This window comes from Coregonus lavaretus (genome assembly GCF_964263955.1).
Source record: "Coregonus lavaretus genome assembly, chromosome: 17".
Lineage (NCBI taxonomy): Eukaryota > Metazoa > Chordata > Actinopteri > Salmoniformes > Salmonidae > Coregonus > Coregonus lavaretus.
The window spans coordinates 41,003,059-41,115,433 of NC_140004.1; the positions used below are offsets into that span (position 1 = coordinate 41,003,059).

At 44.1% G+C, this 112,375-nt stretch overlaps 3 protein-coding genes, 1 long non-coding RNA gene and 1 pseudogene across 5 annotated transcripts; 3 read left to right on the top strand and 2 right to left on the bottom strand.

Moving 5' to 3' along the window:
- The first annotated feature begins 39,118 nt into the window (after nt 1-39,118).
- LOC311145144 (F-box only protein 21-like) lies at nt 39,119-53,993 on the top strand. Its single transcript, XM_084181341.1, has 12 exons — nt 39,119-39,367; nt 42,165-42,300; nt 43,300-43,409; nt 45,302-45,423; nt 45,864-46,010; nt 46,323-46,459; nt 47,878-48,014; nt 48,328-48,507; nt 48,783-48,915; nt 50,916-51,106; nt 51,767-51,924; nt 52,180-53,993. The coding sequence occupies exons 1-12, from the start codon at nt 39,144-39,146 to the stop codon at nt 52,455-52,457; spliced, it is 1,953 nt and encodes a 650-aa protein (XP_084037467.1). The 5' UTR covers nt 39,119-39,143; the 3' UTR covers nt 52,458-53,993.
- Nucleotides 53,994-54,150: 157 nt separating this feature from the next.
- Nucleotides 54,151-62,897, top strand: LOC311145148 (calcineurin B homologous protein 3-like). The gene is made up of 8 exons (XM_084181346.1): nt 54,151-55,147; nt 58,028-58,097; nt 59,555-59,635; nt 59,931-60,070; nt 60,470-60,531; nt 61,846-61,953; nt 62,200-62,247; nt 62,608-62,897. Exons 1-8 carry the CDS (start codon nt 55,084-55,086, stop codon nt 62,695-62,697), a joined length of 663 nt encoding a protein of 220 aa, XP_084037472.1. The 5' UTR covers nt 54,151-55,083; the 3' UTR covers nt 62,698-62,897.
- A 1,293-nt stretch (nt 62,898-64,190) lies between these two features.
- Nucleotides 64,191-92,713, bottom strand: LOC311144399 (F-box/WD repeat-containing protein 8-like; annotated as a pseudogene). Its single transcript, XR_014615583.1, has 11 exons — nt 92,045-92,713; nt 91,831-91,935; nt 91,412-91,562; nt 90,123-90,211; nt 84,331-84,478; nt 83,518-83,684; nt 82,885-83,099; nt 74,828-74,955; nt 66,871-67,042; nt 64,790-64,907; nt 64,191-64,357 (listed from the first exon to the last, which is right to left on the bottom strand). The product of XR_014615583.1 is annotated as an F-box/WD repeat-containing protein 8-like (transcript).
- Nucleotides 92,714-96,052: 3,339 nt separating this feature from the next.
- On the top strand, nt 96,053-98,224 carry LOC311145155. The gene is made up of 2 exons (XR_014614563.1): nt 96,053-96,754; nt 97,283-98,224. It is a non-coding gene; the product is annotated as an uncharacterized lncRNA (long non-coding RNA).
- Nucleotides 98,225-98,568: 344 nt separating this feature from the next.
- Nucleotides 98,569-107,715, bottom strand: LOC311145152 (E3 ubiquitin-protein ligase RNFT2-like). The gene is made up of 10 exons (XM_084181351.1): nt 107,631-107,715; nt 107,282-107,361; nt 106,568-107,079; nt 106,122-106,198; nt 105,815-105,915; nt 105,128-105,281; nt 102,819-102,968; nt 99,955-100,020; nt 99,395-99,496; nt 98,569-99,152 (listed from the first exon to the last, which is right to left on the bottom strand). Exons 2-10 carry the CDS (start codon nt 107,326-107,328, stop codon nt 99,018-99,020), a joined length of 1,344 nt encoding a protein of 447 aa, XP_084037477.1. The 5' UTR covers nt 107,329-107,361; nt 107,631-107,715; the 3' UTR covers nt 98,569-99,017.
- Nucleotides 107,716-112,375: the final 4,660 nt, after the last annotated feature.

Sequence of the window (112,375 nt, forward strand, 5' to 3'; positions counted from 1 at the left end):
AACCACCCCTCTCTCCAGTCCACTAACCACCCCCTCTCTCCTGTCCGCTAACCACCCCCTCTCTCCAGTCCACTAACCACCCCTCTCTCCAGTCCACTAACCACCCCCTCTCTCCAGTCCACTAACCACCCCCTCTCTCCAGTCCACTAACCACCCCCTCTCTCCTGTCCACTAACCACCCCCTCTCTCCAGTCCACTAGCAACCCCCTTTCTCCAGTCCACTAACCACCCCTTCTCTCCTGTCCGCTAACCACCCCCTCTCTCCAGTCCACTAACCACCCCTCTCTCCAGTCCACTAACCACCCCCTCTCTCCAGTCCACTAACCACCCCCTCTCTCCAGTCCACTAGCAACCCCCTTTCTCCAGTCCACTAACCACCCCTCTCTCCAGTCCACTAACCACCCCCTCTCTCCAGTCCACTAGCAACCCCCTTTCTCCAGTCCACTAACCACCCCCTCTCTCCAGTCCACTAACCACCCCCTCTCTCCAGTCCACTAACCACCCCCTCTCTCCAGTCCACTAACCACCCCTCTCTCCAGTCCACTAACCACCCCCTCTCTCCAGTCCACTAACCACCCCTCTCTCCAGTCCACTAACCACCCCTCTCTCCAGTCCACTAACCACCCCTCTCTCCAGTCCACTAACCACCCCCTCTCTCCTGTCCACTAACCACCCCCTCTCTCCAGTCCACTAACCACCCCTCTCTCCAGTCCACTAACCACCCCCTCTCTCCAGTCCACTAACCACCCCCTCTCTCCAGTCCACTAACCACCCCCTCTCTCCAGTCCACTAACCACCCCCTCTCTCCTGTCCACTAACCACCCCCTCTCTCCAGTCCACTAACCACCCCTCTCTCCAGTCCACTAACCACCCCCTCTCTCCAGTCCACTAACCACCCCTCTCTCCAGTCCACTAACCACCCCCTCTCTCCTGTCCGCTAACCACCCCCTCTCTCCAGTCCACTAACCACCCCTCTCTCCAGTCCACTAACCACCCCCTCTCTCCAGTCCACTAACCACCCCCTCTCTCCAGTCCACTAACCACCCCCTCTCTCCTGTCCACTAACCACCCCCTCTCTCCAGTCCACTAACCACCCCCTCTCTCCAGTCCACTAACCACCCCCTCTCTCCAGTCCACTAACCACCCCCTCTCTCCAGTCCAATAACCACCCCTCTCTCCAGTCCACTAACCACCCCCTCTCTCCAGTCCACTAACCACCCCCTCTCTCCTGTCCACTAACCACCCCTCTCTCCAGTCCACTAACCACCCCCTCTCTCCAGTCCACTAACCACCCCCTCTCTCCTGTCCACTAACCACCCCTCTCTCCAGTCCACTAACCACCCCCTCTCTCCAGTCCACTAACCACCCCCTCTCTCCTGTCCACTAACCACCCCTCTCTCCAGTCCACTAACCACCCCCTCTCTCCAGTCCACTAGCAACCCCCTTTCTCCAGTCCACTAACCACCCCTCTCTCCAGTCCACTAACCACCCCTCTCTCCAGTCCACTAACCACCCCTCTCTCCAGTCCACTAACCACCGCCTCTCTCCTGTCCACTAACCACCCCCTCTCTCCAGTCCACTAACCACCCCTCTCTCCAGTCCACTAACCACCCCCTCTCTCCAGTCCACTAACCACCCCCTCTCTCCAGTCCACTAACCACCCCCTCTCTCCAGTCCACTAACCACCCCCTCTCTCCTGTCCACTAACCACCCCCTCTCTCCAGTCCACTAACCACCCCTCTCTCCAGTCCACTAACCACCCCCTCTCTCCAGTCCACTAACCACCCCTCTCTCCAGTCCACTAACCACCCCCTCTCTCCTGTCCGCTAACCACCCCCTCTCTCCAGTCCGCTAACCACCCCTCTCTCCAGTCCACTAACCACCCCCTCTCTCCAGTCCACTAACCACCCCCTCTCTCCAGTCCACTAACCACCCCCTCTCTCCTGTCCACTAACCACCCCCTCTCTCCAGTCCACTAACCACCCCCTCTCTCCAGTCCACTAACCACCCCCTCTCTCCAGTCCACTAACCACCCCCTCTCTCCAGTCCACTAACCACCCCTCTCTCCAGTCCACTAACCACCCCCTCTCTCCAGTCCACTAACCACCCCCTCTCTCCTGTCCACTAACCACCCCTCTCTCCAGTCCACTAACCACCCCCTCTCTCCAGTCCACTAACCACCCCCTCTCTCCTGTCCACTAACCACCCCTCTCTCCAGTCCACTAACCACCCCCTCTCTCCAGTCCACTAACCACCCCCTCTCTCCTGTCCACTAACCACCCCTCTCTCCAGTCCACTAACCACCCCCTCTCTCCAGTCCACTAACCACCCCCTCTCTCCAGTCCACTAACCACCCCCTCTCTCCAGTCCACTAACCACCCCTCTCTCCAGTCCACTAACCACCCCTCTCTCCAGTCCACTAACCACCCCCTCTCTCCTGTCCACTAACCACCCCCTCTCTCCAGTCCACTAACCACCCCTCTCCAGTCCACTAACCACCCCCTCTCTCCAGTCCACTAACCACCCCCTCTCTCCTGTCCACTAACCACCCCCTCTCTCCAGTCCACTAACCACCCCTCTCTCCAGTCCACTAACCACCCCCTCTCTCCAGTCCACTAACCACCCCTCTCTCCAGTCCACTAACCACCCCTCTCTCCAGTCCACTAACCACCCCCTCTCTCCTGTCCACTAACCACCCCCTCTCTCCAGTCCACTAACCACCCCTCTCTCCAGTCCACTAACCACCCCCTCTCTCCAGTCTACTAACCACCCCTCTCTCCAGTCCACTAACCACCCCCTCTCTCCTGTCCACTAACCACCCCCTCTCTCCAGTCCACTAACCACCCCTCTCTCCTGTCCACTAACCACCCCCTCTCTCCAGTCCACTAACCACCCCTCTCTCCAGTCCACTAACCACCCCCTCTTTCCTGTCCACTAACCACCCCCTCTCTCCTGTCCACTAACCACCCCCTCTCTCCAGTCCACTAACCACCCCTCTCTCCAGTCCACTAACCACCCCTCTCTCCAGTCCACTAACCACCCCCTCTCTCCAGTCCACTAACCACCCCTCTCTCCAGTCCACTAACCACCCCCTCTCTCCAGTCCACTAACCACCCCCTCTCTCCAGTCCACTAACCACCCCCTCTCTCCAGTCCACTAACCACCCCTCTCTCCAGTCCACTAACCACCCCCTCTCTCCAGTCCACTAACCACCCCTCTCTCCAGTCCACTAACCACCCCTCTCTCCAGTCCACTAACCACCCCCTCTCTCCAGTCCACTAACCACCCCCTCTCTCCAGTCCACTAACCACCCCCTCTCTCCAGTCCACTAGTCACCCCTTACAGCCAGTGAGTGAACGCCTGGCCAGGCATCTGCCTGCGTTTTTTGGCGCAGCTGTTGCTTGAAATTCCTGTAAACGCGTCTCCGGATGAGGTGCCCCGCAGAATACCAAACAGCAGACAGAACCTCTCCTGCACTGCCCAGCACACACACAGACGTTCATTTACACTCACATACACTCACACCCAACGGACATGCAGGTTTATGCTCACTCTCGTACACACACACACCCAGACATCCAGACGTGCATGCGCACACACACACACACACACACACACACACACACACACACACACACACCTTTCTGCTTCTTTTAATCCCTTTTTCTGTCTTTCCTCCTTTAGTCCCTCTCTATGTCTCTTGCATTCTAATGACTGTTTCTTCTACTAGGCTTTACACTGCTTATGTTGTCCTGTGGTCTCTGCTCTCGTTAAAAATCTGATGACAGATCTTAAGTCTGTATGATTTCCCTTATCTCAACCCTCATACCAGTTCTCGCCTCTTTCTCCCACTCCCTTCTCTCATATCCTCTTTACACACACATGCATCTGTCTCTACATCTGCATTGCTTGCTCTCTGGGGTTTAAGACTGGGTTTCTGTATAAGCACTTTGTGACAACTGGTGATGTAAAAAGGGCTTTATAAATAAATGTGATTGACATACGCACGCACGCAAAAACCATATGTCGTCCTCTCCCCTTCCCTTCTCTGTCACCCTCCCTGCTCTCAGGATTGGGGGAACCACTCATTTAGAGACATTGAAGAGGTTCCAACAGAACAGGAAGATATCTCTGTGGCTCCTGAACACAAAGGAGAGGATTGCCTGCTACCAATGCTATAAAAGTAGAGGACTGCTTTCAACCCAGTCTTTCACCACCGCTACTATTTTAAGTTAAGAAAGTTATGCAGATGAACTCGAAGATACTTTTGTATATACAGTATAGTGTGTGTGTGGACACCCCTTCAAATTAGTGGATTCGGCTATTTCAGCCACACCCGTTGCTGACGGTGTATAAAATCGAGTACACAGCCTTGCAATCTCCATAGACAAACATTGGCAATAGAATGGCCCGTACTGAAGAGCTCAGTGACTTTCAACGTGGCAAAGCTGTCATCAAGGCAAAGGGTGGCTATTTGAAGAATCTCAAATATAAAATATATTTAGATTTGTTTAACACTTTTTTGGTTACTACATGATTCCATATGTGTTATTTCATAGTTTTGATGTCTTCACTATTATTGTACAATGTAGAAAATAGTAAAAAAAAATAAGAAAAACCCTTGAATGAGTAGGTGTTCTAAAACTTTTGACCGGTAATATATATATATATATATATATATATATATATATATATATATATATATATATATATATATACATACACAGTATATGAAATATGACCTCACTACAGATAATCAAAGCGGACTGCTGACTCAGAGATAACAGGTTCCTGGTCCGTGTTTCTGCCGTTTCCAGTAACACTTCTACAGTGCGGAGAGGAGAGCAGGCCTGATCTGATTTGTGGATAATACATGGTATGTGTCCCAAATAGCACCCTATTCCCTATATAGTTTACTACTTTTGACCAGAGACATATGGCACCTGGTGGTCAAAAGTAGTGCACTATAAAGGGAATAAGGTGCAATTTGGGAAACAGGCATGGTTGACAGTCGGCATCTCTCACCTACAGGCTCCTAAATTAACATTGGAAGTGAGGCGTGGGCACTCAGCCAACAAGCCCTCGGAGATGAATCAGTGGTTTCTCTGGAGGAGCTCTGGGTGCCTGGAAAAACCTACACCTTGTTTCACAGAATCCCTTTTGGGGGAATCTGGTGCAATCCTATCCTTCAGCAGAATGGTGAGGGGATGTCATTAACTTCATTTGAAGAGTCTTTCTTTTGTAATTTTTCATCAGGGCTTTCAATTAACAAATGATGGCTGGATGGATGGATGGATGGATGGATGGATGGATGGATGGATGGATGGATGGATGGATGGATGGATGGATAGACAGATGGTCAGACGAACAGCGAATGGAATGGACAGACAGGTTTAGTGATTAGAGAGTTAGTGTGATACTAACCTTGGCCTGGATGGCATAGAAGCCCAGCAGCACTGAGGCTTCAGGAGGGCAGTAGATCTCCTCTTCCAGGATCTTATCTTTACCTGAATGGAAACAAACACAGAGATTCACAAAATTGGACCTAATAATGTCCTTATAGGCCTACTCCATTTTACTTCCCCTTGTAGGGTATCAACTCTCCTCTCCCCCACTTTCATATTCCTCAACTGAATTTGACAACACTGGAACATAGGAACCATTGATTTATTCAACCTTTCTTTTGCCAGGTAAGTGATTGAGGAAAAACACATTTTAAAAACAGTTAACAAACGTTTTTAGTAGTTTTTCATGTAGGCCTATAGTATGTCATGCACAGATGCTGTAATCTCAGGATGGTGATTGGAATCTCTATGTTGCTTTAAAGCAGTCATCCAATTTGCTGTTAGTACCGATGAAACTTTCAATTTTTTGCCATATCGGTTTCACTGTGTGAAATTCCTATTGAAGTCTTTCATACGGCAGGAAAAATTACCGTTGGCAGCTTATCTATCACTGCTACTGTAGGCTAAATTTAAATTTTAGGCATTTAGCAGATGCGCTTATCCAGAGCAACCTACAGTAGTAAGTGCAAACATTTTTGTACTTTCTCATACTGGTCCACTGTGGGAATCAAACCCACAACCCTGACATTGCAAGCACCATGCTCTACCAACTGAGACACACAGGAACAATAAATAAGATAGAGTCAGTAGAGCCACATGCAGACCCATTAGTCCTTGAGCCAAGGACTGTGAGCCCAAGCCAACTGCATTTCATTTGCTCATGGTTAAACTACTCTAAGAGAGTCAGCTTACTAGTAAACAGAGCAAAATGACAAGGGCTAAACGCAGTATAAAGATGACCAAGAAATACCAGTCCAGCACTGCCACAGAGTAATGTCCCTACAAGTTCCCTTAACTCATCTCCCGTGCAACTATTCAACAAGTTGTTTCTGTAGGCTAAATGAGAACGTGTTCTCAGTCAACTTACCAGGTAAAGTAAGAGTTAAATAAACAAACTCCAAGCACTTTCTATCTATGGCCAGGGATTATTATAGCGCAATCACTCTTCAAGCTAATTTAATTCAGCCACAAACTAACAAGACAAGGCGGTGGACAGGGTCCGGACCAATAAAGTACAAGGCGACAAAGAGAGATTGAACCCCCTGAAACGCTCCTTCGAGCTTTGAATTTATTTCATTTGCAAAACCAGTCATGCAGCCTGGTCTGTCATGAACTAACAAGGGGTCTACAGGCTGAGGTGACAGACCCAATCTTGGGGTGCTAGAAGGCAGGCAGCTGGAGGAGGCTGAGAGCAGGCTGAAGAGAGGCTGGGGTGAAGCGAGGCTGGGGAGAGGCTGGGGTGAAGCGAGGCTGGGGAGAGGCTGGGGTGAAGCGAGGCTGGGGCGAGGCTGGGGTGAAGCGAGGCTGGGGCGAGGCTGGGGTGAAGAGAGGCTGGGGCGAGGCTGGGGTGAAGCGAGGCTGGGGCGAGGCTGGGGTGAAGAGAGGCTGGGGCGAGGCTGGGGTGAAGCGAGTCTGGGGCGAGGCTGGGGTGAAGTGAGGCTGGGGTGAAGCGAGGCTGGGGCGAGGCTGGGGTGAAGAGAGGCTGGGGCGAGGCTGGGATGAAGAGAGGCTGGGGCGAGGCTGGGGTGAAGCGAGGCTGGGGCGAGGTTGGGGTGAAGCGAGGCTGGGGCGAGGCTGGGGTGAAGAGAGACTGGGGCGAGGCTGGGGTGAGACTGGGGTGAAGCGAGGCTGGGGCGAGGCAGGGATGAAGCGAGGCTGGGGCGAGGCTGGGGTGAAGCAAGGCTGGGGCGAGGCTGGGGTGAAGTGAGGCTGGGGCGAGGCTGGGGCGAGGTTGGGAGGAGAGCAGGCAGTGTGTGTGTCCCAAATGGCACCCTATTCCCTAAAAAGTGCACTATAGGGTAAAGGCTGTCATTTGGCATGCAGACAGAGAGACAGGGATGGTGATGTATTCTGATAAGCAGTAATCGGCTGTGATGACACCATCTGAGCGGAGGAGAACTGGTAGCTCCCACATCATCTGAATTAAAGAGACTAATAAGGAGACAAGCTTTACAAGGCATTTAGTCATTTGGATTCTTGTCTATTTTCCTTTGAGCAGCATCCATTTTTAATTTTTATTGTTGTTAATTTGCCGCCTGAATGTTATAGGCTTTAAGAGCCGGGCCTCTAAACCGTTTTCTTTGTGGCAGGCGATTTCTCTCTTTAAAAGCACTACATCGCCTCCTAAATGCTTTAAAACAGATCAAATAATTTTTGTCGCATGCTTCGTAAACAACATGTGTAGACTAACAATGAAATGTTTAGACATTGCAGAGAATGACAATACAGAAATAATAGAATAATAATAACACAAGGAATAAATACACAATGAGCAACAATAACTCGTCTATATGCACACGGCACAGGAGGTTGGTGGCACCTTAATTGGGGAGGACGGGCTCGTGGTAATGGCTGGAGCAGAATAGGTGGAATGGTATCAAATACATCAAACACATGGTTTGATGCCATTTAATTCGCTCTGTTACAGTCATTATTATGAGCCGTCCTCCCCTCAGCAGACTCCACTGAAACAAGTTGTACCAGTACTGAGTCAATGTGCAGGGGTAGAAGGTAATTGAGGTCGATAAGTTCATATACAGCTATGGAAAAAATTAAGAGACCACTGCAAAATTATCAGTTTCTCTGGTTTTACTATTTATAGGTATGTGTTTGGGTAAAAATAACATTTTTGTTTTATTCTATAAACTACTGACAACATTTCTCCCAAATTCCAAATAAAAATATTGTCATTTAGAGCATTTATTTGCAGAAAATGACAACTGGTCAAAATAACAAAAAGATGCAGTGTTGTCAGCCCTCGAATAATGCAAAGAAAATAAGTTAATGTTAATTTTTAAACAACACAATACTAATGTTTTAACTAAGGAAGAGTTCAGAAATCAATATTTGGTGGAATAACCCTGATTTTCAATCAGAGCTTTCATGCGTCTTGGCATGCTCTCCACCAGTCTTTCACATTGATGTTGGGTGACTTTATGTCACTCCTGGCGCAAAACTTCAAGCAGCTCGGCTTTGTTTGATGGCTTGTGACCATCCATCTTTAACTTGATCACATTCCAGAAGTTTTCAATGGGGTTCAGGTCTGGAGATTGGGCTGGCCATGACAGGGTCTTGATCTGGTGGTCCTCCATCCACACCTTGATTGACCTGGCTGTGTGGCATGGCACATTGTCCTGCTGGAAAAAACCAATCCTCAGAGTTGGGGAACAATGTCAGAGCAAAAGGAAGCAAGTTTTCTTCCAGGACAACCTTGTACGTGGCTTGATTCATGCGTCCTTCACAAAGACAAACCTGCACGATTCCAGCCTTGCTGAAGCACCCCCTGATCATCACCGATCCTCCACCAAATTTCAAAGTAGGTGCGAGACACTGTGGCTTGTAGGCCTCTCCAGGTCTCCGTCTAACCATTAGATGACCAGGTGTTGGGCAAAGCTGAAAATTGGACTCATCAGAGAAGGTGACCTTACTCCAGTCCTCTACGGTCCAATCCTTATGGTCTTTTGCAAACCTCAGCCTGGCTCTTCTTTGCTTCTCATTGATGAAGGGCTTTTTTCTAGCTTTGCACAACTTCAGCCCTGCCCCTAGGAGCCTGTTTCGAACCGTCCTCGCGGTGCACTTCACCCCAGCTGCCGTTTGCCATTCTTTTTGTAGGTCACTTGATGTCATCCTACGGTTGTTGAGCGACATTCGAATTAGTTGGCGGTCATCCCGGTCAGTAGAGAGTCATTTCTTCGCCCTCTGCCCGTGGTCCTCTGTAGCTCAGCTGGTAGAGCACGGCGCTTGTAACGCCAAGGTAGTGGGTTCGATCCCCGGGACCACCCATACACAAAAATGTATGCACGCACGACTGTAAGTCGCTTTGGATAAAAGCGTCTGCTAAATGGCATATTATTATTTATTATTATAGTTGGCGGTCATCCCGGTCAGTAGAGAGTCATTTCTTCGCCCTCTGCCTGTCTGTAGCTTTGTTGTCCCCAATGTCTGCTGCTTGACCTTGTTCTTATGAACCGCCGTCTTTGAAATTTTAAGGATGGAAGCAACCTGACGCTCACTGTATCCTTCTGCCAGTAAAGCCAGAATTGAACCCTTTTTCTCCTCACTCAAAACTTTCCTTTTCAACTCTTTTGGCATGGTCAATAGTTATTTTTTGATTAATATTACTTTTGAGGTACTATTAGCACTGTTTTTGCCATCCAGCTGGTCCTATTGCAAGAGGATAGTGATGACCACAGCAGTGGTTTTTATACTTTTCCTCGTTAAATAAGATTTGGTTCAGGTGATCACCTAATCAGTACCTAATTCAATAGAATTAGGTGTGCCTGTGTTGGAATTCAACAGACACTGGAATGGAATGGCTATCATACATGTAGAGATGCTGATTTAAGAAAAATTTGCAGTGGTCTCTTAATTTTTCCACAGCTGTAGGTAAGGATAAAGTGGCTAGATAGTCCAGGTAGCTAGTGGTTAACTATTTAACTACACTGAACAAAATTATAAAGGCAACATGCAACAATTTCAAAGATTTTACTGAGTTACAGTTCATATAATGAAATCAGTCAATTGAAAAAAATTCATTAGGATTTCACATGACTGGGAATACAGATACGCATCTGTTGGTCACAGATACCTTAACAAAAATGTAAGGACATGGATCAGAAAACCAGTCAGCATCTGGTATGACCACCATTTGACTCATGCAGCGCGACACATTTCCTTCGCATAGAGATAATCAGGCTGTTGATTGTGGCCTGTGGAATGTTGTCCAACTCCTCTTCAATGGCTGTGCGAAGTTGCTGGATATTGGTGGGAACTGGAACACGCTGTCGTACACGTCGATCCAGAGCATCCCAAACATGCTCAATGGGTGACATGTCTGGTGAGTATGCAGGCCATGGAAGAACTGGGACATTTTCAACTTCCAGGAATTGTGTACAGATCCTTGCGAAATGCGGCCGTGCATTATCATGCTGAAACATGAGGTAATGGCGGCGGATGAATGGCACGACAATGGCCCTCAGGATCTCGTCACGGTATCTCTGTGCATTCAAATTGCCATCGATAAAAGGAATATGTGTTCGTTGTCCGTAGCTTATGCCTGCCCAAACCATAACCCCACCGCCACCATGGGGCACTCTGTTCACAACGTTGACATCAGCAAACCGCTCGCCCACGCGATGCCATCTGCCAGGTAGAATTTAAATCAGGATTCATCCGTGAAGAACACACTTCTCCAGCGTGCCAGTGGCCATCGAAAGTGAGCATTTGCCCACTGAAGTCGGTTACGAAGCTGAACTGCAGTCAGGTCAAGAGACTTGTGAGGACGGCGAGCACGCAGATGAGCTTCCTTGAGACGTTTTTTTACAGTTTATGCAGAAATTATTTGTTTGTGCAAACCCACAGTTTCATCAGATGTCCAGATGGCTGGTCGGAGACGATCCCGCAGGTGAAGAAGACAGATGTGGAGGTCCTGGGCTGGCGTGGTTACACGAGGTCTGCGGTTTTGAGGCCGGTTGCACGTACTGCCACCTGTGTAATGATCATGCTGTTTAATCAGCTTCCTGATATGCCACACCTGTCAAGTGGATGGATTATCTTGGCAAAGGAGAAATGCTCACTAACAGGCAGGGATATAAACACATTTGTGCACAACATTTGAGAGAAATAAGCTTGTTGTGCATATGGAACATTTCTGGGATCTTTTATTTCAGCTCATGAAACATGGGACCAACACTTTACATGTTGCGTTTATATTTTTGGTCAGTATATTTAGCAGATTTATGGCTTGGGGTTAGAAACTGTTCAGGGTCTTGTTGGTTCCAGACTTGGTGCATCGGTACCCCTTGCCGTGCAATAGCAGAGAGAACAGTCTATGACTTGGGTGGATGAAGTCTTTGACAATTATTAGGGTCTTCCACCGCCTGGTATAGAGGTCCTGGATGGCAGGGAGCTCGGCCGTACGCACTACCCTCTGTAGCGCCTTGCCGTCAGATGCCAAGCAGTTGCCATACCAAGCGGTGATGCAGCCAGTCAAGATGTTCTCAATGGTGCAGCTGTATAACTTTTTGTGGGATCTGAGGGCCCATGCCAAATATTTTCAGCGTCCTGAGGGGTAAGAGGGATTGTCATGCCTTCTTCACGACTGTGTTGATGTGTGTGGACCATGATAATACCTTAGTTATGTGGACACCGAGGAACTTGAAGCTCTCGACCCACTCCACTACAACCCTGTCAATGTGGATAGTGGCATGCTCAGACCTCAGTTTCCTGTAGTCCACTACCAGCTCATTGTCTTGCACACGTTGAGGGAGAGGTTGTTGTCCAGGCATCACACTGCCAGGTCTCTGACCTCCTCCTATAGTCTGTTTCATCGTAGTCGGTTATCAGGTCAACCACTGTCGTGTCGTCAGCAAACATTTTTTTTAGAGGGTAGATCAGCTTTAATATTGCAGATAGATTGTGGCTTCTATCAATGTAATTGTCTGCATCATTTCCAATCCCCCATATATTTTTGGGGTATATATATAATGCATTCGGAAAGTATTCAGACCCCTTGACTTTTTCCACATTTTGTTACGTTACAACCTTATTCTAAAACGGATGAAATTGTGTTTTACCTTCATCAATCTACACACAATACCCCATAATGATGAAGCAAAAACAGGTTTCTATAAATGTTTGCAAAACTGAAATATCACATTTACATAAGTATTCAGACACTTTACTCAGTACTTTGTTGAAGCACCTTTGGCAGTGATTACAGCCTAGAGTCTTCTTGGATATGATGCTACAAGCTTGGGGAGTTTCTCCCATTCGTCACTGCAGATCCTCTCAAGCTCTGTCAGGTTGGATGGGGAGCGTTGCTGCACAGCTATTTTCAGATCTCTCCAAAGATGCTAGATCGTGTTCAAGTCCGGGCTCTGGCTGGGCCACTCAAGGACATTCAGAGACTTGTCCCAAAGCCACTCCTGCATTTTCTTGGCTGTGTGCTTAAGGTTGTTGTCCTGTTGGAAGGTGAACCTTCGCCCCAGTCTGAGGTCCTGAGTGCTCTGGAAAAGGTTTTCATCAAGGATGTCTCTGTACTTTGCTCCGTTCATCTTTCTCTCTATTCTGACTAGTCTCCCAGTCCCTGCCGCTGAAAAACATCCCCACAGCATGATGCCAGGTTTCCTCTAGACATGACGCTTGGCATTCAGGCCAAAGAGTTCAAACATGGTTTCATCAGACCAGAGAATCTTGTTTCTCATGGTCTGAGAGTTGTTTAGGTGCCTTTTGGCAAACTCCAAGCGGGCTGTCATGTGCCTTTTACTGAGGAGTGGCTTTCGTCTGGCCACTCTACCATAAAGGCCTGATTGGTGGAGTGCTGCAGAGATGGTTGTCCTTCTGGAAGTTTCTCCCATCTCCACAGAGGAACTCTAGAGCTCTGTCAGAGTGACCATCGGGTTCTAGGTCACCTCCCTGACCAAGGCCCTTCTCCCCCGATTTCTCAGATTGGTTGAGAGAATACCAAGAGTGTGCAAAGCTGCCATCAAGGCAAAGGGTGGCTATTTAAAGAATCTCAAATATATTTTGATTTGTTTAACACTTTTTTGGTTACTACATGATTCCATGTGTGTTATTTCATAGTTTTGATGTCTTTACTATTATTCTACAATGTAGAACCACAAGCTCAGATGTTCAACAGTTATTCCATCCCCGAGCCCAACTCAAGAGAAGACTTGATGTGCGAATGCATAGACAGTTGTAGCTGTTTGAGAAGGCATGCAAAATTGAGCAAGAATGGGGAGATTTGATTAACCAATGTAAAGTCCTAGCTGATGGAGCTCAGATACACCCCTTTCCCCTGAAACACACACACGCTGGTCCCCCGTTGTGACCATTTTCCCAAGCATCTCTGAACAGTCAAAGCTTTTAATTATGTTGTACTGACAGGGCCACAATAATTTGCCCCCTCTCTGATTGTCAGAGTTTGACCCCCTCCCCATGGATTACTGCAGCTAGTGTTGCCAGCACTCCCCACTACCTGGGGAATTCCCCCCGGCTAGGTACAAGGTCGTCAATGTTCTCATTAGCAGCTTTGAGAAATTCCTTTTATATTATGCTCACGCACCCGGGGGCTTTGGCTTGGTTGGACCAACCCTGTCAGACAGGCTCAGACTCTTGAGGGGGCGGTACTGCTTTAGTGGGTCTCTGACCGCATTTATCTTTCTGTCTTGGCTGCGTACAGGCCACTTGCAGTAGGCCTATAAAACAGATAAGGACTTCTCCTTAGTGTGTGGGTCGCTCAAGTGGGTGTCTAGGGTATAGGGTTGGGGACCGTTCCATCATGATAGGACAATGAATGAATAAACAAAATTTGTAATTTATTGAAAACTTCTCTGTCACAACACCTGCTCGCAGACAAACATGGGCTCTGGCATTTGCAGCCATTTTCCTTTTTCACTCACTTAACTCCACACTTGTCCAAACACAAAAACACACACCCCACCTTCCATAACAATACACCCGCACATACCCACATACTGTGCCTTCTATGTCCTCTGTTTGCTGTGTGTTTATCCCTACCATGTTGATTCCTACCTAACTTCAGGCTTTTGAGTACTTTCGTGTTCCAGTTCCTTATATTTGAAGATGTATTATTTCAATAATTGTCCTTTCTTCTAATGCTGTCTTTTATCTATTTATAAATACTGTAAATAGAAAGTCAAAAACTAACTAAACATTCCCTAACTTGAATGATAAAGTGTATTTGTAGTTTTTATTTATCGATTGTTATATTTGATTGTTTTCCAGTTTTTTATTACAATCCCTACCATGGATAGTGTTGGCTGTTCCATTATTCGACTCCTCTATGGGAACTTTGTATTATTTAGAATAGCCATGGAGCAGTCTTGGCGTATCGGCAAGTTGGTTATCATGGTTTATCGACTACGAAAGCTGAACGTTTCCCTTTAAGTCTATTCACCTTGAAGAGTGGTACATAACTTTGTGCCGTTCTGCAATTGCCTTCGGAAACGGATCATTCATGCTTATTTTCGTGCCAGCGAGTCTTTTCCCCAGGCTTTTAACCATTCTTTTATCTTTAAAGAATGCAAATTGGGCGCTCGTATCGCTGTCCTCTCTGTCCGAAACTATGTACACGTTCAAGTTTGAGTTTGTCGACATTATTGCCTGGGATCTGTAGCACTTTAACCAGGAATTCTTTCACAACACTCTCTGGATCTTCACCCTCATTCTCTTTAATACCGGTAAGTACCAGATTTTTCTCGCATAGATCTAGTCTGTATTTCAAGTAAAGCTTCTCTCAGATTCTCTTTTTAAAGTTCTTTAAGGTCCGTTTCAGTAGTATTGACGACACTTTTTAGCTTGTTTGTTTGTTTCTCCACTGTCACAGCTTTTTTGTCACTCATCTTGAGGCTCGCCTTCAACTCCTTTATGTCTTTACTGACTAGTTCAAGTTTGCCCAGTTTATCATTTAGCAAGTCAGTTTCTACACTTACCGTTCCAGGTGGTGAAAAGCAGAAATCGTCTGTGTCAGTCGAGGAGTCTCATTTTCTTTTAGGGATTGGTTTTCTATGCTTACTCTCTGACATGTTTAGGTGTTGACTGTGTTGGTAATATTGGTCAATACATTTCTCTAGCCTTATAATTTGTTTTGTGTTGTTATCCAGATTTAAGGTTATTGCCCACGAGTATGTGGAGTGAAGTGCTAATATTTAGTCCGATTTACAGATATTGAATATTATGTTTTTATCTCGAGGCATTCAGTCCACCATTGTTCTCTAGGCTACTTTTGTCAGCAAAACTTAATGATGGTGTTGGAGTCGTGTGCGGCCACGCAGTTGCGAGTGACCAGGGAGTACAGGAGGGGACTAAGCACGCACCCCTGCAGGGCCCCCGTGTTGAGGGTCAGCATGGCAGATGTGTTGTTGCCTACCCTCACCACCTGGGGGCGGCCTGTCAGGAAGTCCAGGATCAAGTTGCAGAGGGAGGTGTTCAGTCCCAGGTTCCTGAGCTTAGTGATGAGCTTGGAAGGCACTATGGTGTTGAACGCTGAGCTGTAGTCAATGAACAGCATTCTCACGTAGGTGTTCCTTTTGTCCAGATGGGAAAGGGCAGTGTGGCGTGCAATAGAGATTGCGTCATCTGTGGATCTGTTGGGGCGGTATGCGAATTGAAGTAGGTCCAGGATGTCTGGGATGATGGTGTTGATGTGAGCCATGACCAGCCTTTCAAAGCATTTCATGGCTACAGATGTGAGTGCTACGGGGCGATAGTCATTTAGACAGGTTACCTTGGCGTTCTTGGGCACAAGGACTATGGTGGTCTGCTTGAAATGTAGGTATTACATACTGGGTCAGGGAGAAGTTGAAAATGTCAGTAAAGACTCTTGCCAGCTGCTCAGCGCATGCTCTGAGTACACATCCTGGTAGTCCGTCTGGCCCCGCGGCCTTGTGAATGTTAACCTATTTAAACGTCTTACTCACATTGGCTATGGAGAGCGAGATCACACAGTCGTCCAGAACAGCTGGTGTTCTCATGCATGGTTCAGTGTTGCTTGCCACGAAGCGAGAATAGAAGGAATTTATCTCATCTGGTAGGCTCGCATCACTGGGCAGCTCAGAGCTAGGTTTCCCTTTGTAATCTGTGATAGTTTGCAAGCTCTGCCACATCCAACGAGCATCAGAGCCGGCATAGTAGGATTCGATCTTAGTCCTGTATTGACGTTTTGACTGTTTGATGGATCATCGGAGGACGAAGCAGGATTTCTTATAAGCATCTGGATTAGTGTCCCGCTCCATGAAAGTGGCAGCTCTAGCCTTTAGATCAGTGTGGATGTTGCCTGTAATCCATGGCTTCTGGTTGGGATATGTACAGTACCAGTCAAACGTTTGGACACACCTACCCATTCAAGGGTTTTTCTTTATTTTTACTATTTTCTACATTGTACAATAATAGTGAAGACATCAAAACTATGAAATAACACATATGGAATCATGTAGTAAGCAAAAAAGTGTTAAACAAATCAAAATATATGTATATTTGAGATTCTTCAAATAGCCACCCTTTGCCTTGATGACAGCTTTGCACACTCTTGGCATTCTCTCAACCAGCTTCATGAGATAGTCACCTGGAATGCATTTCAATTAACAGGTGTGCCTTCTTAAAAGTTAATTTGTGGAATTTATTTCCTTCTTAATGGGTTTGAGCCAATCAGTTGTGTTGTGACAAGGTAGGGGTGGTATACAGAAGATAGCCCTATTTGGTAAAAGACCAAGTCCATATTATGGCAAGAAAAGCTCAAATAAGCAAAGAGAAACGACAGTACATCAGTACTTTAAGACATGAAGGTCAGTCAATCTGGAAAATGTCAAGAACTTTGAAAGTTTCTTCAAGTGCAGTCGCAAAAACCACAGCTGCCGACTTGTTGAAGTAGAAATCTTCATCCAAATGAAGGTTAATTATTGCTGTTCTGATGTCCAGAAGCTGTTTCCGGTCATAGGTAATGATGGCGGAACTATTATGTACCATATTTTTTCAGATCAACGTTTTTTTTAAACACACAAAATAGCTGAATTCGTAAGACGGCAGCTACCCACTGCAGTGCCATCTTTTATATATTGATTAAGGACTGAACATGTTTTTACTCATATCCATCCTATTTCGAGATAAGTACGCTCCTGCATTCCAAAACTGAGGACAGACAGATTTAAGAAGAAAAAAAGGCATTGCTGTCATTAGTGGTGTAACAAATCCAGAACAATGGATGATGAGACATGATGAGACTGCATGGACAGGACATGATGAGACTACATGGACAGGACATGGAGACCGCATGGACAGGATATGATGAGACTGCATGGACAGGACATGATGAGACTACATGGACAGGCTATGATGAGACCGCGTGGACAGGACATGGAGACCGCATGGACAGGACATGATGAGACTACATGGACAGGACATGATGAGACTACATGGACAGGCTATGATGAGACCGCGTGGACAGGACATGGAGACCGCATGGACAGGACATGATGAGACTACATGGACAGGACATGATGAGACTACATGGACAGGACATGATGAGACTACATGGACAGGCTATGATGAGACTGCATGGACAGGCTATGATGAGACCGCGTGGACAGGACATGATGAGACTGCGTGGACAGGATATGATGAGACTACATGGACAGGACATGATGAGACTGCGTGGACAGGCTATGATGAGACCGCGTGGACAGGACATGATGAGACCGCGTGGACAGGACATGATGAGACAGCGTGGACAGGATATGATGAGACCGCGTGGACAGGCTATGATGAGACAGCGTGGACAGGATATGATGAGACTGCATGGACAGGATATGATGAGATGCTACAGAGACAATGGTTCCTAGGAAACCAAGCCCAATAACCAGAGCTCTTAACACCTAATGGGTCATTGATAAATGTGGCCAGTTGAGCTCTTAACTACTAATGGGTAATTGATAAATGTGGCCAATTGAGCTCTTAACACCTAATGGGTAATTGATAAATGTGGCCAATTGAGCTCTTAACACCTAATGGGTAATTGATAAATGTGGCCAGTTGAGCTCTTAACAACTAATGGGTAATTGATAAATGTGGCCAGTTGAGCTCTTAACACCTAATGGGTCATTGATAAATGTGGCCAGTTGAGCTCTTAACAACTAATGGGTAATTGATAAATGTGGCCAATTGAGCTCTTAACACCTACTGGGTAATTGATAAATGTGGCCAATTGAGCTCTTAACACCTAATGGGTAATTGATAAATGTGGCCAGTTGAGCTCTTAACAACTAATGGGTAATTGATTAATGTGGCCAGTTGGCTCTTAACACCTAATGGGTATTTGATCAATGTGGCCAGTTGAGCTCTTAACACCTAATGGGTATTTGATCAATGTGGCCAGTTGAGCTCTTAACACCTAATGGGTCATTGATAAATGTGGCCAGTTGAGCTCTTAACACCTAATGGGTCATTGATAAATGTGGCCAGTTGAGCTCTTAACACCTAATGGGTCATTGATAAATGTGGCCAGTTGAGCTCTTAACACCTAATGGGTCATTGATAAATGTGGCCAGTTGAGCTCTTAACACCGAATGGGTCATTGATAAATGTGGCCAGTTGAGCTCTTAACAACTAATGGGTAATTTATAAATGTGGCCAATTGAGCTCTTAACACCTAATGGGTAATTGATAAATGTGGCCAATTGAGCTCTTAACACCTAATGGGTAATTGATAAATGTGGCCAATTGAGCTCTTAACACCTAATGGGTAATTGATAAATGTGGCCAGTTGAGCTCTTAACAACTAATGGGTAATTGATTAATGTGGCCAGTTGGCTCTTAACACCTAATGGGTCATTGATAAATGTGTAAAGAACTAGGTCTGCATACTGCTGAAGCTCCCAAATCACAGCTTTATTGACAACGTTTCGATTCCGAAACGGATCTTCATCAGGTCAAACAAACTGAGTGCTCACATCCCAAAATATACACATTTCACCTCACATGACCATTACGCACATGACTCTTGGTGGGCGTGGAAACAATTCAATGCACTTTTGTGGACAATCAATCATAATTAATTACAGAGCTACATATGGTCATAAAGGAGTATATACATTAAAATGGGTTCAAGTTCAAACCTAGGCAACAGTAAAAAAGATTATGTTGGAATACCCACCCATATGACCGTTACGCACAGGAGGTGCGGATGCCGTAGATATAATTCCAGTGACCTATTTCAAAAACAACTTGTGTATCTCTAATAATGGGATATCAATGAGATGGGCACATGTTGTAGTTACAGAATCTAATATACATGTACAAAATGTAGTAGGAGACCTGGAAGGAAAGACAAATCAACGTGACATATTCATGTAAGAAATGGTCTGATATCAAACTCTTGGTTCTGACCTTTAGGAGACATGGTGCACAAACAGTGGATCCAATACAATTCTCTTCTCAATAATAGATTATCAGTATCTCCCCCCATTCCTAGGAGTCTTAACATGTTCGTTACCAATGTATCTCAGAGAGCTAATATTGTGATGAGCCTCCATGAAATGCGCAGCCACAGGGTTTCTCTGGTCAAGGGTCCTGATATTACTCCTGTGTTCTGCTATCCTTGTTTTCAGAGCTTATTCGTTTTTCCTACATAGCATAGGCCACAAATACACTTGATCAGGTATATCAAATTTTTTGTGGAACACGTAATGACGCCCTTAATCTTAATGGCCTTGCCTGTGATAGATTGATTGAACATTGTACATTTGTTCGTAAAGTTACACTGGGTACATCGGCCACATCTGTAATTCCCGTCCGGCACATTGTCTAGGAAGGTGCTACGTGGCACCGGTGGAAGATCAGACCTCACCACCATTTGACAGATGTTGGGTGCGTGTCTGAAGACTACCCGCAGAGGTTCTTTAAACGTATTTTCCAGTTGTGGATCAGTGCTCAAGATGTGCCAGTGTTTTTTAATGATATTGTCTAACTGTTTACCAAGTGGGGAGTACTGAAGGAAGCACTAAACGCATTGATAAATGTGGCCAGTTGAGCTCTTAAAACCTAATTGTTCATTGATAAATGTGGCCAGTTTAATTGGACGGCAGGAAGGCCATTGTAACTGGGGCGATGTCCCAAATAACACCCTATTCCCTATGTAGTGCACTACTTTTGACCAGAGGCCTCTGAGGTAACAACAATAATAACAATAATGATAATAATAATAATCATGGATAAAGATAGCAATAAATAGGGTGGAGGAGTTAAGTGTTTATATGCTTGTTCAGACTATAGAATGGGGGGGGGAATGATTTTGGATGCTTCTGATGCTTTTGTTGTCGAGGGGTAGTCTGGTCAAAAGTAGTACACAATATAGGGAATATGATGCCATTTGGGACGCAAACCAGTGTGTCAGGACTGGGAAGGAATTCCCCACAGAGTGCGAGGGCAGGGGAGAAAGAACAGTGGTAATATGCGGTGCATTGATTCCACATGGCTGAACACAATCAGAGACAGATAATGGGAAAGGGTACTACTGAGAAGGCTCTGGCTGAGAGGGCTCTGGCTGAGAGGGCTCTGGCTGAGAGGGCTCTGGTGCTCACACACTGTAGTAGCCAGAAAAAAATAGACGTGAATGTTTGCCCTCTATTGGCAGCCTGCCTGAAGAGATCAGTGATGTAGGTTCTGAGAACTGTAATGTAGCTTTAGTTGTGTTATATTGCCCATTTCAATGGGATCACTCGTCAAAGAACTGTGAGAGCGCACATAACCATTTATTTAATGGAGTATTATTACATTGATGGGCTGAGTGCCTAAAGAACAAAATGTCTCTTCATGCTGTCTCAAGGTCTGTAATGACTATGATTCTCACTGAAACACTGAAAGCTTTTCAAAAGTAAACTGACCTGAAATACACCTGGGTATTTCTGAGATGATGAAAACCAATTGTGACTGACCGCCTTGATTTGGTCTTATATAGCAAAATTTGAAATTGTGTTTTTTTACATTGGAATAAAGCAGAGACACAGAGCTACAAAATGGTGCATCATACACTGCATTTAAGGGAACAATTGGCAAGTAATTCTGCTTTGAAAGTTGATAAACTTGTAATCTCACTTTTGAGAAAATGGCCTTTGAATGTTTTGGTACCTAGTGAAGAGCTCTTCTTTGTCTACACCCATTCAGCATCGTTCATACCCTCTTAAGCTTTAGCCCCACCCATCTCGTTTTGCTCTCGGAGCGTTCAGAGCGCACACTTGACGCTCTGGCCGATGAGTAGGGTTGATCCGAGCGTTCTGACCTCACAACGGCAGTAAAGCACCCAAGCTAACTGGTTAAAGTTGGCTAGCTTGCTATTTACTGTCAGACACAAAATTGGGATTATGGTTCATTGTTTACCTCTGGATAACATGAAAACAGCCTAACCAGCTCTGCTGGCAACAGTTTCATTACGCCTTTTGCTGACGTTTACTGACACCGGCCATATTCAACGGGTGTTGTGCGTTCGTAAATTAATCAGTTATTCTGCGCTCTGGCATAGTCAGAGTGAATTTACGAACGTACCTGAAATGGTTACTTGCATAGTGGAGTCTTTTGTTAAGAAATGTAGCTAGCTAGCTAGGTAAACAGTGAACCTAGCTAGGTAAACAATGTGTAAGATCATACACGTCACGTAACGTTAACTAGCGAGCCAGCCAGCTAACATTAGCTAGTTAAACAATGAACCATAGTGCCAACTCATGTCGTTACTACCCTGCATGAATCTGTTGGGAGCTAACCAACCAGGTTCAATGTTAGCTAGCTAACATTAGGCTCTAACTAGCCAAGCAAACAGCTCTGAGATACGAACAATAACATCATACACGTAACGTTATATAGCGAGCCAGCCAGCTAGCTAACATTAGACTAGTCTAACTAGCCAAGCAAACGGCTCTGAGATACGAATAATAACATCATACACGTAACGTTAACTAGCGAGCCAGCCAGCTAACGTTAGCTAGCTAACAGTACACTTTAACTCAAAATTAGAAACATGTAATATCTGAAAATGTAGCTAGCTAGACTATCTTTACCTGTATACATCATCTTGGATGATGCCATGCATGGTTGCCCTTAGTTTGAAGATGTAATCCGGAGACAGGTGTTTTCTCCATCTCTTTAGCTATCATACTCTAATTCCACTGATTTCAAAACTAAAATCTCCAGAAAGTGGAGAGCAACACTTATGCAGCTCCACTACACAATACATAAAAAAAGCTGCTTAGACAGGATTACCTACACATACTTAGCTGAAATAGACAGAAGCCTTCTATATGGCAGACCAATCTGAACTCCTCTCTCGCCATGTCCAGCCCACTCATTATCTCAGCCAATCATGGCTAGTGGGAAGGTTGCTGTCTTTTCTGTGGCTTATCCAACTAGGCTCGTAATGTAATAATTGTATTCGTATTTACAGATGCCATACAAGTTTGTTATTAAGGCACGTGAACATTCACATGTTCCAGAAGGCATTTCTGCCAAAAAACGCATTTTGATTACGTTCAAATGGCTCTTCAAAGTAGCCACCCTTTGCCTTTATGACAGCTTTGCACACACCTGTCATTCTCTCAACCAGCTTCACCTGGAATGCTTTTCCAACAGTCCTGAAGGAGTTCCCACATATGCTGAGCACTTGTTGGCTGCTTTTCCTTCACTCTGCGGTCCAACTCATCCTAAACCATCTCAATTGGTTTGAGATCGGGTGATTGTGGAGGCCAGGTCATCTGATGCAGCACTACATCACTCTCCTTCCGTTCACCTACTCTGCGACTCATAAAGACACGACGGTTGGAATGCAAAATCTCAAATTTGGACTCATTAGACCAAAGGACAGATTTCCACCGGTCTAATGTCCATTGCTCATGTTTATTGGCCCAAGCAAGTCTCTTCTTCTTATTGGTGTCCTTTAGTAGTGGTTTCTTTGCAGCAATTCGACCATGAAGGCCTGATTCACGCAGTCTCCTCTGAACATTTGATGTTGAGATGTCTGTTACTTGAACTCTGTGAAGCATTTATTTGGGCTGCAATTTCTGAGGCTGGTAACTCTAATGAACTTATCCTCTGTAGCAGAGGTACAGTAACTTTGGGTCTTCCATTCCTGTGGTAGTCCTCATGAGATCCAGTTTCATCATAGAGCTTGATGGTTTTTGCGACTGCACTTGAAGAAACTTTCAAAGTTCTTGAAATGTTCCAGATTGACTGACCTTCATGTCTTAAAGTAATGATGGACTGTCATTTATCTTTGCTTATTTGAGCTGTTCTTGCCATAATATGGACTTGGTCTTTTACCAAATAGGGCTATCTTCTGTATACCACCCCTACCTTGTCACAATACAACTGATTGGCTCAAACGTATTAAGAAGGAAAGAAATTCCACAAATGAACTTTTAACAAGGCACACCTGTTAATTGAAATGCATTCCAGGTGACTACCTCATGAAGCTGGTTGAGAGAATGCCAAGTGTGTGCAAAGCTGTCATCAAGGCAAAGGGTGGCTACTTTGAAGAATCTCAAATATAAAATATATTTTGATTTGTTTAACACTTTTTGGGTTACTACATGATTCCATATGTGTTATTTCATAGTTTTGATGTCTTCACTATTATTCTGCAATGTAGAAAATAGTAAAAATAAATAAAAACCCTGGAATGAGTAGGTGTGTCCAAACTTTTGACTGGTACTGTAAATCAAAACTAGACATTGAAATGATGTCTGTTCCCAGTGCGATTGTAGTCCAAAACCTGCAAGAGACAGACGAAAACAACATGGACACCATTTCCCTTTGTTATTTATACAACTCAATTAGCCTGACAGTTGCTTGCCATGCTCATGACATCCCTGGAAGACGTATGGCTGGTGAACAGGAATAAATCTTGATTTACCTCACAAGCAATATGGGGGACACTGAATACCAACCAACACATCAACCTGTGTGGGAGATTTTGACGTCATACTGAAACCCAAAGAACCAGATCTTTCTCAGTGCTAGAGGCCGGCACACGAGATCAAATAACCAGGTATCTCTCATTCCTAGATCCAGGCACACCAGAACCAGGTATCTCTCTGTCCTAGAGCCCGGCACACCAAATCCAAAAGATCCTTTCCATTTGACCTGAAAAACAGGATAGTAGCAAGAATGGATTGACATTAAATTCAACATTCTATTATATTCTGTTCTAGTAGGGTGCATACAGCACTACATAACCTATTTGGGATTGGGAACAGTCTCATAATGTGAGTGAATGATTGACAGAGCAAAAAGTGTCTGCAGAAAGCAGAGACTGTATAAAAATAAGGCAGAGAGAAAGTGAAGTCTTGAGAGGCTACAACTGCCTTTGTTCAGGCTGGACAAATCAAATCACATTTATTTGTCACACTCTCCGAATACAACAGATGTAGACTTTACCTTGAAATGCTTTCTTACGAGCCCTTTCCCAACAATGCATAGTTAAAAAGTAAAATAAAAATAGCTCAGTTCTTTTTTTAAATAAAGGAAATAGTGACACAATAAAATAACAATAACGAGGCTATATACAAGGAGTACCGGTACCGAGTCAATGTGCTGGAGGTACGAGGTAGTTGAGGTGATTGAGGTAATATGTACATTTAGGTAGGGGTAAAATTGACTAGGCAATCAGGATAGATAATAAACAGAGTAGCAGCAGCGTGTGTTAATCAAATCAAATCAAATCAATTTATAAAGCCCTTTTTACATCAGCAGATGAAGAGTGTGAAAGTGTGTGTGTGTGTGTGCGTGTGTATGTGTGTGTGTGGAGTCAATATCAATTTGTGTGCGTGTTTTGTGTGTGTGTGTGTGTGTGTGTGTGTGTGTGTTGGAGTGTCAGTGTAGTATGTGTGAGTCTGTGGGTAGAGTCCAGTGAGTGTGCATAGAGCCCGTGCAAGAAATTGGGGGTCAATGCAAATAGTCCGTGTAGCCATTTGATTAACTGTTCAGCAGTCTTATTGCTTTGGGGTAGAAGCTGTTCAGGAGCCTTTTGGTCCCAGACTTGGTGCTCTGGTACCGCTTGCCGTGCGGTAGCAGAGAGAACAGTCTTTGACCATTTTTGGGGTGTTTCTCTGACACCGCCTGGTATAGAGGTCCTGGAAGGCAGGGAAAGATCAGAGAGTCCATCTTTCATAAGCTCAGTTCAAGGCAGGGGGCCACTAAAAGTATTTATATACTGTATCCATCCAGCTCAATGCTCAGAGAGGCATATCAGACACATATTTATTCCCAATTAAAAAAGCTTTAATCTCCGACTGCTTAACTTCAAAGTGCTCAATTTTAACAGTAGGGGAGAGTGGGGTACGTTGCGATACATTTTACACGCAGCACTCCTTCAAGGGAAATATGTGACTCGTTTCAGGAAACTAGGCATATGTCGCGCGTAACTACTTCACAGGAGAGCCATTTGACCGTAAAATGTTTTTATTATTTTTTTGGTAGATATGCCTTCTGGAACATGTGAACTGTCATGTGCCTTAATAACAAACTTGTATGCCATCTGGAAATACGAATAGAATTGTTAAATTACGAGTCTAGTTGGTTTAGCCACAGAAAAAGACAGCAACCTTCCCGCTAGCCATGATTGGCTGAGATAATGAGTGGGCTGGACATTCCGAAAGATGAGTTCGGATTGGTCTGCCATGTAGCATGCTTCTGTCTATAACATAAGCTGGTCAGTATGTGTAGGTAATCTTTTCTAATGCGGCTTTTTTGAAAGATATCACGTAGTACAACTGCATAAGTGTTGCTCTCCACATTCTGGAGGACCGAGTTTTGAAATCAGTGGAATTAGAGTATGATAGCTAAGGAGATTAGAACATTCTGACGTTTGATTGCAAATATGCAGACGGAGTCGAAAAGAGAACACACAGAAGGCTGTTGTATAAAACACCTGTCTCCGGATTACATCTTCAAACTAAGGGCAACCATGGCATCCGTGACAGAGAGGGAGAAGCGTCCATCCATGTATACGGGTAAGATTTTCAGATATTACACGTTTCTAATTTAGTCAGAAAGTCGTTTTCATTTCAAGTTAAAGTGTACTGTTAGCTAGCTAGCTAACTTTAGCTGGCTGGCTCACTAGCTAATGTTACGTGTATGATCTGTGTAGTTATATTATTCGTATCTCAGAGACATTTGCATTGCTAGTTATAGCGTAATGTTAGCTAGCTAACATTGAACCTGGTTGGTTAGCTACCTGCAGATTCATGCAGGGTAGTAATGTTATGAGTTGGGATTATGGTTTATTGTTTAGCTAACTAGCTACATGTCTAAACAAAAGACTTCACTATGCAAGTAACCATTTCAATAGAATGTTCATGATCTCACTGTGACAACTGTCGATAGACGTAGCTGGTAAATTCACTCTGGCTATCTGCTCCACTTTCAGAGCACTCTGGTCTGAGTGTGCCAGAGTGCAGAATAACAGACAAATTTACGAACGCTTAAAACCCATTGAATATGGCCGGTGTCAGTAAACGTTGGCAAAAAAAGCGGAATTAAATTGTTGCCAGCAGCACAGTTGCAGTCACCAGCACACTGGAAAACATAAAAAACAGCCTAACCAGCTCTGCTAGGGCGAGTAAAATGGTCAGAGTGAGCTGTTCTCTCATTTGTGTCTGGACGTAGCTAGCAAGCTAGCCAATATTAGCCAGTTAGCTTGGGTGCTTGACTGCTGTTGTTAGGTCAGAACGCTCGGATCAACCCTACTCCTCGGCCAGAGCGTCCAGTGTGCGCTCTGAACGGCTCCAAGAGCGAAACGCTCTGAATTTACTAACGGACAATCTGACAACGCTCTGAGTTTATGAACTCTGAGCACACTCTGGCACTCCAGATTACATTTACAAACACACCCGTAGTATAAACGAGCCTTTAGGCTTGACATCTTTGGTTGTTTAATACATGGGTGGGGCTAAGGCTTTAGAGGGTGTGAACGATGCTGAAAGGGTGTAGACAAAGAAGACCTCTCCAGTAGGTGTACCAAAACATTCAAGGGACATTTTCTCAAAAGTGAGGTTACAAGTTTATCAACTTTCAAAGCAGAATTATTTTCCGATTGTTCCTCAACTGTAGTGTATGATACACAATTTTCTAGCTCTGAGTCTCTACTTTTATCCAACGTAAAAAACACAATTTCAAAATGTTCTACATAAGACCGAATGGAGCCGGTCGGTCACATATAGTATTCTTTCTAACAGGATGTTTTGTATCCCTGGAAACAATCAGAATTAATGTAAACATTACAGTTTTGAAAACATAGCTTGTTAAAAAAAAGTGGTCTCTTGGCACAACTAACCCCGGGTATGGGGTAGGTTGAGCCGCAGGACAGGGTAGCCTAAGTTAAGCTGCCTACACATTTCTGTACTGAATGAAATATAATAGAAAACCATGTCTATCTTTATTTCCAAAACACAATTCAACATAATCACAATCTCTTTTTGTCTTTTAATAATTTTAAGCATCTTTTAACACAGACTGAACACCTAACAATCACTTTGTACTTGCTGTTACCTCATATCCCAGCAATAATGCCTTGCCTTATGCCTGGGAAGAAAACACTTCAATTTACTCAACCATTGGCTCAATTTACCAAAAGGCAAACATTTTGACTATATTAGCCCACACAGCTACAAGGGCGCACTTTCATGGTAGGTTTAGGATCTCATATTGAAGCTTATAGAGACCCCAACTGATATATAGAAAAATCATAAAATGACCTACTTTGGTTTAGATACAAGCATCATGAAACCTCTTAACACAATAAATTGATTTGACTAGGTGAAAATCAGTTTTTTTACCTTGCTTATCACTTTTTCCATGTGGTTTTTTCCTTCACAGACTCCATGTAATGATGACCTCTTCCTAAATATTTGGTCAAATTATAAATTTTGTGTATGGTTTCCTAGAGACAAGAGTGGCTCAACTAACCCCACTCTCCCCTACACTCATTTAGGCTGAGAGAGAGAGAGAAAAAAAACTGTCAAAGATATCAGCACAGGGCAATTCCAACGTAACAGAGTGGCACTGAGACTCAGATTTTTCACTTTAAAGCGTATCTCAAACAAAAACCAATGATTGCAAAGTTAAACAAACCATACAACTCTATGCACAAGGAAATGGTTAAAAGTAGTCATTGTGCATAGAGTTGTATGGTTTGTTTACCTTTACAATCATTGGTTTTTGTTTGACATACATTTGAAAGTGAAAAATCCTAGTGACAGTTTCATTCTGTTACCGTGGAATTGCCCCTCACTAGGACGAGAAAAGGAAGGATAATTGAACAACAGTCAAGGTCAATTTAATAATGCACTTCAAAGACTCTGCACCTGAAATAGCAAAACGCTCAATAATTACTATTTACCAAGCATATAATTGATACAATTATCATCCCGGTACAGCCCAAATCTCCACTTGGCATTCTGCAGATCTGTGTTATTATTCATTTCTATTCCAGCCGTGGTCCAGGCTGCCTCCCCTGTACTGATGGCCTTTCCAAGTTATTATTATGATGCATTCCTTGTATAGCCGAGGGCTCTAGGCAATGTTCATTAAGCTGGCTGCTATGGGAGTTCATTGCATTACAGGGCCTGAAAGCCATAGAGGCCTAAAAGTAATCTAGGCCTATTCAATACTGTACATCTGCATAGGGATTAGCCTGAAGCATCATTTCTACTTTGATTTCTATAGTATGATAGGAGAAAAAAATATGCATTACCCCCTTTTGCTGGTTCTGTCAGCTGTACTGTCAGGGACCTGAAAGAGCAACGTAGAGGTAGGACATCTATCTGCATGCCTTTGTTTCCCATACATCTGAGCTGATAACTAAGAAAGGAAGACCTTGTTGATTTTGGCTACACTGTGAGCGATTCCTGTGAAGTTTATGAATCGCACTTCTCCAGAAGGACATTCATAGATACTCACTGCCATCTTGTGGTAATAATATAATCATAATAATATGCCATTTAGCAGACGCTTGTTTCCAAAGCGATTTACAGTCGTGTGCATACATTTTTAGGTATGGGTACATTTTATATTTTACATTTTAGTTATTACAGTTATTCTCAATTGCTAAAACACTAAAACCCATTGGCTGAACAAAGTTCTCAGTTGCCTGGACTCATTTAGCTAATTATGCAGTCTGTTGTCAATACCTTAAACCATTTCACATGGTAAAACACAATTTGCAGATCTCACTTAGACTTTTCAGCAAAACTCTAAACACATTCTCATTCTCAAAACACATTCTGCACTCTAATGCACATGTCATACATACTGGTAAACACAAGTGGCAACAATCAAATACAAAAAGAGAACACATGTCATTGATTGAACACAACCACTCGAAATTGATTTAACCTGTTTCAAATGTTGCGACACAACCAATATAAGCCAGTTCAGAGAGTAAACACGTTGTTGAAGGTGGGAAGGAGAAAGTCTGAGAATGGATAGAAGAAACAATGTGAGAGGACGAGTGCGTATACGAGGAGGAAGAGGAGGAGGAGGGCAAGAAAGAGGAAGAGGAGGACGAAATGGAAGAGGAAGACAAAGAGTGGAAATATCTGATGAAATTCTAGCAACAGTCATAGACCATGTTCTTGTCCATGGACTGACAATGAGGGAAGCAGGACTTAGAGTGCAACCCAATTTGAGCCGATTTTCTGTGTCCACCATAGTAAGGACATTCAGAGAAGAGAACAGGTACAGTATACTACTGTAGTTTTGTAATTGCAAATTTACTGTACTACACTAATAGCTGTTTCAATAGACATTTGTAAAGTTAATCACTGTATGTATTGTACTGCATGAATATGTTTTGTAACTGCACAACTACTTTTTGTAGAATTGCAAGGCTGCCACATGCAGGTGGAAGGACAGCTATATTCACTCGGGAGCAAGAGGCAGTTATAGTTGGCATGGTCCTTCAAGATAATGCAATACGACTCAGAGAAATCCAGGAACGAGTGATACAAGACAACACACACTTCCAGGGAATCGACAGTGTGAGCATTTCCACAATTGACCGTGTCCTCCATCGTAACAGGATGCGAATGAAACAAGTATACAGAGTACCTTTTGAGCGCAACTCACCATGGGTGAAAGAACTGCGAGCTCAGTATGTGCAAGTAAGTGTACATTCAGAAACATTTACTGTAATCCAGATTGTCTACAGTACTAACATACTATGTGAATGACATTACTCTTCAGTACATACAATGTATGTGAATCAGAAGTGCATACAGTAGGCCTAATTGTACTCTACAGTATAGCACTTTCTCTGTACGACTTACAAAATCCTACATACAGTATATTGTATTTCTACACAGACAATATTTGACTTGGAATCCTTGGACAGACCCCATGAGTTCATATTTGTTGATGAAGCAGGCTTCAATCTAACAAAGAGGAGAAGGAGAGGCCGAAACATGATTGGACAGCGGGCCATTGTTGAAGTCCCTGGTCAACGAGGCGGCAATGTCACAATCTGTGCTGCTATCGGCAACCATGGTGTTCTACATCACCATGTTACACTCGGGCCATATAACACCCAACACCTTCTAAGATTTATTGCCAATCTAAGATATATTTTATTTGAGCAGCAGGTTCAAGAGCAGCAGGGTCAAGAGCTAAATGAGAATCCCATTCCCACCTATGTGATAGTGTGGGACAATGTCAGTTTCCACCGAGCTGCTCAGGTAAGGTAATGGTTTAACATCAATGGGCAGTTTATGAACTTGTACCTCCCTCCATACTCGCCTTTCCTGAATCCGATTGAGGAGTTTTTCACCTCTTGGAGATGGAAAGTGTATGATAGACAACCCTACACCAGAGTAAATCTGCTGCGAGAGGAGTCAGAGGTTTTGTAAATAGTGCTTGAAGATGAGGTTTTGTGTTTAATGTTTTCAGGAAATGGAGCAAGGTTTCAGAAATTGTGTTTTAGCAATTGAAAAAAAAAACTGTAAGCAGACACTCTAATTCAGAGCAGGAGCAATTAGGGTTAAGTGCACATCGACAGATTTTTCACCTAGTCGGCTCGGGGATTCCAACCAGTGACCTTTCGGTTACTGTTCAACGCTCTTGGTAAAGTGCAAAACAACCTAGTTCTTGAGAGAGAGAGAGAGAGAGAGAAAGAGAGAGAGAGAGAGAGAGAGAGAGAGAGAGAGAGAGAGAGAGAGAGATGAGAGAGAGAGAGAGAGAGAGGAGAGAGAGAGAGAGAGAGAGAGAGAGAGAGAGAGAGAGGGAGAGGAGAGATGAGAGATGAGGGAGAGAGACGAGAGAGAAGGACTGAGAGAGAAGAGAGAGAGAGAGAGAGAGACGAGAGGAGAGAGAGAGAGAGACTGAGAAGAGTGAGTGAGAAAGATGAAGAGGAGAGAGAGAGAGAGAGAGAGAGAGAGAGAGAGAGAGAGAGAGAGAGAGAGAGAGAGAGAGAGAGAGAGAGAGTTCTCTCCTCTCCACTCCAACTCTCAATAGATGCATCATCATGTGTAGTCCACCTAACTCTGTTACTCTAACTGAAAACATCAGCAAGGGGTTTCACATTCATGTAGAGAAATTCCATGAATGCACTTGAGAGTTCACGGGCTATGGAATAGTTAAAATTCTGCAGCCACAAACAACCAGTATGTAGTGATAAAAGCTGTTTTCTTTTATCTGACTCTCCTCCTAGGTCATCTCCAGTAAGAAATAACATTTGCATACTTTGACAAAAATGGGGGCCAGCTGAGAAGGTCTGGGTGATGTCATAATCCATGCTTGTGTTGTAACAACTAGGCTACTAGGTAAACATGGACACAACATACAGGAAGGAAGGGACATACGCCTCAAAACTGAACCCCATGTCTGCATCCATCATTGTGGTGATCCTGACGTTGAAGTTCTTCTCAGTGAGTTCAGTCCAATTTTGCAGCGAAAGGCACTTGCCACTTTGACAAACCCTCAGTATTGCTTATAATGTACTTTATACTATGTGATGTCAACATGTGCTCAAAGGTGTCATAACAAGAAGATGCTCATCGTGTGTTTTCCCATTCTATTATGACTGATTTGTATTATGATGGACATATTGTACCTTCTTCAGTGTAATCACAATTCTGCACGTGAGAAACCTCAGGGTTGTGCCTAGTCTGATTACTCAGGCTGTAATACCCAATTAATTGGTTGTATACAGCCTGAAACAGTTGTGTGTAAAATAGTTTAAATGTTCGTTACAAGCCAGAATGTTGAATAAAATTACATTTGAACTTTACCGGTTGTCTGTGTGATTTGTCCTTCAGCTGCCCAGAATCTGAGACAAAATATCCACTGGAAAGTATTGTTTACCCAACTTTTTAGAGAGCAGGTAGATAGATATACTGAATGGTTCGGTTTGGCACCGAGGTCAAAAGCTATTGACGAGGGAAACAGAATATCCAATATAAAAATAACTAGGTGCCAAACCGAACCATATACCTACCGGCTCTCTAAAAGGTTGGGTAACAATCGTTTCCTGTGGATATTTTGTCTCAAATTTCGAGCAGCTGAAAGACAAACCGCACAGAAAACCGGTAAAGTTATAATGTAATTTTACTAATGTAGAGGTGATAGAAACCATAACAAAGCTGTCGCCCCGCTCCTGGTTCGGTAACAAGCTGAGGGAGGTGGCTAGAGAATTCATAGATAGAGCTAAGGATGCATGGACTGATCATCTATTATATAAAAATGATGTTTTGAGGCTATGTAGTGTTTGTTTACATTTTCTTTCTTTGCAAACATTGAAGTAAAACAAGCTTATATTTTGGGTTCTGATGGGAATGTCAACCTTTTTTTCTATTGCAATAACAAAAGTTAGAGCACCATTTATAGCATAGCAGCTAACTATATTCCTCATTCATTAAAGGGGCGGTCCCAACATACCTAGATGCAATGTGATTGGCTTATTCTTCTTTGGTTGTAACTTTAGCATACAGCGCCATCTTCTGGTGATACAAAATAGCAACAAATGGGAATGACATTGATTCTATAGTAGCCAACAGTAGGGCCCATATTAGTAATGATAGAGTCATGGGTTCTCTTCAGTCAGTTTGCAAAACATTTTTATTAGTAGTAAGTTAAGTGTAAATGTAGCACATTGGGATGTGTGAAACTTACTCCTCAGCCTGAAGTGTCCCCACAGAGGTCTCGAGTTCGCGCCAGGTATGGGCCGAATCGGGAGAAATTAGAACTCGCTAAGCAAGCAGCGTGGTGTCCTTTACATAAGCACAATGGTAAAGACAATAGCACTTACTAGTAATTGTTGATTGTAAACCTACACAGTGGACCCAAATTTACATGAAGTGGAGATTAATCTGTTTTAAAACAGGCATTTCTATCTGCAATGTTATGTTATGCCACTCAATATACTGAATAAGTTAGTATACAAAACATTAAATGTTTGTGTACTTGACAATGTTTCTCCCAATCATTCGTCAAGCCTGTCTGCTCTCTCAGGGAATGAAGGCCTCTCTGAGCTTCCTCTTCCAGTTTCTCCTTTGAGTTGCAGCAAAGATATGATGGTTTTATTCCACTGAGTCTGAATCCTCTCTGGTTGCAGACTCCTGACCTGCCACTGGTCTCTAAAGACACACAGACATAATCTCCCAATGACTAAAAGCACAGCAGAACATACAATCAAACGATCATTACCAAATATGCCACTGTCAGACCCCCTTTGACACAACCTCTCTCTATCTTTCCCCACTGTCATCCTCTCACTATCTGGTCGATAAAATAAAATGAATCCCTTAATACATATGTTTTAATGTTTCTCATACCTGACATTATGCGCTTGAGGAAGTGGTAGTACAAGAAAGGGCCAAGAAAGCACATCCCTTCTCTGAGGACCAGCGCCAACACCTGCCTCTCCAGAATAATAACGCTGTCCTTTTCCCAGAGTAGTTGAGTTGGAGTAGTGGTTTAAAAATTGCACATCAAAGTAATCGTTTCCCCCCAAAGAAGCTGATTTATTTTAACTGAAGATGTTTTTGTATCAATAGTTGACTCTAAAAAATAAGAAACATTGGAAGAAGACAACTGTGAAACGCTGTAGCCACAGCATGTATGTGTGTATGTCCAGGCGTTCAGCGCGTTAGACTCTTCGTGATCAGAGCAGATAAGAGTGAGGTCCAGCAGGTCACTTTGTACTTTCTACCCCACCACACCCCTCCCTCGGACATTACGTACAGCGTAAGAGGAAGTTGTAGCATACTTTTCCATGTCCGAGACTACACTTTAAATAACCACTGGTTATCACCCCATGTGGTGGTTGGTGACTGCTGCAAACATCCAAAGGCAACTCATACATGTAGGCCTAGGCTATTGTGAGCTATGAGATACAGCTTGAAGAAGCTATATCTTATACAGTGATCTGTACATAGGACTGTCGTTACTGTCTACTCATGTCACTACCACTTTGCTACATATAGCTTGAGGTGATGTGATTGTGAACTATGCTTGTGTGACGAACCTTACCTGAGACTTGAAGGCTTTAGCTTTGACATTGATCATGCATACTGGTGTTTCGACTAGCCTACAGTAGGCCCTAAGTGATATTGGCAAAAAGAGAGAGTCATAGTTTTGGTCAGTAGCTAAGCAAAACGTTTGAATTGTTAGTACGTTAAGTGTAAGCAAAGTTATTGACAATAGCACCAAGTTGATTGTGCAGTACACGGTGGGCCCTTATCTATATCACAGGAAGTGAAGATCAACCTGACATTTACATTCACATCAATCTACGTTTTAATTATATCTGCAACATACTGTATGTTAAGGCATTGATTATGCTGAATAAATTAATTAATAGAAGCAAAAGCAAGCTGTGGGTACATGACAGGCTTTGTCGTGCCCTCTTCACGACTGTCTTGGTGTGTTTGGACCATGATAGTTCGTTGGTGATGTGGACTGTTATACTAGTTTGAGGCATTGAAGGGTGATGTAGATATAAGTGATGATCACAAATGTGTAGACAATTTAGGGTTTGGGGTGGTATATCAGTTGTGCGACATGTTATTGTTGAGGTATTATTTAGGTATCAGGAGAGGAGCGCTATGTTACCTGACATATACAGTGTGGAAAAAAAGTATTTAGTCAGCCACCAATTGTGCAAGTTCTCCCACTTAAAAAGATGAGAGAGGCCTGTAATTTTCATCATAGGTACACGTCAACTATGACAGACAAATTGAGAAAAAAAATCCAGATAATCACATTGTAGGATTTTTAATGAATTTATTTGCAAATTATGGTGGAAAATAAGTATTTGGTCACCTACAAACAAGCAAGATTTCTGGCTCTCACAGACCTGTAACTTCTTCTTTAAGAGGCTCCTCTGTCCTCCACTCGTTACCTGTATTAATGGTACCTGTTTGAACTTGTTATTAGTATAAAAGACACCTGTCCACAACCTCAAACAGTCACACTCCAAACTCCACTATGGCCAAGACCAAAGAGCTGTCAAAGGACACCAGAAACAAAATTGTAGACCTGCACCAGGCTGGGAAGACTGAATCTGCAATAGGTAAGCAGCTTGGTTTGAAGAAATCAACTGTGGGAGCAATTATTAGGAAATGGAAGACATACAAGACCACTGATAATCTCCCTCGATCTGGGGCTCCACGCAAGATCTCACCCTGTGGGGTCAAAATGATCACAAGAACGGTGAGCAAAAATCCCAGAACCACACGGGGGGACCTAGTGAATGACCTGCAGAGAGCTGGGACCAAAGTAACAAAGCCTACCATCAGTAACACACTACGCCGCCAGGGACTCAAATCCTGCAGTGCAAGGCGTGTCCCCCTGCTTAAGCCAGTACATGTCCAGGCCCGTCTGAAGATTGCTAGAGTGCATTTGGATGATCCAGAAGAGGATTGGGAGAATGTCATATGGTCAGATGAAACCAAAATATAACTTTTTGGTAAAAACTCAACTCGTCGTGTTTGGAGGACAAAGAATGCTGAGTTGCATCCAAAGAACACCATACCTACTGTGAAGCATGGGGGTGGAAACATCATGCTTTGGGGCTGTTTTTCTGCAAAGGGACCAGGACGACTGATCCGTGTAAAGGAAAGAATGAATGGGGCCATGTATCGTGAGATTTTGAGTGAAAACCTCCTTCCATCAGCAAGGGCATTGAAGATGAAACGTGGCTGGGTCTTTCAGCATGACAATGATCCCAAACACACCGCCCGGGCAACGAAGGAGTGGCTTTGTAAGAAGCATTTCAAGGTCCTGGAGAGGCCTAGCCAGTCTCCAGATCTCAACCCCATAGAAAATCTTTGGAGGGAGTTGAAAGTCCGTGTTGCCCAGCGACAGCCCCAAAACATCACTGCTCTAGAGGAGATCTGCATGGAGGAATGGGCCAAAATACCAGCAACAGTGTGTGAAAACCTTGTGAAGACTTACAGAAAACGTTTGACCTGTGTCATTGCCAACAAAGGCTATATAACAAAGTATTGAGAAACTTTTGTTATTGACCAAATACTTATTTTCCACCATAATTTGCAAATAAATTCATTAAAAATCCTACAATGTGATTTTCTGGAAAAAAAATTCTCATTTCGTCTGTCATAGTTGACGTGTACCTATGATGAAAATTACAGGCCTCTCTCATCTTTTTAAGTGGGAGAACTTGCACAATTGGTGGCTGACTAAATACTTTTTTCCCCACTGTACACCTGGTGATGTGGTAGGTGATGATAAGCCCAGTAAAGTACAGCCCTACTCTGAGGACCAGCATCAACACCTGCCTCTCCAGAAGGCCACATTCACCTGACATGACATTAAGATGTACATATAACATGTACATTAACTATTGTCCTAGACAAAATTGTTACCAATATTTTCTATAATTAGTTTATTTCCAATGTGATTTATCTGGTAAAATAAGAGATAAAACATGATTGAACATAATGTTACAGTATTGGGCAATAAGTATTCAGTCAGGAATGGATAAGGGTTGATCAGAGGATAGGGTTACCTGTGATGGTCAAATTCCACGTCATTGTCCTTACACCCCATTCACCTGTTACTCCACAACTGTAGAGCCCAGTGTCAGTCAGCTTTACATCAGAGATCCTCAACTCTGTAGGTGTAACAGGATCAATATTCATCCTGTCTGAGGTGAAGTTGCTCATAGTTTTATAAGAGCGAAAATCACAACTGTGTCCTTTTTCCAGATGACTTGATAAGTAGTCATGGATACATTGCCCATCAAAGCAGCAGTTTCCCTTAAAGAAGCTGATTTATTTAATTGACCATCTGCTGGATGTTTAGCTGACTCTAAAAAAAGAAATAATAAAATGGAAGAAGACAACTGTGAAATACTGTGACTACGTACAGTATACTGTACAGACAAAAAAGGTCTAAGGTGTCGGCCAGCAAATTGACAGTGTGTGTGTGTGTATTTGTATTTGTATTTGTATTTGTATTTATTATGGATCCCCCACTTTGAGCCAGGAGAGATTGATGCATATTATTAATGTTAGCTCTCTGTGCACATCCAAGAGCCAGCCGTGCTGCCCTGTTCTGAGCCAATTGCAATTTTCGTAAGTCCCTCTTTGTGGCACCCAACCACATGACTGAACAGTAGTCCAGGTGCGACAAAACTAGGGCCTGTATGACCTGCCTTGTTGATAGTGCTGTTAAGAAGGCAGAGCAGCGCTTTATTATGGACAGACTTCTCCCCATCTTAGCTACTGTTGTATCAATATGTTTAGACCATGAGAGTTTACAATCAAGGGTTACTCCAAGCAGTTTAGTCACCTCGACTTGCTCAGCTTCCACACATTATTCATTACAAGATTTAGTTGAGGTTTAGGGGTTAGTGAATGATTTGTCCCAAATACAATGCTTTTAGTTTTTGAAATATTTAGGACTAACTTATTCCTTGCCACCCATTCTGAAACTAACTGCAGCTCTTTGTTAAGTGTTGCAGTCATTTCAGTCGCTGTAGTAGCTGACGTGTATAGTGTTGAGTCGTCCGCATACATAGACACACAGGCTTTACTCAAAGCCAGTGGCATGTCGTTAGTAAAGATTGAAAAAAGTAAGGGCCCTAGACAGCTGCCCTGGGGAACTCCTGATTCTACCTGGATTATGTTGGAGAGGCTTCCATTAAATAACACCCTCTGTTTTCTGTTAGACAGGTAACTCTTTATCCACAATATAGCAGGGGGTGTAAAGCCATAACACAAGTTTTTCCAGCAGCAGACTATGATCGATAATGTCAAAAGCAGCACTGAAGTCTAACAAAACAGCCCCACAATCTTTTTTATCATCAATTTCTCTCAGCCAATCATCAGTCATTTGTGTAAGTGCTGTGCTTGTTGAATGTCCTTCCCTATAAACATGCTGAAAGTCTGTTGTCAATTTGTTTACTGTAAAATAATCAAACACCATTTTTTCCTAAACTTTACTAAGGGTTGGTAACAGGCTGATTGGTTGGCTATTTGAGCCAGTAAAGGGGGCTTTACTATTCTTAGGTAGCGGAATTACTTTTGCTTCCCACCAGGCCTGAGCGCACACACTTTCTAGTAAGCTTAAATTTAAGATATGGCAAATAGGAGTGCCAATATCGTCCACTATTATCCTCAGTAATTTTCCACCCAAGTTGTCAGACCCCGGTGGCTTGTCATCGTTGATAGACAACAATACTTGTTTCTCCTCTTCCACTCTTACTTTATGGAATTCAAAATTACAACGCTTGTGTTTCATAATTTGGTCAGATATACTTGGATATGTGTGTGTGTGCACAATTTCAATTCAATTTGTTTGCTTCCTAACATATCAACCATGGCATGTTGATAAATCACTACTGTATGCAGCATACACTTGTCTTGTTGTTACTAACAACATTGAGTTGATTCCATAAAACGAATTTATTTGTTAAATAAAAAAATTAACACATATTCCAAATGTGCCCCTCCCGACAGTTTTGAGACACTATTGACGGTTATATGTGATCTCGAAGTTCGGCCCCCTGCGCCAGAAAGGGGCGGGGCTTGTAGATTGAGGTAATCGGAGTAAACAGTAAAGATGGCGACCTCTGGAGCAGGAGAGGGGTGCTCCAGCCTGAACGGGATCGTTTCCGAGACAGAACACAAAACATTTACAGACCTACCAGCCGAATTACTTGAGTACATCTTATGCTTTCCTGTACTCAAACATGTCGACATTTGCAACGTTTCCTGTAGCTGCAAGCGGCTACACGACGTTTGCCACGGCAGGGGGAAGGTCTGGGGACACCAGTACAAACTCAGGTGAACTGACATGATTATCTTGCTAGCTATCTTGCTAACTAGAGATGTAACTATCTAATGCTAAATGGCATCTAAATCGCAGTTGCCCCTCTAAAATATGAGATTTATTTCAGTACAGTCAGGACAGATCCGTTATAGCGAGCAAGCAAGGCAGCTGTCAAACGGCCGTTGACATCCTGCTGATGCACCAAATTCGACATCACGCAAGGCAATGGTAGCCAGCTTAGCTAAAATATCTCAGTAAAAATGAACAATTTCACAATTATTGTCTTTCACCTTGTCGTGCATCTGAGAACAGATATTGAAATTGTGTGACCTTGAATGCTGGGAAATACAGTGATTGGACTGCAGGTCTTGTGTAACGTTAGTTCTTGCAAAAATCAGTTGGCTTGACATGGCACTTTGCTGATTGTTTTTCTCTGACTGAGCCCCATGCAGTAGTGGTTCAGAGACTATTGGTATTCTTTGAAGGCCACAAGCTATTAGCTAGCAATTTAGGTAGTGCTGAGCCATTAGTGCTTTTTGAAGTCGGTTCGATTATAAAAAAAATTATCACGGGTTTCGATTTATTTATTTTAAACATGAAATGCATTATGAAACAATGACTTTACAATGTTTTAAGAACATTTTTAATGGAAATTCCAAAGCCTAAACATTGAAAATATTCCATTCTCTGATCAGGTCCACATTGGGTAGACATCAATAGAAAAATAGGAAATTACTGTGAAATAATACAATATTTAAGTTGTGTATATTACTTAGGTTTTATTTGATTACATTATTATTTTTAATTCCTTAAAGTAATAATCTCATCTCTGCTAAGGCATTAGCAGTCAGCCAGGCCATCTAACATTATGTTCTCCCCATACTGTACTGTCTTTAGTCATCCTATTTATACTGAACAAAAATATAAATACAACATGCATGGAAGTTGTAGGTGATGTCTTTAGTAGTACACTGCCATGGTTATTACATTTACATTTACATTTTAGTCATTTAGTAGACGCTCTTATCCAGAGCGACTTACATGAGCAATTAGGGTTAAGTGCCTTGCTCAAGGGCATATCGACAGATATTTCACCTATTTGGCTCGGGATTAGAACCAGCGACCTTTCGGTTACTGGCACAACGCTCTTAACCGCTAAGCTACCTGCCGCCCCATTGTCATTCTGACTTAGCCTAGCTATACTGAACAAAAATATAAACGCAACATACAACAATTTCAAAGATTTTACTGAGTTACAGTTCATATAAGGAAATCAGTCAATTGAAATAAATTCATTAGGTCCTAATCTATGAATTTCACATGACTGGGCAGGGGTGCAGCCATGGGTGGGCCTGGGAGGGCATAGGCCCACTCACTTGGGAGCCAGGCCCAGCCAATCAGAATGAGTTTTTCCCCACAAAAGGGCTTTATTACATACTTAAATACTCCTCAGTTTCATCAGCTGTCCGGGTGGCTGGTCTCAGACTATCCCTCGGAGGAAGAAGCTGGATGTGGAGGTCCTGGGCTGGCGTGGTTACACGTGATCTGCGGTTATGAGGTCAGTTGGACTCACTGCCAAATTCTCTAAAACAACGTTGGAGGGGGCTTATGGTAGAGAAGTTAACATTCAGTTCTCTGGCAACAGCTCTTGTGGACATACCTGCAGTCAGCATGCCAATTGCATGCTCCCTCAACTTGAGACATCTGTGGCATTGTGTTGTGTGAAACAACTGCACATTTTAGAGCGTCCGTTTATTGTCCGCAGCACAATGTGTACCTGTGTAATGATCATGCTGTTTAATCAGCTTCTTGATATGCCACACCTGTCAGGTGGATGGATTATCTTGGCAAAGGAAAAATGCACACTAACAGGGATGTAAACAAATTTGTGCACAAAATGTGAGAGAAATAAGCTTTTTGTGCTTATGGAACATTTCTGGGATCTTTTATTTCAGCTCATGAAACATGGGACCAACACTTTACATGTTGCATTTGATATTTTTGGTCAGTATAGCTAGGCTGCCAAAGTATGCTGCAGAACTGTCTGACAATCATTTTACTAGTTCTTCAAAGTAGATAAGGCATACTTTCACAAATTATCTCTGGCCCTCTTGTCGTTGTGTACATTCCTCTCTCATGTGGTCTGTGTGTATCTAACGTAACGTAGCAGGTATAAAAGTGTATCCTTCCAGAGATCTGTATATAATGACGAAATGCTCATGTCTCCGCCCTAACAAAGGGAGTCGTTGTCCCAAAGGTGGGAAGGCAGGTGACAAACTTAGGTCCAAAATAAGCCCATAGAAACGCATAGGGCTTGTTTTAGACAGATTTTTGCGAGAGTGAAACCTTTCGCTTTGCCTCTTCCAAACTGGCGCAATTGATTATGGTCATTGTAGTTAAATACCAGGTTTCTGCGCTGAACTAGGTTGAATATCTGCTTAATGAAAACTACAACTCCTTTAAGCCCAGCGTTCCACCTGGTTCATGATTTGATTTATTTTGTGAATTATTTAATTACTCTAGCGAAACGGTGCGTTAGGCTCACACACAAAAAATTAACTAAACGAAATTCAAGTAAATGAACCAACGTTGGTCAATTAGTTGTTTAATAACCCAAAAAAATTAAATGTTGGTTAATTATTCAGCACAAAATTTAAGCCTAATGCAGATTGCAGACATTAGATGCTTTTGGATTGTTATATTGTGAATGATCATATCTGTCAGACTGTCACACACCTCAAGTCAATACTTTATATGGCTAACTGTCTGCCTTAACTTTCTGACTACAGTCCCTTTTCCTACACTCCCCAGATGGCCAAGATTACAGAAGCATTACCGCCTGAACGAGTGTTGTGATTGGCTGAAAGAATACAGAACGCGGCACACTGTTGGTCTACAAATACGACGAACAGTTGTATCCATCTCCCAGAGATTCTTCACGGAAGTTGTAAGTGATGTCTTTAGTAGTACGCTGCCATGGTTATTGTCATTCTGACTTAGCCTAGCTATACTGAACAAAAATATAAACGCAACATGCAACAATTTCAGTTCATATAAAGAAATCAGTCAATTGAAATAAATAAATTAGGCCCTAATCTATGAATTTCACATGACTGGGTAGGGGTGAAGCCATGGGTGGGCCTGGGAGGGCATAAGCCCACCCACTTGGGAGCCAGGCCCAGCCAATCAGAATTAGTTTTTCCCCACAAAAGGGCTTCATTACAGACCGAAATACTCCTCAGACAATCTCGCAGGTGAAGAAGCCGGATGTGGAGGTCCTGATCTGGCGTGGTTACGGTTGTGAGGCCGGTTGGACGTACTGCCAAATTCTCTAAAATGACGTTGGAGGCAGCTTATGGTAGAGAAATGAACATTCAATTCTCTGGCAACAGCTCTGGTGGACATTCCTGCAGTCTGCATGACAATTGCACGCTCCCTCAAAACTTGAGACATCTGTGGCATTGCGTTGTGTGACAAAGCTGCACATTTTAAAGTGGCCTTTTATTGTCCCCAGCACAAGCTGCACCTATGTAATGTTCAGCTTTTTGATATTCCACACCTGTCAGGTTGATGTGCACAACATTTGAGAGAAATAAGCTTTTTGTGGAAATGTATGGGATTTCTTCTTTCAGCTCATGAAACATGGGACCAACACTTTACATGTTGTGTTTATATTTTTGTTCAGTGTACTTTGTGGAGATGGAAAGAGGTGTTACTAACATTGTAAAAACTTAGCATGAAAGATACTGTATTTATTGGCGATCCTAACCCCACCACATCATGCTCAATGTGACTTGGCTGGCCTGATGGTGTAAATGTGCACTGTGTGTGTTGAGCGCATGTTGCCTGCACTGCGTGCATGTGCGTGTAATGGTGTCCGTATTTGAGTGTGTGTGTGTGAGCTTGGCTGGCCTCTTTAGCACTAACCCAGAGATCTGCAACGCAGCCTTGCGTTGGCCAGGTGCTGGGGGACAGCTTTGCTGAGATCGAGTCCCTCGGCGCCCCAGAGCACTTCTGTGAAGACGAGCTGCTTTCCATACTCAACTCAGAAAGGAGGTAAGAACCATGTCCACACTCCAGTCCAGCGGGAACAACTATCTTTGGCCATTAGTTCTGTTTAACACAACCGTTCAAAAGTTTGGGGTCACTTAGACATTTCCTTGTTTTCGAAAGAAAAATAAAAATTGTCCATTGAAAAAAAAACATCAAATTGATCAGAAATACAGTGTAGACATTGTTAATGTTGTAAATGGCTATTGTAGCTGGAAACGGCAGATTTTTTATGGAATATCTACGTAGGTGTACAGAGGCCCATTATCAGCAACCATCAGTCCTGTGTTCCAATGGCACGTTGTGTTTATTAATCCAAGTTTATCATTTTAAAAGACTAATTGATCATTAGAAAACCCTTTTGCAATTATGTTAGCACAGCTGAAAACGGTTGTGCTGATTAAAGAAGCAATAAAACTGGCCTTCTTGAGACTAGTTGAGTATCTGGAGCATCAACCATTGTGGGTTCGATTACTGGCTCAAAATGTCCAGAAACAAATAACTTTCTTCAGAAACTCGTCAGTCTATTCTTGTTCTGAGAAATGAAGGCTGTTCCATGCGAGAAATTGCCAAGAAACTTAAGATCTCGTACAATGCTGTGTACTACTCCCTTCACAGAACAGCGCATACTGGCTCTAACCAGAATAGAAAGAGGAGTGGGAGGCCCCGGTGCCCAACTGAGCAAGAGGACAAATACATTAGTGTCTAGTTTGAGAAACAGACGCCTCACAGGTCCTCAACTGGCAGCTTCATTAAATAGTACCCGCAAAACACCAGTCTCAACGTTAACAGTGAAGAGGTGACTCCGGGATGCTGACCTTCTAGGCAGAGTTGCAAAGAAAAAGCCATATCTCAGACTGGCCAATAAAAATAAAAGATTAAGATGGGCAAAAGAACACAGACACTGGACAGAGGAAGATTGGAAAAAAGTGTTATGGGCAGACAAATCGAAGTTTGAGGTGTTCGGATCACAAAGAATAACATTTGCGAGACGCAGACCAAATTAAAAGATGCTGGAGGAGTGCTTGTTGCCATCTGTCAAGCATGGTGGAGGCAATGTGATGGTCTGGGGGTGCTTTGGTGGTGGTAAAGTGGGAGATTTGTACAGGGTAAAAGGGATCTTGAAGAAGGAAGGATATCACTCCATTTTTTAACGCCATGCCATACCCTGTGAATGGCGCTTGATTGGAGCCAATTTCCTCCTACAACAGGACAATGACCCAAAGCACAGCTCCAAACTATGCAAGAACTATTTAGGGAAGATGCAGTAAGCTGGTATTCTGTCTATAATGGAGTGGCCAGCACAGTCACCGGATCTCAACCCTATTAAGCTGTTGTGGGAGCAGCTTGACTGTATGGTACGTGGGAGGTGCTTCAGGAAGCATGGGGTGAAATCTCTTCAGATTACCTACACAAATTGCCAACTAGAATGCCAAAGGTCTGCAAGGCTGTAATTGCTGCAAATTGAGGATTCTTTGACGGATGCAAACTTTGAAGGACACAATTATTATTTCAATTAAAAACCATTATTTCTAACCTTGTCAATGACTACATTTCCTATTCATTTTGCTATATTTCCTATTCAAACTCATTTCATGTATGTTTTCATGGAAAACAAGGACATTTCTAAGTGACCCCAAACTTTTGAATGGTAGTGTACGTGTTAATCCTCCCTGGAGCGTTGTAACAATGGACAATGAAAATCTCTGTTTTTCTCCCTGTCTTCTCTCTCTTGCTTTCTTTCTCTCTCATTTTCACCTCACTTGCCCTCTCTCTCTTTCTCTCTCGCCTTTTTCTTTCTCTCTCTCCCTCCCTCTTTCTCGCTTTCTTGTTCCTTCTCTCTGTCCCTCGCTCACTCTTTCTCCTCTCTCTCGCCCCACTCTGCCTGCCTCCCGTAGGAAAAGCCTGACACTGAAGTACTATGCAAAGAAAATCCTTTATTTCCTGCGCCAGCAGAACATCCTGAGGAGTTTAAAGGTGTTTCTGGAGCAGCCTGCAGAGCAGCAGTCAGCACTAGAGGGTGAGTCATGGATGTGGAGTGGGCCTAGCAATACACTGCACTGCACTTAGGTTTATCATACACTCTCATGACTTGCAGTGTAAACAAAGTAACACTGAATAATATGGACATAATACCGTACATGTGGAGTGGGCCTAGCCATACACTGCACTGCACAGCACAATACACTCTTATCCTAGTGAGTAGTGGAAACAAACTCAGAGAAACAGCTTGGTTAGCATGGTCTTCTTGTGAATAATGTTGGAAATCTTGGGAATAATGTTGGGAATCTTGGGAATAATGACATGCTTGGGGAAAAAACAATGTCTGTTTTTCCATATTCATTGGGGGTTTTGAAAATAAAAGAAAGTGTTAATAACGTCATAAGAAAAAATGTGGTGTATAACCAGCTTTTAACCATGTATTTTTACAGTCTCATATTGCCTCCTCTCCTGTTGTAGGAGCTGTGCTGGTGGACCAGTATTGTAACCCCCTGGCGGATGTGTCGTTGGACGGTATATCCTCCCAGCTGGAGGAGATCACTGACAAGATCAAGAAGATGCTGCGGATAAAGAACCCCTCTCATCCAAGCCTGAGGGTCACACAAGGTTGGTCTGAACTGAGGAGTTGGATGGAAACACATGTTCTCTCAGTGTCTCTTAGGAATGAATACAAAGAGCTCATACCAAGGCAGGCATTGTCAGACCTCAAAAGTAGTGTTCATGTGGAAAAGTAGTCTTGTGGATTTAAAGCAGAATAATTAGTCTGTCGTTTTGAGCACATGCCCATTTTTTGTTCTGAAAATGCCAAACTTGATTTTAGAGTGAACTAGCCCTTTAAAATATCTAACCAGGTAGATCTGGTTTAATTCTGATGTACTTTATAATGTGATCCTGTTTTCTGATTGTGTCTGATTCTAGGTGACTGTTTTGCTGTAGAGGACTTTGATCTCCAGAGACAGGTGGTCGTTGCCCTCAACGCTGTTTTATACGAGCAGCTTCAGTACAAGGGCAACGAGTGTGACTACTACAACCCTCTCAACTCCTACATACAGCAGGTATGAGCTGCTACAACCCTCTCTACTCCTACATACAGCAGGTATGAGCTGCTACAACCCTCAACTCCTACATACAGCAGGTATGAGCTGCTACAACCCTCTCTACTCCTACATACAGCAGGTATGAGCTGCTACAACCCTCAACTCCTACATACAGCAGGTATGAGCTGCTACAACCCTCAACTCCTACATACAGCAGGTATGAGCTGCTACAACCCTCAACTCCTACATACAGCAGGTATGAGCTGCTACAACCCTCAACTCCTACATACAGCAGGTATGAGCTGCTACAACCCTCTCTACTCCTACATACAGCAGGTATGAGCTGCTACAACCCTCAACTCCTACATACAGCAGGTATGAGCTGCTACAACCCTCAACTCCTACATACAGCAGGTATGAGCTGCTACAACCCTCTCTACTCCTACATACAGCAGGTATGAGCTGCTACAACCCTCTCTACTCCTACATACAGCAGGTATGAGCTGCTACAACCCTCAACTCCTACATACAGCAGGTGTGAGCTACTACAACCCTCTCTACTCCTACATACAGCAGGTATGAGCTACTACAACCCTCTCTACTCCTACATACAGCAGGTATGAGCTACTACAACCCTCTCTACTCCTACATACAGCAGGTATGAGCTACTACAACCCTCTCCACTCCTACATACAGCAGGTATGAGCTGCTACAACCCTCTCTACTCCTACATACAGCAGGTATGAGCTGCTACAACCCTCTCTACTCCTACATACAGCAGGTATGAGCTACTACAACCCTCTCCACTCCTACATACAGCAGGTATGAGCTGCTACAACCCTCTCTACTCCTACATACAGCAGGTATGAGCTACTACAACCCTCAACTCCTACATACAGCAGGTATGAGCTGATACAACCCTCTCTACTCCTACATACAGCAGGTATGAGCTGCTACAACCCTCTCTACTCCTAGATACAGCAGGTATGAGCTACTACAACCCTCAACTCCTACATACAGCAGGTATGAGCTACTACAACCCTCTCTACTCCTAGATACAGCAGGTATGAGCTACTACAACCCTCTCTACTCCTAGATACAGCAGGTATGAGCTACTACAACCCTCTCAACTCCTAGATACAGCAGGTACAGTAGCTCTGAGCTCTAATAGAGAGGTTATAGAGGACATGGATGATGATGACGTTTTCCTTGGCCTGTATTCACAAAGCGTGTCAAGAGTTTTAGTGCTGATCTAGGATCAGTGTGTCTTTTTAAATCATGATGAATAACAGTAGTTGGACAGGGGGACCTTATCCTAGATCAGCACTCTTACTCTATGAGACTTTGTGAATATGGGCCCTGGACTTGATTATTCACCTAGGAAACATTATGGACATTGTGTGTCTCACATACTCCCATGTCTCCTCCCTATATAGGTGCTGCTCCGCCGGACAGGCATTCCCATCAGCCTCTCTGTCCTCTACATGACGCTGGCCAGGAAACTGGGGGTTCAACTGGAGCCTGTTAACTTCCCCAATCACTTCCTGCTTCGCTGGTGCCAGCAACAAAGAGGGTAAGGGGCCAAAGTGTGAGAGGAAGTGAATGGAAGGCAAATGCTTCTTTAATGACCAAAGACTAGACGTTTTTCATCCACTGGTATAGTTGTAGTGCATAGTGACAATCAATCATAAAATTCATTGATCTTGAAGGGATAGTTCAACTTTTAGTTTTGAACTAGTTCATGACTGGGTGAAATTCAGTATTGCTCTCTCAAAATTGCTGGGTTTCAATATACCCAATGTAGCATTGTCTGCATTGCACACCAGAAATCGCGTCAAAGTAACCTGTTTGTACTTGTATTGATAAAGCTTCATGTCTCATTTCAGGAATGGGGACATCTATGATTTTGTGTACATTGACGCCTTCGGTAAAGGCAAGCAGCTGACGGCTAAGGAGTGTGAGTACCTCATCGGTCACCAGGTGACTGCAGACTACTACAATGCCATCAGTACAACAGAAGTGCTGCTAAGGATGGTGGGGAATCTGCTCAACATCGGCAAACGAGGGTAAGACTTATGGACATAGGATGTGCTTTTTTTCCCCTGACTAATAAATAATTTCTGCTTTTCTGACATCAGAAAATCTCTAACCATACATCATGGAATTGAATCAATCCAAATGTTTCTTTTTTCCTGATTTTCTATGTTGTCCTCAGGATCTCATCCTTGAGGTAATGTTAGGGTTAGAGTTGGTAAAAAATACATTCCTACACTCAACTGTCACCAACTGTCATATTTGTGGTATGAAACAACACTGTGTATCACTGTGCTATGTCTTGCAGGGAGGGCAATGAGAAATCCTACCAGCTGCTGAGAGACTCTCTGGATCTCTACCTCACCATCAACCCAGACAACGTCCAATACCTTCTACTACAGGCCAGACTCTACTTCCACCTGGGCATCTGGCCTGAGAAGGTTAGCATGATATCTCAACATGGCATATTTACATTTAGTCATTTAGCAGACGCTCTTATCCAGAGCGACTCCCCCGTGGGAATCGAACCCGCAACCCTGGCGTTGCAAGAGCCATGCTCTACCAACTGAGCCACACGAAACCCAAATACACTACATGGCCAAAAAGTAGGTGGACACCTCTTCATATTAGTGGATTCGGCTATTTCAGCCACACCTGTTGCTGACAGATGTGTAAAATCGAGCACGCAGCCATGCAATCTCCATAGACAAACATTGGCAGTAGAATGGCCTTACTGAAGAGCTCAGTGACGTTCAACGTGGCACCGTCATAGGATGCCACCTTTCCAACAAGTCAATTCGTCAAATTTCTGCCTTGCTAGAGCTGCCCCGGTCAACTGTAAGTGATGTTATTGTAAAGCGGAAAAACATCTAGGAGCAACAACGGCTAAGCAGCAAAGTTTTGGGCCACACAAGCTCACAGAACGGGACTGCTGAGTGCTGAAGCGCGTAAAAGTCGTCTGTCGTCGGTTGCAACTGTTCTTCGGAAGCTTCATGAAATGGGTTTCCATGGCCGAGCAGCCACCACAAGCCTAAGATCACCATGCGCAATGCCAAGCGTCGGCTGGAGTGGTGTAAAGCTCGCCGCCATTGGACTCTGCAGCAGTGGAAATGCATTCTCTGGAGTGATAAATCACGCTTCACCATCTGGCAGTCCGACAGAGGAATCTGGGTTTGGCGGATTCCAGGAGAACGCTACCTGCCCCAATGCATAACGGCAACTGTAAAGTTTGGTGGATGAGGAATAATGGTCTGGGTCTGTTTTTCATGGTTCGGGCTAGGCCCCTTAATTCCAGTGAAGGGAAATCGTAACGCTACAGCATACAATTACATTCTAGACAATTCTGTGCTTCCGACTTTGTGGCAACAGTTTGGGGAAGGCCCTTTCCTGTTTCAGCATGACAATGCCCCCGTGCACAAAGCAAGGTCCATACAGAAATTGTTTTTTGAGATCGGTGTGGAAGAACTTGACTGGCCTGCACAGAGCCCTGACCTCAACCCCATCAAACACTTTTGGGATGAATTGGAACTCTGACTGCGAGCCAGGCCTAATCGCCCAACATCAGTGCCCGACCTCACCAATGCTCTTGTGGCAGAATGGAAGCAAGTCCTCGCAGCATTATAATTAAATAATATAATATGCCATTTAGCAGATGCTTTTATCCAAAGCGACTTACAGTCATGTGTGCATACATTTTTACGTATGGGTGGTCCCGGGGATCGAACCCACTACCCTGGTGTTACAAGCGCCATGCACTACCAATTGAGCTACAGAGGACCGCATTGTTCCAACATCTAGTGGAAAGCCTTCCCAGAAGAGTGGAGGCTGTTATAGCAGCAAAGGGGGGACCAACTCCATATTAATGCTCGTGATTTTGGAATGAGATGTTCGACGAGCAGGTGTCCACATACTTTTGGTCATGTAGTGTATTTGTCCATTCATCGAAGTATAGGCTATTTATTTATTAATTATGAGTTATTTTGCATTTGATTATAATCACATAGAAACTGAAATAATGTAGTGTACATGTAAGTGGACCAAATGGCTTTATCCTGGCTTTGATACTGCAGATTGTTGTTAAAAACATTAATTTGGCTTGTGTCATTTGGCTATTGTTCTGCCTCCTCTTTTTTTTAAACGTTTTATTGTCACATACACCGGATAGGGGTAGTGAATTGTGTTGTGTTACAGGGTCAGCAATAGTAGTACGGCGCCCCTGGAGCAAATAAGGGTTAAGTGCCTTGCTCAAGGGCACATCAACAGATTTCTCACCTCGTCGGCTCAGGTATTCAAACTAGCGACCTTTCGGTTACTGGCCCAACGCTCTAACCGTTTACCTGCCTCTACCTGCTTACTACGGTACAGAGTAGAGGACAAGCTTTCCCCAACTGATAATGACTGGTGTCTGCTTGATGTCTCACCCCTCTCCTGCCTCTTCCAGGTCCTCGACATCCTGCAGCACATCCAGGCGTTAGACCCGTCCCAACACGGGGCAGTGGGTTATCTGGTGCAGCACACCTTGGAGCACATCCAGCACAAGAAACACCCTGTAGAGCCAGAGGTGAAGAGACGCAGCACCCCCGAACACCTAGAGCTGCAATACAGTGTAGGCCTCATCATGAAACACAAGAGGTGGGTCCGAGCAGTCAGTCTGCCTGTCCGAGCAGTCAGTCTGCCTGTCCGAGCAGTCTGCCTGCCTGTCCGAGCAGTCTGTCTGCCTGCCTGCCTGTCCGAGCAGTCTGTCTGTCTGCCTGCCTGCCTGTCCGAGCAGTCTGTCTGTCTGCCTGCCTGCCTGTCCGAGCAGTCCGTCTGCCTGCCTGCCTGTCCGAGCAATCTGTCTGTCTGCCTGCCTGTCTGAGCAGTCTGTCTGTCTGCCTGTCCGAGCAGTCTGTCTGTCTGTCTGCCTGCCTGCCTTTCCGAGCAGTCTGTCTGTCTGTCTGCCTGCCTGTCTGAGCAGTCTGCCTGCCTGCCTGCCTGCCTGCCTGCCTGTCTGTCTATCTATTCCGTCTATTAATCCTTCCTGTCTATCAATCCCTTGATCTTTCCATCGGTTTATCCATCCATCCATCCCTGAATCAGTTGTTTGTCCTCCACCACCCTCTTTCTAGGTAAAGTTGTAATCCTCTACTGCTGAATAACACTGTCAATGTAAAACTCTACTGTATTCTGATGAATGGCAGAATAACTATTTATGAAATAATAATTTGTATTATAATCATTATGATTTGTAAACCTGTAGTGTGCCCTTTCCCCATGTGTGACACTGTACCTCATCTCCATCTCTGACACCAGGTCTGGCTATAACTGTGCGATCTATGGCTGGGACCCCAAGTGCACCATGAGCCAGGAGTGGATCACCACCATGAGGGTCCACCAGCTGTCCAGCGGGGCTAACCAGCCCTTCTACAACGTCTTAGTGGAGGACGGCACCTGCCGATACGCTGCCCAGGGTACATCTATACCAGACAGACTAACATGCTGTACATGTCACTGAAAGACATTCTCAATATGTCAGGGCAGTGGTAGTTTGTTAAGGAGGCGCTCTGAGAAGAAACATGACAAATGCTTATTGAAGAGTTATACATGCTGGATGAGTAGTATCCCTGTCTGCTGAGGTGTAGGCCTATAAACTTTCAAATGTACACAGAATATGCAGCTGTTTTTTAAAAAAAATTATCTTTACGCCTCTTTTTCTCATCTCCCAGAAAATCTGGAGCCTCATTCCGCCCCTCTGGAGATCGCTCACCCGGAGGTGGGACGCTACTTCTCAGAGTTCCATGACAGCCACTATGTTGCCAACGAGGAGCTGCAGACACGCTACCCAGAGGACATGTCAGAGACCCTGGGCACCGTACGGGACCTCTACCACAGACTGATGCCCAGCTCAGGGCATGCCTCAGGGCAACAGGAGAGCCCCAACGGCCCCTCCCAGGACCAGAAGAGCCAGGACAGCCAGGAGAACCAGGACACCATGTCCATATAGCTAAGCCTCCACTACTCCTCGGCCCCATCCAAAACAACCCCTAGTTCCTACCACCTAGGCAGGCACAGGTAGATCTGAAAGGATTGGATGTGTATAAACAATATGGCAGAATTACAACTAGCCTATCACAGGGCAGGGTAGAGCTACCACTAGCCTATCACAGGGCAGGGTAGAGCTACCACTAGCCTATCACAGGGCAGATTGTAGCTACTAGTAGCCTAACCTAACGTAGCAGGCGTAGAAAGATGCCTGAGCGGAGTCCCCACTTCCGTTTTTCAGGGGAAATGGAAGTTAGGTTGAAAATACTGTTTCCCTGAAAACTTTCTGCAAATGCCGCTAAGGGTGCTACTAGCCTATCGTGTGGCAGGGTGGAGCTACTACTAGCCTATCATAGGGCAGGGTGGAGCTACTACTAGGGTCTAGGGGTTGTTTCTGGACAGGGCCCTCCTCTCTTCCCCCTCCAGTTCCATTACTTGACACAACATCCCGTCCCCAAAACCATCAGGGCCGTCCGTATTCACAGTCTGAGTAGGAAGTGCTGATCTACGATCAGGTCCTCCCCCTGTCCATATTATCTTATTCACTATGATCTTAAGGGCAAAACTCATCCTAGATCAGCACTCCTACTCTGAGAAGCTTTATTTTGAATACTGGCCCAGGAATGCTTCAGTACCTGGATCATGTGCTGTACCACCACCTGCCAACCAACACCAGTCCAAGCCAAAGCCCCTTTTCTCTCTCTAACTTCATGAAGACTTCCTGAGCTCGACACCCTTACTCTCTCTCTCGCTCTCTCTCCACCTCAATCTACTTTCTCCACCATCAGTCCAGAAGAGGTCTTCCCAGACTTGACTCCCTAGGCCCTCTATCCCTCTCCACTTCCACATGAAACAATATGAAAATGAACTTTACAGTATGAAACAATATGAAAATGAACTTTACAGTATGAAACAATATGAAAATGAACTTTACAGTATGAAACAATATGAAAATGAACTTTACAGTATGAAACAATATGAAAATGAATGTTACAGTATCTCCTCCCTCTGTCATTACATTATAATAATGATTCATGCACTTATGAAAGGATGGCTTTCACATTTCTAGAACGTGTTATATTTTTTTCTGTATATTTACAAGTAAAACATTGCAGGAATACAATGACTTGAAACAGGAATGGGTTGTGAGACTTGAGGAAAATGAATAAAATAAAAATGTTTCAATGTGTCTTTTGGTCTTTCTTTACTGTGGTATTACATCAATTAGAATAGCCACAACACTAACAAATGAGGAGAGCCAGAACCAACCACCAATTAGGTTATACTTGCAAAAATCTTCACTGTGCTTATTAATAAGGGAGCCGTCACAACATGCACACAGTGGAGTGAGCCTCTGGGTTATATACTATCTCACGATAGGTCAGGATAGGTGCAACCTCAGAGATAACATACAATGGTTCCAGACACTAACCCCACACATCCTGTGCCAGACCTTAGCCCCAAATACAAACAACTTGTTTTGTTCAGTACTATGAATTTAGAACATTTACATTACATTTACGTCATTTAGCAGACGCTCTTATCCAGAGCGACTTACAAATTGGTGCATTCACCCTATAGCCAGTGGGATAAGCACTTTACAAAAATTATTATTATTTTTTTTTTTTTGGGGGGGGGGGGGGGAGGACATTTGTTGTTAGTTTCCACCTTGCAAAAAGGGAACCAGGGAAGAGGACAATCTTCCAAGGCCAAAGGAGGGGGCGACTGACACACAGACATTGTGGAGCAAAGTGATTGGTTCCCATTCCTCATGCCATCCCTTCACATGGTTTGCAATAGGTAAAGACACATATTCACATATGGAAACAATGTTTCCTTCTGACCTCCTTTGGCCTATTCTCTTTCTGATATTCTGCATAGCAACAAGGACATGTGATAGACAAGCCTGACCTCTCCCCTCTCTGGGCCCCAGGTGACTGAAGCCCATTTAAGGGAGAAAGTGCAGCTGCCCACACCAGGGTCCGAAAGGAGACATTCTAATAACAAGAGTTCAACAGTTCAATCATATAAGCATATTCTGCAGATAAGACATGTTAATTATCTATGTTACTTAGCTAATTCTGATTTCTCCACCACAATAGGACTACAGCAGTTTTTGTTATATTATTTCTTCCGGAATGTACTCAGACTTGAAATTATAGTAGGTATATATTTTTTAAAGATAAGGGCAAATTCCAAACATACTGTAACATTATAATCAATGACAATGCATTTTCACTACACACAAAGCTATTAATGACTAGGATGCACCACGTTTTTATCAGTAATTCATTTGACACAGTCGATTCATTCTGAATTGACTTCTGTAAAAAATCGATTCGTCCACAATGGTACGCTGTTTTAGGACCTTGGGGAAATCAGCACAGCGTCTCTCCAAATAGACCATAATAAAGAGTGCATGTTACTAACTTCCTTATGAAAGCAGAGGAACGAGTTACTACTAGCGAGGACACTACAGTACGCGCGCAAAAGGTCTGCACAACTGAAGTAGTTTCACCTGCGGTTAAGATCGTGCGCTCCTGAAATAACTTCAATGCGCCCTTGTCGCTCTTTTGAGAATAACCGCAATGGGAGCCTCGCAGTCTGCGGCCACTGAACATGAGTTCCAAGAGCTGGCTGACCGAACTGGATGTAAGTAGCCTGGGCTATATTATACTCAAACGACGGTTTTATTTCAGTTTCTATGTGATTATAATCAAATGCAAAATAACTCTTAATAATTAATTAATAAATAGCCTATACTTCGATGAATGGACAAATACACTACACAACCAAAAGTATGTGGACACCTGCTCGTCGAACATCTCATTCCAAAATCATGGGCATTAATATGGAGTTGGTCCCCCTTTGCTGCTATAACAGCCACTAGATTTTGGAACATTGCTGCGGATACTTGCTTCCATTCAGCTACAAGAGCATTAGTGAGGTCGGGCACTGATGTTGGGCAATTAGGCCTGGTTCGCAGTCAGCGTTCCAATTCATCCCAAAGGTGTTCGATTGGGTTGAGGTCAGGGCTCTGTGCAGTCCAGTCAAGGTCTTCTACATCGATCTTGAAAAACAATTTCTGTATGGACCTCGCTTTGTGCACAGGGGCATTGTCATGCTGAAACAGGAAAGGGCCTTCCCCAAACTATTGCCACAAAGTTGGAAGCACAGAATCGTCTAGAATGTAATTGTATGCTGTAGCATTAAGATTTTCCTTCACTGGAACTAAGGGGCCTAGCCCAAACCATGAAAAACAGCCCCAGATCATTATTCCTCCTGCACCAAACTTTACAGTTGGCACTATGCATTGGGGCAGGTAGCGTTTTCCTGGCATCCGCCAAACCATTGCCAGAAGGTGAAGTGTGATTCATCACTCCAGAGAACGCGTTTCCACTGTTCCAGAGTCCAATGGTGGAGAGCTTTACACCACTCCAGCCGACACTTGGCATTGCGCATGGTGATCTTAAGCTTGTGTGCGGCTGCTTGGCCATGGAAACTCATTTCATGAAGCTCCCGACAATCAGTTATTGTGCTGAAGTTGGTTCCAGAGGCAGTTTGGAACTCGGTAGTGAGCGTTGCAACCGAGGACAGACAATTTGTACACGCTACGCACTTCAGCACCTGGCGATCCCGTTCTGTGAGCTTGTGTGGCCTACCACTTCGCGGCTGAGCCGTTGTTGCTCCTAGACGTTTCCACTTCACAATAACAGCACTTACAGTTGACCGGGGCAGCTCTAGCAGGGCACAAATGTTACGAACTGACTTGTTGGAAAGGTGGCATCCTATGACGGTGCCACGTTGAAAGTCACTGACCTCTTCAGTAAGGCCATTCTACTGCCAATGTTTGTCTATGGAGATTGCATGCCTGTGTGCTCAATTTCATACACCTGTCAGCAAAGGGTGTGGCTGAAGTAGCCAAATCCACTAATTTGAAGGGGTATCCACATGCTTTTGTATATATAGTGTAGCATATCTAGAAGTGCCTCATCATTTCATATTTTAAACTGGAATTATGAATTGCATAATCACATTACTTTGTGGTCAGTCTTCTAGTCAGTCTTCTGGAGAGCACAACATAAGATGCTGTATTCCAACTGTTTTCACATGAATAGACAATACTTGGATTGTCCTTCTGTCATTCCATTGGAAATCTGATTAGAAGGTGGTAGGTAAGGACAGAAGGAAAACTGTTTAATGAGCCAGTTGTATAGAATGGCATGCCACTTGCCAATATGGTTCCATAATATCTTGCATGGAACCATTGTGAAATCTGTTATGAATGTATTCTAATGTTTTAAAATGTATAACTGCCTTACTTTTGCTGGACCCCAGGATCCATAATAAATACAAATACAAATATGTTGTCTACAGCTTACTCTATAGTCTGATGTTTTAAATTTATAGTGAAAATAAGACAATTATCATTTGTGATTTCAATATTACACTGTCAATTATGTATTAAAAAATTAATTGACAGTCAAACAAATATCACACTATTTTTGGAAGTGATAAGTTTTCCTTCCCTTCAAAGTATAAAAAGTGGATGATTTACACTTAATTACTCTAATGCTGCATGACACACAGGTTTGAAGCAGTTGCAAGGTGTTTGGAACATTGATCTGTTCATCTTATCAGCTGGCTGCTTTCATAAACGGGATGACTGTGATTGTCAGAAGAGACAATAAAACAAAACTGTTCAATAAGACAAAACAGCTAGTGTGTAGAGAGTTTAATAAGTAAAGCTTGTTGGTTATGGAGTGTCAGTTTACTCAACCTGCGATGCTAAAGAAACTTCTATTTGGTAAGTGGTACGGAGGTATTTCAACTTAAGTTTATTACCATGTGTGTAAAGTGGGAATGGAGACCTTGACAATGCATGCACCGCCACCTACATAAATCTGTACACCTGCCTGTGCAAAGTCTAGTTTGTGGTAGGCTATTGTTCTGTGGTTACTGAAGCACATTCACCTAGAGTAGTTGTTGTTCCTGTAAATACCCATGTGGGTATGTGCTCTTAACAGGCACTGAGGGCAAAGCAAGTTCCTCCTTTAAAATAAACACAAACTGTGGTTCTATAACTGGATCTAGCAACCAAAACATTCAAATGCTCATGTGAAAACAATTCCCCACACAGAAGTCAATAATTCAAAAAGTTCCCTTTGAATGCAAATATAATCACACCAGTGTGTTTGTTTTTCCGTCAGGCTGATTGTGTTTTTTTATCATCAGGCTGATTGTGTCGTAAGCCCATTGTTGTCACAGTTCTGAACAGGTTTATCTGTTTTGTACCTGTTTGCTACAGTTCATTGACATGTTTTGCATTTCACAACCGATAGAATCCAGAGGGAAAGAATGAAAAATAAATTATGTGCAAAGATTTCCAACCAGTCTAGGAGGGTGGTGTATCTGGAAATAGAATACTCTCAAGTTATTAGGACTTGAAGTCTTAAGTCTTAAATTGCTCACTACTGTTAAATTGCAAATGCTAATCTGCTCCTCTAAACCACTGTGATTGTTTTATTTCAGTTTCCCTGGAGCAGATTGGCAACCTCAACAAGAGATTCAGACAGCTGAGTAACAATGAGGAGACACTAAGGTATTGTCACCAACGCCCTCATACAGTCCACCAACGCCATCATACAGTCCACCAACGCCCTCATACAGTCCACCAACGCCATCATACAGTCCACCAACGCCATCATACAGTCCACCAACACCCTCATACAGTCCACCAACACCCTCATACAGTCCACCAACACCCTCATACAGTCCACCAATGCCATCATACAGTCCACCAACACCCTCATACAGTCCACCAACACCCTAATACAGTCCACCAACACCCTTATACAGTCCACCAACACCCTCATACAGTCCACCAACACCCTTATACAGTCCACCAACACCCTCATACAGTCCACCAACACCCTAATACAGTCCACCAACACCCTTATACAGTCTACCAACGCCATCATACAGTCCACCAACGCCATCATACAGTCCACCAACACCCTTATACAGTCCACCAACACCCTCATACAGTCCACCAACACCCTCATACAGTCACCAACACCCTCATACAGTCCACCAACACCCTCATACAGTCACCAACACCCTCATACAGTCACCAACACCCTCATACATGACATGCTAAAGAAATGTATATTTGGTAAGTGGTAAACTTAAGTTTAACAGTAAGAATGGAGACCTTGACAATGCATGTGCTCCCACCTATATACATATGTACACCTGCCTGCACGGAGTCGCATTAAGAAAAATCAGCCTTGTTTACAAGTTCGAATCTACACCTCGATTAGGCTGATAGAAATCCTCATCATTTTCTTTAATGATTTTAAATTTGAGCGTCATTATTTCTATATAGTCTACACTTTCTCGCTCTGAACTTCTAACATTAGTGGGATGGGTGTGGCTTCGTGACAATGAACAAGAGCAGCTGCTCAGTAGTTCCACCTCCGACACCTTCAAAACATCAGCTACGCGGGTGTCGGCTATCGCCAGTTAACGCATGATCTGATTGAATCTAGGCCTAAAATAGTGCCTGCTAAGTCCTTTTGAATGTGTTGTATTGTGGGTATTTATGTTATGGCCACACACATATAGACACACACACACACAATCACTCATCATTGGCAGGTTGCCTTGCATAGTGACACAGTGATAGATTGCACATGCCTTCCCTTTAAAAAGAAACAGGGAGTATACAAGTATTTATTTTGATATTTATTACTGTACTGCATTCATATAATATGTGTTGACAGAACAATAACCTTGACCTTTAGAAAAAAGACGCCCTTTAACTTTGATTAATATAGGTAAATAACTATTATGTCATGTTTTCTGTTTTGTTGTTGACTTGTTACTAATGTATTGTCATGTTTTGTTGTTGACTTGTTACTAATGTATTGTCATGTTTTGTTGTTGACTTGTTACTAATGTATTGTCATGTTTTGTTGTTGACTTGTTACTAACGTATTGTCATGTTTTGTTATTGACTTGTTACTAACGTACTGTCATGTCATGTTTCTTCTGCAGTCGAGAGGATTTGGCCAGCATCCCTGCTCTAGATAACAATCCAATCCGGGCTCAAATTATTAATGCCTTCTTTGATAAAAGGTGAGTCAAAGTGCAATATTGAAAATATTGAAATCACTCATGCAATGCATCTTTACTGCCATTAACTGTTATAACCAAGTTATTACACATAGACAACAGTTTTGTTCATGAAGTAATCAGTGATGCTGTCAAGGCTTTAGTCTTGAAGCGTGTTCAGCGCATGGCAGTCTCAGTGAATTGCCATGTAACTGTAACTCTATGCCTCTCTAGTGGTTTGGTTAAACCAAACTGAACCCTGCCCTCACTGGTAGGCCTGGTTTAACCTGGTAAATGCCTCTCTGTGTACCTGATACAGAAACCTCCATCAGAATGAGGCAGGAACAGTCCAGGAGATTGGCTTTGAGGAGTTCCTTATGGTGATGTCTCACTTCCGCCCAGCAGCCATGGGCATAACAGAGGAGGAGAGGGAGAACCTGAGGAGGGAGAAACTACAATGTGAGTTTGGTTTGGTCATGAGTAAAGTAACCTTGTCTAAGACTTGTGTTAGTACCCTGGGCTAATGCCTTGGCTAATACCAGATTCTGCGTTGCTATTCTAAGGGCTATTCTTCAAGCCTAGATAGAATCCTAACAAAGTTTCAGTTCAGTAATCATACTCTTGTCTAGAATCTAAATAGGGCCTAAAGTGAACCAGTCAGTCTGTCTTGCTCCTCATAATCATAGCTGCATTTCCGAGAGCCAAACATTTTTCTAATCATTCATTACTTCCTCCTTGCTTTAGTCATATCCTTCCCCTGAACAACGATAGTAGAGACCCTTAAGTTACACTATCTTTGGGGATAAAATATTTGGTAAAAAACTATTTAGCTTATTCCTCTTTACTGTGTCTGTTCAGTTCTGTTCAACATGCATGACACAGACAGCGACGGCACCATCACCCTGGAGGAGTACAGACGGGTAAGACCTCCCTTTACTACTCTCTCCTCACCATAGTCCTCCAGGCCCAGGGCCTGTATTCACAAAGGGCCCGATTCAGACTTAGGAAATGTACGCCTCGCCTTTCCTAGACACTTCTCAGTAGTTGGTATTCACCTTATGCAGGTGCGTAGCGGGCTTTGCAGGCGTGGTTCCCTTGGCGCGCTGAAAACCCTCCCACTTGCTGGCCAACAGATGTTCTTGTGGAGTTTTCATTCAATAGGTTTTTCATTACATTTATCTAAAGTCATCCCTTTAAATTTGGTGTAGGCCTACCTTTTAATTTGAATTTTCTCGACAGACTCACTAGAATATATGGCGAGAATGGTTCAGAATATAAGAGATCAATTAAAGAAAGATATGTAAATACAAACATATTTGTCTCCTTTTCAGCACCAATTGGTAGATTTTAAAAAATACTCTGATCTTGTATATTATTTAGGGTTAGGAAAGTATTTATGAATAAAATAAAAAACACAGTGGTTTGATTCATCCTGAAAGTTGCCATATTCAATTGTTCAATCCATGAAATATTGGAAGGTGAAAACAATGTACAATAGGGGTTGAACAGTAGTCCTATAGATCTATCCTAATAATCCTCACTAATCATGGAACTGTCATGACAACGGTCCAGTCGTTACGGCTTACTCATTTACCTAGCTCTTATCAATAGCTCTTATCAATCTGTAAATTACAGTGCGTGGAGAATGGTGTTATTTCTATCAGAAAAAAGAAAGTAGATGTTGTTCCACTTGGAACCGACAGGTTACTCGACCTTATTCACAGTTTCATCGCACGTAAAAGGTGGTGGAATTCTGAGGGAATGAAGTCAAGGTCAGAATAGGGTGTATCTGTAGACACCTCAGCCAAACCTTCATTTCTTTGACATCCACCTGAAAGAAATAGCAGGGTGAGTAGCATGCTATTCTCATGCTTAAGTTCAAGGACAGAATACTCCTGGAGAGAAAAGAGCATCAAAGGGAATTTCCATTTACGCTCTTAACTCGGGTCGGAATTCCCCCAGAGCATCTCATAGAAGTAGTGTTGATCTAGCATCAGGTTCCCCCTGTCCATGTAGTAATCTTTTACATTAGGATCTAAAAGGCTAAACTGATCCTGTCAGCATTCCTATCCTGAGGCGCTTTGTGAAGGGCGGTTTATCATTGATGTTTTTAGTATAAATTGAGTTTATTCCAATGGCAGCTTTAAAGCTGAATTGTGTGTACATCAGAAATTCAAGAAAACCAAATAAATCACTAAAATGTTTTATTGACCGTTGTGCTGTTTTCTGTCTAGGTGGTGGAGGAGCTCCTATCTAAGGCTGGCATGATCGGGCAGGAGACCGCCAAGGCCATCGCAGACGCTGCCATGCTGGAAGTGGCAGGCACTACAAGGGGCAAAATGGTAATGATGTTTATCACTAACACCCCTTTATTGTACTACAGATCAAATAGGTAATGAAGTAGGTATATGAGTAAGATATGTTGATAGCATGATTCATTAGTGAACCACACCTTATTTTGAAGTGCAAAGTACTGTTCTACTGTGTACTGCTTGGTGTCGTGCCTAAGAACAGCCCTTAGCCATGTGTTATTCGTGACAGCACACAAGTATGCCTTATTGCTTAAATTGGGTTACTTTGTTTTTCAGGAACCTGATGAATTCTATGAAGGAATCACTTTTGAACATTTTCTACAGGTATGGTGTTACTGTGTATTTCACAAGATACTCAAATTGGCTAATGTTACAAAAAAAAAAGGAAATGCCATTTCACTGTGAGTTATGCAAACGCAAGCTATTAAAACAGTGACATTTGGTGTCTTTAAATTCTGCTATACTTTATACTGTATACTTTATAGATGGTATACTTTAAATACTGTATACTTTATATACTGTATACTTTATACTGTATACTTTATATACGGTATACTTTATATACGGTATACTTTATATACTGTATACTGTATACTTTATACTATATACTTTATATACTTTATATACTGTATACTTTATACTTTATACTGCCATATCAGTCTTATATTCCTTTTCTCCCCTCAGATTCTAAAAACCTTTGATATTGAGACGAGGATGCACGTTCGCTTTTTAAACATGGACACTGCAACCTTGAGATGTGGAAAATCAAAATGAGTCTCGGTCTCCTTTAAGAGACATCGTTATGGCACTGCTGTTTTTGTAGAATGAATCTCTCTGGTCATCCTCTGTAATGAAGCCAAATACTTTCCATATGCACTAATGTTTAAATACCATTCATATGCACTAATGTTTTCATACTTTCAATGATTCATGGGAAATGATTATCCGAATAATACATTGTGATACATGACATGTAAATGCACAATATTGCCTACATATACCCCCCTCATCCCTTCATACCCCCTTCTCCCTTCATACCCCCCTTCTCCCTTCATACCCCACTTCTCCCTTCCTACCCCCTCCTCCCTTCATACCCCCCTCCTCCCTTCATACCCCATCTCCTCCCTTCATACCCCCCTTCTCCCTTCATAACCCCTCCTCCCTTCATACCCCCCCTCCTCCCTTCATACCCCCCCTCCTCCCTTCATACCCCCCCTCCTCCCTTCATACCCCCCCTCCTCCCTTCATACCCCCCTCCTCCCTTCATACCCCCCTCCTCCCTTCATAACCCCTCCTCCCTTCATACCCCCCTCATCCCTTCATACCCCCTCCTCCCTTCATAACCCCTCCTCCCTTCATAACCCCCTCCTCCCTTCATACCCCCCTTCTCCCTTCATACCCCCCTTCATACCCCCTCCTCCCTTCATACCCCCATCCTCCCTTCATACCCCCCTTCTCCCTTCATACCCCCTTCATACCCCCCTTCATACCCCCTCCTCCCTTCATACCCCCATCCTCCCTTCATACCCCCATCCTCCCTTCATACCCCCCTCCTCCCTTCATACCCCCCTCCTCCCTTCATACCCCCTCCTCCCTTCATACCCCCCTCCTCCCTTCATACCCCCTCCTCCCTTCATACCCCCTCCTCCCTTCATACCCCCCTCCTCCCTTCATACCCCCCTCCTCCCTTCATACCCCCCTCCTCTCTCTCTCATGTCAATGTTATGTTTACAGTACTGACATTTTGAATGCCTAGAGGTTCACACAACCTGCTATGTGGATCACTTCTGAGGATCAGAGTTGGCATCTAGGGTTAATGCCTCACTTTTATTCTGGCTCACATTCAGAGCCTGAAACATGGGGCACAGTGCATTCCTACAGGGCTAGAGATTACACTTGGGACTCATCTACTTCACCAAGCTTTATTATATCTGTGCATTTCCAATTGAAACACTGGACACTGTCCTCTGCTATGGCCTTCGAAGGGAGACTTACAGCATTCACCTTATGAGGAAACATGAGATTCTTTAAAAAATTAAATACAGACAGCTACCTTTACAAACAAAATTCAAAATTAAATTCAGTTTGGAAAATCAAACAGATTTATAAAAGCTGGTTTGATTTGTGCAGACCCCATAGCCTGGTTAAACCAGACTGAACACTAATGAAAACAATGGTGAGCACAGCGTTCAGTCTGCTTTAACCAGGCTATTAGAACCATGCAGTCACACACACATCACATACTGTAGATTGTCCATAGGCCCACAACCATTCTATAAATTCCTGGTTGTAGACTGGGTAAGTGGGTCAGTAGGAAGGGTGAGAGCCAGACAGGATGTCATAGGGAACCAGATGACACTACGTAGTGAGACCTGCAGATGGGCAGAACGTGGTCCTGGGAAGGAGTCATAGAGGCAGATCACTCCCCCTGTGTCTAATGTGGACGGAGAGAATGAGCCCCTACTCTCTGTATAACGTCCTCTGTAGAATAAAGAAGAGGTGTGCTAAGCCCAAAGCTTATAAGTATGAGCAGTATTTTCTTGTGGGTCTGTGTTAGGATAGGACAGCCTGAGGAAGAGCCTAGAAGCAGAGTGACTAGCATTAGCATCAAACAGCCTTCAGGGTTTACAGTCTTGGCCGGAGTCAGTGTTCGAGGGGTGAGGGAGGGGCTGTGTGCTATCAGTCACCTGTGGTGGGCGGAGTCAGTGTTAGAGGGGTGAGGGAGGGGCTGTGTGCTATCAGTCACCTGTGGTGGGCGGAGTCAGTGTTAGAGGGGTGAGGGAGGGGCGCTGTGTGCTATCAGTCACCTGTGGTGGGCGGAGTCAGTGTTAGAGGGGTGAGGGAGGGGCTGTGTGCTATCAGTCACCTGTGGTGGGCTGTGAGGTCGTGGTCTGTGATGCAGGCCCCATCGTGAAGACTTCTCGTCTGGGATGTTGGCGGTCACCAGGGAGCTAGTGTTGAACCGGACATGTCTGACTGGGTGCCTGCAAACAGACAGGAAGGAGAAACAACGAACGCCATTTTTTACGATTAACCATCAAACACAAACAACACACACAAACCCAAACCCATTCACTAAGGAGCTGAGAATTGATCAATCAATACTGATGCACCTGTTGGTTTGCTGCCAATGTCAGCCTGATAAGTCAATGTTGAATAATGCTGAATATTTTAGCAATGCATACAAGTGACAGGAACCACAGGACACATACAGTTGAAGTCGGAAGTTTACATACACTTAGGTTGGAGTCATTAAAACTTGTTTTTCAACCACTCTACAAATTTCTTGTTAACAAACTATAGTTTTGGCAAGTCGGTTAGGACATCTACTTTGTGCATGACACAAGTAATTTTTCCAACAATTGTTAACAAACAGATTATTTAACTTATTTAACAGTGGGTCAGAAGTTTACTGTGCCTTTAAACAGCTTAGAAAATTCCAGAAAATGATGTCATGGCTTTAGAAGCTTCTGATAGGCTAATTTACATCATTTGAGTCAATCGGAGGATAACCCTAACACTAACCTGTGGATGTATTTCAAGGCCTACCTTCAAACTCAGTGCCTCTTTGCTTGACATCATGGGAAAATCAAAAGAAATCAGCCAAGACCTCAAAAAGAAAATTGTAGACCTCCACAAGTCTGGTTCATTCTTGAGAGCAATTTCCAAATGCCTGAAGGTACCACGTTCATCTGTGCAAACAATAGTATGCAAGTATAAACACCATGGGACCATGCAGCCGTCATACCGCTCAGGAAGGAGACGCGTTCTGTCTCCTGGAGATTAACGTACTTTGGTGCGAAACGTGCAAATCAATCCCAGAACAGCAGCAAAGGACCTTGTGAAGATGCTGGAGGAAACAGGTACAAAATTATCTATATCCACAGTAAAACAAGTCCTATATCGACATAACCTGAAAGGCCGCTCAGCAAGGAAGAAGCCACTGCTCCAAAACCGCCATAAAAAAGCCAGACTACGGTTTGCAACTGCACATGGGGACAAAGATCGTACTTTTTGGAGAAATGTCCTCTGGTCTGAAGAAACAAAAATAAAACTGTTTGGCCATAATGACCATTGTTATGTTTGGAGGAAAAAGGGGGTGTTGCAAGCCGAAGAACACCATCCCAAATATGAAGCATGGGGGTGGCAGCATCATGCTGTGGGGGTGCTTTGCTGCAGGAGGAACTGGTGCACTTCACAAAATAGATGGCATCATGAGGAAGGAAAATTATGTGGATATATTGAAGCAACATCTCAAGACATCAGTCAGGAAGTTAAAGCTTGGTCGCAAATGGGTCTTCCAAATGGACAATGACCCCAAGCATACTTCCAAAGTTGTGGCAAAATGGCTTAAGGACAACAAAGTCAAGGTATTGGAGTGGCCATCACAAAGCCCTGACCTCAATCCTATAGAATATTTGTGGGCAGAACTGAAAAAGCGTGTGCGAGCAAGGAGGCCTACAAACCTGACTCAGTTACACCAGCTCTGTCAGGAGGAATGGGCCAAAATTCACCTTGTGGAAGGCTACCCAAAACGTTTGACTCAAGTTAAACAATTTAAAGGCAATGCTACAAAATACTAATTGAGTGTATGTAAACTTCTGACCCACTGGGAATGTGATGAAAGAAATAAAACCTGAAATAAATCATTCTCTCTACTATTATTTTGACATTTCACATTCATAAAATAAAGTGGTGATCCTAACTGACCTAAGACAGCGAATTTTTACTAGGATTAAATGTCAGGAATTGTGAAAAACTGAGTTTAAATGTATTTGGCTACGGTATATGTAAACTTCCGATTTCAACTGTAAATGAGTATATGAATAAGTCCAGAATAGCATATGTCAGTACTCTACCTGCCTTTTGTGGCACTAATAAATAGATGTATCAACAGATCAACAGATCCACACTAAACAACCAAGAGAAAGAACTCTCTTGTCCCACCTGTTGCAAATACCACAGTTTGGCTCCCATCCTCATCTCCCAGACGCAGACCAATCCCTCGCCTCTGCCGCTCACAATCTTCCAATCGTCTGCCTGCACGGAGGTCACGCCCATGTGGTGGGCGTACAGTGATGTCACAGAGGAGCCGGTGCGCAGGTCAAACACCCTCACCCTGAAACGGAACACAGCGAGAGGAAGTTGTCATTTCATCACAGGAAGTGATGATACAGGAAGTAGATCAGACAAAGATACTTGATTCGGTGAACTACTAAAGATATGAAAGGATGCATCTTTTTCTAGCCTGGACCCAGATCGGGGTGTGGTCTTCCCACTTCTATTGCTGTCAATGTCAAGCCATGGTGATGAGTGATAAGGAGTTGGCGTTACAGCACAAACAGACTGGCACTCAGGCTACATATTAGGTTACCAGAGCAACTGTTGTGCCTCAGAACAATACATTACAGAGAGAAACAACAGAGAACAGTAAGAGATGATCAGAGAAGATCACATCAACAAAGACAGGTAGAAACAGTAACAGCAGGTGGCATTGAGGGGTTTTAATCTGCTTTAGCCCTCTTATAAACAAACATTTAATTACTTTAGGCACCAATAACACTAATTCACTCAAAGCTACAAAAATGTAGGTGTTTTGAACTGATTAAACATGATATCGGTCCCAAATGGCACCCTATTCCCTATATAGTGCACTTCTTTTGACCAGAGCCATATGGGGCCTGGTTAAAAGTAGTGCACTATATAGGGAATAGGGTGCCATTTGGGACACATTATGGCAGTGCTGTAACATTAATACAACTAAGAGGAGGATTCTTGGGTCTGGTTTGACGAGCCACACATGCCCCATGGACCTCAGCTCCATCTGTTCATCACTGCTTTAGTTTATTGGGTCCCCAGCAGCAGCCAGAGGATGAGTCCATGCTAAAAGCTTTCCAAAAGTTCATACACCAAATCTAATTTATTTGGGGGTGAACAGATTAAATTTCCGCTTCAAGAAATTAAATGAATCAGGGTTGCATAGCTAAATGGGCATTAGTGTTGTAACTAAGACATATGGCGAGACATGGGCTTTGTCCCAACAGGCACCCTATTCCCTACCTAGTACACTACTTTTGTTCAGAGCACTATGGGCCCTGGTGAAAAGTAGTGCACTATGTAGGGAATAGGGTGCCATTTGAGATGCAACCGTGGTCGTGGCTGCTGAGTGGTGTTGTTTCATGGGCGATTTAGCAAAGGGGATTAAAAGTTACTGTCCGGCAGTCTGTTTGGACTGTGCCCCTGTCTTCCCTGAGCTGCCAGTGAACACGCTACTACACATCAATCATCATGATCCTTGTTTTCTACTAGAAGACACAGCAATGTGAGAGTGGAGCTGTACAAACCAGATTGGGATTACATCATCGTACCGTGGACACTCAAATACTGTAACATGTTATCTTAACATCAGTTGAGGTCATTAAAGGTAAGTTGAAAACTAGACTATTGAACATTTTAACAGACTGCCATGAAACAGAAAGCCTACTAGAGGAGACAAAGCACAGGATATTTTTCTTTGTTTTAGGGTTGTGGTTTGATATTTCCTACTGGCACAGGACCACTGGGCACGACCATGGCTCTCTCTCTCTCTGTCCCCATCTCTCTCCCGCCCCCCCACAATCCTTCCTGTTTGTTCAGACGATGCCTGGGCAGTATTCCAGACAGCCCCGGTCTAATCAGGACCCTCGTTTGCTCCCTGGAAACTCCAGAAAAAGAGTGAGAGAGCAACCAATTTAGAGAGGAGGAGAAGGGAGATGGAGAGGAAGAAGATGTGCATTAGGCCCTGGCCTTTGGCCACCCTGACGGACAGCCAGAGCAGACTCCTGCCCCTAGTCCCCCACAGCACATCAGACAGGGGCCAAACTGTCACAACCAAGTTGACTGAATACATACTAGACTACTACATCAGAGACTGACTACATACAAGACTACTACATCAGAGACTGACTACATACAAGACTACTACATCAGAGACTGACTACATACAAGACTACTACATCAGAGACTGACTACATACAAGACTACTACATCAGAGAGACTGACTACATACAAGACTACTACATCAGAGAGACTGACTACATACAAGACTACTACATCAGAGAGACTGACTACATACAAGACTACTACATCAGAGAGACTGACTACATACAAGACTACTACATCAGAGAGACTGACTACATACAAGACTACTACATCAGAGAGACTGACTACATACAAGACTACTACATTAGAGGGACTGTAAGGTTCTGTATTTATTTTCTTAGTTCACCTTGTGTTCTTGAACGTAGCCCTGTTTCTTTGTGTTCTTGAACGTAGCCCTGTTTCTTTGTGTTCTTGAACGTAGCCCTGTCTTTCATTTTTGTTTATTGATTTCACCTGTGTTAGTTACTCTCCTGGTCTCATCAGCTCCTTATTTAGTTCAGTTCTTTCTGTTTGTGCCTTGTGAGGTATTGTTTGTTTTGATTCTACTAAGGCTTTTCATAGCTCGTTTGTGAGAACCAGTTTTAACCTTCAGTCCTAGTTTTGTTTCTTCTGCCTGTTTGCCTACCTGTGTATGACCATTGCCTGCCTGTGACCACGATTCCTACCTTCTGCGAAGGCGTAATAAACACCTGCCGCACTCTGCCCGTGAATCTATACCTTTTTCTCTCTGAGTATTCATTACAGAATACCTCACCAAAAACTGAATGGATTCAGCGGAGCTACAGTGGCGCCTAACCCAGCAAGAGGAGTGTATGGAGGAAATCTGCCATCTTCTCCGCCAGCCTATCCCTACTCCTCCGATGCCAGGTATCGTAACCAATAGCCCTCCTTCATTCATATCCATGCCTGAAAAATATGACGGTTCACCTGGGAAATGTCAGGGATTTCTGATGCAATGCAGCAAATACGTAGAGCACAACCCCACTAACTTTGCCACCGACAAGAGCAGGGTGGATTTTGTTGTGTCTCTACTCACAGGCAAAGCCCTGGATTGGGCCACTGCCATATGGACTGCCAAAAGCACAGAACTCAGATCCGAGACCCATTTCCACACCCTCTTCAAAGAGGTATTCGATCACTCTCCTTCCGTTCGTCCTATCGGGGACCTCCTAATAGACCTTCAACAAGGACGCAATTCAGCTGCCAAGTATGCCCTCGAGTTCCGCACCATGGCTGCAGGGAGTGGATGGAGTGAGGCTGCTTTACTTACTGTCTACCGAAGAGGGCTCAACAGGGAACTTCAGGCGGAGCTGGCCTGTAGAGGTGACCTTCAGGATTTAAATCAATACATTCGTATGTCCATCTCCATCGACCAACTCATCGCCGACTGCCGAAGAACTCTGCCGCCCAGGAACCCAAAACCTTCTCTTTCCATGATTCTGTCATCCTGTCCGAGTCTTCCAGAGCCCATGCAGTTGGGTCATGCTCCTCTCCCGTGTATCGAACATCAAAGTCGGATCCAAGAAGGGCTCTGCCTATACTGTGGAGGGGAAGATCATCTACTCAGCCATTGCCTGTTCGCCCCCCACGGAGGGATGAGAAGGGTCCCTCCGCTGCCATGCAGGTAGGCGGGTCCGAATGTCTAAATATCTCCCAGAAGCAATTCTCCATCCCAGTATTGATAACCGTGAAGGGGGTTAACGAAGTACATAGCGGGCTTGATAGATTCGGGAGCAGCAGGTAGTTTCATCGATCACCAGCTAGTACAAGAGCTTGACATTGATCTTACACCTGTCACCCTCCCTTAAGGATTAACACCCTGGACGGGCAACCATTGGGCACGGGCTTCATACACACCTGACACAGAGCGTTAACCTCCAGATTGGAGTCTTCAACACTGAAACCATTCAACTCATGGAACTCTCATCCCCCAAACAGCCACTCATCCTCGGACACCCCTGGCTTTGTCGTCACGACCCTGCCATCTCGTGGCGACAAGGTGAACTACTGTCCTGGTCTTCTACTTGCTTCACCAGTTGTTTCAGCCTACCTTGCAGAGCCACCACCATTGAGGACTCTGCCTCTGCAGTGCCACCCACCATACCATCTGAATACGCCCTGTACAGCCATGTCTTCAGCAAAATCAAGGCCTCCACTCTGCCACCACATCGCCCAGGGGACTGTGCTATTGACTTACTCCCTGGAGTGTCCCTACCGAAGGGCCGTGTTTACCCCCCATCTATCCTGGAAAATGAGGCAATGGAGAACTCCATTGATGAAGTACTCGAAAACGGTTTAATTCGTCCTTCTTCTTCCCCAGCTACGTCCAGCTTCTTCTTCGTTGGAAAAAAAGGACGGTGGTCTTCGTCCATGTATTGATTACCGTTCCCTGAATGATGTTACGGTCAAGAACCGTTTCCCTCTTCCTCTGATCCCAGCGACCCTTGAACAAGTGGGCCACGCCAACATCTATACAAAACTCTACCTGCGGAGTGCTTATAACCTTGTCCATATACGTGAAGGCGACGAATGGAAGACGGCCTTTATCACCGCACGAGGGCACCACGAATACCCGGTCATGCCCTACGGCCTTACTAACGCCCCCGCCGTCTTCCAATCCTTTAGGAACGAGGTTTTCCAGGATATGATCAACCGCTTTCTCATCGTCTACATTGATGACATCCTGATTTACTCCCACTCCCTGAAGGAACACATACAGCATGTACAAAGGGTTCTTCAATGGCTCCTTGACCATAACCTTTATGTGAAGACTGAAAAGAGCACCTTCCATGTAACCTCAGTAAACTTCCTCGGTTTCGTACTGACACCTGGAGGGGTCAGCATGGATGAGAACAAAGTCACCGCTGTCAGTAACTGGCCCAAACCCACCACCGTTAATGAACTCCAATGTTTCATTGGGTTCTCCAACTTCTATCGCCGGTTCATTCGGAACTTCAGTTCTACTGCCGCTCCCCTCACTGCCCTTACCAGCCAAAATACCCGGACCCTTCAATGGACTGATACCGCCCTGACTGCTTTCAACACCTTGAAACGCCTCTTTACCTCAGCTCCTGTCCTTCGCCAACCTGATCCGACCGTTCCTTCCACCCTGGAGGTGGATGCCTCCGAAGTAGGAGTAGGAGCCATACTCTCTCAGTGGGTGGGAACACCTCCAAAATCACATCCTTGTACCTTCTTCTCCAGGAAGTTATCCCCCGCTGAGAGGAATTACGGTGTGGTGAACAGAGAACTCCTCACCATCAAGTTGGCCCTCGAGGAGTGGCGCCACTGGTTGGAGGGCGCACAACATCCCTTTTCTCGTCCTAACAGATCATCATAATCTGGAATATATCAGAGGGGCCAAGATGTTAAACTCCAGACAAGCCCGCTGGGCTCTCTTCTTCACATGCTTCCATTTTCATGTTACATACATCCCTGGAAAGAAAAACGTAAAAGCTGATGCTCTCTCCCACCAGTTTGACCTTCCGACCAGTAACTCAGACCCTACACCCATTCTTCCTTCCTCTTGCATTATGGGACCGGTACAGTGGGAGGTTCACTGTGCCATACAAGAAGCCCTAACCTTAGACCCGGCTCCTTCTGAGACCCCAGCAGGGAAGAGTTACGTACCAGCAGCTGTTAGACCCCAACTGATGCAATGGTGTCACACGTCCTTGGGGTCAGGACATCCGGGCATTACAAGAACCACCGAACTTCTAGCACGTAAATTCTGGTGGTCCTCACTGGCATCCAACGTCAGGGATTACGTACTCTCCTGTCCAGTCTGCGCCCAAACCAAAAGCCCTCGTCATCTCCCTTCCAGTAAGCTTCAACCTTTGTCAATCCCTCACAGACCCTGGTCCCACATAGCTGTTGACTTCATCACAGACCTTCCAGAATCCTCTGGTAACACCACCATCCTTGTCATAGTAGACCATTTTTCAAAAATGTGTCGTCTGGTTCCTCTTCCTCATTTACCTAACGCCATGGAATTGGCTGAGTGTATGTTCCAACAGGTGTTCCGTCTGTATGGGATTCCAGAGGACATCGTCTCTGACCGCGGGCCCCAGTTTGTCTCCCGGGTGTGGCGAGCCTTCTGTGACCGACTGGGGGTCGCCCTCAGCCTCTCCTGAACCAAGAAATAGGAAAGTGCCTCGGCCAACAATGTTCTGCCTCTCCACACGACTGGAGTCGGTATATGGCCTGGACCGAATATGCTCAGAACTTGAACATAGCCCTGTCTTTCATTTTTGTTCATTGATTTCACCTGTGTTAGTTTCTCATCAGCTCCTTATTTAGTTCAGTTCTTTCTGTTTGTGCCTTGTGAGGTATTGTTCATTTTGATTCTACTAAGCCTTTTCCTAGCTCGTTTGTGAGAACAAGTTTTAGCCTTCAGTCCTAGTTTTGTTTCTCCTGCCTGTTTACCTACCTGTGTATGACCATTGCCTGCCTGTGACCATGATTCCTGCCTTCTGCGAAGGTGAAATAAACACCTGCCGCGCTCTGCGCGTGAATCTATACCTTTTTCTCCCTGAGTATTCATTACACCGACTACATACAAGACTACTTAAGGGGGAGAATCTGACTACATACATGACTACTTAAGGGGGAGGGATTGACTACATAAAATACTATTTAAGGGGGAGGGTCTGACAACATACAAGACTACTTAAGGGGGAGGGATTGACTACATACAAGACTACTTAAGGGGGAGGGACTCACTACATACAACAGTACTTAAGGGGGAGGGATTGACTACATACAAGACTACTTAAGGGGGAGGGTCTGACTACATACAAGACTACTTAAGGGGGAGGGATTGACTACATACAAGACTACTTAAGGGGGAGGTTCTGACTACATACAAGACTACTTAAGGGGGAGGGATTGACTACATACAAGACTATTTAAGGGGGAGGGTCTGACTACATACAAGACTACTTAAGGGTGAGGGATTGTCTACATACAAGACTACTTAAGGGGGACTCACTACATACAACACTACTTAAGGGGGAGGGACTGACTACATTCAAGACTACTTAAGGGGGAGGGACTGACTACATACAATACTATTTAAGGGGGAGGGAATGACTACATACAATACTACTTAAGGGGGAGGGTCTGACTACATACAAGACTACTTAAGGGGGAGGGACTGACTACATACAAGGCTACTTAAGGGGGAGTTGGCTGTTGTTGCAGGTGAGCTGGGGCTCCCACCTTTAAAAGACCGGCTATGCACAATGAGACAGAGTTGCCTGGGCTTTGTCTGCATTTGGCTGTCTACTTAAAGCCTGATGAATTTGGTAGGAAACCCATAGCAGGAGTTTGATTGGTAAGGATTCTGCCAAATACTTTTTTCTTTATTTTACCTACCAACTCCTGCCCTGCTGTCAGGGACAAATGCAGATGAAAATGCCTTTTTTTGTTTGTTTCTTTCCCCCATTCGGAGAGCCAGGTTGCAGATGCAGCGCATGTGTGTGTGTTTTAGCGTCTGAATGGCGAGACTACAGGACAGCAGTGTGAAGGCTGCCAGCATCTGCCTCCCGTTGTCTCCCTCACAAATACCCCCAGGCTGCAGATAACATTCCGCTGACCCACGTAGCTCCCTCTTATAAAATCTGTTTTATTTCTGCCAGCGAAGGTGCGAAGAAAATTGCTTTTCTTTTTGCAATTTTCCAAACACCTGATCCTCCCGGCTGCAAGTATTCTGTTTGTACCTCCACATTCCAATGTTCTTAATCCATTGTGATTGTGTGTTGAGGAATATTGTATTGTGATAAATAGGTTTGTTTCTGACTAGAGCCCAGCAGGTGTACCCAAGGGAGCCACTGGATCTAATCTGGTACTACTGTGGTGCTAAAATCTGACAGGCAAAAATAATGTGTGTGTGACAGATTTTAACACCATAGTAGTGCGTGTGTGTGTGTGTGGCATTGTGTGTGTACACGCAGCAGGTGTAATGACACATTGGGTCCCGTACCTCCCGTCTTTGTTTCCACACACCATCAGGTGAGGGGGGCTGTCTCTCAGGTTGACACAGGAGAAGTCTCCTGCTGAGTTTCCCACAAACACCTCAGACTGGCCTGTTTCTAAGCTGTACACCTGGATCTGAACACAATAACACACAGAGAGTTAGACTCCTTCACTGGCTACTTGGGCAAAAATTATTCTGCACCTGAATATAAACAGAGGCAACACATAGAAAAATAGATATTTGGTGATGGATGCTGTTTCTACAGACAGATGTATTCATACTGTTATTTTATTTTACTTCTGCTCACTTTTTTGTTGTTGTTGTTTTATGTTACTTTTTTTATTAAAAAATAAATGCATTATTGGTTAAGGGCTGTAAGTAAGCATTTCACGGTAATGTCTACACCTGTTGTATTTGGCGCATGTGGCAAATAACATTTGATTTGATTTGATTTTGATTTGATCCCTGAACACTGCAGCAGGAGTTAGAGAACACCTGGATATGAGCAGATTGAGCAGAGTGTAAAACGTCCTCATGATGTACTCTACATTTAGCAGCAGCATCAGACCTAAAGCAGTAAAGACAGATGTTGATCCTCACAAATTTCTAGTCTCACACACACACACACACACACACACACACACTGTCTCTGTCTGTCTGAGCTCCGAGACTCATCACAACACTTTCCATTGCCTCGCTTTTACACAGGAATGAATCTCTGTGCTGTTAACAAGCAGGCAGCAGACCATGCTTCGTAACAGATGCTGGACTACAGTTTTCAGCTGACATGTAGGGAAATTAACAGAATCTAAATGAAATAAAATGGTTGTCAGTAATTATAAACACTACATTTTCTTAACAAAAGGGCTATGAATACAGTGTTGTAAAGCTTAATTAACAAAAAGGTTTGAATATGATAGGAAGGAAATTGACCAACAAGCATATCAATATTAATTCAAAGATAATTATTAATTGTGTTCCCTCCAGCTCCATAACAAAAACCTTTTCAAATGTTATTTAAATGATGTAATCTGGCTGTTATAATTGGTCAATTAGTGGCTGGAGCTGTTCTCTTTCAAAGCAAAACTAAACAAACTAGCCAACGTTCAGACAGAATGGGGAATGATAGATAAAGACATTAAACAAAGGATGAGAGAAAAGAGAAGAGGGGGGAGCGAGCGAGCGAGAGGGGGAAGAGAAGAGAGAGATCGGGGAGAGGGAGCAGGCAGCATGATGTAAGGCTTGAGAAGATGCCAACTGTTTTGTGTCTCCTATTTGGGCCAGGCAGCCTTAATGTGAGCTGGCCCCGAGCGGAGCAAGCCAAAATCGCACACAGGACACACTCACACACACACACACACACACACACACACACACACAAACACCGGACACACTCACACACATACAAACAAACACACACACAGGACTTTGAAATGACAGCTTGACGGGATTTGGGAAGGGGGATAGGAGGAGGAAAGGTGGAAAGAGAGGAGAGGAGAGGAGAGGAGAGGAGAGGAGAGGAGAGGAGAGGAGAGGAGAGGAGAGGAGAGGAGAGGAGAGGAGAGGAGAGGAGAGGAGAGGAGAGGAGAGGAGAGGAGAGGAGAGGAGAGGAGAGGAGAGGAGAGGAGAGGAGAGGAGAGGAGAGGAGAAAAGGAGAGGGGAGATGAGAGGAGAGAGAAAGAGAGAGGAGATGAGAGGGAAGGAAAGATGAGAGGGAAGGAGAGAGGATAGGGAAGGAGAGAGGAGAGGGAAGGAGAGGGGAGATGAGGGAAGGAGAGAGGAGAGATGAGAGGGAAGGAGACAGGAGAGGAGAGGAGGGGGGATGTCTGCTTGTCTTTTTTTCGATGAATCATCTCAGTTTGGGGGGAGGGGATTTGATTAAAAAGCAGCCCAATCCAGCTATTATGTGGAGGAGCTGTCAGTGAAAACGAGCATAGAGACAGTTTGACGCTAATATGGAAACAGTTTAGGGAGCACCTCAGCATGCTTTGATGAAAGGCATCATGGCTTTGGCTACAGCAGAGTCATCGTGTTAATGTGGCTGCTGGATTCCTGGAGAGATAGTTTGAGCAAAAATAAAATAATAATCTATAATTTGTCCTAAATCGCTGCCTTCACGAGTTCCTCTGTTAAGTAAATGAAGACAAATGTCACTAAACGATTGTCAAATGATGCAGTCTGTTGAGTTCATGTTGCATTGTTATTACACTTGACTTTCAGCTGTCAGGTAGGTTAATGCTTTTAAAGCACATGTAGACCTGACTTATAGATCCAATGTGAACAAACACTGACATGAATACAGTCAATATAAACTCACAGAGTTTGAAGATAAACATTCAAAGCAACTCAGACCTGTCAGAAGTTAATCAAGACCGTTGATCCTAAACGACGAATTGATCCTAACGGAACATGCCACACTTTTCACTGAACAAATCTATGTTATGGATGTGTTGTGTGTAACCTATGGGGGCGGCGGGTACAGGGTAACAGGGTACAGGGTAACAGGGTAACAGGATACAGGGTATAGGGTAACAGGGTAACAGGGTAACAGGGTACAGGGTAACAGGGTACAGGGTAACAGGGTAACAGGGTAACAGGGTAACAGGGTAACAGGGTAACAGGGTAAAGGGTAACAGGAGTCCAGCACAGCACTGAGCAGATGTCTAGACCCCCCCAAGTCCACTGGCGGAGGAGGGGAGAGAGGGATGGGAGGAGTTGGGGTGGGGAGGGGAAGGGAAGGAGGGTGCAGGTCCAGAGGTGAGGGAGACTGACTCACTAGCTCACTCTAGCCGACTCTCACAGGCACCAGAGAGATAGGCCAATAAACAAAGACATGAACAAGACAGATAAATACATGAGACTTGTAGACACTTAGCAACATACCGTACACAGGAGCAGACAGACAGACAGAGAGACACACACAGACAGACAGACACAGACAGACAGACAGACAGACAGACAGACAGACAGACAGACAGACAGACAGACACCGAGAGAGAGACAGACACAGATAGACAGTCACAGACAGAGAGAGAGACACACACAGACAGACAGACACAGACAGACACCGAGAGAGAGACAGACACAGATAGACAGTCACAGACAGAGAGAGAGAGAGACACAGACAGACAGACAGACAGGATCCATTACAAAGACCATTCATGTCATAATACCTCTAAAACATGTAGCTGGAAAAGCAACAAGTCCTAGTTATGACTCAACTCCTCGGTGTGAAGAGAGAGAGTGAAAATGTCTGGATGCCACCTCCATTCTTTTCACAGCTTTTAATTAGGCATATGTCTTCTCATGAAATAACACATAACACATTCTGCCTCAGCAGAGTCTGTTGGCAATTCTTACTTCCCTCTTCGCAGAAGGAAAATGATGTCAGAAACACTATGAAACCGATAGACTTGTTAAAGCTGATTAAAAGTTGTAATTCTTCAGTTTAATTAGTGAAGGGAAAACGTGCTAATCATGAATTGGCATTATCTAGAGAAGATGAGCTAGCTAGTGGAGAAAGGAAACAAAAGAAAACTCAATGTTCGATTTAATTCACTACCATATCAAATATTATCTAATCAGTAGCGTTGTCTTAGAATATTTCATATGAAAAAAATAGGCCTAAGTGACAGTATTTTTGACAGGACGTGAGACATCAAAATGTATGCCTAGTCAGATTGAAGACCTGTGGAGCTGGTAGGCTATATGACATCTCAATTGATTCTACAAGATTTTTTAAAAATCCTTTAGCTGTAACCTTGAGAGGAAGCACTGCAGCAAAGTTATTTACATTTTACATTTAACATTTTAATCATTTAGCAGATGCTCTTATCCAGAGTGACTTACAGTTAGTGAGTGCATACATTTATTTTTATTTATTTTTCATACTGGCCCCCCATGGGAATCAAACCCACAACCCTGGCGTTGCAAACGTTATGCTCTACCAACTGAGCTACAGGGGCCCGTGTAGCTCTGCATCCTCCACTCTGCGGTGAATCAAATAAAGTTCACTCTCAAACTTTCTCCCAGGCCACTATGTGGCGCTTTACTGATAATATAACATCATCAGGAATGAGAACATTGTAATGATGTCAGTGGGATAGCTCTGCCAAAGACCTGTCTAACCAACAGAGAGAGGCTCCATTTGGGACCGGTCCTTAGTCACTCGACTAATTACTTAAGTACCAGCATCTGTGCCTAAACAAAACATTAAACGTTTAGAGGGGAAAGACAGACTAAGGTGTTTAACTAAGTCGGTTTTTCAAACAGGGTTTTTGTCACAAAACCACATCTTGCAAATATTTGTCTTGAAACACACCGAAATGCATGACACCGATTTACAACTAAAGCCCAATTTGGATCCTTTTAAGGTTATGAAATGTCACGACAAAGACATTTTGGTGTCCGTGTTTCACCTATTTTTTTTAGCTTAATTGAAATGACCAAATGTCAGCCTTTTACCAGATCTGAACTGTAGCCTATAACTGATCGAATTTCTGTATGCTATATACAGTGCATTCGGAAAGTATTCAGACCCCTTCACTTTTTCCACATTTTGTTACGTTACAGCCTTATTCTAAAATGTTATCTACACACAATACCCAACAATGACAAAGCAAAAAAAAAAGGTTTTTAGAAAAGTTTGCAAATGTATTAAAAATAAAAAAAACTGAAATACCTTATTTACATACAGTACCATTCAAAAGTCATCCCAAACCATCTCAATTGGGTTGAGGTCGGGGGATTGTGGAGGCCAGGTCATCTGATGCAGCACTCCATCACTCTCCTTCTTGGTAAAATAGCCCTTACACAGCCTGGAGGTGTGTTGGGTCATTGTCCTGTTGAAAAACAAATGATAGTCCCACTTAGCCCAAACCAGATGGGATGGCGTATCACTGCAGAATGCTGTGGTAGCCATGCTGGTTAAGTGTGCCTTGAATTCTAAATAAATCACCAGCACCAGCAAAGCACCCCCACACCATAACACCTCCTCCTCCATGCTTTAAGGTGGGAACTACACATGTGGAGATCATCCGTTCACCCACACCTGGAACCAAAAATCTCCCATTTGGACTCCTGACCAAAGGACACATTTCCACGGGTCTAATGTCCATTGCTCGTGTTTCTTGGCCCAAGCAGGTCTCTTCTTCTTATTGGTGTCCTTTAGTAGTGGTTTATTTGCAGCAATTCGACCATGAAGGCCTGATTCACATATTCCCCTCTGAACAGTTGATGTTGAGATGTGTCTGTTACTTGAACTCTGTGAAGCATTTATTTGGGCTGCAATTTCTGAGACTGGTAACTCTAATGAACTTATCCTCTGCAGCAGAAGTTACTCTGGGTATTCCAGTCCTGTGGCGGTCCACATGAGAGCCAGTTTCATCATAGCACTTGATGGTGTTTGCAACTGCACTTGAAGAAACTTTAAAAGTTCATGACATTTTCCGTATTGACTGACCTTCCTGTCTTAAAGTAATGATGGACTGTCGTTTCTCTTTGCTTATTTAAGCTGTTTTTGCCATAATATGGACTTTGTCTTTTCCCAAATAGGGCTATCTTCTGTATACCCCCCCCTACCTTGTCACAACACAACTGATTGGCTCAAACGCATTAAGAAGGAAAGAAATTCCACAAATTAACTTTTAACAAGGCACACCTGTTAATTGAAATGCATTCCAGGTGACTACCTCATGAATCTGGTTGAGAGAATACCAAGAGTGTGCAAAGCTGTCATCATGGCAAAGGGTGGCTATTTGAAGAATCTCAAATATAAAATATAAAACACTTTTTTGTTTACTACATGATTCCATTTGTGTTAATTCATAGTTTATGTCTTCACTATTATTCTACAATATAAAAAAGAGTAAAAATAAAGAAAAACCCTTGAATGAGTAGGTGTGTCCAAACTTTTGACTGGGAGCGTAAGTATTCAGACCCTTTGCTATGAGACTCGAAATTGAGCTCAGGTGCATCCTATTTCCATTGATCATCCTTGAGATGTTTCTACAACTTGATTGGAGTCCACCTGTGGTAAATTCAATTGATTGGACATGATTTGGGAAAGGCACACACTTGTCTATATAAGGTCTCACAAATAACAGTGCATGTCAGATTAAAAACCAAGCCATGAGGTAGAAGGAATTGTCCATAGAGCTCTGAGACAGTATTGTGTCAAGGCACAGATCTGGGGAAGGGTACCAAAACATGTCTGCAGCATTGAATGTCCCCAAGAACACAGTGGCCTCCATCATTCTTAAATGGAAGAAGTTTGGAACCACCAAGACTTCCTAGAGCTGGCCGCCCGGCCAAACTGAGCAATCGGGGGAGACGGGCCTTGGTCAGGGAGGTGACCAAGAACCTGATGGTCAGAGCTCCAGAGTTCCTCTGTGGAGATCGGAGAACCTTCCAGAAGGACCACCATCTCTGCAGCACTCCACCAATCAGGCCTTTATGGTAGAGTGGCCAGACGGAAGCTACTCCTCAGTAAAAGGCACATGACAGCCCACTTGGAGTTTCCAAAAGGCTCCTAAAGGACTCTCAGACCATGAGAAACAAGATTCTCTGGTCTGATGAAACCAAGTTTGAACTCTTTGGCCTGAATGCCAAGCGTCACGTCTGGAGGAAACCAGGCACTGCTCATCACCTTGCCAATACCATCCCTACAGTGAAGCATGGTCGTGGCAGCATCATGCTGTGGGGATGTTTTTCAGCGGCAGGGACTGGGAGACTAGTCAGGATCGAGGGAAAGATGAACGGAGCAAAGTACAGAGAGATCCTTGATAAAACCTGCTACAGAGCACTCAGGACCTCAGACTGGGGCGAAGGTTCACCCTCCAACAGGACAACGACCCTAAGCACACAGCCAAGACAACGCAGGAGTGGCTTCAGGACAAGTCTCTGAGTGTCCTTCAGTGGCCCAGCCAGAGCTTGGACTTGAACCTGAACGAACATCTCTGGAGAAACCTGAAAAGAGTTGTGCAGCGACGCTCCCCATCCAACCTGACCGAGCTTGAGAGGATCTGCAGAGAAGAATGGGAGAAACTCCCCAAATACAGGTGTGCCAAGCTTGTAGCATCATACCCAAGAAGACTCAAGGCTGTAATCGCTGCCAAAGGTGCTTCAACAGAGTGCTGAGTAAAGGTTCTGAATAATATTTCCTTTTTATTTATTTTTATTTTTTTAATTAGCAAACATTTCTTAAAACCTGTTTTTGCTTTATCATTATGGGGTATTGTGTGTAGATTGATGAGGGGAAAAAACAATTTAATCCATTCTAGAATAAGGCTGTAATGTAACAAAAAGTGGAAAAAGTCAAGGGGTTTGAATACTTTCAGAATGCACTGTACAGTATAATATTCTGCCCATTTGAACAAATTAATTTTAGGCCTAAAAGAAACACTAACAGCTAATAGGCTACAGCTCACTTCACTGCTGTGGAGAACTCAACGTGTGTGGAGGTCTCTGTACGCACCATTGTACCTTCGCTGTTGCGTCTTGCTTGAAAGAAAGCCACATAAACTTTGTTTCCCAGCTATGTAATATGCAGAGGGCTAAGTTAGTAGCAGGGTCCTTAGATACACCACATTAATACAGTATATACAAACAGCAGATACTTTGGGAAATAGACTGAACATGTTTAGTACGCGTGTACGTATGTATGTGTGTGTGTGTGTGCATGTGTGTGTGTGTGTGTGTGTGTGTGTGTGCATGTGTGTGGATGTATGTGTGTGTGTGTGTGTGTGTGTGTGTGTGTGTGTGTGTTCATGTGCTTAAATTCAGCCCTATAGTTATATCAGTAAAAAAGAAAAAACATTCAAGGTTGGCCAATTTGTAGCTGTCCAAATGTGTTGAGCACTCAGAAAAATAATGGTTTGGGCTTCAGTATTGGCTTTGTGCATAGCTTTGGCATAACTACCTCAATGTAACCCTGTTCCTAACTCCAGGTACAGTAGAGAAAAAACAACACCTGGGTTGCATTCATTAGAAACCCTAATTTTCAATGAATGCCCTAATGAATACGACCCTGTCAAAAGACTGTAATCAATTCAATGTTGCTTCACCTTGTTGCCTCCATCGTTAATGGCCCAGCCACAGCTCTTGACCCCCAGGGCAGCGTGCGTCACCGAGGCGTCCAGACAGGTGATGGGGTAGACGGTGTGGTACACTCAGGGCTCCAGGTCCTCAGGGGCCAGCAGGTACACTGTCTCCCCAGCAGAGAGGGCCACCAGGGGGCCACTGGCACCAGGACCATAGACTCCACCTGTGACCAGAGCCTCTGTTAGGAAAGTTATAAATGTATTCAGCCTGCTGATTACTGTCACATGGAGTGAGAAGTCTAAAGTACCTCACATATGAAAAGTCCAGTTGCACTGTTAGTGAACTAATATGGTACATAATGGATTGACTGTGACAGATAGAGGAATTAAAATATCAGAAATCACAACAGCAGACTGGATCAAAGTAGACACACTATCATTGCATCAGGGGATTCTATCATAATCCTAATTAAAATTATCAAGCTGATGGTGCTTCTCCAGACCAATCAGAGAGAGAGAGCGAGAGCGAGAGCGAGAGAGAGAGAGAGAGAGAGAGAGAGAGAGAGAGAGAGAGAGAGAGAGAGAGACAATGTAATCATATGTTTCCCATACCAATAAAGCCCTTTGAATTGAAATTGAATTGAGAGAGAGACTCACAGGTTTGGGCAGCATGGCCTGGCAGAGGATCCTCCAGTAGCCCGTCATCAGGCTGGTCCAACCGGACGTCTAGCCCAGCAGCAGTAGCCAAGATGGGGCTCTCCAGGCTCAGAGCCAGGGTGTGGACCCTCCCAGGGATCCTGTCCTGTCTCTGTGCTCCACACAGCCTACACAGGAGCAGAATACACAGTTAACCTGTAACCAAAGACTTCTCAGTGTGGCCATCCACATGTACATACACTTTAGGGCGTTTTCACACATTTCTGTATGACCCGGATCCTGGAGCATTTGGTACCCTGATCTACAGTGCAAAGCATGTGTGAAACACAAACGGACCCTGGCTGAAACTAATCCTGGACCTGTATGAGTAGCAGGACCGGAGTACCAGGTATTGTGATGCGGCAGCACGAGTCACGTGGAACCTTTTGCCCATTGTAAACAAGCTAGCTTGCTAACGTAGAATGTGTGTCTTGCTAATCGCACCCTGAAACGGTTATTTTCAAGTCTTGTGAAAGCAAAACGTTTTCTGTACAATTCCCACAAACGCTACAGAGAACTGCACCACGGTACCGAATTACAAATGTGAAAACTTCCTTAATGGAACTTGGTAATAAAGTGTGAACTGTTCATCAGTCTCCTGCTGGTCATTACCTTCGAACATAGACACCAGGGTGATTGTACCTATTGAAACCAGCACTTCTTTCAGAGACCACCGACCAACAGGTGGCACTCTTTTTCACTGTCCTAGACTGGAAGGATAAGGCTAGCCAGTGGAATAGCCACTAAGTTGACTGGAGAGTTGAAGACCCCCACTCACCATCGTCATAGGAAGCCACACCGGACATGACTGACATGAGGTCTGGGGGTGAGGTCTACAGTCAGGGGGGGGCTGGGCCTCAGGAAGGAGGCTGCAGAGTCCCAGTGGAGGGTGTCCCACAGCCTCACATCCCCTGACGTGTACCTAGGGGGACGGAAAACAACGTTACACAACACGATGATATTAACATTAAAGAGATTCGCCACAAAGTGAATAGAAGCCTAAAACAGTCACTTGTTACGAAACATTGACGTATACTGCTCAAGAGGACAAGGCAGGCATCAGTTACGGCCTACAGTAGCTCTAAGCAGATATAGCTAGCTCATCCTAGCTCTACACATATACAGTCCTCTCTGTGCACATGCATAGAAACACCAAACGTTTCCCAAGTTTCCCATTGGCAGCTCAGTCAATTGTAGACATGCAGAGTGGGTGAGGTGGCAGCTGAGTTCCTCAAAGCCGGCCTGAGACGAGCCACGAGACAAGCTACTCCAGGTCCACCCCAGGTCCACCCCAGCACCAGCTGCCCTGGGCTGCCTCAGACGGACGGAGACCCTTTCCGCTGCTGGAGCCTGGATGTGGGTCAGAACTGGTGCTGGGTTGGGCTGTTGGAGAGAGTTGCAGACAGAGATAAACACTGAGAGTGGCACCAATGGGTTGCCAGATAAACCCTTTCAGCTAGCTAGCTACCAATGACACTGTGGCACAAACAAGATCGTGAGATAGCTAGCTTCCACTCCCCAATTTACATGCTACAATCACTTAAACCACTTCACCCACTTCACTGAGCATCCGTCTCCCAGCATGAGGAAATGGGACAGACAGACAGACAGACAGAGAGGAAACGAGGCTAAAACACTCCATCTGAAATATCATGGTTTGTCAGGAAGGTAACAACACTCAACATAATTAGTGCATCGTCCTTTAGCCAAGAATCAACAGGAGAAATTCATGCCTCAGCTGGTACTTTCCCTCTTCCAAATCATGAAACTTTTGATGGATCAATTTCAGGCAAGATCAGTGCACAACCTGTAGTTCTGCTTCATCAGTGCCTCTACAAGATACTGTATAAAAGTGAGATAAATATTTTATCCGTTTGCCTAGAAAAAGCAGCGGAAAATAAAAATGTCCACTAAAACTCAACCCTGGTTAAACAAGGTTTTCATAGTGATGCTAAACTCCACAATGAGTATCTTAGTGATCCAAATCATATTAAATCAAATGTTATTTGTCCACATACGCTGAATACAACTGGTGTAGACTTTACCGTGAAATGCTTGCTTACGAGCCCTTCCCAAAGATGCAGAGTTTCAAAATAATAAAATACACAATAATAGAGCTATATACAGGGAGTACCAGTACCAGATCAATGTGGAGCTATATACAGGAAGTACCAGTACCAGATCAATGTGGAGGAGTACGAGGTATTTGTCCCAAATGGACATATATCATTGTTACAGTTGTAAATATGTACAGTGAGGGAAATAAGTATTTGACCCCCTCTCAATCAGAAAGATTTCTGGCTCCTAGGTGTCTGTTATACAGGTAACGAGCTGAGATTAGGAGCACACTCTTAAAGGGAGTGCTCCTAATCTCAGTTTGTTACCTGTATAAAAGACACCTGTCCACAGAAGCAATCAATCCATCAGATTCCAAACTCTCCACCATGGCCAAGACCAAAGAGCTCTCCAAGGATGTAAGGGACAAGATTGTAGACCTACACAAGGCTGGAATGGCTTACAAGACCATCGTCAAGCAGCTTGGTGAGAAGGTGACAAGAGTTGGTACGATTATTCGCAAATGGAAGAAACACAAAAGAACTGTCAATCTCCCTCGGCCTGGGGCTCCATGCAAGATCTCACCTCATGGAGTTGCAATGATCATGAGAACGGTGAGGAATCAGGCCAGAACTACACGGGAGGATCTTGTCAATGATCTCAAGGCAGCTGGGACCATAGTCACCAAGAAAACAATTGGTAACACACTACGCCGTGAAGTACTGAAATCCTGCAGCGCCCGCAAGATCCCCCTGCTCAAGAAAGCACATATACAGGGCCGTCTGAAGTTTGCCAATGAACATCTGAATGATTCAGAGGAGAACTGGGTGAAAGTGTTGAGGTCAGATGAGACCAAAATCGAGCTCTTTGGCATCAACTCAACTCGCCGTGTTTGGAGGAGGAGGAATGCTGCCTATGACCCCAAGAACACCATCCCCACCATCAAACATGGAGGTGGAAACAATATGCTTTGGGGGTATTTTTCTGCTAAGGGGACAGGACAATTTCACCGCATCAAAGGGTTGATGGACGGGGCCATGTACCGTCAAATCTTGGGTGAGAACCTCCTTCCCCCAGCCAGGGCATTGAAAATGGGTCGTGGATGGGTATTCCAGCATGACAATGACCCAAAACACACAGCCAAGGCAACAAAGGAGTGGCTCAAGAATAAGCACATTAAGGTCCTGGAGTGGCCTAGCCAGTCTCCAGACCTTAATCCCATAGAAAATCTGTGGAGGGAGCTGAAGGTTCGAGTTGCCAAACGTCAGCCTCGAAACCTTAATGACTTGGAGAAGATCTGCAAAGAGGAGTGGAACAAAATCCCTCCTGAGATGTGTGCAAACCTGGTGGCCAACTACAAGAAACGTCTGAACTCTGTGATTGCCAACAAGGGTTTTGCCACCAAGTACTAAGTCATGTTTTGCAGTGGGGTCAAATACTTATTTCCCTCATTAAAATGCAAATCAATTTATAACATTTTTGACATGCGTTTTTCTGGATTTTTCAAATACTTTTTTCCCCTCACTGTATATACACTACATGACCAAAAGTAGGTGGACACCTGCTCGTCGAACAGCTCATTCCAAAATCATGGGCATTAATATGCAGTCGGCGTTCCAATTCACCCCAAAGGTGTTCAATGGGGTTGAGGTCAGGGCTCTGTGCAGGCCAGTCAAGTTCTTCCACACCGATCTCAACAAACCATTTCTGTATGGACCTTGCTTTGTGCACAGGGGCATTGTCATGCTGAAACAAGAAAGGGCCTTCCCCAAACATGGAACCACAGAATCATCTAGATGTCATTGTATTCTGTAGCGTTAAGATTTCCCTTCACTGGAACTAAGGGGCCTAGACCAAAACATGAAAAACAGCCCGAGACCATTATTCCTCCTCCACCAAACAGTTGGCACTATGCATTGGGGCAGGTAGCCTTCTCCTAGCATTCGCCAAACCCAGATTTGTCCGTCGGACTGCCAGATGGTGAAGCGTGATTCATCACTTCTGAGAACGCGTTTCCACTGCTCCAGAGTCCAATGGCGGCGAGCTTTACACCACTCCAGCCAATGCTTGGTAATGTGCACGGTGATCTTAGGCTTGTGTGTGGCTGCCCGGCCATGGAAACCCATTTCATGAAGCTCCCTACGAACAGTTATTGTGCTGATGTTGCTTCCAGAGGCAGTTTGGAACTCGGTAGTGAGTGTTGCAACCGAGGACAGACAATTTTGATGCGCTACGCGCTTCCGCACTCGGCGGTCCTGTTCTGTGAGCTTGTGCAGCCTACCACTTCATGGCTGAGCCGTTGTTGCTCCTAGACGTTTCCACTTCACAATAACAGCACTTATAGTTGACTGGGGCAGCTCTAGCAGGGCAGAAATTTGCATAACTGACTTGTTGGAAAGGTGGCATCCTATAACGGTGCCACGTTGAACGTCACTGAGCTCTTCAGTAAGGCCATTCTACTGCCAGTGTTTGTCTATGGAGATTGCATGGCGGTGTGCTCTATTTTACACATCTGTCAGCAACAGGTGTGGCTGAAATAGCCGAATTTGCTAATTTGAAGGGGTGTCCATATACTTTTGTATACATAGTGTATATTATTATTATGGCTTCATTCACTTCTCACTTCCCCCCCTGCTGCTCCCCCTATGGACATTCCTTTGGGGACATTTACCCTGCCCCCACCCCTCAATGGAGATTTACCATTGTTACAGTTGTAAATATATATACTTAACAAAAATATCAACGTAACATGTAAAGTGTTGGTCCTATGTTTCATGACCTGAAATAAAAGATCCCAGAAATGTTCCATACGCATAAAAAGCTTATTTCTCTCAAATTTGCCAAGATACTCCATCCACCTGACAGGTGTGGCATATCTAGAAGCTGATTAAGCAGCATCATCATTACACAGGTGCCCATTGTCTTGGGGACAATAAAAAGCCACACTAAAATGTGCAGTTTTGTCACACAACACAATGCCCAAATGTCTAAAGTTTTGAGGGAGCGTGCAATTGGCATGCTGACTGCAGGAATGTCCACCAGAGCTGTTGCCAGAGAACTGAATGTTCATTTCTCTACCATAAGCTGCTTCCAACATCGCTTTTAGAGAATTTGGCAGTATGTCCAACCGGCCTCACAAGCGCAGACCACGTGTAACCACGCTAGCCCAGGACCTCTACATCCGGCTTCTTTACCTGTGGGATCGTCTGAGACCAGCCACCCGGACAGCTGATGAAACGGAGGAGTATTTCTGTCTGTAATTAAGCTCTTTTGTGGGGAAAAACTCATTCTGATTGGCTGGGCCTGGCTCCCAAGTGGGTGGACCTATGCTGCGCCACTGCCCAGTCTTGTGAAATCCACAGATTAGGGCCTAATTTAATTATTTTAATTGACTGATTTCCTTATATGAACTGTAACTCAGTAAAATCGTTGAAATTGTTGCACATTGCGTTTATATTTTTGTTCAGTATAAATATATATTATTATAATTTGTATTATGGTTTCATTCCCTTCTCTTTTTGACCTGCACTGATGGAGCTCGGAGCTTAAGAATTTCACTGTACCCTGCAATTACATCTGCGACCCTATGCATATGACTAATCAAAAAAATATATATATAGTTAGATAGTTGGGTACCATTAATTGACTATTTAGCAGGCTGGCTATTTAGCAGTCTTATGGCTTGTTGGTCCGAGAGCCGATGCTGCCGATGCTGCCGATGCTCCGGTACCATTTGCCGGACGGTAGCAGAGTGAACAGTCTATGGCTTGGGTGGCTGCATCATCGAGCCTTCCTCTGGCACCGCCTGATATAGAGGTCCTGGATGGCACGGAGCTCGGCCCCAGTGATGTACTAGGCTGTCCGCACCACCCTCTGTAGCACTTTGCGGTCAAGGGCGGTGCATTTACCATACCGAGCGGTGATGCAGCCAGTCAAGATGCTCTCGATGGTGTAAAACTTTTTGAGGATCCAAGGGCCCATGCCAAATCTTTTCAGCCTCCTGAGGGGGAATAAATTATATTCTAGGTGTGAATACAATTTGCTGCAGTAGGCAGCCCTCTGTCTCTGTATGTAGGGAATAGGGTGCCATTTGGGACCCAGCCAGAGTTCACCGGGGCCATGGGAGAATTTAATCAGACCGCCCCCTGCGGGCCCCAGCCTCCTGATACAACATTTAACAGACTCATTTCAGCAGCTCAAGTCACACTATCATCCTACGGTACACCGGGCCCAGTCGAATTTAAATAGCTTACTTCATGTGAGAGTGAGAATCCGTAGCAGTAAGGGGCATAACATAGAGACTGAAGTCTATTGTGTTTTCACAACAGGTTGAATTAAAAGAATGTGAAAAGAAAGGAGTTCAAAGACACGTGGTGGTCTCTTTTAGTACAATGTCAAAGCAGCAGCTCAATGTCTATTGATCTCCCTTCATTGGGCTGAAAACGTGCTGATCAACACAGCTGCTTGCCCCTTCCGACACTAAAAACAGGTTATATTACTGTATATCTTACCCAGCAACAACATAGCTGTCACAGGAACTGACGTCACACAGCACCTTCCCTAGCTCATACTGCAGTTGGCTGATTGATTCAACACGATTCTAGGAGTAGGAAGACATGTAAAACGTTTAGTTTATCGGCGTCCCTATGTAATTACAATGTTGTTACTACAGTTAATACTGTATATCATTTTACATTTTACATTTTAGTCATTTAGCAGACGCTCTTATCCAGAGCGACTTACAGTTAGTGAATACATATTTTTTATTTATTTTTTATACTGGCCCCCCGTGGGAAACGAACACACAACCCTGGCGTTGCAAACGCCATGCTCTATCAACTGAGCTACATCCCTGCCGGCCATTCCCTCCCCTACCCTGGACGACGCTGGGCCAATTGTGCGCCGCCCATGAGTCTCCCGGTCGCGGCCGGCTGCGACAGAGCCTGGATTCGAACCAGGATCTCTAGTGGCACAGTTAGCACTGCGATGCGGCGCCACTCAGGAGACTATAGTATAGTTACGCAGGTTTAAGCTAATACTGTATAGTTACACAGGTTTAAGTTAATACTGTATAGTTACACAGGTTTAAGTTAATACTGTATAGTTACGCAGGTTTAAGCTAATACTGTATAGTTACACAGGTTTAAGTTAATACTGTATAGTTACACAGGTTTAAGTTAATACTGTATAGTTACACAGGTTTAAGTTAATACTGTATAGTTACACAGGTTTAAGTTAATACTGTATAGTTACACAGGTTTAAGTTAATACTGTATAGTTACACAGGTTTAAGCTAATACTGTATAGTTACACAGGTTTAAGTTAATACTGTATAGTTACACAGGTTTAAGTTAATACTGTATAGTTACACAGGTTTAAGTTAATACTGTATAGTTACACAGGTTTAAGTTAATACTGTATAGTTACACAGGTTTAAGTTAATACTGTATAGTTACACAGGTTTAAGTTAATACTGTATAGTTACGCAGGTTTAAGCTAATACTGTATAGTTACACAGGTTTAAGTTAATACTGTATAGTTACACAGGTTTAAGTTAATACTGTATAGTTATACAGGTTTAAGTTAATACTGTATAGTTATACAGGTTTAAGTTAATACTGTATAGTTACACAGGTTTAAGCTAATACTGTATAGTTACACAGGTTTAAGTTAATACTGTATAGTTACACAGGTTTAAGGGCATGTTCAGATGAAGTGCATTGAGTTCTCAAAAATGAATTGAGTTAAAGCGCCACACACACACACACACACCCCCCTATCAAGCCAAGCCGTCCCCTACCTTCCAGTTGGAGTGCACAGTTTTCTCAGAGTTCCTGCAGTCTTGTAGTGTGCTCTTCTAGCAGGGGGAGTCAGAGACAGGAGGTAGCGTGGTGATAACCCTCCTTCAGGCACATCCTAAACGACTGCACCTCATCCCACGCCTTGCTCACCTGTGGAAGCATATTGAGTGATCATCACTTAGGTACAACAGAGTAGAACAGTGTACTTATACTACACATCTTGCTGACCTGGAGAGGACACTGAAGAGGACATGTTGGATAGAGTGGTCATCATCACCTACTAGGGCTAGGGCCTACGTCACATTAGGTTGCACAAAACAGTGTAAGGTCTGTTCAGGTCCACTTATGCTTCAGGTGAAAACAGAGTAGTCTCTGAGTTTTATATGACTGACGGATGTGATCACGAACTTAAGTTTACCTGAGCACATCATCCCAACTCTGTCCGGCTGAGATATTGGAAGATATTCAGGGCTAACTCGTAGGGCGACTCGACGTCAAAGAAGGGAGTGTAATTTATCTCATTCTGCAAAAAATAAGTGAAACAGCAATGAAATAGAGTTCCACTTAATTAAGTGGTAGTTAGGCTACCTCTACTGGTAGAACTGTCATGATCATCCTTAACATCATCTTACCAGGTCTTGAATGAATTGATCCACCAATTTGTCGGCCTTGTTAACTTTCCTCTGCAGCAGTTTTTGCAGGGAGGTGCTAGTGTATTTGTCACACTGTGGTATTGTCTCTTCCTTCGAGTCCTCTTCTCTTGAATCCTCTCCAACAAGGGACTGGTCCTTCCACCTAGCAAGCCCTCGGCTATCGATACATTGTGATTGGTCCTCTTCTCATTCACTGTTCCCCTGTGATGTTGCAGAGGACACATTCTTCTGTCTTCTTACTGGTATTTTTTCACAAAAATACTTATTTTTTAGAGTCTGCCCAACTTGGTTGGCCAAGAGAGTACACCTGTACACAAGCCCTTAACCAACAATGCAGAACTTCTTTTAAGTAAGTAAGAAAATATTTGCTACAAATTACAAATATTAAAAAATGAAGGAAAAAAGTAACACAATAAAATAACAATAACGAGGCTATATTCAGAGGGTACCGGTACCGAGTCAATTTGCGGGTATGTTGTTTGTCAGTTCTTGCTTCAAACGCTCTCTAAACGCCAGAAGAGATCGTCTTCTGCCATATTCTTCTAACATTGGTACAACAACATATATCTTTAACTTGTTATTTTTAGACAAAATAACAAAGCGGTAGGGTTAACACTTTTCTACCTCATCCCAAAACAAAAACAAACTGTGAAGTCCTGTACCAATACCTGTCCGACTAGAGAGACTTTGCTGTCAGATTAGTTCCGCAAAATGTACTTCTTCTTCAGTGGGGTTTATCGGCGGTTGGCATCCAACGTTATGGTGCATTACCGCCACCTACCGTACTGGAATGTGGGCCAGTGACAGGGAGAAACTAAATCCTACTTGCCAACCCCGTTTCTCTGAAAAAAGATAACAAAATATTTGAGACTATATCTAATGATGTTCTGCTCAATATACTCTTTAAACTAATTTCCTGTATCCCCTTCTCCCTCATACTAAATATCATCCTCTCTCTTTCCCTCTGATACTGCCCACACTGTAGCAATACATGCTCCACAGTCTCTATTTCCTGACAATAATCACACTTTCCTGATAGATGCTTTCCTATCACGTTTAATTTCTTATTCAACTGGCTGTGTCCCACCCTTAATCTTGTAAAAAATAGCCTCCTCTCTTCTGTCCCTTCCTGCCATCCTCCCCGACTTTCCTCTGTACTTGAAATAAATGCCTTCCCTTATTATTTCCATTCCACTGCTCCTGCCATCTCTGCACCATCACTGTATATATCAGGCTTTTTACCTCTGCCTTGCTCATTGATACTTCAACATCAACATCCCCACTACTAAGTGCTTGTTTAGCCTGTTCATCTACTGCCTCGTTCCCCTCCACCCCTACATGTGCTGAAACCCGAGAAAATCTTATCTGAATACCCATCTGTTTAATCATGCCATAAAGCAGGTCTTGTCTGCTACGTGAGCTAAAGGACTGGAGACTCATTAACACTGCACATGAATCAGAGCAAATAACTATTCTGTCTGGCTTAACTTCCTCCACCCACTGCAAGGCCAACAGTATGGCCATCAGCTCCGCCGTATATACAGCCAGATGATCTGTAATACGTTTCCTGACTTCCACCCCACATTCCTGCACTACAAATGCTGACCCAGTACGTCCTGTCCTTGGATCTTTTGAACCATCTGTGTAAATGGCCACAAAATCCTGATACACAGTTTCCAGACGTCTCTTAAAAAAATCAGCTGGATCAACCCCCTCCCTATCTTTCTGTAGTCTCTCCAACACTTCTAGATCAACTACTGGAGGCGGGAGTAGCCATGGTGGATTTACAGGAATAACTACCGTTGGACTAAACTCCCTTCCATACAGTCCCATCTCCTTCGCCTGGGTATTACCCACCCAAAGCTCGTGTTCTGTCTTCGCTCATGTTCCCAGCATGCCTGTAAAATCCCTTTCGCAGGATGAGACACCCCATGTCCTTGTAGGTTGACCCAATAATTCATTGCCAGCTGCTGTCTCCTAATCTGCAACGGCATATCCCCTGTCTCCACCTGTAATGCAGCCACTGGGGACATCCGAAACGCCCCACTACATATTCTGAGTCCTTGCCCCTGTATGACATCTAGCCTTTCCAGTGAGGTCCGGGCTGCCGAACCATATGCTATACTGCCATAATCTATTACAGATTGGATCAATGCAACATACATAGTCTTCAATGAGGAACGTCCAGCCCCCCACTCCTTCCCCGTCAGACAGCGCATCACATTTAGCACCTTCTTACACTTTCCCACCACTCTCTCAATGTGTTCTGCCCAGGTCAGTCTAGTATCAAAGTATACCCCAAGGAACCTGAAGGCCCCCACCCTCTCCAAGTTTCTCCCATATAACATCAATCATACCTCATCTCCCACCTTCCTCCTGGTAAAGAACACTGTTTGAGTTTTCTCTACAGAGAACCTGAATCCCCACATTAATGCCCACCGCTCTACCTCATCAATTGCTTCCTGTACCTTCCTGACTATGTATGGCACATTTCTTCCCCTCTTCCTTAAGGCACCATCATCTGCAAATAATGACCTCCCTATATCCAGCTGTACCTGAGAGTAAACATCATTGATCATGATTGAGAACAACAGAGGACTAATCACGCTCCCCTGTGGTGTACCATTATCCACCAAGTAGCTGCCTGATAAAGACTGCCCCACCCTCACCTGGATAGACCTTCCAAACAGGAAATCCTTTATCCAGTTGTACATTCTTCCTCCTACCCCCATAATATCAAGCTTGATTAACAACCCCTCTTTCCACATCATATCATACGCCTTCTCCACATCAAAAAAGACAGCTACAACAGTCCCCTTGTTCACCTGAGCCTTCCTGACCTTTGCTTCTAAGCAGAGCACTGGATCCATAGTTCCACTACCCTTCCTGAACCCACTCTGATGTGGCGATACTAGCCCTCTGCTCTCCCGGAAGTAAGTTAGCCTCTCGTAATCATACGTTCCATAATCTTACATACATGTGATGTTAAAGCTATTGGCCAATAGCTTGTTGGCATCATTGGATCCTTCCTGGGCTTCCGGATTGGTACCACTACTGCCTCCTTCCAATTGGCTGGTAGTTTCCCCTCCTCCCACACTCTGTTGTACAACACCAATACCTTATCCAGTGCCTCATTTACATTTTAGTAATTTAGCAGACGCTCTTATCCAGAGCGTCTTACAGTTAGCGAGTGCATATATTTTCATACTGGTCCCCCGTGGGAAACGAACCCACAACCCTGGCGTTGCAAACGCCATGCTCTACCAACTGAGCCACACGGGACTACACTAAAATGGGCCAACATAACATAGCACACCTCATCTTTCCCAGGTGAAGTTAACCCTCCCTTACCTATTGCTCTTTTCACCTCTGCCCTGGTAAATGGTGCACTCAACGCATCATTTACATCCTCCCTCCTTTCCAGCACTCCAGGATGCTCCTCTCTCGTGTTCTCTCTCCCCCTCTGCCCCTCCTCTGACAGATTTGCAGAGCTATGCACTTGGACATATGCTTTGGCCATCATCTCTGCTTTCTCCTCATCTGTTACTGCCACATCCTCCCCACTCGTCAACACTGGATAATCCCACTCCCTTCTGATCCCACTCATCCTCTTAATCATCCCCCACACTTCTCCCACAGGTGTCGCCCTTCCAATGGTGTCACAGAACCGATGCCAACATGACCTCTTTGCCTGACGGATAGTTCTCCTCACCATGGCCTGGGCCTGCTTATACTGAATCAGATGTTGGAAATTATGCGTCCTTTTCAGTACTCTAAATGCCCTGTTCCTACTCCTCACCATTGCCCCTCACTCCATCCACCATGGGACTGCTTTCCTCCTCCTCCTCCCTGAACTCTTAGGTATAGCCTCAGTTCCACAACATTTAATTCTGTATAGTTTATTATGGGCGCATCGGTCTGTAATAGTGGATTATTTCATATTTTAATTTCAAAATAGCATAACCCGTACAATGAATAAACTTTAAATAAAAATACACAATTATTAAAGAAAACAGTTTATGATCCCGATTGTGTCCACTTTCTAGGTAGAGTACTCTCAAAAATGTATTATACTTATTATTTGAAATCCTATGATTATTCAACTAGACCCCTCTGACCATTATATCAAACAAAAGGCTCGTCAGATAAGATGAGACGACGGGTTTTTAAGAGTTAATGATTACCTCTCTCTTTTGGGAGAAGATGATGTAAACCCCTCACACCATGTGACTCCTTAATCATGAATAATATAACAGCGAGAGAGAGAGAGAAACAACACAGTCCAGATCTGATCTGTACAGTAAAGAAGATCATATTCCCGAAGAGTGGATAAGAGGAGGGGACAGGGACAGATAACAAATATAAATAGATTTTTAGAGAACATGTGCTGGCTCCCGATAGACCAGCCTCTGCCTCTACCCGACGACTCGATGATCTGTGCCCAAGGACCCTCACCATGCTCCGGGACCCAGTCGCTCGCCTCCCGGCTCCGGAGGATCGGGGACGAGATGGATAAAAACTGGACGGTTGGATCTCGAGACAACAGATATTACGAGAAACTGGAGTTGAATAGAAAAGTCCACTTTAAAGGCTTTGTATGCACAGCAATACAAATCACCGTCCTCATGCTCTTTATCAGAAAGCGACACCTATAGGTGCAAGACACTACAAAGGCAAAGCCAGCAACAGGTAAGCTTCACAGGAGCGCGTCATCACTTTTGCCGCGTTCAAAACAACTGGGAACTCGGAAAAATACGAGGTCATGATCATGACGTCAGTGATCTTCAGGTCGGAAAGTCGGAGCTCTAGAAAGAGTTCCCGAGTTGGAATTCCGAGTTGAATGACCGTTCAAAACGATTTTTCCCATTCGGAGCTCGTTTTTGTCCGAGTTCCCAATTGTTTAGAACGCACTGAAGTCTGAAGTCGGAGATTACCGAGTTCCCAGTTCCGAGTTCCTAGTTGTTATGAACGCAGCATATGAGTAATGCAAACAAACTTGGTTGCGAGTATAGACGCTTGATGGCAAACTTTCCCCAACAATGTTCAGCAGGTGAATTGCGGTTATAAATATGTAATAATAGCTGGTGTAATTTTGAGAATTTATCATTTAGTTATTCATAAGCAAAACTATGTTGGATTATTCACTGATTCTTTTTAAAATCAAAATATGATCTAAATGTTTATGAGCTAACATTTTTATTTTTTTATCCACTTTAGATGGTGCCTTCAAGATCCCGAGGAGGAGACAGAGAAAGCTGTCAGAATATTTGCACTGAGAAAATGGATGCCACCCAGTCAACCTGCCACAGAGCGCCGAGGTCCAATGTGCACACTTACATGTCATCATGATCAACATGCCACACATGCAGCCAGACCGTTAAGAACAGGGTTTTGAAAAATAAGGAATCTGACCAAAATCAAAGGACATACATTCTTTGTACTTTGTGTTGGCTAAGGAAAATGTTGTGCTTCAGAGTTCAGGTGACATAACATTTTGTCACAGAGACTGAGTAACATTTTCCATTAAAATAATACTTTAGGACATGTGGGTCTAAGATGCAGTACTGCGTGAATACATTTCTCAGTGCGTTTTTTCCCCCATTTATTAGATTATTTGACGCATTGCTTTGAATTCATTTGAATTCAACAGATATGACTGACGCCACTTTTATCATCACTCTCACTGTCTGGCGGTTCTTCCGAGTTTAGAACGGTGATGTCTTCCTCCCCTGACGGTTACTAAAGGAAAAGCGTACTAATATTGCCCACGCAACTGTCATACGTTGATGAATTTACACTTGAATTATCGATGGACTATATACGATGTCAATTACCTAACTGAAATATCCTGTTGGTATGCAAAAAATACATTTAAGAACGTGTGTAGCCTACTTCTAGGTGCCTTGTCTCTTGTGACGGGCATTCTTGAAATGGTGCTCAGTGGATAAATTGCACTGTACTTGTTAGATAAGCTTCTGTAATAATTATAGACCATGCAAAGTCTGGATTCTACCATCACTACAGATGAAAATCAATTTTGATACGATTTTTTTCAAACCGTTTTTTTGTTTCTAGTCATTTATTTTCATTAGGTGAATAATGCTGTGGGCTGTATCAAATATTGATGACTGAAGAGAGAGGGGAATATGTCAACTGTTCTATTTTTTTGAACTTTTGAAATGGGCTTGGGGTAGCAGTGTTAACGCAGATAATGTTCATGAAACCATGCAAGAAATCATGTGTAAATATAAGGGCATGCTATTTATGTTTACAGTCCATAAACTGTTTTTATATATATCACAAAAACTGTAATTTTCAATTGCAGTGCTGAATCTGTGTCTTTTATAAAGAATGTGTTCTTTACATGCTATTTAAATATGTATTACATTGTGAATTCTGTGCTCACTCGAGATAATAAAAGTTTCAAAGTAAAAATGCTTTCATGCTATCATTATTAAGCAATGACTAATAATGTGACAACATAAAACATTCAACAAAAGTTTAACAATACTGCATCAATCATGGTTTAATTGGAAAATCTGATACACACTGAAAGAACACAGAACCTGTGATTTTTTTTCTATACATTTTTTATGGTTTAAATTATGTCACTAAACATAAGCTGAATCTACACTAGAAATCAGGTGATATGCATAAGTAACTAAATATAACTAAATACATGAGCAAACAAGCAATTGTTATACTGACATACTACTATAGGTACCCTTTGCAAGAACACTAACCCATACCACACGGTGCTGTGGCACACTGTGATACGTTAATATTATATTTCTTTGCAAGACATGGCTGAAGCCAAACTTAGGCAAGCAGTGTGATAGGGATAGAGACAGTGGTGTAGAGAAGGTATAGTAACTGACTTTATACATTAATGGCATACTAAATGGACTCCATAGAGCCCCCCAGTGTCTGGTGGGCATCTGGCCGTCAATCACTAGTAGATCTGGAAGTGGGCAGAGGTGGTGCCGTCCTTCCAGCAGTGCAGGGTCTCTATGACCGCAGATCGACACAGGGGGCACGTTCGCTCACGGTCGAACCACAGACACAGGCACTCCTCACAGAACACATGCTAGAGGGTAGAGAGACAGACAAACAAAATTAAGTTTACCGTTACATGCACTCCTTCACCCATGACATGACACCATCCTACTTACTGTCTACACCACAGATTGCCCACACTATCACATAATCAGCTGTTGGTAAAAAATAATAACCTGACCCTGACACAAATGTAACATAGAACTCTTAGCAGTGAATAACATACTAGTGAGGATAGTAGCTAGAGCCATGGGTTTATATATGTCCCCTCACCTGACAGAGAAGAACGATGGGGTCTCTGAAGTCGCCCTGACAAATAGCACAAATGTCCCCAGCTTCACTGCACTGCTGGCTGCTGGCTCTCACACCATAACTCTGTGGGTGATAGAGCAGCAGGTAGGTGGTGACAAAGAGACAAAGTCAGGTAGCCTAGCGGTTAAGAGAGTTGGGCCGGTAACCGAAAGGTTGCTGGTTCGAATCCCCGAGTCAAATAGGTGACACATCTACCAATGTGCCCTTGAGCAAGGCACTTCACTCTAATTGCTCCTGTAAGTCACTCTGGATAAGAGCGTCTGCTAAATAATATATATATTTTTAAATGTAAATGTTTACCTTCCCATTCCATACAGGGTCAACTCAGTGTATAAGTTGTGCATTCTAATAATGTATATGTAGTAAGATAACTCAATCAGAGTGCAATATCAGGCACAACAAATTCACTGTTGAAGGTGTACTACTGCAGCTAGAAATATTACTTAAATGGCTATAAGATAGTGATGTGGGCTGCTAATTGACCCAGATACTTGTATTTACAAAAAGTAATAATTTCTCACCTGAGAACTGCAGAGAATTGCCATTGCCTTGCGTATGGCTGATACTCGTCCACAGAGGTCAAACGACTGAAAGATCAACACAAACAGTTAAGGCTCTAGAATCGGGTGCATTACTGCAGGGCTGGAACAAAAGCCTGCACCTCCAGCTTTCAAGGAACAGGGTTGGTGACCACTGAATTTTATCCTGAAAAAGTTACAAAATTCTAACTTCCTCTAACTAACACAATTCTCTACTGGGTCAATATATTTTGGTTCCTTTTTGTATTCTTAACTTAATTAAATGTTATATTCTTAACCACTCAGTGATGTGCAGTATCCTGTCCCATTTTGCAACCTTCTAATGACACACATCTATGAACAACTCTGACTCAATTTCTCCAGTTTCTCATCTCAACCCACAATACTTTGAAAGCTGTAGCCACCCATGATGTATTCATGCTTTAGCCTATTTATCATGAATTTCTTGCACATACACCACCCACACACATTTAGTTATCACAATACCAACAACTCCATTGAATATACAGAGTTGAATATACAGTTGAAGTAAAAAGTTCACCTCAGCCAAATACGTTTAAACTCAGTTTTTCACAATTCCTGACATTTAATCCTAGTAAAAATTCCCTGTTTTAGGTCAGTTAGGATCACCACTTTATTTTAAGAATGTGAAATATCAGAATAATAGTAGAGAGAATGATTTATTTCAGCTTTTATTTATTTCATCACATTCCCAGTGGGTCAGAAGTTTACATACACTCAATTAGTATTTGGTAGCATTGCCTTTAAATTGTTTAACTTGGGTAAAACGTTTCGGGTAGCCTTCCACAAGCTTCCCACAATAAGTTGGGTGAATTTTGGCCCATTCCTCCTGACAGAGCTAGTGTGTGCGAGCTAGGCCTCCTTGCACACCATTTTTCAGTTCTGCCCACAAATGTTCTATAGGATTGAGGTCAGGGCTTTGTGATGGCCACTCCAATACCTTGACTTTGTTGTCCTTAAGCCATTTTGCCACAACTTTGGTAGTATGCTTGGTGTCGTTGTCCATTTGGAAGACCCATTTGTGACCAAGCTTCAACTTCCTGACTGATGTCTTGAGATGTTGCTTCAATATATCCACATAATTTTCCTTCCTCATGATGCCATCTATTTTGTGAAGTGCACCAGTCCCTCCTGCAGCAAAGAACCCCCACAGCATGATGCTGCAACCCCTGTATTTCACGGTTGGGATGGTGTTCTTCATCTTGCAAGCAGCCCCCTTTTTCCTCCAAACACAACAATGGTCATTATGGCCAAAAAGTACGATCTTTGTCCCTAAGTGCAGTTGCAAACCGTAGTATGGCTTTTTTATGGCGGTTTTGGAGCAGTGGCTTCTTCCTTGCTGAGCGGCCTTTCAGGTTATGTCGATATAGGACTCGTTTTACTGTGGATAGATACTTTTGTACCTGTTTCCTCCAGCATCTTCACAAGGTCCTTTGCTGTTGTTCTGGGATTGATTTGCACTTTCCGCACCAAAGTATGTTCATCTCTAGGAGACAGAACGCGTCTCCTTCTTGAGCGGTATGACAGCTGCGTGGTCCAATGGTGTTTATACTTGCGCACTATTGTTTGTACAGATGAACGTGGTACCTTCAGGCGTTTGGAAATTGCTCCCAAGGATGAACCAGACTTGTGGAGGTCTACAATTCTTTTTCTGAGGTCTTCACTGATTTCTTTTGATTTTCCCATGACGTCAAGCAAAGAGGCACTGAGTTTGAAGGTAGGCCTTGAAATACATCCACAGGTACACATCCAATTGACTCAAATGATGTCAATTAGCTTATCAGAACCTTCTAAAGCCATGACATCATTTTCTGGTATTTTCCAAGCTGTTTAAAGGCACAGTCAACTTAGTGTATGTAAACCTCTGACCCACTGGAATTGTGATACAGTGAATTATAAATGAAATAATCTGTCTGTAAACAATTGTTGGAAAAATTACTTGTGTCATGCAGAAAGTAGATGTCCTATCCGACATGCCAAAACTTTAGTTTGTTAACAAGACATTTGTGGAGTGGTTGAAAAACTTGTTTTAATGACTCCAACCTAAGTATATGTAAACTTCCGACTTCAACTGTAACTGAATGACTCCATTGAACAGGCTACTCCAACAACATTGAATATAACTACCTCCACAAAAAAGAAGTGCGAATCATATTAGCACTACATTACCTTGCAGAGGCTGAGTGTGAGTTATATTAGCGCTACGTTACCTTGCAGAGGCTGAGTGTGAGTTATTTTAGCGCTACGTTACCTTGCAGAGGCTGAGTGTGAGTTATTTTAGCGCTACGTTACCTTGCAGAGGCTGAGTGTGAGTTATTTTAGCGCTACGTTACCTTGCAGAGGCTGAGTGTGAGTTATATTAGCGCTACGTTACCTTGCAGAGGCTGAGTGTGAGTTATATTAGCGCTACGTTACCTTGCAGAGGCTGAGTGTGAGTTATATTAGCGCTACGTTACCTTGCAGAGGCTGAGTGTGAGTTATATTAGCGCTACGTTACCTTGCAGAGGCTGAGTGTGAGTTATATTAGCGCTACGTTACCTTGCAGAGGCTGAGTGTGAGTTATATTAGCGCTACGTTACCTTGCAGAGGCTGAGTGTGAGTTATATTAGCGCTACGTTACCTTGCAGAGGCTGAGTGTGAGTTATATTAGCGCTACGTTACCTTGCAGAGGCTGAGTGTGAGTTATATTAGCGCTACGTTACCTTGCAGAGGCTGAGTGTGAGTTATATTAGCGCTACGTTACCTTGCAGAGGCTGAGTGTGAGTTATATTAGCGCTACGTTACCTTGCAGAGGCTGAGTGTGAGTTATATTAGCGCTACGTTACCTTGCAGAGGCTGTAGCTGATAATGAGCATGGCTCCTAGGAAGTAGCTGGTGGATGGGTCCTCTCCCATGATGTACTTGTACCACAGCTGGATGGGCACCAGGGCCCTGAACAGCTGACTCAGCTCCTCTATCACCAGGTAGAACTTACCCTGCCACACACACACGGAGGACACTGATAAGACATTGGAAATGCATGTAATACATTCATCTGAAAAATGTCTGTGGTTGATGGGTGGTTTGAGATGGTGTGAAAAAGAGAAATACAGAAAAAAACTGAGGTTTCACCACAAACTAGTTATATTCTTCAAAGACAAGTGTATATTCCCTCAATACAGTCAGTTTTTCTTTAAGATAAGTAAACGGCCAAAAAACAACACAAATAAAGCTACCTCTAGGCCTATCTGTTGAGGAGCAGCACACTGTAAGCAACAAGCTCCAGCCTAAGCATGGCCACCGGCGAGGGCTCCGCAGGCCGCAGCTTCACAGCAGTAAAGGCAATTTCCCCACACCGCAAGGGAAACTGGCAGCCGCTCGGCTCTCTCCACCTGCTACCCACACAGTTCAGCCCTAGGCACGTCAACCTGCGGGGGCAGCCATCTTTTCTTTAAGAGGCCACTCCTCCTCGCTCTCCAATGGATGCCACAGGGGAAGCCAGGAGGACAAGGCGACAGTACTCTTAAAAAATAAAAAGTTCCTGTTGTTGCTGTGTGTGTGTGTATATGAGGAGTGAGGGGTTCAAAAACAGAAGGCCAAACACTAACAGGAAATGGATTCCCAGTGGCATCACAGTGTGTATAATGGATCTGTGGATATCACCTGACAGAGATTAATCACTCTGGGTTGGAAACCCTGTAGCAGAGAGACTGGGGGTGGGAGACCTCCGCAAGCAGGAAATTCATCTTTCGTCATTGTCCCTGCCCACCCCTAGTGTTGGCCTCACACACACACACACACACACACACACACACACACACACACACACACACACACAATGTGTCAAACTAAAACTGGACTCCAGCCAGAAACTTTGAGCCACGGCAGCAGTTCCAAAGCATTCTGGTACTTCCTGCTGGTTTTGTTTCATTAGTGACGCTGACCTCTCAACCTACCAATCAAAACCTATCCAGCAGTTTAGGGTACGCCACTTTATGAGTTATCCCCCTCAGCTGCTAAAAACATGTTTTCATTAAATCTTGCTTCAGGTGGATGCATGGCTATTAGAAAATACATTTCCCTGGAGTGGGAGTGCACTGACAGTGCCAAAAATGTAGCCAGCCAAGGAGCAATGTTGAAGAAACAGTAGAGCAAACTAAATCAAATGATAAATCAATGCACAAGGGGGGGGGGGGGGGCAGGAAGGCAGAGGATGGTGGTTGAGGTGGGGGTTGGTTGGTCGGTCGGTTTAGTGATTGCGTGGCGCGGGCATCCCCAGCAACCGAGAGTGAGTAGGAGTGGGAGCACAGACACAGACACACCACAGTAATGGTCCAACCCCAGGGAGGGATGACCTCACCCCTGCAGCCCCCCCAGGGAAAATGATCTCAGTGGCAGCAGCCTCACTCTCTGATTGGCCTGTTTATCAGCCGAGTCAAAACCAATGATGTATATAAACCCTGGATTGCTGATTCTATGTATTGGCCATTGAGAGGCTTTGAAGCTACTGGTCAGCCATATTGGCACTCCCCAGTAGGAGCAGTCGTCCATAGGAATGAATGGTATTCTACACTATTTCAATTAAATGTTTAACGGACAAATATTTTTTGTTGTAGTGGGGCCAGTAACATTAGTAATCTCAAAAATATCTAGTTTAAGGAAATATTTTAATATATTTTGTACAAATGTATGTTTAGCTCACATATCATTTACAAGTATGCGTTAAGGTGTCTGCAATACAATAAATGTGGCAAAAATGAATGTAAACATTAATAAATGCATTTCTATAGCTTCCAAAATATGTTTTACAATGGTGTAGGAGTGCCAATATGGAGGCATGGTGGCTTCAACACAGCGCCCCCATCAGTTATCTAGTGTATATATACATCTTTGGTCAAAACACACTGTGAGCCCCACGGGCAAAACCTGCACGCAGATAGAACACCTACAGACACACAATCACATACTCTTTCTGTGACCACAGGTTATAAGCAAAACTGTCACGTGGATAAGACATCAACACACACACTCCCACACTGTGACCCCAAGGACATGAGTGAAACTTTAATGAATATAAAACGCACACAAGCTGTGACCCTCAGGATAAAAGTAAAAACCTTTATGAATATAAAAAAACACTAACACAGGCTCTTACCCTGGATTTGAAGGCCAGGAGGATCTTGGGTAGAAACAGAATGAAGCACTTCAGGCCGATGGTAAAGTACTTGAGAACAAAGTCGGTGATCCCTACCGCCCAGATTAGATCAAAGAAGTCAAAGCTGTTGATGTTGGGCTTTGCAAACATCAGACTGGTGGTGGTGGTGGTGGTGGGGGGAGGGGGGGGGGGGGCAGAGATGAGACAGACTTCAGTACTGTAAAGGTCGAGGTTTGATCATGGATGGATGTGATACCTTATATCTGGTCTAGTCTCTAATGGGTACAAGGGACACTTTCATGGATCAACAGAAGATGGAGTAACAAAAATTAACAACATGACTAAAAATGTTGAAGACAAAACAAAATGTGAAAACAGGTGTAATGATAAACACTAAATCAATACTCACAGGACAAGAAGGCACATGGTAACATATGCCTAAAGACAATGAAAATCATATTACAACAAAAAGGACCAAAAGGAGTCATACTGTATACAGATCGATGAGAAAGAAAATCATTTCAACGAGGAAAATGTCGATGTCAGCCAACTGTGTAGGGTTTTCAGTGCAATGTAGGGTTTTCAGTGCAATGTAGGGTTTTCAGTGCAATGTAGGGTTTTCAGTGCAATGTAGGGTTTTCAGTGCAATACCATAAGAAAGAACCACAAGACATGGTTTTACCCTACCTGTTGTACAGCTCCTCAGCACCGAATGTGTAGTAGAGATACACTATGTTTCCAGATAGGAACATGATCATCCACAGAGCTACAACCACAGACCTCTCCTCCTGATTTGCACAGACAGACAAATAGTTAATAATCAAATCCTTTACTAATCACTAATGTACGTATATTCTCACTAGCTGAGCCATAACCTAATCTCAAGCTAGCTATTTACATAGACTCAATAACACTCAAAGAATGTGCTCAAATGTTTATGAAAAGTCTAAGACTTATGCTCTCACACCGAAGTTGTATAGAATGTGAAAATTACCCGTAGTGACACCTGGTGCTTGAATGTTGAATTGGCGAAGGCAAACGTGCTGGCCATCCCAACACACAGAGCAATACCTACCAGAGAGAAACAGAAGGGTTAGCAGTCAGTCACACACAGTATCTGACACTTCCAAAGTTTCCAAATGTTCCTTATTCTACTTATTCCACAAAATGACCAACTCCAATACTATACAACTACAAAGCAACTACTAAAGTACTAGGCTATATAACAAAAACATTGTCATTAGTGTAGTATTTATATCAATGTAGTATTTATATCAGTGTAGTATATCAGTGTAATATTTATATCAGTATAGTATTTAAATCAGTCTAGTATATCAGTGTAATATTTATATCAGTGTAGTATTTATATCAGTGTAGTATTGGTGTTACTACACAAGTATAAGAGCCACTTTTTTTATTGCGATCTAAAACCAGTCTTACCGAGCTTGTGCTGAAAACACACTTTAGCCAGGAGGATCAGGATGAATGGGAACCCCCTCTGTAGCCAGGTGACTACAGGCTTCAGCTCCGACAAGGCCGGAGCCGGTGTAGAGGGGTCCTCCGAGGCCTCCTCCCTGTTCCCATGCCTCTCTCCGGCCCCCGCAGCAGAGTGCAGCAGGGATGTACGGTGCTGGAGCGGCTGGTGGAAGTGGTGGTGGTTGTGATGATGGTGTGGGGGCGGGCGGGGGAGGTAGGGCCCACACTCAGAGCGGTGTGGCCCCCCTTCCTCCCTGGAGGAGGCAGTCATCTGGATGAAGACGTCTGGAGGAGTCCCCAGAACAAGGCCAGCCACCTGGAAGTTTGCGGAGGGCACACCGGATCCCGAGGGAACCCCGACCCCAACCAGGCCGGAGAAGAGCTGCTGGGGGGAGGTGGACGAGTCGGGTTTCAGGCAGTCAAACACGCCTCCTTCGTCCAGGCTGCTTTCTGATCCAAGGGTTTGGCTACGGCTCCTGGAGAGCAGAGAGAGGATCAGCTGCATCTTTTGACGGTTCAAAGACTGTTGTCTATTGTCTATTTCTTGCATTGCCTTTCAATGGATTTGGCTCTTGAAGTTAACCAGTTATATATACATATTGAATCCTCTTTAGTGCACAATTTCAGGATATGATGATGAACCTGCAAATGCCTGTGTCCTAGGACGTGAACTCAAACCTTTCAGAGGGCATGCCATCCGTGTTGCTGCTGTGTCTTCTCTGCATGGCACATCCAGTTCATCCCCGTGTGATCCACGCCTATGGTGGGGTGCAGACAGACACACAGATTGCAATAAGTGAAAACAGTACAACGCAGCAGGGAGAGTATCGATCGTTGGCTAGACTTTTATTGCAACAATTAGCTAGCCGCAGATAGCTAACGCTAACTATTTAGCTATGATGGTTGGCAGTCGAAAAATCACACCACCATGTACATGTACAGTACAATGGTTTACAGGTTTCTCTATTGCATGATTTATATGCATGATTCTTAATTAATATTTTTCCACGGAAATTGTTGGTCTCACCTGAATCATCGTTTTGTTTATTAATGTCATTCCCTTGTAGTTATTTTGCCTACACACCCCTGCGGCTTGTCTGGCCTGGCTCGCGACGATGTTTTTCCTGTATGACGTCAGCGACATTTCAAGTCGACCAATCAGCGTTCACTTTCCCGTGGACGATTTTGGAGGAGGAGGAGGAGGAAGACTTTCCGCTGGAACTTCGTTGAGGAGAGTGATTTTTGAAATCGTTGAGAAACAAACAAACTATACTCGGTGTGGCGGAGGTTCGGCACGGCCGTGCTGTGAATGGGTCAGAGATGGTAAGAGATAGTGATGGAGAGGAAAGGGAAGCAAGTATGGAACATAGTGGTACAATTAAAGGAGGGAGTAAGAAAGAGGAAAAAGAAAGCGGGAGAGAAAGGGAGTGGGGTATGAAGGGGAGCGAGAGTTCTATAGAGTTAGAGAGGAGGCAGAAAAGGAAGTTTGAGTAGAGCAACCTAGATTCCAACGATAGTGGAAGTTCGGAGGCAGAAAGTGCAGAGGAAGGGCAGGAGGAGGTGAGGAGGAGAATAAAGTGATTATGAAGTTTAGGGAGGAAGGGGGAGTTGGGGCGATGAGTCCGATAAGGTTGACGGCTGTGATAAAAGAGTTGATTGGGGAAGTTGTTAATGCTAAAGTGTTAAGAGATGGGAGCTTGTTGGTGTTCTGTAAGGACATGGCGCAGGGGGAGCACTGGAGTAAAGGGGTGATAACAGGAGTGCCTGTGCGGATGGATGGAAATGGACAAGTGATGGAAAATTTGATAGAAAAGAAAGATCTTGTGTGCCTGAATGATGGTGGAGGGACCAGGATTGATGTGGCCACAGGGAAAGAGTCTGCCTTGGACCTCACTCTGGTATCTAGTGCGATGGCAGGAATATGTGAGTGGGAGGTATGGGAGGAGTCGACAGTAGGGAGTGATCATTACCCCATTCTATGCACAGTAGGCCGAAGGGAGGAGGAGGTGTTAGTGGAGGGAGTAGGCAGGTGGGTGTTTGGAAGGGCAAAGTGGGATCAGTTTCAGGAGCTGAGTGAGCAGGTGATGGCTCGGGTGGATATGAGAGGGGATGTAGATAGTATGAATAACTGGGTGAGAACAGCGTTAGTGGGGGCAGCTACTGAGGCTATACCTAAGGGAGGAGGAAAGCAGTCCCATAGTGGACGGAGGAATGTGGGGCAATGGTGAGGATTAGGAACAGGGCATTTAGAGTACTGAAAAGGACGCATCATTTCCAACATCTGATTCAGTATAAGCAGGCCCAGGCCATGGTGAGGAGAACTATCCGTCAGGCAAAGAGGTCATGTTGGCATCGGTTCTGTGACACCATTGGAAGGGCGACACCTGTGGGAGAAGTGTGGGGGATGATTAAGAGGATGAGTGGGATCAGAAGGGAGTGGGATTATCCAGTGTTGACGAGTGGGGAGGATGTGGCAGTAACAGATGAGGAGAAAGCAGAGATGATGGCCAAAGCATATGTCCAAGTGCATAGCTCTGAAAATCTGTCAGAGGAGGGGCAGAGGGGGAGAGAGAACACGAGAGAGGAGCATCCTGGAGTGCTGGAAAGGAGGGAGGATGTAAATGATGCGTTGAGTGCACCATTTACCAGGGCAGAGGTGAAAAGAGCAATAGGTAAGGGTGGGTTAACCTCACCTGGGAAAGATGAGGTGTGCTATGTTATGTTGGCCCATCTTAGTGATGAGGCGCTGGATAAGGTATTGGTGTTGTACAACAGAGTGGGAGGAGGGGAAACTACCAGGCAGCTGGAAGGAGGCAGTAGTGGTACCAATCTGGAAGCCCGGGAAGGATCCAACGAGGCCAACAAGCTATTGGCCAATAGCTTTAACATCACATGTATATAAGATTATGGAACGTATGATTACGGAGAGGCTAACTTACTTCCGGGAGAGCAGAGGGCTAGTATCGCCACATCAGAGTGGGTTCAGGAAGTGTAGTGGAACTATGGATCCAGTGCTCTGCTTAGAAGCAGAGGTCAGGAAGGCTCAGGTGAACAAGGAGACTGTTGTAGCTGTCTTTTTTGATGTGGAGAAGGCGTATGATATGATGTGGAAGGAGGGGTTGTTAATCAAGCTAGATATTATGGGGGTAGGAGGAAGAATGTACAACTGGATAAAGGATTTCCTGTTTGGAAGGTCTATCCAGGTGAGGGTGGGGAAGTCTTTATCAGGCAGCTACTTGGTGGATAATGGTACACCACAGGGGAGCGTGATTAGTCCTCTGTTGTTCTCAATCATGATCAATTATGTTTACTCTCAGGTACAACCGGATATAGGGAGGTCATTATTTGCAGATGATGGTGCCTTAAGGAAGAGGGGAAGAAATGTGCCATACATAGTCAGGAAGGTACAGGAAGCAATTGATGAGGTAGAGCGGTGGGCATTAATGTGGGGATTCAGGTTCTCTGTAGAGAAAATTCAAACAGTGTTCTTTACCAGGAGGAAGGTGGGAGATGAGGTATGATTGATGTTATATGGGAGAAACTTGGAGAGGGTGGGGGCCTTCAGGTTCCTTGGGGTATACTTTGATACTAGACTGACCTGGGCAGAACACATTGAGAGAGTGGTGGGAAAGTGTAAGAAGGTGCTAAATGTTATGCGCTGTCTGATGGGGAAGGAGTGGGGGGCTGGGCGTTCCTCATTGAAGACTATGTATGTTGCATTGATCCGATCTCAAATCAAATCAAATTTGATTTGCCACATGCGCCGAATACAACAGGTGTAGACATTAACGTGAAATGCTTACTTACAAGCCCTTAACCAACAATGCATTTATTTTTTAATAAAAAAGTAAAATAAAACAAAAACAACAAAAAAGTGTTGAGAAAAAAAAGAGCAGAAGTAAAATAAAAAGAACAGTTCAAGCCAGGCCAGGGAGGGATGGAGCCTACAGGTTGTTCTGATATAACATGCTGATCTGCTGTCACTCCTCTACCTGGCTGACGGTACTTCCTGCCTCCACCTAGCAACTTTTCCTGCCTCTACCTAGCAACTTTCACCATGGGCGATGACTGTACTACATGTCTCTACTTCCTGGTAGCCGTCACCATGGTAGTCATGAATGGCATGAGGACTGAGGTGATGGAGAGTTACTCACTATGGTCACGGTTAATGGCTGTATTCGCCATACGACCAATGAATTAAGTGCCACATTTTAATGTTATTTAACAAAGCTTTTTGTATTATAATAATGAGTTAATTTAAAGCAGAGATGACTGTTACATACTGTGCTAAATGGTGCCCACCTCTGTACTACTTCCACACAAAGCAGATCTGCTGCTGGAACTGCATTATGGACTAACACTATAGTGGGTCTGGGAGACAGTAGCCTGGTTAAACCAGACTGAATGCTGAGCACACCATTGAAACGTAGCAGAATCAGTTTGAATGCCAGGCTATAGAGATAGTCTGGTAACAATATCAGAGCCCCAGCTCTCCTCCCTCTAGTCTAACCACTCATACAGAGTAGAGCAACAACATCTAGTTTCAACAATCGGCACCTATAGAAATGCTGTGATTCTGTGAGTGCTGGGTGGGAGGAGTCAGTCTGATATGCCTGTGGTCAGGTGGCAGGGGGAAGGTTCACAGTGGCATAACTCCTGCTGATTGGCTGAAGCTACTACCGCAGATAATATGCCTGTATTGTCATGGCTGTACAGTCCCCGGGCCTTACCTCATGTTCCCGTCCAGTACAGTTTAGACACATACAGACAGATATATATGAAAAATGTATGCACTCACTAACTGTAAGTCGCTCTGGATAAGAGCGTCTGCTAAATGACTAAAATGTAAATGTAAAAATGCTATATACAGGGGGGTACCGGTGCAGAGTCAATGTGCGGGGGTCAGTGCAAGTAGTCCGGGTAGCCATGATTAGCTGTTCAGGAGTCTTATGGCTTGGGGGTAGAAGCTGTTGAGAAGCCTTTTGGACATAGACTTGGCGCTCCGGTACCGCTTGCTGTGCGGTAGCAGAGAGAACAGTCTATGACTAGGGTGGCTGGAGTCTTTGACAATTTTGAGGGCCTTCCTCTGACACCGCCTGGTATAGAGGTCCTGGATGGCAGGAAGCTTGGCCCCAGTGATGTACAGGGCCGTACGCACTACCCTCTGTAGTGCCTTGCGGTCGGAGGCCAAGCAGTTGCCATACCAGGCGGTGATGCAACCAGTCAGGATGCTCTCGATGGTGCAGCTGTATAACTTTTTGAGGATCTGAGGACCCATGCCAAATCTTTTCAGTCTCCTGAGGGGGAATAGGCTTTGTCGTGCCCTCTTCACGACTGTCTTGGTGTGTTTGGACCATGATCGTTCGTTGGTGATGTGGACACCAAAGAACTTGAAGCTCTCAACCTGTTCCGCTACATCTGTAATAGATTATGGAAGTATACCATATGGTTCGGCAGCCCGGACCTCACTGGAAAGGCTAGATGTCATACAGGGGCAAGGACTCAGAATATGTAGTGGGGCGTTTCGGACGTCCCCAGTGGCTGCATTACAGGTGGAGATGGGGGATATGCCATTGCAGATTAGGAGACAGCAGCTGGCAATGAATTATTGGGTTAACCTACAGGGACATGGGGTGTCTCATCCTGTGAAAGGGATTTTACAGGCATGCTGGGAACATGAGCGAAGACAGAACACGAGCTTTGGGTGGATGGGTATTACCCAGGCGAAGGAGATGGGACTGTATGGAAGGGAGTTTAGTCCAACGGTAGTTA

Coding starts and splice junctions, on each gene's coding strand:
- LOC311145144 (XM_084181341.1), top strand. CDS start 39,144: ATGGCGACCTCTGGAGCAGGAGAGGGGTGCTCCAGCCTGAACGGGATC. Junction 46,460..47,877: donor TCAACTCCTACATACAGCAG/GTATGAGCTGCT, acceptor CTCCCTATATAG/GTGCTGCTCCGCCGGACAGG. Junction 51,925..52,179: donor CTGCCGATACGCTGCCCAGG/GTACATCTATAC, acceptor CTCATCTCCCAG/AAAATCTGGAGCCTCATTCC.
- LOC311145148 (XM_084181346.1), top strand. CDS start 55,084: ATGGGAGCCTCGCAGTCTGCGGCCACTGAACATGAGTTCCAAGAGCTG. Junction 55,148..58,027: donor GCTGGCTGACCGAACTGGAT/GTAAGTAGCCTG, acceptor GTTTTATTTCAG/TTTCCCTGGAGCAGATTGGC. Junction 61,954..62,199: donor GCACTACAAGGGGCAAAATG/GTAATGATGTTT, acceptor TTTGTTTTTCAG/GAACCTGATGAATTCTATGA.
- LOC311145152 (XM_084181351.1), bottom strand. CDS start 107,328: ATGCAGAGAAGACACAGCAGCAACACGGATGGCATGCCCTCTGAAAG. Junction 107,080..107,281: donor GATGGCATGCCCTCTGAAAG/GTTTGAGTTCAC, acceptor TCTGCTCTCCAG/GAGCCGTAGCCAAACCCTTG. Junction 106,199..106,567: donor GTGTTTTCAGCACAAGCTCG/GTAAGACTGGTT, acceptor TCTCTCTGGTAG/GTATTGCTCTGTGTGTTGGG.